At 40.0% G+C, this 137,022-nt stretch overlaps 4 protein-coding genes across 5 annotated transcripts; 1 reads left to right on the top strand and 3 right to left on the bottom strand.

Moving 5' to 3' along the window:
• The first annotated feature begins 9,871 nt into the window (after positions 1 to 9,871).
• PM20D2 (peptidase M20 domain containing 2) lies at positions 9,872 to 24,699 on the top strand. The gene is made up of 7 exons (XM_039853165.1): positions 9,872 to 10,436; positions 12,530 to 12,678; positions 17,513 to 17,655; positions 18,930 to 19,084; positions 20,846 to 20,981; positions 22,015 to 22,122; positions 22,346 to 24,699. Exons 1-7 carry the CDS (start codon positions 9,981 to 9,983, stop codon positions 22,498 to 22,500), a joined length of 1,302 nt encoding a protein of 433 aa, XP_039709099.1. The 5' UTR covers positions 9,872 to 9,980; the 3' UTR covers positions 22,501 to 24,699.
• A 6,293-nt stretch (positions 24,700 to 30,992) lies between these two features.
• Positions 30,993 to 62,480, bottom strand: GABRR1 (gamma-aminobutyric acid type A receptor subunit rho1). Its single transcript, XM_039853166.1, is given in 10 exon segments — positions 30,993 to 32,485; positions 33,383 to 33,579; positions 34,944 to 35,096; positions 37,319 to 37,459; positions 38,575 to 38,657; positions 42,280 to 42,487; positions 42,490 to 42,502; positions 43,607 to 43,674; positions 45,134 to 45,240; positions 62,250 to 62,480. Coding segments are annotated over 9 exon segments (1,176 nt in total). The 5' UTR covers positions 45,153 to 45,240; positions 62,250 to 62,480; the 3' UTR covers positions 30,993 to 32,191.
• Positions 62,481 to 73,012: 10,532 nt separating this feature from the next.
• GABRR2 (gamma-aminobutyric acid type A receptor subunit rho2) lies at positions 73,013 to 106,567 on the bottom strand. Of its 2 annotated transcripts, XM_039853163.1 has the most exons (10): positions 104,448 to 106,567; positions 97,226 to 97,332; positions 85,621 to 85,688; positions 84,337 to 84,560; positions 83,482 to 83,564; positions 83,147 to 83,287; positions 78,372 to 78,524; positions 77,200 to 77,396; positions 76,199 to 76,449; positions 73,013 to 75,867 (listed from the first exon to the last, which is right to left on the bottom strand). In XM_039853163.1, exons 1-10 carry the CDS (start codon positions 104,633 to 104,635, stop codon positions 75,762 to 75,764), a joined length of 1,518 nt encoding a protein of 505 aa, XP_039709097.1. In that variant the 5' UTR covers positions 104,636 to 106,567; the 3' UTR covers positions 73,013 to 75,761. The 2 variants fall into 2 exon arrangements, with proteins under 2 accessions (XP_039709097.1, XP_039709098.1); XM_039853164.1 differs by having other exon boundaries at positions 73,013 to 76,449.
• A 3,090-nt stretch (positions 106,568 to 109,657) lies between these two features.
• On the bottom strand, positions 109,658 to 133,146 carry UBE2J1 (ubiquitin conjugating enzyme E2 J1). Its single transcript, XM_039853168.1, has 8 exons — positions 132,832 to 133,146; positions 125,724 to 125,797; positions 124,350 to 124,481; positions 122,067 to 122,151; positions 121,685 to 121,790; positions 119,466 to 119,595; positions 115,893 to 116,012; positions 109,658 to 111,550 (listed from the first exon to the last, which is right to left on the bottom strand). The coding sequence occupies exons 1-8, from the start codon at positions 132,860 to 132,862 to the stop codon at positions 111,272 to 111,274; spliced, it is 957 nt and encodes a 318-aa protein (XP_039709102.1). The 5' UTR covers positions 132,863 to 133,146; the 3' UTR covers positions 109,658 to 111,271.
• Between the last annotated feature and the right edge of the window lie 3,876 nt (positions 133,147 to 137,022).

Genomic DNA, 137,022 nt, shown 5'->3' with positions numbered 1-137,022 from the left:
TTTTCTGCTAAGCCAAATTAATAAGAAAGCAAGTTCATTTTAGTGAAGTTGAGTAGCTTATAATAAGAACAGTTATAATAACAAAAAGTAAAATTTTTGTTTGTTGACATAAAAACTTATTAGAGCAAATAGGACTGTAAAATCAAACTTCTGAGGTTTAATGTGATTCACATTTATTACCAAGAAAAAAACATGAAATTTCAAGAAAAGATCCCTTGAAAGGAAATGAACATTCTCAATTCTAATGTTATTAGAAATGTATATTATGAGTTTTCAGTTTCTCAAAGAAAATACTTAGGAAGTCTTTTTGAAAAATTTGTCTAATTCTGTATATGTATTTACTATAGGTGTTGCTTTTTAGAAGTACTTATTATAACTTATGACGACATATTTATTCAAAACAAATAAATTTTCTGCTTTGCTGTTATGTAGTTATCTTGGGCTGTTGATGTTTGATAGGTGATATGGACTGAATTGTGTCCCATCCAAAATTCACAGGTTGAAACCTAACCCCCAATGAGACTGTGTTTAGAGACAGGGCCTTTAGCGAGTAATTAAGTTTAAATGAGATCACCGGGGAGGGGTCCTAATCCAATAGGATTGGTGTCCTTACAAAAAGAAGTAGAAACACCAGAGATATTGCTCTCTCTATGCCCCTACTACCCTTCCCCTGCAAGGATAGAGAAAAGGCCATTTGAGGACACAGTGAGAAAATGGCTGTCTTCAAGCCAAGAAGAGGGGCCTCACCAAAAACCAATCCTGATGGCAACTCGATCTTGGACTTCTAGCCTCCAGAACATGAGAAAATAAATTTCTGTTCTTCAAGCTACCTAGTCTCTAGTACTTTGTTATGACAGCCTGCGTAGACGAATATAGTACATATGTGCACACAGAGACATAAAAAGACTGCACATTATATAAAATTGCGAGTCTGCAGCTTGGCAAGGTCCGATGTGCACAGCATTGTAGGTGGTAGCTTCTTGGGGAGCATCCAAATATTGCTTTTGAACAGAAGAAATGTTTCCAGTTAAAACATTATAACCTAAGTAATTTGATGGTAGTGATGCATCTGCTTCATTCTACTGGTCACTATATTACAGAGGCTAAACAGTATTTCAAGAACTGAAGAAGAAACTGGGGACTTGCAATTTCTATTATTTTCTTTCAAAGCACTTCATGTGCCTGGACTTCGTAAATGGAAAAATACTAAAGAAGGACTTTCCCTGGATTAAGACATCCACAGGACATGTTGAAGGGACCATGCTGTCAGACTGGGACCTTCATCCAAGAACTCTTGGAGCACAAGTGGTTGAGCTGACAGTGACCAGGTGGACCACTTAGGGGTCCAGAGAGTCATTGTACTGACACCTGCTGCTTGAATTTGGCAGGTTCTTTTTCTTTCATCTCTCCAGACTTGCAAGATAATTATTAAACTTAAGGATTAGTGTCATCATTTCCCACTGGTGTGTGTCAACATACATGTATACAGATGAACTGACTCACTCTGGTGTAGTCAACAGGTGGTTAATGTTTGTCCAAAAGAGCCCTGGTTTAAGGGTCTTAAAGAACCAAGTGTACGTGCTTCAGGGTGTGCTGTGCAGCACGGGAGGCCAGAGACAGCTGGAGTGGCTGTTGAGGAGGTGGATGGGAAGGAGGAAAGAAATGAGGCAGCTGCTGGGGTTGGGAGAAGAACTTTGAAGGAAAAGAGAAACGTTGAAGTGTTTTAAGAAAAATTTTCAGCACAACATACTGTAATGCTCTCTTTGTTTTTCTTCAAAACAGTCAGTAAAATTTGTAATAACCATCAATGGTTTGGACCTCAATTTTAGCACATCGAGTCTGGCCCAAAGATGAAAATGGAGCAAACATGGTAGCTGCAAAAGGGCCCTAGCTGCAAACAGATTACATGTGTAACACACGCATGAGCATATGTACATACATACAGGGTGGAGGGAAGAGGGGTAGGGGGAGAGTGTCTGGGAAGCACATGCACTAAATGTTAATAGCTATTACTCCATAGCAAGAGTTATATGGATGAGATCATAAATCATAAATAATTTTTGTATTTTACTGACTTTTCTGATTTTTTTGGTGAACATTAAAAAATGTTGATAATGCTAATAGTGACAGCTAACATTTTTGAGGGCTTATATGATTATAGGCCAAGAACTGTTCCAAGTGTTTACATACACTGACTTCATTTAATTCTCACAATCTATTTGTGAGACTGCTATATAGATAGGCACCATTATTTCCATTTCACAGATGAGGAAACTTTTATGATGTATTACATTTAAAAATCAGAAATAATGACAATGACATTTAATAAGGAAAAAAAAGAGCCAAAGGGAGAATAGGCATGGAAGGGAGCAACCAGAATCTGGATTGTATAGGTCCTTTCTTCCCCCCATCAACTAAACCAAAGTGAAAAGCATGTCTACTAAATACTACTAAGTTGTATTTTTAAAAGTAAAACATTTTATTGAAGCACATAAGCAAGATGATTAAAAAAAATCTTAAGAGAATATCTTTATCCTCAAATAGGTCTTACAAATAACTGAGTCCACTCTCTTTACAGGTGAGAACCTGAATTGCCTGAGACATAGGTACAATGCCAGGGCTGAGACGAGAGCCTTGTCTCTTGTTACTACATTAGCACAAGATATATGATTTAGAGGCATGTTTTAAAAAATGCAAACTCAACTATAATTTGTTACCATAACCAATAATATTGAAATGTTCTCAGCCATTACTTAAGCTAAGCTAGAAATTATCCCTAGAGTTGATTAGTCTCTTCAAACCTTTTAACTTGGAAATCATCATTCTATGGGAGAAACAGGAACAAAACTTTGAAGACTTCGAGGTTCTTACAGGCACTTCTCCTTCTTCATTTTTTAAAAATAAACTGCTTTATTGAGGTATGCTTGACATACAAACAGCTCTACATATTCATGTATACAACTTGATGATTTTGGATATAAGTACAATAAATACCCATGAAACCATCAATGCGATCTATGCCATAAACATATTTGTCACAGTCAAAAGTTTCCTCCTGCCCAAGATTTGTGTGTTATTTTTTGTGATGGGAACACTTAATATAAGATCCACTTCCTTAGCAAATTTTTAACATTGTCAACTGTAGGCTCTACTCTGTACAGTAATCTCTAGGCGGAACTAAAACTGTACTCACTGACCACTTCTCTCTAGCCATTGACTCTTCTAGCATTGCTGCATTTTCAATACAACCAATGATCAGAGGCTTATTTTGTGCCATATTATCAAACAGTACATATTTTTCAACGTTAACTAATAAAGTTAGCTTTATTAAAGTTAGCTTTCCTATCTTTTCTGATCAGCCAGAAGTTTCCACCAGTGTCTCTTCTTTCCTTATTTTGGTATCATGCCTTGGAGCAAAACATAAGAAGAAAGGCACAAAACCTTCTGGAACGTTGTAATTGTATTTTCCTAATCAGTTTTATTGGAAATCTCTAGTTTGCGTCCTGTTTCACCTTCCATCGTGCCTCTAATTACTAGATGTTTATTTTTTAATTTTAAACCACAGTTTTTATTTATTAATGACAATTACTGCATCTTTTATAAAGTATCCTGAGTATTTTAAGCACTCTGTGACCATCTACATCATCCATTCCCATTAATGACTTTAAAATATGTAGCACCAAAATGACCAAGAAGTTTGAGAAGTGAATTCTTTGTAAAGGTCATTATTAATCATGGCATGCACATACTCAAGGCATACACATTGCTTGAGAGAGGAATCTCTCGAAAGACCCTCAAACACAGGATTGGTTCTAAAATACCAGTGTTGTATCGGTAAGGGCAGGGGAGCAATAAAAGTTCTCTCCTTTTTCCTGAACCTTAACCTAAGGAAATAAATATTCTCATCTAGGGCTATATCTTCACAGTGTTTTAATATATAAGCCCTAGGGAATCAGCCTCTGCTCTGTAAGAATCTCATGGCCCTCACTTCCAAAAACAGCTGTGGTCAGCAGAGCAGCTAATCTCACTGCCAAGAGGGAAGGGAGCCAATGGGAGCTTCAAGTAACTGAGTACTAGGCATTCCAGGCTTTAAAATAGCTGCCTTCGCCTTGTGGACCATTTAAATAAATCTATGCAGAACATGAAAACAAATGTAATAGAACCTTACCCAAAAGAAGCAAGTTTCTGTGAGACATTTTTGCTCAATTCCTTTGTTTTTGTTTTAAAACTGATTTTTCAATTATAGTTGACATACAATATTATATTAGTTTCAGATGTACAATAAAGTAATTAGACATTTATATAACTTACAAAGTAATCACTCTGATAGGTCTAGTACCCATCTGAGACCATACATAGTTATTAAAATATTATTGACTATATTCCCTACGCTGTACTTCACATTCCTGTGACTATTTTTATAACTGGCAATTTGTACTCCTTATTCCTTTTTACTTTTTTCCCCCATCCCTTAAACCTTTCTGATCTGGCAACCATCAATTTGTTGTCTGTATCTATGAATTTGTTTCTGTCTTATTTGTTCGTTTATTTTGTTTGTTTGTTTTTTTAACAAAATAAATATAAGTGAAATCATATGGTATTTGTCTTTCTCTGTCTGACTTATTTACAGTAGCTAAGAAATGGAAGCAATCTAAGTGACCATGGATGGTTGAATGCATAAAGATGTGGTACGTATATAGAATGGAATATTATCAGCCATAAAAGAGAATGGAATCAATCCCTTTGTTTTTGTTTTCCAGAGTTTCTTCCTCAATTAAATTTTTCCCCCAGTCACTCACTCCCTGGGTAGTTTAATTCTCCTCTGAGTATAATCATTATGCATGACCCACTTCCCTTAGCACCACTTCTAGTCTCTTGGATGGAGGGTGCCACCTCCTCTTGACATGTCTATTGCACATCCATCAACTCACCCCTCACATTCCCATTTCCCCTATTTTGTTTAATGACTTTACCATCCACCCAGTTGTTCATACTAAAAACCTCAATTATCTTTTCTCCTTTCCTCCATTGTCTCCTTCTCCATACACATTAAATCAGACATCAAGTCTGGTCACTTCTGGCTGTGGAATGTTCTAGAATCCTGGGACTTTGCATGAACCTTTTAGTCTGTCTCAGACCAAAGTCTCTCCATTACCAATTCATCCTCCACGAAGTCTTCAATTATTCTTCCAGAACAAAAATCTAATTTTACCTCTCCCTGGCTTAATAACATCCAACAGTTACCCATTGTCTGGATAAATTTTTATTTCCTTAACAATGTGTTCATAATTCTTTTACGTCCTTTAACCCCCAATCAAAATTCACTTTTCTGCTAACTTATTCTCTTAGTTTTCTGCTTTCTGCCAAACCGCAGCCAGCTTTTCCAATACCTTAGCCCAGAAGTAACTTCTTAATGTACTGTCTAGTTCAAGTGCATGTTTCTATCAATTAGAGAATATATCTCTGGAGAGAACTGTAATTTGGGGAGGTCTAGGGGGGAGTGTTATGGACAACCAATATCCCACAGTGGCACTGTATTTTGCTTACTCGGCATGCTGGCAGTGGCAGCCCCAAAATAATGCAGTGCCAGGCTGTGGTTCTGGAGAAAATTGTTAGGGTTTCGACTATTAAAATGAAAAGATAGGAAGCAAGATTTGTGTGTACTCTTGGAAATATTTCCTTTCTTCTGTGGACGAAAAGGGGTCACATACTAAACCTGACAAGCTCATGGAAGGCCTGCATGGTTGGCCAGCCTTCCAAACTCAGAAGCAGAAAGTAACCACATGAGATGTGGCCTGAACATAAAAATTCCTAACTAAAAGTGAGTCATAGCGGGTAGTTACATCCTAGGCCTGTAGCTTCCTTGACAAAGGCTAATCTTTACCTTAAGTGAGCCTTTATAGTCTTTTTGTATCTAATATACCTTTGAAATGTCAGAGTAATCCCCCTTTTTTAGACCCCTCGGACACAACCTCCCACCAGAGCACAGAGACTATAGAACTCCTCATTGTTATCTTTTTGCCCACATATCCATCTCTGTGCGCTGTCAATGTTAACTATCCTATACCCGCCAGTGTAAAAGAGATGTGTCTCTGTTTTCCTTCCTATCCAATCTCAGATTTCCTCACTTTGCTTTCTCTTGCTTCCTTAATCTATCAACAATGAATTTCATGTAACCCCTCCCCTTATATCACCTCCTTTGATTCTAAGATATAAATTAAACTGTAAAACTGTCTTTCTCCAGAGCATTTTCTCAATCTGTTGCAATTTTGCTTCCTGGCATTTGTCATCAGTTTGGCTCATATAAATTCTTCTAAGACTTTTCCTTGGGCTGGATGTTCTTTTGTCGATAATTCCATATTTTTTAAGGTCTTAATATAAGCTTTTTATATTTTCTGGTGAATTATCTGCATTCTCTATATGGATGAAATCATTTCAGCACTTTTTATTCCTCTCCCTGCCCCCATCCCTTGCACTTTCTGTTTACCTTTGCTTAATTTTATTCATTTTATTTTCCATTCCATTTCTTTTCTGTGTTCTCAAAATATATTTTCTTCCCATTTAGGTCATGCTTACGACTTTGTGTTAGGAATTTTATTTTATTACTTATTTTACCCTAATTAAAAGAATATAAACCATATCAAAGTCTGTAGTCTTGCCAAAAGGAGTTCTGAATCTGAAGTCCAAAATAATATCCACTACAGTCTCGTGAATTTGTCTAGTATTTCCATCATGAATAATGTTGCTTTTCCAGGTTAAAGGAAATGTTTGTTTTACTCTTCCCACCAAAGCAGTCATTTTTCATGAATTTCCTATTCTGAAAGTTTTTCAGTCAGTTGTGATGGCATCTAGATTTTTGAGCAGCAAGAGAAGAGGTATCTTTATACTTTAAAATCAGTCCTCTAATGATAACTATCTCTACCCCACCCCCAGCCCCAGCCCTGAAACAAAGGTTAAAATTTACATCATAATACTAAATTTTGTGTATTGCGTTATTTTTTCAGATATAGCAGCAGCTAAAGGAAAAGAGATATTCTTAATTTTTTTGTTTTTAGTAAAAAAAATTACAGGCCCCTTAGGAGCACATAGTTAGTGGTATGAATATTATGGGTAGAAATGAAAGTAACAGTAAGAAATACTGAGCTGAACAGATTCAAGAAGGTCCAACTCTAGTAGCTTCCAGAAGCCTCTCTTCTTGCCTTTCAACTTCCACAGGTAAAAAACTGAGAAGTCAAAGGAGAAGCATATCATTGACACACAGTGTCTGTAGGTAGTTAGCATAGTTGAGTGGTTATTTGCTACCATTACTCAATTAGCTTATAGGTTGAAGAATAATAGCCAAGAAATATTCATTGAGAAGGAGGAAGGACTCTATCACCACCATACCATGTTAGGTGCTGAGGAATGCAGCAGGAAAACAAGAGTTTAAAAACTGGAGGGGAAGATATACTTTCAACGGATTATCAGTTTATTAAATAAATTAATTCAAGGATGCAAAGAAATAGTGTGCCAACAACAGAAATCCAACACATGCATGTGTGCATACACAGAATAGAACCTAAAATGAATCTATCTTTTTACCACCTCAGGTGACAGCTTTGCTAATTCATAACAAGTTTCTATATAACATTTATATGCACCCCATTTCTATCATTGTTTATAGCTGTCTGATAAGAATGAGCAAACTTGGGTTACACTGTTGTCAACAGGTAGAATTGCTGCAGAAAATTTATTCGAAAAGAGTGATTGTTATGGGTTTCAATGTAAATAGACAAACTTGTAGGTGCATTTATGAATCTGGATGTCTGCTTTCATAAGCAGTAGAGAATGGCGGCTAAAAGCAGAACACTAGAGCCAGACTGGCTTCTGTTTTGTACTGGGTCTGCTTCTTACTAGCTGTGTAATCTTAGACACTGCATTTGTAAAGTGAAGATAATCACATTAATAACCTCATAGGTTGTCATGAGAACTAAATGAATTAATACATGTAAAGAACTTTGCACTTAAGTGCCTGCCACAGAATAAGTGTTGTCCAAATGTCACCTCACGGAGGTCTTTTTTTTTTAGCCAACTAACTGAACACAGTAATACTGAATCTCATAGTTACAGGGGGGATTTTTGTCAGAAGTATACTAGAGTAAAACATAGTAAGTATAAACAAAGGGGTCCAGAAATTTAATACCACATTTGTTGACTTTAGGGATGAGTTTCAGTTAGGGTGTTAACTGAGAATGACGGTAGTTTCAGATTTAGAATGCGACACTTACTCTGATGTTATTAGTATGTATAGTTGTTAAAAACTAGTAGGCAGTCCTCATGTATATTAGCTTCCTTTAGACTTTTCAAAAACATATTTATGTTATTATGAATATACTGTGTCCCATTTAACTCAACTGTGACAAATTAAGAAATGAGATAGTAGAATATGAAAAGCTGATGGAAGCTTTTAATATGTGAGTTAGTACATAAAGGGTGGGGAAGTTCCCGGAACTGAAAATCTACCTCCATACACAGTAGGAAAAGATGGAAGAAGGAGGTCGGCCACTGCAGTCTGATAACTTAGAGTTTATTAACGGAAATTTAGATATGAGATGCATCCTCGGTCGCTTCAAGACAAAAATGGATCCCCATCCCCCTTGGCAAATGCCAGAAAATTATATAGAACAAAGTGAGATAGTCATGGATACTAGTACCTGAATGCTACCAGGTATAAGAAATTACTTTATGTGCTTGACCACGTCAGGACAACACTCTGCCCCACGAACCAGCACATAGAAGGAGGCAAGATAAGGAAGGAGTACTGGTTTAAGTCAAAATGAACATGGATTACAAAGTCTATAAGGGGTGTTTGTAGCAAGCAATCTCTGTTCTGGCCTGGGGCCAACTCATGGGTCAGACAATGTAATGTCAGGGAACAGTCTCTCTTCCATAATGTGGAACATTTTAAGATATAATTTTCTATAGTGCTATTAATAGGCATGGCATCAACGACAGTTTTTTAGACTTTGTGCTTCACTCTGGAGAAAAACAAGAGTGTTGCATCTTGAATTTCTTCGTTGGGTAACTTAAAACCCAGTTATGTGAACACCAGCTGTATATATCATGTTACTTGAGTTCAGCATCAAAGTTATAAATGCTACTAGTCATATGTTCTCTTTCAAAGTTATTACTATTCAAAACATCCAAAATCAGCAAAATAGTATGAATAATTATGACCTCAAGTCTTTTTCTTAACTGTTTTGGGGTTTAAAAAAACTCACTTAAAATTCTTAGTTCTACTGTACTCAGATAGACTATACTAGCTAATACATATCCTGTGCTTACGATATTCCAGGTGCTGTTCTAGACACTATTAAGAATTAATTCTAATGAGTAAACTATAGAGTAGCAGCAGCTTTTACAAATAATTCAGCAACCTCAAGAAGAACTGGGCCCAGTACCGAAAACTTAAATATATAAAGTCTACGGATCAGTGTTCTTTGTATAGCATTTATATTGACACCTAGTTTTATTAACTAAAAACCTTGTATAATTTTTTTATTACTGTTGTGGGGAGTGACGTTTTTCACGGGACTATGTTCCACTTGGTCTGTCTCTGATGCCTTCTAACCGATAAAACCGTTCTTATTCCGCTGCGGTGGGAAATAAGCAACAATGGGAAAGTGACGATAACTTTAGAGCTTAATTCAGTTGTCCGGACAGCTAACAGAAGAGCAGAAGACGGGTCTCTGAACCCCTGGTTCATCTCAGCGCTCTCCGCCCCAGCTACGGGGCGGAGCCCCTGCCAGCTGCAGAAGAGGCGGACCACGTTTTCCCCAAGGCGCTGGGGGGCGGGGTACCGGGAGGCGCGGAGCGGGCCTGCGCGCACCGCACTAGTTCTCGCCGACGCTGGGCGCGTGCGCAGGCGCGGGGTTCACCCGGAGGGAGCGACCGAGGTGGCGTTCGAGCGGAGTGCTCACCTGTCACCGGGTCTGGGCACAATGAGACCAGGAGAGGAACGACCTGTAGAGGGGGGCGCCTGCGACGGCGTCTCCGAGCTGGAGCTGCTGAAGCTGCGCGCCGCGGAGCGCATCGACGAGGCGGCCGAGCGCCTGGGCGCCCTGAGCCGCGCCATCTGGAGCAAGCCGGAGCTGGCCTACCAGGAGCACCATGCCCACGGCGTGCTGACGCGCTTCTTCGAGTGCGAGCCACCGGCCGCCTCTTGGACCGTGCAGCCGCACTACCAACTGGCCACGGCCTTCCGTGCCGAGTGGGAACCGCCGGGGGTCCCGGCGGTGCCGCGCCCGCTGCACCTGGGCTTCCTCTGCGAGTACGACGCGCTGCCCGACATCGGGCACGCCTGCGGCCACAACCTGATCGCCGAGGTCGGGGCGGCGGCGGCGCTGGGCGTGAAGGGGGCCCTGGAGGGCCTCCGCGGGCCGCCTCCGCCGGTGAAGGTAAGGTGGGGACCGGGCGCGGGACTCCTATCGTCTGCCCCGGCCGGGACCGACCGGGAATGGCAGGACCCGACGCGTTCTGTGTGCACCTTTTTCCTTCCGCCCCAGGGCAGATGTAAGGGACGGCGCTAGACGTCCCAGCCTGGCCTCAGCCAGAAGCAGAACCCCTGGATAAAAAATTCATGAATTATAGACCTGGCGACGTTTTGCAGGTTTTTGATTTTTTTGTTTCCTCTTATGTAGTTGTAAACAATTGAGTGGACTCTCCGTTAGGAAAGAACTTAGAATCAATCCTGGTTTTCGTTATGGCTTATTTTTGGTAACAGGCAACAGCAATTTGCTGACGAGGTTGTGCAATCTCTGGAGGAAGCGGTTGTAGGGAAACCTACAGCCCCTTTTCATTAGCCACCCCCCGCCCCCCACCAAATCTTTTGTTTGTGTCAGTCTTAGGAGCTGTTGTGATTCGAATCATTGGCATTTGGATAGGAAATTTTCAGTCGTTAGAACTACCAAAGCTCTAGAAGTATGCCAAAAATAGGGAAATGATTAACATTTACTGCATAGAAGAGTTGACCCTGGAATCTTAATGTTTATTTCATGATTTAAAAAAATCAATTCTTTAAACGGGGAAATGTCGTTTATGTTTGTCATAGGACAAGTTTAATCTTGTGGTACTGTTTTTCCAGACAGTATGTTCTTCATTCTTTGAGCTAAAGTTCAGCCACCAATGGAGTTAAGGGGAAGACTAATGTTTTATTTTATCCTTTAGCCTTTATCCAGTAACCTTTATCCTAACAGTTTCATCTGTTGTGGCTTTTTCTCTTTACCTGCCTTTTTTTCTGTCTCTGGGGGTTTGTTTTTGCATCTGGGTAGCTTTTGTTTTGTTTGGGGAGGGGAGCATCGTTTGCCATTGCACAAAACACTAGAAAGATTTAGCTTTAATCAGGTTTATAACTGGTTCAGAGAAATCAACAATATTTAACTTGAGAAGTCATCAGATTTAACAAGTCAGGGGTTAAGAGTACTAAGCAGCTTAAAGAGTGTGGGTGCTTTATAATTTATAAGGAAAGATAGACTCTGGGAAATGTATACACTTCTAATTTCAAATGATAATGCTGAGTTTTAGCAAGGTTATCTGTCCTATCTGAAAATAGAATTTATGTCGATTCCCTTTACAAGCTAAGACTTTTTCCAGCTTGTTTCATTGTGTTCTTATACATGATCTTGAAAGTATATTAGTTGTTTATAGATAATTTTTCTTTGCTTTAAAAAATTGTTTGAAGAAGTTAAACTTAAATATCAAAGTAAAATGTTTATTCTGTAAAGTTCTCTTTTGTTTAATTAGGTGTTTGGTGACCAATAAATCTGCCTGGTTGAACTGGTGGAATCGAATTAGTAAGTTTGTGTAATAGTTGGCCATTTCTAACTGTGGTCTTAAGATTTAGTTAATGTTCTTCATAACGGATTAATGAGTTAAAACTTTTTAATGTGGTAGCTCAGTAAGGAATCAGAGTTAAGGCCTGAACCTCTGATCCTAAGCTCTGCCTAAAGACTTGCTCTGTGACCCAGGGCAAGACACTTCACCCTATGCCTCTAAACAACACTCCCTAAAATGTTGATTTAGATCACTCACCTACCTCACAGGGTTGTTGTGAGGAGAACTTATCACTAACTGCAAAGTTCTTTACCAGTAAAATGATTATGAATAATTATATACATATACTAAATGATTTAGTTAAGAAGCTTTAAGAAATGTCTTAAAGAACTTTGAGAAACTTAGTATGTAATATTTATCTTTTTTTTTTGTTTTTGTCACTAGTTACATAAAGTTGAGTTAGAAAATTAGGAAAAGTTTCTATAGTAGCTTTAGTATATACTCTACACCAAATTGGTATAATAGCGTAAATTAAAACATGATTAATTTAGTACCATAGACATGCCCACTGCATTATGTAAGTGTCAGAGAACAAAATATCTCTCCATAGTTTAAGGACTTTAATATAGATTGTGAATACATATGCAAGGGAACCTGTTTGATATTTTCCTACTAGGATTTTTTGTTGTTTTGCTCTGACACAGGGATTTCCTTGTAGGTTACTGTTCTGGGAACTCCTGCAGAAGAAGATGGTGGTGGCAAAATTGATTTAATTGAAGCAGGGGCTTTTAAAAATCTCGATGTTGTTTTTATGGCGCATCCATCCCAGGAGAATGCTGCTTATCTACCTGATGTGGCTGAACATGAGTAAGTAATCAAGTTGAAATAAACTTCTTAATGCAAAACAGACTATGAGAATACTTTTATGTCTTAATTGGAGACCAGAACTCCATATTTATACATTTAAAAAGTAAATTGAAAGATAATGATGTGATGTCTTACTTGATTTCCATTGAATCACATATGATAAGCCTCTTCAAATAGACATTTAATATAGTATCCATAATTGGACTATTAAAATAGAGCCTAAAGAGCGTAAGAATATGCTCTCGATTCAGCATATTCAGAATATGTTCATGCTTATGTTCTATTTTGAACTGAGAGTAATTTGGTTTCTGGAAAATATCTAGCCTTTGATATGAAATTGACTATTTGCAAGAGATAACTTTAGACTTGGGAAGAAAACATATTTTTCTAGTTAATTTAATATGAGTTCTTTGCAAAGAGGATAAATTCCTGAGTGAAAATATAGAAACTGAGTATCTGTAGATTTTAGAGGAATTTGCCAGTCTATGCTTTTATGATGCGTCTGGTGCTGAAGCCTTTTATTTATCTTTCTCTGTGTTGAAGAGCTCACTTTTTTGGTACCTAAGAGCATGCATCGCTGAAGTGGTTTTTTTATGCCAGAATTTCAACCATAGAAGTTAATGGACCAGTTAGTGGCCCAGTCTCAAGGAACCCCTGCTCAACTTCTTCAGGAAAACCACACATTCTCCTGTGTGGTGGCTAGGGAGTAATAGCAAAACCATACAGCAGTGCTACCTCTCAGCATCCCACAAGGCCTTGTTTTCAGAGGGTGACTATTATAACTGTTCTGGTACCTTTGTTCTTATCACTGGGAATTGGTGCCGTGACAGTAGAAAGAATCTTTAAATTTTGGTTTTAGGGGTAATGTACACTAGTACATCTCTGGAAAACCTTAGCTATTAGAAATCTCTGCCAATGCCTCTGGCTAAAAGAGGCGTGCAGTTGCAGGCAGGCTTCCCAACCCATCAGCCTTCTAAGACTTAGGCTTAGACTTCTTGGCTTTGATCCTGAAAGCAGCCCAGTTGGCCTTGGGCCTTTTCTTTGTGTCTGGCTTTTTAGATTTTTCAGTGGCCATTTTTTAAGATGGAAAAGAGAAGAAAAACAAAAATTTAATTAAAAATTACTAAAATCAGAGGGAAAAAATGGCATAGATGATAGAGGCTCTGTTCATCCTTCTGGCAACCAAATCAAAGTTGTGACAGAAACAAGGAGCAACAACAAGGAATACACCTGGGATCTAGATGAACAAGCCATACAACTAGGGAGAAATCCAAGAAAGCACCCTGCAACGGCAGAAGGTAGGACAGAGCCAGGACACGGGGCTGCCTGGTCTCGAGTGGTGGAGTGAGACAGAGGCAGCAGCAGCGGCAGAAACCTCTAGAAGGAGCAGTGTCCGTGAGTGAATTTTCTCAGTGACAGACCTGCTCGCTATGAGCACCAGTGCCGATTAGGCTGCGCACGGGGGACACCAGGGACTTACAGGGAGACATTGTTGGAGCGAGAGCCGAGGCAAGACTCACTCTGTACAGAGGTGCTGGTGGTATTCATTGTTCCCTACTGTGCCCTCCCCCATCCCAGTGCGCAGATACAGCGCTGCCATAGCTGAGACATCATCAAATTGGATAACAGAGGTCGCTCCACTCAGAAGATTCCCTGAAACCCTGCTTCCCCGAACTTGTGGCCCCACCCAAGCCACATCCAGGTATATCCTCAGTGAGTCAGGTGTTCCTTGCTGAGCAGAACCTAGACTTACATTGGAGACAGCTGGCCTCGGTTTCTGATGTGGCCTTTTGAGGCAACTATAAGCATAGCATCTGTGGATTGCTTGCTGAATCTTAACAGGTGGCCCCGGAGGGGGCAGAGGCTTGGGCTAAATTTGGCCTGCAGCTGAACCCCTCTCAAGACTGTGCCACTGGAAACCTACTTCACAAATCCACACTAATAAGACCGGGAGACTTAAGAGCTTTGCTTAGTACATAGAAACAGACACAGAAAGGCAGCCAAAATGGAAAGACAAATAAGCAGAAACCATATGAGAGAACAGTACAGAAATCCAGATATAATGGAGTCAAGTAATTTAACAGATGCAGAGTTGAAAACACTGGTTATAAAGATGCTCAATGAACTTTTGGGAAGTGTAGATAAATTCAGTGAGAACTTCAACAAAAAGTTAAAAAACAAAAATGGAAATGGAAATTATAAAAGGGAACCAGTCTGAAATGAAGAACACATTAGATGAGAAGTATATTCAATGGAATAAACAAAGTGAATAAAGAAAAGGATCTAATGCCCTATCTAGAGAATGGGAAAGCCAAGGACATGCAATCAAAATGGCAAGAAAAAAGAAGCCAAGACTATAAAAATAATTTAAGGAGCATGTGAGACACTATTAAGGGTCTGAATATCTGATCAGCGTAACTGAAGAAAATCAAGATGTTGAACAGCTGTTTGAAGAAATAACGATGGAAAACTTCCCTAACCTGGTGAAAGAAATGGACATAAAACCCCAGGAAGCTCAGAGAATTCCAAAAATCAAGGATCCAAAGAGGCCCACACCAAGACACATCATAATTAAAATGCCAGAGGTTAAATACAAAGAAAATATTAAAAGCAGCAAGAGAAAAAATGACAGTTACCTATAAGGGAACACCCATAAGACCAGCAGCTGATTTCTCAAAATAAGCTATGCCGGACAGAAGGGCTTGGCAAAAAAATATTTGACAGGACGAAGACCCAGGAACTACAACCAAGAATAATTTATCCAGCACAGCTATCATTTAGAGTTGAAGGATAGATAAAGAGCTTCCCAGACAAAAATAAACTAAAGGAATTTATCACCACCAAGCCAGTATTACAGGAAATGTTGGAAGAACTTCTTTAAGAAGAAAAAAAAGTATCAAAAACAGGAATAAGGAATGGTAACAACTACATTTCTATCAATAAATACCTTAAATGGAAAAGAATTAAGTGTTCCAACCAAAAAACAGAGTGTCTGAAAGGATAAGAAAACAAGACCCCTGCATATGCTGTCTACAAGAGACTCGCTTCAGGTTAAAAGACAGACACAGACTAAAAGGAAGGGAATGGAAAAAGATACTGCTTTGGTGGACCTAGAAGGTATTTAAGTCAGACAGAGAAAGATAAACACTATTATTTCACTTATATGCGGAATATAAGGAATAAAAAGAACAAACTAATTAAAAACAGACTCACAAATATAGAGGACAGTTTGGTGATAGAGGAGATGGGGGTTTGGAGGGACTGGGAGAATGGGGTAAAGGGTTAGCTGATGGTCACGGGGATGGAGAGCACAGCATAGGGGATGTAATTAGCATTAATACATTGGCTAGGTGGAAGGTCAGGGAGGGAGGGAGCAATTGAGGGGATCGTTTTATGAACTATATAGATGTCTAACCAATGTACTGTATACTTGAAACTAATTGAAATAAATAAATTTAAAAAAAACAAAATTACTAATCTGTTTGTCTTAAAAATCTCTAACAATAAGAAAAAGCACTATATCCCTATTGACCACCTTTCCCACATCTAAGCTCTTCTCTAAAGGTATGTGTCCTTCCAGGAGTTTTAGGTTTTGTTTATAGACGTAAATAGGTACATGTATAAATTAAAATTTCAACCCTGAAGTATTCTGCTAAATATATTGTTGGTCTGGCTATCGCTTTTTAAAATTAAACAATATATCTTAAAAATCATTCCATTTAATTTAGCTTAAAATATGCTTTTTAAGCTTAAAATACAAATGTTGATACAAAACAAACATTAACATTTCTTTTCCTGTAGTTTATTTTGCTTTAATTATACAAAGATCTGAACCATAGAAGAAATGATGCTAGAGCCATTTTCATAAAGGACATTCTTTTCTATTTTATAAATTTATCACAGTTCATTAAAATTCAAGTTTCAGGATGATGATAAGATACAAAGGAAATAACAGGTATCCTACAATCTTAAAAATGTATTTGGATGCTTTTACTTGTTGTGCTAATAGAATGTTCGAAATCAGTCAGGAAATAACCATGAGCATTCTAAGGGCTCCTGAATCTAGCACATTTTAAAAAAAAGGTCTAGAGTGGCTTTTTAATAATTTAAACGTGGGTACCATTAATCATTTGGCTTAAAAAATGTTATCTAAGCAAGTTATCTTTATAAATAACTAATATACAATCCCCTTTCTAAACTTCGTTATTTTTTATTGTATCTGAGTACTTAGACTGGTATGAGAACTCTTTGGAGTGAAATAGCAATAATTTATAAAATTTTAAGATATTAGTGTTATAGGTATTTTGGGACATTAATAAAATACTGGTCAGGAACAACTGACTTAATACTAGCATATCTTATAATGTGAGTATAATCTGAGTTTTAGAGGTTGTCCTAACCCATTTCGGATGTCATCTCCTTTTTCTTCCCTTGACCTTCCCCCCTCCCCCGTAAGACAGAATTATCTGAGTTTTTGTAGACTTTGGTATAGAACTATCACAATGAAGTATAGAAGGTGACAGGATCATCTTTTCTATAATTTTAGCACTTAATACAGTATTGCATATTTCTTTGAATTGAGTTGTTTATAGATTTAAGTTGTACAGGTCAATTTTTTCTTATGTTGGAATGCCTTCTTTGTGTCATTCACTGTATTATGTAATGAAGTACAACTAACTAAGCTATATAAATTACTGTTATCGCTACAAATGATTTGCAAATAAAAATTCTAGCAGAATGAATTTTGAATAATAGTTGGGTAATGCTGACTACTTGGATTTTTTTATTCAGTGACATTGAAAAAAGTAATTTCAAATAATGTTTTATTTCCTAGTATGACTGTGAAGTACCATGGAAAAGCATCTCACGCTGCAGCTTATCCCTGGGAGGGAGTAAATGCATTAGATGCTGCTGTTCTCGCCTACAGCAACCTCTCTGTGTTAAGACAACAAATGAAACCAACCTGGAGAGTTCATGGTATGAATGTCACATACTTTGTGTAATAGATGGTGCTTAATATATTTCAGTAAAATATAATTTAATTTTTTAAATTGGAAACATTTTATATAGTTTATAGGAATATTCCAAAATTTGTAAACATTTTCAGAAGTTAAAGACAGGATTCTAGGATATTTGTCCATGTGTGGGTAAAAAGACAGTTAAGATTATTTATATATAAATGGAATGGTCATTTTGATATTAGAGATAATGGTTTTATATAAGGACCTATGTTTTCTCTGTTTATTTGAAAGTTGGAACTTGATTTTCCAGTTATACTGACTATCTCAATGATAACAAAATTTTGTCATTTCCTCAATTTAAAAAAGTTACAATGACTAGTTGTATTTACTCAAGTGCTGTTAATCCTAAGTAACATCTTTTAAAATTATATGTATTGTCTTAATATAAATACAGTAATAAAGTACTGTCTTGAAAGTACAAATTTATTTTTTAGTTTATTTCCTTATGATTTGAGAAATTATTATACTTTAATATTCTTTACCTGATTTTGCTGTAGGCTGAAATTAGTTTGTAATTACATTTTCACCAATTTCCTACCTTAGTTTCTTTAAAAGGAATAAACATGAATATGTAAAAAAATATTTGTTAAAAACAGGTCATATAAAATTAGGTTTTGCATATCTATTTTAGTTAGAACTTCAGTGGATAAATCCTGCTTCTCTGTGTAGTTCCAAATAGATGCATTCGTTTCGACAGTTAATAGTACTTAGTGATCTCGATTTAGTGATCTTTGACCTGCATTGGTTTCTCCTTGGCATGAAAATTATCTTCCCAGAGCAAAATGTCATTTTAAATATTCATGGGATTCTTGAGGTACGAGGATAATTATAGAACTTATACTATCGGTTTTTTTCTTATATCAAAAGTTTATCAAAATGTACGACTGTAATAAAGCCTACTGAAATTAAAGTATTTTCCAGAAGGGTTAATATAGTTATAAAAATTTCTAAGTTTTTTTTATAGTCAGGAATCCTAACTTCTTGTAAGTTCTTTAGAATAAAGTACATGTAATCAATTCTTTTCTTTTCCTGTTAATCAAAGTATTACTCGATGTATAGGAACTTCTGTTGTAAAACATATCACAAAATTTTTGATTCATACTTTTATGAAACAAATAAATTTAAATTATTGTTCACTATGTACATATTGGCTGTAAAACTTGATGGATGTGTTGAAGCTTAAAGAAATGATCTCCAAGCTCAATTCCAATAATTTGATTCTTTTTATAGGTATAATAAAAAATGGTGGTGTAAAACCCAATATCATTCCCTCTTATTCTGAATTAATCTATTACTTCCGTGCACCTTCAATGAGAGAACTTGCAGTTTTGACCAAAAAGGCAGAAGATTGCTTTAAAGCTGCAGCTTTAGCTACTGGATGCACAGTAAGGACTTTTAAGAGTTAATCTAAGATAATCAAAGGTATATATGTGGGCTGGGGTTATTTATACTAAGTTATATAAGAACCGTACTTGCTTCTTTTTCATTTGATGTCTCGAATACATAAAATCAGTTGGCTGAATAGTTGATGTGAAAATCTTTAATTCTTATTTATTTTATTCATTGTCTGCATAGGGAAGACTACAGTCATCTTTGTGCACAGTAATTAGAATAACTATAATACTGCTTAGATAGAATTCCTGCTTTTTTGCAAGTTAAATCCTTCCTTATTAGTAGTTATGCTTTTAGAATTGCTCTTTGTAGTTTCTGTAAAGGAAATTTATGGCAAAATCAGCAAAAGTTATTTTTGGTGAAGTTACAGATGTGTGTAGTTATATAAATACTAAGGGCTTGCTGAATGAAAGTTAAAATAGAATGTTAAAATGGAATAGAATGTTAAAATGTTAAAAAGTTAAAATGGAAGTTAGTCAAGAGGTTTTGTTCATTTGAACCATAAAGTCAGTAACATTTATATACCAATCATGTAAGGCATACAGGGGGATGAGAAGTTACAGAAGAACTTATATAAATCTTGCCCTAGAGGGAACCTGTAGTCTCATTGGAGAGACAAGATCTGAATCTGTGCCTCTCACCCTCGCTGATTCTGTAACTTTTGGAAATGTTATTTAATATCTCTGGGCTTCCATTTTCTCTTGATAAATGGAGATAGTAATATAATCTATCTTAAGGTTCTTGTGAGAATGAAATGAAATAATGTTTATGAAGAGTTAGGGTCTAACCCTCATACATAGCACCTTATTTTTTTCCTGCCCTCATTAGGCTGGAGGTTTATGGTTTATTCAGATAGTAACAGTATCTCAGCCAGTAGCAGTGATTCTCAGACAGGATATGTCAAGTTGTCCAAAGAGTGAAAAATTAAGCATTTATCCCTTGTTTGTTTATAATTATAAATATTTAAAATACTTATTTATAAAATAAATACATGAACTATTATCATTAGCTAGTATTTCAAAATACAGTATTCCCTTAGAATAAGATTCATTGTTATTGGATTTAAATCTGTATTTTAAATAGTCTTTTCATAACTTTTTACATTTTGGCTGACATGATATCAGATAAGGTTGTCATTGTTTCTAACTTAGATGTTGCTAAGAATAGAAGAAATATCATCTCTGCCATTTTATAATTGGCTTTTGCTAATGTTATGGGTATTATCTTTAGTTTGAGGCAGTATTGCCCATTTTGACTTAATCAAAACTATAAATTGTGAGTCTTCTATCTTTCTCTTTATACCTTTCAGACCAGGCAATGGTATCAATATCGGTTTGTATAGAGAATATTAGTAAAGCTTAATTTTTTTCTTTTAGACGCTACAGCCTCAAGTTTTCTTCGGATTGTGGTTTTTGGACCACCTGCATCAGAATTACTTGATGACTGCCCCACTGTCCCCCCCAAACACACACACTCCCTTACTTAGGTGACTGAAGTTGAGACTCACTGGCTAGTAGAGCCTGGTGATGTCATGTGGTTCGGTGCATATGTGACAAAGGAGATAGTGTCCTAAGAATTCTTGTTATAGAAAATACATAATTTTTGAAGAGATTTGAGACAGTTCATATCCAGAAGGAAAAGTGCCTGCTCTTAAACCTCTTTCAAAAAAATTTTTTTTTAAATTGCTGGTTAGAAATTTAAATAGTAAATTTGAGGTTTTTTATTTCAAATTTTGTTTTTTAATTTCTTATTAGGTAGAAATTAAAGGTGGAGCACATGATTACTATAATGTCCTACCCAATAAGTGCCTTTGGAAAGCTTATATTGAAAATGGGGAAAAGCTGGGAATAGAGTTCATTTCAGAAGATGCAGTTTTGAATGGCTCTTCAGGTAACTAAGTTCTTTCATATATGTTGTGCTACTGGAGGAAGGGAAATACCATCTTAAATGGTTTTGTTTAGCAGCTTTGGAGATAGGGAGGTATTGCTGATATTTTTAGTGATATTTTTCACAAACTTAATGGTTAGGGGAAAGAAACTAATGAACTCTTCAGTGAATGTAGAGTATCAAATGAGCAGATTTGAATTTAGAAATAGCCAACATACTTTTAGCTTTATATTCTACATATTTGTAGTGTTTAAATTTGCTTAGTTCTAATTTTTAAATAGAATTTTACTTTATTCTCAGCCATCATTGTGCAGGTTACTAAGTACTTAGTTATATGGAGTCATTTTCAGATTCTGAGGAGTAACAAACAGCTATTAGAATTTAAACAATCAGAAGTGTATTGGGGTTATTTTAGATTTTTTCCTTTTAAAAGCATTTTACATTTGCATGTTGGAGATGTATTTCCCAAAAATATAATAAGAGATGTTGATGAAGTAGACTCAGAAAGACTTGGTGATAAAAATGGGGTGCTAATGGCATTCATTAAGATAAGGAGTTCAAGAGAATGAGCAGTTTGGGGTATGGCAGGTTGGTATAAATGGTTAGTATGTTAAATTTGAGGTGCTTATAGGATTATAAGGGGAGCTGTCCAGTAGCCCATTGACTCTGGAATCCGCAAAAGGTGTCTAGATTGGAGATTTAGGAGTTGCCAGTGTCTGAAAGGTAATTGAAAACATAGGATTTGATGAGGTTTCCCAGGTACACAGAGGGAGAAGAAGAAGAAACTCAAAGATGAAACCCTAGGGACCTCCAGCACTTAGTAGACTAGCAAAGGAAATGATCGAGGAGGAGACAGCGGACAGAGAGAAAGGCAGGCATTGGGGAGAGAGTAGACTCTTAGAAGCCAAAGGAGTAGAGAAGTTCTAGAAGGGAAGAAGCAGTAAATCATGACAGGTACTAAGGGGAATGAATAAGGATGGTCTAGTAACTATTGAACTAGCAATTAGAAATTCATGGATTGCCTTACCTTTTCAAGGATCTACTGATTTTGGAAATGTTAGCTTTGTGGTTCCTGGGATTCATCCATATTTTTACATTGGGTCCGAAGCCTTGAATCATACGGAACAGTATACTGAAGCTGCAGGTAAGTGTTAGAAGTGGATGTTTTGGTATGTGTTGTCTTTTTGTAGCAGTAGCTGCCTTTCTAACTGTTTAGTTTAGCCTGTTATTACATTACCTAACATCACCTCAGGAAACATATCGTGGTGGGCAGTGGAGAGACAATTTAGCTATTAAGAGCTAACGTGAAAACTAATACATTAATTTATGATGAATATGGAGGTATCCTTATTTTCTCTACCTTTTAGGTTCACAGGAAGCTCAGTTTTATACTCTGCGTACAGCCAAAGCTCTGGCAATGACTGCGTTGGATGTTATTTTTAAACCAGAATTGCTAGAAGGAATCAGAGAGGACTTTAAATTGAAGCTTCAAGAAGAAGAGTTTTTAAATAGAGCAGAATAAAAGGAAGATTTAGGAGACACTTATGAATCATTAAGAAGTGATCTTTTTCTTTAATTTTTTTTTGATGAAAGAGGAGGACATGCTTGTTTTTCAGTCTTTAAAGGAGTTATATTCCTCCTATCTGAAGAGCGAGGGCATGATGTGGAGAAAACACATAAACACATTACCTCATATCTAAAAATTAAAATTTTCACAAATCTATATTTGATGGAATTGTGATCTTTCAGAAGCTAATATGTGATGGCATTTCTTAAACAACCTGGATGATACATGGTTTATCAGTGATATTTTATAAATTCGTATGTTGTATGAGTATATTTTAAAAGATTCAAGAGATTTCAAACTTTATATTCAGAATTGACACATGAAAAATTTTTTTTTTTGGTAGAGGGTGGTAAAATTGTTATATAAAGTTTTAAAATTCAAGTTCTAAATTTAGAGAAAGTTCATTGTGATATCTGACTATATATGTTTTGGTTTAGAGAATCTCTTTATTGATGATAAAAATAGGTTTTTAATCAGAAACGTTGTGGAAAACAACCAGAAACTCAGGTACAAAGAATAAGCTTTAGTTTTACCATTTGAAGGAAAACAAAAATGTTCCTTCTGATATATAGTTAACTCTGAGAAGCAGCATTAAAATGTTACTCCTAATTCCATATCACTGTAATAGGAAGAATTGTAGATGGATAGGATTGGGCTCTTCTTTAAGGTGTTTGCTTGATAACCCAGTGTATTCTAAAAGGACTTAATGAGAGAGGAGCAATATCTACATATCTTGAATATTAATGTCATATAACTGGTCCCATCTACCTAGTTGAGCCCTAGTTGAGGCTTCTATTCAGAAGCTAGCCTGTCCAGCCTGGCTGGACAATATTATAGTTTACTGAGTTTAAGGGATACAATTCTGAGCCTCCTTAAGCCTTATGCTAGCCCAATATTAATTTAAAAGTATTATAAGTTTTTCCTGGTTCTTATTTTAGTATGAATTTCTTGAACATGATAAAAGAATATGAAAGAAGTACCTGGTAAAAGCTGTAAATATAGTAAAGCTTCAGTATACTTTATTTTAAAAGGGAGTCCTTAGATTTGAGGGTAAACATTCCAAAATGGAAAGAGAAGGGGAGAAAGGTGAGCGTTTGGCTTCTTTGTTGTAAGCAAGTCACTTAGGCCCCTATGAGCCTTCAACTCTCCATTTGGAAAGTTAAATTAAATCACTTATATTTACAGTCCTTTAAGCATCTAATTCCTAATAGTTTTTGGGAGAGCGAGTACTTGAGAATTGCTTATCTTCTATATCAGGAGTCTGCAAACTATAGCCCGAGTTGGCAACAGCCTAATTTTAAATCTCTAGCGCCTAAAAATTTTTACACTTTCACATGTTGGTAAGGAAAAAAAAAAGCAACAGAGACCAGATGATGTGACCTGCAAATCCTAAAATATTTACTATCTTGCCCATTACAAAAAAGTTTGCCAGCTCCTGTTCTATATAACAGTAAAAACCTGTTTCTCTTTGATTTACATCATATGATCAGGTGTGCTCCTAGGATAAAACTTCAGATATCTGAATTGAAAACATTGAGAAAAGGGATTTAGATGGCAGTTCTCTGACTTGACCATTGTAATGCATCAGCAATTTGTCTGCACTGGGAGTTCCACACTTCAGGAGCTTGTTTCTTTTGCATGTACTTCACTCTGAGATGCCGCTACCCTGCTGCCTTAAGACTTTCCCCTATGCAAACCAGTCTTTTCATGTCAGCTTTTAGAGTTTGATCCTCCATGCCACCCTTTGATTATTTATAATCTCAAATAGTTCTGGTTGGTATATATTTTATATACAGCGAAGGGCTCAACAAAGGCTTCAGGCTGAGAATTGGATATGTCCGAGACCTCTGGTTTATATAAACAATTGGTATAAATTGTTTTATAATAAGTTGTTTTTATAGAAATGATTAGTATAAAATAACTACTAATTATCGATTTTATAAATGTCTCAATTATGTTTTAAATTTCTGCACTGAGGAATTTGGTTTTGTTATCTAAAGCCTTGATAACATTCTAGAAACAGTGATTGTTAACTGGTAACTCACTAATATTCTTCCGTCTTTTCTGAAGTGTCGCAAGTTAATTGTTACTCATACAAAGTATATTTCTTTTGTGATTAATTTACTTTAAGAAAATAAATTAGAGAAAATTCAACATTAGCCTTCTGTTGCTTCACTTGCTTTTGATAAGTATTTTTGTGTGGGAGAGCAAGTTGTGGAGTTGCAGCTGGCATGCAGGGAATAGGTAAAATCTGCACCAATGCTGTCTGCCACCACCATGGTGAGGAACTAATATTGATGTGCCACTGAGATTTGGGTCACTTTCAAGTCTCTGTAATACTTTGTCCCTTTTTCAGTTTTTGAAAAATTTGGTCAAAATAAGGGTTTACCACATTGGGGTATGTTATGTCATAAGTTTATCGTGTCAGAAAAGAGGTTGAGAACTGATGTTCTAGCATCTATCTAGAAATACGAGTTTTTTTTCAGATCTTATCTTGACGTTTTACATTATTTTACTTTAACAGCTTTGTAATATTCAGATTTTAAAATGCCTTTTTACTTTTTATATATCAGTGAGTTAATTGAGCCACATTACCCTATAAAGTATAAATAAATACATAAATAAATGCTGGAATCAAATTCTCATGTCCAGAGCAACCAGCTATAGTTAATCTTAGTTATGCCATTTGAATTTAGGAGAATACTTCCTTTGTAGTGATAGTTTTTCCTTTTGGAACTCATACTTCAGTAGAATGTTTTCTAAGTTATTGTACTAAATTGTCACAAATGTTTATACTTGTCTTAAATTGTCATTTTTGGTCCTCATATTTTGGGTTAAATTTCCAAAGATTTTGAAAGTTAAAGAAGGAAGCATTAGATTATAGATGAAAAGTGTCATTTTTAGAATGGTTATATTTAGCTCTATACTTAAGAGATAGCTTATTTTTAGGAGGTTGACAATGAATAAAACTTTTAAACATTGGTACTTTTGTATCTTGTTCTTGAGGAAGGGAGCAACTAAGTTTTTCTCCCAGAATTACTTTCAATGATGACATTTTATTATCACTTAGATTTAGTAATATGTATGTATGTATGTGTGTATATATATAGATATATATATGTATGTGTGTGTGTGTGTGTGTGTGTATAGTATGTTATTCCTCTACGAGATTATATATTTTTGAAGTCAGTGTGTTTTCAGTTTGCTTAAGTTGTCTCAGGTACACCAAAACCTGACTCAGTTGGAAAAAAAGGCCAAGCCAACTTAGTGCAAAGTTTAAAATATGATTTTTAAAACATTGAATTCGTTTCTGATTAAAACTAGAGGTATACTTGAGGTATCTTTCTTTTTATGGAAAATGCTTTTATTATATACCTTTTGTAGTCTTTTATTGTTCACACCTTTAACTGAAAGCCTTTTCTTCAAATATCAACTTTTGGCTATCTTTGTTAAATTAATAGACTTTAAGAAGTATAATTCAAATTAATGATTTAAATTTAATACAGATTGAAAATGTTTTCTCTTCAGTGACTTGATTTTTAAAGCAGGTACTATTATAACTAACTTGCTATATATTATATAATAAGATTGAGTATAGCTAATGTTTAGCTTCCCTCTTAAAATTTTCAGACTGCTTTCGGTTTCAACAAACTTCATATTATAGGAACAACTCAGGAAAATATTACCTTTTAATTCCTTCTCCCTATAACATCCTTTAGAGCTGGCACACTAAACTAGAACATTTTCATGTGTTTATGAATTTTATGTAAACTGAAAGAGTTTTGATTTCCCACAATCCTCCAAGGGCTGTTTATTAATATATCATATTGATATTTTAACTGTTACTTTTAGCAGCTGAGTTTAGTGAACATATATTGCGGAGTGCCTACTTCTAGGAGGTAGAAAGGAGAGTTAGACATGGCCTATGCCCCCAAAAGTAATCATAAGATTTACTTCATTTGAGCAACACTGAGATTGAAGGAACACTTGAAAGCTACTGTCTTGGAAACTTTTGAAGAAGTGTTTGTAAAATATTTAGAAATACCTAAGTCATGTCCATCTTTTGACCAGAAGAAATTTATATAAAAAGCCTTTTTTTAAAGAATGATTATCAAATATGCTCTTTTTAAAAAGCCTTTCTGACAGTTTTTATGTTTTTTGAGTTTCTAACTTTTTACCTGAAGCATCTCCTTAGTCTTTTGGAAAATGTCCCCTTCATAGTACTAGCCTTCAAACTATCAAAATAAATTCTCATTGTAAAAGAAAGTTCTCTTTGTGCTAGCTAACACAAAGGCTGTAAGGTATGATATGCAACTTATTTTTTTACATACTCTAGCAAGTGTTTTGTAATTATATAGTTGAAGACGGTGCATTTTGATATGTAGGAAGTTTATATTTTAAATTAAGCAATCACTGTCTACTACCATCGGATTATAGTAGTTTTAAAGAATATTTTAATACATGTTTAAAAATGCATGAAAATTTAGAATGTTAGTATGTTTAATAGCAATTGTGATATTTTCAACATATTTATACATATATATAAAATGAAAATATCTGAAGATAAAACACTTATCTAAATACGCTGTGATGCATTATGCTCTCATTAATTCATCAGTATTACAGATGTTGGTGTGCTTTTAAACTATAAATGTCATATTTCATATAATGAGCATTTTTAAAGAACACTTAAGTCCTTTTATTTAAAAATAAATGTTTTTATAGTCTCAGGCTAAAAATACCAATGTAAATTGTACATGGTAAGAGTTAGATACATAATTATAATATTGAATCTTCTTTAAAATTTTTTTTAACTTTAGTACAAAGTAGTTCCACATAATAACTCAAATACAGTAGAACAGGTTTTTAGATTCTTAATGCCTAAAGAATAAGTTCCTCATATGAGAAAAATTACAATGTCCATGTTTTTTTTTGTTGTTAAAACTGGCTTCCAAGATAGAGTTCAAATCTGTTCTTTTTTTCTAGTGATTAAAATGTAAGATTGACTTTGCTTAGTTCAGTGGATCAAAGCATCCAAACACCTTAAAAAATAAACCTCAAAAATAAAAAATAGAAAGGAATATCAGGTCAGGGTCTTAAATAGACAAGAATCTTGTATAGGTCGAAAACTAAGTAAACATTACCCCATTGAGAACAATAAATTGCATTTGAGACGGTTTGAATTTTTTTTAATGTATTTGTTCTGTCACTAATACCTAAGTATTTTGTTCAGCTCAAGAGAATGGAAAGCAGATCAAAACTTCATGTTTTCCCACTTGAGATTAATTTATTCAAGGCATACCAAACTCTCTAAATCCAACATTGTATTGCCTGTAGATGATATAGATTAACAATTGCTTCATGCCTTGTTGTTTGACCTGACACACTCTTCACAGGAAAATCATGTTTTGTGGTATGAGAACTTTAAAGAGGAACCTAAGTAACCTTTGACTATAATTAGAGTTCAAGTTTGCTTATTACTTGATAGAGGGGTAAGATGCCACCTTTAAAGAAGTAGACTTAGATGTAGTTGAAACCTGTACCTTTAAATTATTGTCCAAGCCTCGTCAATCTCTGAAAGTGTTAAAGGGTATAAAATTATTGTTCAGCCATAACATTTCTTCAGAGATGGAGTGGTTATCCATAGCAACTGTTCAGTATATCTTCCATAGTCTTCGGAAGGCTTTTAGTTTCTGCTTATACATCCCAAGTCACAAAACCTACCTAGATAGAGAGTATGTTCTTTAAGAGAAGGTCTTTTGTAAAACAAAAAATTATATATATATACACATACATATGAGTTGTATATGTATTTGCGTGTGTGTGTGTGAAGAGCTTGTAATAGGAAATTCCAGGTAGAAAGAGATTACAACCATAGTTCTCTTGGATTTTTATCTCTAGATAGCTCTCTCCAGTCAGATTTTAGTCCATGTTCTCCAGCTTCTGATGTTACCATTAACCTACCTACCCTCTGCCACTTTTTAAGTTCACCTGGTCTAAATATGATTTCCATTGATCCAAAGTTGGATAAAAAAGAATTTAGGAAATCAATGGGAAAAAATACAAAAGCTTAGACATTCACAAAGCACAAATTTATTCTAAGATGACAATAATAATTTCACTAACAAAACTCGTTTTCTGTTTTCCAGTATATCACAACCATATTTATTATTTTTTAATATATGACCTCATCTATCCCTTCTTTCTGCCAAAGAAATAGATTTTCTGCATATTCAAAAGCATGTCCTTGGTGTTGAACCAGTTGCCAGTTTGTTTTTTTGTTTTTATCTTTTATTTTTTAAACTCGAAGGATCCTTCTTGTTCTGGACTCATTTGCAGACAGCCATCATTGAGCTCAGGATTGGCTGAGCAAGAAATCAATCTGGCTGTAGTTACTAATTCCTTTCATGTCTCTTGATGGACCATTTTAGCTCTCTAGAACACCTGTATAAGCTGAAATGGAATTCTGATAAGGGTGGGGAGACACTTGAATTAGTTCTAGGAATTTAGAATTGAGACAGGGTCATTTAGATGAGGACGAGCCCCTGAATTTTAAGGTTAATAAATCAAAGTGAATGTCAATTCTGAGCAGAGAAGGACAACCTATAGGGAATAAAACAATCACCCAGCAAGCAGTAAAGGTACTATTCTGCCTAAAGAGTGTCCTTGATGGGTAAAAAAGAAAATTTCCTCATATTAGAGTTGATGTATTGTGTGTGACAGTTTGTTTACTTGTTCATTATTCTTTATTTGTAATAAAGTGAATGAAAATTGGGTTAGGAGTCTTTTACTTATTAACCATATTATCTGCTTGCTAGTCAGTCAACTTTCTCAGCCTTTAAAATTTCCTCAGTCTGGTTCAAATGAAAAAGTGAATGTGAAGTACTTTTTTGTAAAGCTAGATTTTACTAATAAACCATCACAGCTCTTCTCTATAAAATATGAACTATGAAAAAAATAAGAATATTGTTTAGGAATATATAACAAAGGAACAGACTATTGCTATTAATAAGAACCTGCTCTAACCCCAGTTCTCTCTCGAGTAACACTCTGTACATCTTTATGAAGTCCACATTTACGAAAACCATAACAAGAAATTCTCAAAATCTTGAAGTGTCTTCTGAACTACCAGGCAAAAAATAAATTATGTTTGATACTGTTTTCAAGTGTATTTTACAGTATTATAACTCTTTAAATAAATTATTCAATATGATTATGTGGTTCCTACCTATTAACCAAATTTCCCTACTCCCCAGTCATGGCAGCAAAAGTTTATTAGGTACTGTAGATGCCCACTTATATGGTGAGGTTTTCTCCAAAAACATCCATCAGAAAAGAGGGAGTTGCTTTATAATTGGTTCTTTACAAAGTCACATTACAGAGCTTTCTCTTAATCACATAGCTGTGACAGCAGATTACTGCCTTGAAAAAATATAGCATGGAAACGACCTCAATCAATGCTAGTTACAAATGCTTATAGAGATCAACTTAGAGATTCCCTAGAAAAGGTAGCAAAGAAATTTACTATAAATTTAATCACTTATTCTTCAAAGTCACTAGGGTGGATATCAATTTTAAAGATCACCTTTAAAAACAATACTGTATGTGATTATATTCTGTAAAGATAAAGAGATAATACCTATAAGATGCATTAGATACACTGTTATGCAAAGGAATAATTCCTATGGGCATCTGTTGTAGACTGAACTGCGTTCCTCCAAAATTCATGTGTTGAAACCTTCGCCCCCAATGTGACTGCATTTGGAGGCAGGGCCTTAAAAGAGGTTAAGGTTAATTAAAGTTAAATGAGATCATAAGGGTATGGCTCCAATACAATAGACGAATGTCCTTATACGAAAAGGAAGAGACACCAGGGATGCATGCACTCAGAGAAAAAGGCCATGAGAGAACACAGCAAGCCAAGGAGAGAGGCCTCAGGAAAAGCCAAACCTGCTGACATCTTGATCTTGGACTTCCAGCCTCCAGAACTAAGAGAAAATAAACTGTATAAGCCACCCAGTCTATGGTACTTTGCTATAGTGGCCTGAGCGAACTAATACAGTATCCTATATTCTCTTTCAAATGGCGGAGTTACCCAAAAGACGGAACTTCAGATGATGTGCCCTGGAAACCTGCTAGAAGACTGGGTGGCCCTGGTCATGAGGAAGAAGCCCCTGGCAAAGCCCCTGCCTGTGAAGAATTTGAAATTATTTCATAAAATATGCACACAAAAAAGTAATGTTTTAAAAATAAATATTTTAATATTAAAAGTTAACATTTGACTATTCTACATCCTTTTAAGTTTATTGAGTGTCAAAAAAAACTTTCTTTTGATGAGCTTTTATTGGAAAAATGGGAGATTGCCTTGTAATTAGGATCATGCAAAATTTTTTTCAGATGGGAATAAAGTATAGCCTTGCATATAAAGAAATACCATATTAGTATAGATGACCAGTCAAATTAAGTTTAGAATGAAAATGACATTATTATGTGTAGAATTCACTTTATTAAAGTGAGTTTCAAACAAATGCTGTTTGGGTAAGTTTGGTGGAGGTCGATCCTATAGATACAGAATATAAGTAACTATTTGTTTAAAATAATACATCAAATTAGAACCCTCTCCTTTATCCCATGCCCTGACGTTAGTGGCCATCGTTTTCTGGTTCATAGGAGATGCTAGTATTTCCTGAGTATAAATGCAGATGACCAGTCATGTCTTCTCATTTCTTTTTCTTTTTGGTGTTCTTTTTCTCTTCAGAAACCATGTGAATATTTCTCATCCTAGTGAGTTACAGATAGTCTCAAATTATGCATTTTCTTGAAATGTTTACTTGGGAAAAAAAAAAGTCTTTTCCCAAGTTTTTTAGTAAAGATATCTCATCGCTGAGAAAGGACTTCACTTTGAACTAGGACATGCACCAAAGTGGAGACACATGAAGCAGTGATTATAAAATAGGAAACAAACACAAGTTTTCTAGTCTAGTTATCTCTATGACAGAACTGACAAAACGCATGTATACACCCTTATCTTCAAAGTTTCCCTACCAGGGGAATTCCCACCCAAATCAGAAGCAACCGCACCAATCCAAAGAGCATTTCTTGTGAGGAGGTAAAACCTCATGAACCACAAGATGTTAATAAAAATAGGAATATTAGTATTGCCTTGTATTCAAATAAACATGAGGCAGTACATTGGAAATTGATAATAGGCTATAAACTGCAGCATGAATTTCGGTCAAAGTGGGGATTTTTAGGTGCACACGTGTTCCATGCAAATGAGATTTAGGTGTGCCCCAATTCCACCTAGCCCAAAGAATGTAACGGTGCTGCCATGAAGGAAATCATGTGAATAAGCATCTGGGGTCTAAAAGAGGTTGAAATACAGTGTGACCACAACCCTGGCAGTGTGTTTTTTCAGAAACAACTACCATCAGTTTGCTATGGTGTCATATTCTTGCAGCACTTAGCATAAGGCTGCATATACAATAGATTGTTAATAAATGCAGATTAAACCAGGAAATGTCAATGTAGTTTTGGAAAGCTGGGCAAGGGTGGGTACTGGGAACATTTTTTTTTATCATAATCTTACTTTTCATCATACAGGTATTTCTGTAGTACACACAAAAGAATCTGAAATTACAGGCATCTATGAGAAAATCGACCAGTATATTAAATTGAATAAAATGTATGCTGCTGGAAAAATGATCCTGGAATATTTATCAATGGCGTGGGTGTCGATCCTCATGCTCACGTAGCTGGTCCTCTGACTTTTCCTCTGGGGGGAGCTCCTTTCCGAGGCCAGGGCCAGCTGCACCATCATCCTGTCTGGCTTCTCTCCATTCTCTGGCATGTAGTTGCCCAGGTCATTCACCTCCACGTCGCTGTAGCTGCCATCCAGCATGACAGTGCGTGGCTGAGGTAAGCCACAGGTGCAGGGAAGCTGCGAACACAGCAAATACACGTTGGGATGCAAGCTCAGCTTCAACTCTCAGAAGCCATTCGAAAGAAACTGCAAGGTGGAGGCGGTGGCCTTTTTCTAGTCTCTTTCAATCCCAATTAGGGATGGGAGATGAGAAAATAATGGTGGTGACACTGTAAACATTCTAAAATAGCAGGTCTTATTTTTGCTTACACATAACAACTCAGCAAACCACATCATATCAGAGACCAACAAGAATGTTTATAGTCAGGGAACTGCCCTGTTCTCCACGCAATCATTAACCAATAGGAGCCCTGATAAAAGTGTTTACAGATAACATTACTGAGAAACAGAGAGAGTAGGGAAGGGGGAGTTTGAAAGGAGTGGCATTGTGGGGATAGTTTACTACTACATAGAGAGTTTTCTGGAGGAGATAACCATGGAGCTGCAGACAGGAGAAAGAAAAGTCAGGTGGAAGGGAAAATAATCTGGGAAAGGATGAGAGATGTTTGAGGTTACATACGAGGAAAAAATTCCTAGAAGGAAGGATGTGCTCCTCTGGAAACTTCTTTTATTACGCCTCTAAGTTCATAAACGATTGGTTCCACCATGTTGAATCGTCATTTATTTTTATCACTAAACTATGAACACCACCAAGATTAAAGGAATTATGTGTTAGTAAACTTGCCTTAGCACCTCCCGGTGTATGGTAGATGCTAAGTAAATGTTTGAATCAATGAAAAATAGAGCCCAGAGTAAATGTCACACTGTTTTGACATATTTTGTTTGCTCTTCACACCAACCCCGGGGGAAGCAGGTGAAGGAGGGGGCATCATTAACCCCATTTCACAGAGGTCTGATCTGCCCAAGGTCCAGAGCTAGACCGGGCTGCATCCCGTTAGCTTATGGTAAAGTCACCTTCTCCCGGAGCTTCCTTTCCTTCCGCTCCTGCACCGTCGTCAGGTAGTTGACGGCTGCGTACTCCAGCACCGAGAGGAACACGAACACAAAGCTGACCCAGAGGTAGATGTCCACGGCCTTGATGTAGGAGACGCGGGGCATGGAGGCGTTCACGCCCGTGATGATGGTGGACATGGTCAGCACCGTGGTGATACCTGCAAACAAAGTGAGAAATAAGCACGTGTTTGCCTTTCACCAAGCACACCAGATGACCATGCCACCGTTCTTTGTCCTTCCTGCTCCTTCGGCCTAAAATATCTCCATCCCTGTTCCTCAGTCTAGCAAACACCTGCTCATCTTTCAAGATTTAGCTTTTATGAAGCCTCTCCTGTTCCTCCACCCCTCAAGCTTACTCTTCTCCCCTCTGTATACCTCATATTCATCGTAGCACCTGTATCACTTTCTTCTCCTAAGGGAGCCCCAGACATTTTGGCAGTAAGATTTATTTCCATTCATTTGTGTTTAAAACAAAGATTACATATATGAGCAGATATATATGTTTCTTGTAACTGCCTCTCTAAAAAAGGAAAAAAGTACACCAGATTTACTTTAATATTTGTGTCCTTGTTGCTAGTCCTGTAGTCTCAGGCCTCTGTCATCAGCTGTCAGGGCACCTCTGGCAGCCACCCCCTTGCTGGACCTGCCTGACTATTCAGCAGTGTCCAGTTTTACCAAGGATGATGATGTTAACCTCATTTAAGGGAGACAGATATTTAAAACTAGAATGTATGTTTATTTAGTACAGTAACTGTTTAAGCTATAGAACAACTGTTAAGGGACAGGGCATCTGTCAGTGGAAATTTCCTCAGGATTTCAAATTAAGCTCAGAACATTTGTTTGGCAGACACCAAATCACAGGGGATTGGGGTCATCTTAAGGGCCATGTCCAATCCAGTTTCACTGAAATCGGGTGGGTCACCCTCTCTTTTGAAGCCCCTAAATGATATGAGCAATGGTGGTGTGTGATTAAGTGGGCATAATACTTAAAGTGGGGGTAGAGTCGAAGGCAAATAGCTGTCAATGGAATTCTCATAGAGCAGGGGTTCTCAGGCTTGAGCACGTATAAGAATTAATGGGAGAGCTTGTTCAAAACACAGGTTTGTGGTTCTCTCTCAAGATTCTGATTCTATTCAGGTAGGTGGGACCCAGTGTTCTTCATTTTTAAAAATTTCCATTGGAGATTCTGTCACAAAGATCCCCTGGGCCAGTTTTTGAAAAATCCTGTTGTCATTTCCTTATGCGAGCGGGCAGAGAAAGCACCCACAGACTAGGATCACCCACCCCAGAATACGGCTCAAACGAGACTAAAGATGGGCTGTTTGCATGGGCACTTATGGAGACCTGGAAACGGGTTTTCTAGATTTTTAATAATGGCATTTCACCTGTGAATGAATAACTTGAAGTGTTTCCAAGTTATAATGCCAATGGGTTTAGGACCAATCTGAAATGAATGGTTTTATCTGGAAGGAATTATTTATATTTTCAGATACCTGGAATATGCACTTAAAATATTCCTTACCTAAGGGGACTCTGGCAGGCACAGCTCTGCGGTCGATCCAGAAGGACACCCAGGACAACATGACCATCAGGGTGGCGGGGAAATAGGTTTGGAGCAAGAAGAAGAAGATGTGGCGACGCAACGTGAAGTTAATGTACAGACGGTTGTACCAGCCTGGGGGACACAGGAAGACAAGACAGCACACACCAGAGCTACCCAGCTCCTTCATAAAACAAATTTTATTCAGGGAACCATAGATGCCTTAGACACTTCACTGGAAACTTACCACACCTTTGCAAAGTAGAGGTGAGAAAAACCATGGAACAGAGGGATTATATTATACCCACATCACAGGGGCGAATCCATCTCAATAAATCTTTGACCCCTGTCCTATACATAAAAGGAACCCCATGAGAAGGTCATTTAAGACTCTTGTTACTCAAACTATGGGACAGGACCCAGCAGCATTACCATCACCTAGGAGCTTAGAAATGCAGGCTCTTGATCCCCACCCTAGATCTACTGAATCAGAATCTGCTTTTAACAATACTCCCTTTGTGATTCATACGCACATTAAAGTTTGAGAAGTACGGATTCAAACAATCCCCTTTGGATCTCTTTATGGAAGAAAATTAGTTTTAAGTTAAAATATCAAGCTAAACACAACACTGCATTTAGGAACAGAGTGAACGATCACAGGTTCCGCTGTGCTTCGGCTTGGCCTTTGTGTTCTTAACAAGGGAAAAATATGCATGGAGGAATTGAAAGAAATAGAGGAACAATGAAAGAAAGAGGAAAAGGCAGGATACGCTTGAGATAATGAGAACTGAAAAGAAAATGAGGACTTGGCAACATTAACTTCAAAACTTGGCATCCTGGGCAATTACAAAGCACTATTTATAATTGTAACAGTTCCAGAAAGTAATTGTAGAGGCGCTACTGACCAGCGGTCCCCAACCTTTTTGGCACCAGGAACCGGTGCTCCTATGAAAAGATAATGCCCGATGATCTGAGGTGGAGCTGAGATGCTGATGCTAGCGCTGGGGAGCGGCTGCAAATACAGATGAAGCTTCTCTCGCTCACATGCCGCTCACCCCCTGCTGTGTGGCTCAGTTCCTAACAGGCCACGGCATCCCAGTCCATGGCCCCAAAGTTGGGAACTCCTGCTACAGACCAAATGTTTGCGTTCCCCTAGAATCCATACGTCGAAACCTAATGCCCAATGTGATGGTATTTGGAAGCGGGGCTTTTGAGAGGTGGCCTCATGAAGGGGAAGCCCTCATGAATAGGATTAATGTCCTTATAAAAAAGACCACAGACAGCTCCCTCACCCCTTCCACCTTGTGAGGACACAGTGAGAAGGTGGTTGTCTATGAACTAGGAATCGGGCTCTCATCAGACACTGAATCTTCCAGCACTTCGATCTTGAATTTTCCAGCCTCTAGAACTGTGAGAAATTAATTTCTGTTGTTTAAAAGTCACCCAGTCTATGGTATTTTGCTATGGTATCCTGAATAGACCAAGACAGCAGGGAATATCAGAATGCTAAAGGTCATAGGAATGGGAGTCCCTTGAAGAACCAAGACTATATACAGAAGATAAGATGTGCTGGATTGTCAAGGTATGTTGGAAGAATAATGCTGCCTGCTGTTATAGATTAGAAACACTTAAAGGTTGCTCTTCCCTGTGCAGTCAGTCATACAGTGTTTTAGCAATAGAGACTCCATAAGGATTTGAGCAAAATCATCCTGAAAAGTGATTACTCAAGAAAGAGGCAAGAGTTGGAGAGCACAGGCCTCAGCTGTTAACCTCAGCTGCCAGGAGGGAGACCACAGAGCGTGTCCTCAGGAGAAAGGGGTTGGCAAGCCTGTCCAGACCCTTGGTTCAAAAAACAACGGCACTGCCCACAGGAAAATGACCAGGTTCCTGCACCAAGGCTCGCAAGAAGGTCATAAGAAGGACCTGTGCAAGCAGTATAGTGAGACGTGATTGATTTAGAGTGGAGCACCCCCAAAGGGGTTGGCTGAAGCAGAGAGAATGTACATGGAAACAGGCCTAATATTGGACTGTTTCTCGCCTGCAGAGGACGGGGCTCTGGTAATCATATCAGGAGTAAGATGCCCACTGCTACAATGGCAATGTGATTGTCTCAGACAAACCTCCCCACATGCCTCATTTAAGTCCTTACTGATATTTTCTAGGTTATCACTCCTGACGCTTGGTGGCATCAAAAAATCACCTCCACTCAATGCTCGCCACCGTCTAGACCTGATTTAGGATTCCCATCTTCGGTTTCTAATTCAAGCAGCGCTGGCTCTGCTCACTTGACAACCAGTTCACACCTTTTCTAAAATAGAGGATGACCCACCCTCGCCTGGCTAGCACACGCCACACACCTGTGCTGCTGTAGTAGGCCAGTTTCGTGGTTGTATGGAATTCTTGAATAAGGAACTGGGAGAGTGAGATCCGCTCATCTGTCTTTAAGGAGTCGTTGCCTTTTTTCCAGTATAGCATGAGGTCATCTTCCGTATAGGCATCTGAAAAGATGAGAGAGCATCAGGCACAGAACAATGGGAAGACTGGCCTGTCTGTGCGGCTCTGTGGGAGCTGCCCTCAATCTGCCACACAAAATATTGGGATTGTAATGGATCGTTTGCATAAACAAACTGCACTCTAAACAGAGAAAAACAAAATCCAAAAAGATACATCTAATTCTCCTGTCTTCCGGAAGTCATCAGAACAAAGCTCTTGAGCCTAAATGCTCATAATTCCTGCAAAAGGGCTCACCCTGCAATTCGGCCTGCCATTTATTAGGTTAAACCAAATGAAATTGATGTTTTTGAAGATTAGAAACTGTAATTTGCTCTGTTTAAAAAACTTTTGCCGGTTAAATGATAGCGAAATTTTATATGGTTTAGCCTTCTAAACCAGGGTAATTTAGCCCTTTCCTTTCTTCTTTCAAAGTATAGTGATGCATCATTGATAGTGAATACCTTTGAACACTTTCAGGTAATAAGGGTTGCATTCTAGCAAGAAAGGACCAAGTCCCTTCTCAGTAGACCTCCAGTTGCTCCTACCCTAGGTAAAATTAAAGTGATTCCCCCGTGAGGATCATTCCTTCTGGTACTATCACTTCCCCAGCCCCTGGCACTTTAGGTGAGTACACTTCTTATTCCAACTGAACATATCTACTTGCAGCCTGGGCAGAACAGCTATAAACCTAACAGAGATGTGAGTCCAGTCTGCTCATGTATATACAGTGCTTTCCAGGGCTCACTGATGCTCTATTTTATTCCTCTCTTTTATTCTATTTCTGACCTTTGACCTGTGTGGCAGTTGGTTTCATGTGTCCTTTGGGCTGTAGTACCCAGTTATTCAATCAAACACTAATCTAGGTTTTACTGAGAAGATGCTTTGTAGAACTAACATCTACAACCAGTCACTTTAAGTAAAGAGGATGATCTAGGATACCCTGGGTGGGCCTGGTCCAACTCAAAGGGCTTAAGAGCAGACCTGATGTTCTCTGAGGAGGAAGAAATGCTGCCTGTGGATGACCTGATGTCCACCTACTGCTCCTACTGCTGAGAGTAGGTCAGAGGTGTTCAGAATTACTCAGGAGCTATATGCTGATGTCTGGCACAAGGCTACTCACAGCTCTCGATTTCAAGTGAGCACGTTTGTGTGTCCAGAGGAAACCGGCTGAAGTCCATGTTGCACATTGCAGTCACGGTAACCCTAGAAACAAAAGACGAAGTCCAGATTTTCAGAGGAACCAAAATACACGTGCAAAATGCTAAAACAAGCAGAAAGAGCCTCTGCTTCCTTCCAATGTAACTGCCTCTTTCCTATAATTCATAAGCGATGTGTCAGGCTTAAGATGAGTAGTTAATGAGTGATACCCTCACTGTAATACTCTCAAGTATTTATGTTTAAGTCCAGGGTCAGTGTGAAGCAGATAGAATGCCTCTGCTAATTCCTATCATATTCGAGCATTTTAAAAAAGCAATAGTCTCAATCAATATAACAATGTGAAATAAACTCATATGATACAGTTTCTTCAAAGAAACTGTAAGACCATATATAGGCAGACCTCTTTTTATTGTGCTTCTCTTTATTGCACTTCACGGATGTGTTTTTTACAAATTGAAGGCAAGACTATCCACCAGCAAAAGGATTACTATTCACTTTATCCTTGAGATATGGAACCAAACCAACCCACAATATCTCCAAGGTATGCCTATATTGTTCTTCTGTTTTAGACAAATTTAAGTTCTTCTGTTCTTTTCTTGATTATATTGATATTTAATATTTATGTACAATACTTCAGCAATATTAAAAAAGCACTAACACCAGTTGCCAAATTCAGCACTTTTTTACAATGTTGATATTTTTATATTGATAATATCTACTAGTGGACATAGGTGTTTTTAGTAGATAATAGTAATAGAAATCATAGTAGTGTAAAAACACTGAAAGATCTTACTGTACCAACATGCAAGCACTTGCTGACATCTAATGGTTTTGTTTCCAAGCTGACACACACAAAAAAGCTTCTGCATCAAAGAATAAACAGAGATATCATCAGTCACAGAAGATCTCCCATCCAGTGGGGAAATCTCATGGCAGGTCATTGGCTGGTATTGAATATACTGTTTTTTCTTCAACTACAGAAAATTGGCTATACACATGTTGTGGAAATTATATAGATAATTTATGGCCAAAAAGAAAAAAAAATCACTTTTAATTTAATGGAAATTTCAAAGAAAAGAGCTTTCTTAAAACTGAATCATCCAAATATTTGTCTTATTTTCCCCATTCCATTTGGTGTGGAATACTTGTGTTCTGGAAGAATTTTGTTTTGCTGGCAGCTGGGTAGTCTTATCTCCCCTGGATATGCTAATTAAACAGGTTATGTTGGGGGTGGAGGGTCATCAGACTGATTCTTTGCACCCTGACTTGACGCTTTTCCACTTGTAACCCACACAATGAAAGAGCGCAGTTTGTGGTGAAATCTATCCCGTCTGTTTTTTGTTTTCCCAAGTCCCTTTAAATTAATTCACTGGGGGATCTTCACTTGTCTTCCATGGAAACTTAGCAGGTCCTGTGATTTTTCTGCTCACTCTCATGTAATAGAGAGTCATACCTTTGTAACAAAACACATCTCAATTCAGAAATCAAAAGAATTTTGGTTCGAGATAGTAACCAACTTCCAGCTTCGTTCAAATCAAGACTTCTCCTCCTCCGCCCAGCTGAGGTACAGCGTTGGCATTCAAATGGTCTGTTTCTGCCCATGCCTGATCATCTCCTACATGGATATGAGTAGAAAAGGGAGGTAGGAGCAGGACCGTTCTTAGGCTAGGTGGCTTCACGATCTCTAAGCCTGCTACACGATTGAAGCTGAGACTTTCTTTCCTGGGTTCTTCTTTCCCACTGCTGGGTACCTTCATTCTCTAGCAGCTACAACCCACCCTAGCTCTTGCTTGACCCACCCACATTTCATTCCACACAACTTAACTATTCCCGACAACCCTAGGAATGCAAATTGATCCTATCAGAGCATAAGCTTCTCCTAGCTCTTCCCCCTGGGGTGGTTAGACAGTGCTTCTCTCACCCTCTAACTATGCAGTAGGCACACATGTACCAAAGACTCTGAATGGTCCCAGAGCAAGCCCACTCATAGCACCTCCACAGCTCTCTTCTAAGAAAAATCTCACAACTCTTTTTTTCCTTCCACATCATTGACTTTTTCATATCTTGAAGTTGACTGGAAGTTCAAGAGCCACAGAATTGGTTTTTCAACATTTCCTTAATAAAATCTATCTAGCATGATAGAGTATTTCATTTTCGAATTCACTTATTGTATCTTGATGCCTAGGGAACTTCTATCACCTTCCTGTTACCCGTCGCTCCCTGCCCTCCCATCCTCTGCGTGGAGTCCATACCTCTAGTTGCATTCTAATCATCCAGTTCCATGTTAATCTCCACTAGCCTGAAATCATGCTGAGGGCAGTGACATATCATTTCACCTTATGTCCCCAGAGCTTAAGACGGAACCTGGCAGGGCTTTCATATATACAACTCTGGGGCCACCCTGGCACCCAAAAGGTCTTAATAAAAATTTATTCTGTTGAATGAATAAATGAGTGGACGAGGTAAGAGGATGGTATATTAGGATGTATTTTAGGAGTTAACTTGTGCTGACAGAGTTGACAATACCCAGCTACTCCATGCTTCCTCCCAAATAAATCTCAAAGAGGTAGTCCTCAGTAACCTAGGCCTCTTCTTTTCCCCTCTTAAATCAAACAAACCCATGGCTTTATTTGCAATAAAAAAATCAAATCATGTGTCTAGGAACAAGGAGGCTCATTGATGACTGTGATCCTGAACATACAGGAGGTTTTTCATGCTCTTGTTTTCTCTGTTCTTCCTTGTGAGGTCACATCCGATGATATGCTGGATTGGACATCTTTCAGCTCATGAGAGCTGACCAATAGAATTTCAAGGAGTTTGCAAGCTGGTTGTTAGACATAGCCATTATTAAAAATTAAGTTACATAAACTTAAAATTAAATAAGTTACATTAAAAATAAAAATAATACTCAAAACTCATCACTTCCTAATTATTTTACTATTACCTATACTCCTGAAGTTACCTACATCTATTATATTTATATGGTGAAAATACTATCTAATGGTGTGTTGCCACCCATTTCTTCCCACTCTGCATTCAGTGACATCAAGTTGGTATCTTGAAATTAGCCATGATAGGCATATTTACATTACAGAATTTGGCAAATGCTACCAATTAGGCTAGAATTATTGTTTATTGATTGTCTAAACTTAGGAAAGTGATTGTCTAGACTTATGAGAGCAGATTAAACCGGAAAATGTCAAAGTTCTAAAATGTATCCAAAAAATGGGAATCAGAGAGGTCGAAGGAGAGAAGACTGAGAAGAATGCATTATCTATTTCTCTGACTTCTACCAGAGAAATAATTTTTATCATAGTAAAGTTTTTCAACTGAAACATAACATACAGGATAGGGCATAAATCATAACTATCAGCTGGAGAGTTTTCCCCAAGTGTATTTTCAAGACTGAATAATTCTTTAACTTTGTACTCATATGTACAGTTAGTTTTACTTGATGTTGAAAAGTTGGAAGCTCCCGAAAAGTTAGAAGCTAGCTCTTTGCCAGAAAGCAAAGAGCTGTTGTGGAAACAATGATTTTCTTGGTTAAAACAAATGATTTGCTTTCCTTCCATGCTTCGGGTGTAAAAGAGTGCCACGGGTGAAAAGGCGCGGGGTGCGGCGCGGGGTGCGGCGTGGGGGAGTGGGGCGGGGCCTGGAAGGCCCTTACCGAAGGCTGTAGAGAACTTTCCCATCCGGCTGGACCCGCAGCATGACGTTGTCCGTGGTGGTGTCGTGGATGAAGGAGCGCTTGGAGTGCACAAAAAACATGTCGGGGACCCAGATCTTCTTCACCAGCCGGCCGTCAAACGTCATGCTGAGGTTGTTGGTGCTCGGGAAGGACAGCCTCTCATCCTTCCAGTAGTGCCTCAGGTAGAGGTCATCGTGAAGTCCTGGGGCCAGAAGGTAGAGAGGGGAACTCCACACACTGAACCCATGCGGTATCAGCAGGACATTCTCTACTTCCGTGGAGCCATCACCTAGCTGGGAAATGAAACTGAGCACCGTGAGATCTTGCTTCTAGTCCCTGCGGTTTGCTGCAGTAGGAGGAAGAGGACACTGCAGAAGAACTCAGCAAGAGGCCTCTAAAGAAAGGTGTCCCTGAGCTCCTCATCATTCCCTGTCATAGCCTCCACACTGAGAAGGCTGCTACTGCCAGCACCGTGCCCCTCCGCCTGAGGGCTCCCAGGCCGACACACAGGGCAAACTGGAGGTGCCAGAGTTAATGCCTCTGGAAGCAGCCTTTAGCCAGAGAGGGGAGCTGGGGAGTGAGGCAGGTGGACAAGTGCCCCAGCTCCCTGGCTCCTCGGTTGAAATAATCCCGAGGTGTGTTCTGTCCTGACTCCCAGAGTACCCCAGTGGGACAGCATTTCATATCCTGGTAGTAACTGGTTCGATGGCATAGCCACTTTTGCTTCCTTCCCTTCCTTCTCTCACCTCTCGACTCTTTTTTTGTGTTTCCTGGCATTGACTCCCAGATAAACTGCTTGTGCTAGAATACTGTCTCAGGTCTGCTTCTTGGGGAACCCAAACTAAGATAAGGCCCTAAAAAGTCCTATAAGTCAAGGAGTTCTAGAATGTTTATATATATATAAACCCACTAAAAAGGGAGAACTGGGGGAACACATCTGCTTCTTTTGTGTTTCCACAACAGGACAGAATCCTTAGTAGCAGAATGTGCTTGGCTATTTGGCAGCTGCAACTTTGGACCCTGCTGTTTATGTTTGAGAGCTTTTGCCCAGAGAACGCATCCCTTTGCCAAGAGACTGGTCCCTGGAGGGGGAAGATCAACTTTGTCATCTGGCTCTGTTTCATACCAATTGGGTGGCTTTTGGCAAGTGTCTATACCTCCTTGACCCATCTGTAACAAGAGGTGTGGAAATGCCCACTCCCTGGGGAGTTGTGAGACTCAGCGAATTCAGGTGTGCAGAGCTCTGCCCCAGAGCAGGTCCTGTGTGGATCCCCCTGCCCGCAGCCCTGGAAAGAGAAGCACTTACCATGTCGACCTCTGATATACTGTCCAGACTCTCCACCTGCACATCCACACCAACAGGAATGGCCGGGCCTGTGGGCAGGGTGTGGCAAAAAGCATTTATTCTTTTTACTTGAACTTTTACTGTGGAAGAGATAGGCCTAAGAAACATTTTATTTGGAACCTTGGTGTCACGTCAGAGTTGAAGGTTTGGTGTTCTCACATGCCAAGATGAAGTCAAACCAGAGAGAAAAAGGGGTGGAATCATAGACTGGCTCTCTAGACTATTCCAGCAAAGGTAAAATTAATTATTTTTTGTCTGAATCATCCCAGGTGATTCTGAAACAAGGAGATTAATATATGTATGGTTATACATGCTCATCTAAAGGTACAATGAAGACCAAGGCCAAAGCTGATCAAAACTAGTTCTGATCTAAGGAGTTACTCCTTAGCATGAGGTCATCCACTTTATTTTATATATTTTCCTCCTGATTTTTCACCCTCTTTCATCATGGAAGTCAACGTCTCTGTCTGGCCACGAGGAAAGCATTGCTTGATAAATAGGCACCCATAGCCAAAGTCATACTCAGATGATTTTCCAGGGCCATAGAGCTGCATCTTTGCCACATGACGAAGTAGCTTCCAGGGGGGACATGATACACAAAGTTGGTCTTGAAACCATTCAATTTTTTTTGGCATTTCTAGGCCATGAAAACTTAATATTCATAAAGGGTAAAAAAAATTCTGAAGAAAGTAGATTGCTGCCCTTTTCCCTCCCTGCTTCCAGGCACGTAGGGCAAGCACGAAGCACATTTAGATCATTGTGGAGTGAAAAAGTGAATTTGGACCCAACAGCAACAGACTATAGGCTAGAGACTCCCTTCTAGAACCTGTTTATTCTTTGGGCGAAGGTGACTGGAAGAAATAAAAGGCATAAGAATGACTTCTAAAATAAATATTTTTTCCCAGGGGGGAAAAAACCCATGAGGACAAAAACCCTATTTAACACTAAGAGGGCTGAAATCTCACAGCTGCAGGCTAAGCTTTAAAGGGCTTTGGCAAATGATTATTTTCTCAAGCTATTTTCATTTAATTAAACTCAGCAGACCACACTGCCCTTAGATATGTACCCAGGGTTCTGTCTGTCAGCTCCCAGATGAGAACAAATTTAGTCCAAGGTTGTTATTTTGGAGAATTTTCAGGAGGCAGCTTTGGGCAGCAGTTGCCCCATCTTCCTCTTGCCCCTCCGACAGCTAGCTGCTAGCCTCACTAATCCTGGGCCATCCTTGTCAGGAGCAGTGGCCTGAAGATAGCTTGGCTGGCCTGGTCTGGCCACTGACTAGTGGGCACCTCATGAGAATAGTTCAGCAGAGCCCGGGCCGGACTGGGCAGGGCAAATGCTCAGAAGATGCTGTGAGCTCGGTGCCTTGTTCATTGAGCACAGAGACAGACTTGATCAGGGGAGAACAAAGCTAATTGATTTCTGCTCATAGACAGGCAGACAGACAGACATGGAGAAAGAAGACAGCTCCCATGAGTACACGTCTCATACCTCCAAAGCCAGGCCTCATGCTAAAATCATGGTCATCTATCCTCAGAAGCTGCTCTGACTTCGTCAGTGGTGATTTGGTGATGTCTGGGCTTCGTTTCAGAATTGGGCTGCAGAAGGGGAAAAAAACAGGTTGATCACATATTCTAATTAAGCCATATTTTAAAAATTTGCATTCAGACTTAACCTTGACAGGTTCGATGGGATATGTTATCTCTTCTTTTAAGCTACTAGATATCCTCTCTTCCTTTCTCCAGCTTTCTGGATAAATGAACTGACTCAGGTCTAAGACAGTGATTTAGAACCATGTCTGTCTGAGGAGCTTTAAAAATACAGGTTTCTAGGCCCCACTTCAGATTTTCTGATTTGAGCAGTTTGGGAATGGGGCCTGGACATGAGTATTTTTTAGATCTTCCTAGATGACTTTAATGTGTAAGAAAGGCCGAGAACTGCTGGTCTCAGCCTTATTAATAAGTCCAAACTCCCCCAAAGCTCCTTGGCCGTTCTGGGAGGTTTTGAGCCTAAGAGGAAGGACAATGAGTGTGGGCAAACCCGGCACTCTGACCTCTGTTGGCCTCTGTAGCGGGAGAATGGACTTTCCCTTGGGTCAAATGCCAACCATCCTGGCTCCTTGGGAGGGAGTTTTTTGTGCTTTTACTTCTGAATTGCACCTAGGGACATTTTGTTTTCACTTTTTCTAAATAGGTAATATATTTGCAAGGTTTGACAATTTTTTGAAAAGAAAATGCAGTGAAAATTTGGTCTCCTACTTCTGCCTCCATTCACCCCAATCCTTCATCCACAGGTACCTCTCTTATTGGTTTCTTGTCTATCTGTCCAGACTTCCTGCAGGTACAAGTAAATACAAATACATATTTTAATTCTCCTATTTCTTCCAGTTTTATTGAGACATAATTGACACATAACATTATATTAGTTTTAGGTGTACAACATGATGATTTGATATATGCATGTGTTGCAAAATTACCACAGTAAGTTTAGTTAGCTTTCATTGCCTCACATAATTACAATTTTTTTCTTATGATGAGAACTTTTAAGAACTACTCTCTTAGCAGCTTTCAACTATACAATATTATATTATTAATTATAGTCACCATGCTGTACATTCAATTTCCAGAACTTATTTATCTTATAACGGAGTATGTACATTTTGATACCCTTCACCCATTTCACCCATTTGACCCCCACTTCTGGCAATTACCAATCTGCTCTTTGTTTCTACTAGTTCTGTTTTTTTCTACACATGAGTGAGAATCTAAAAAAATCCTATTGTATTTGCTATCATGTCGTCACATATGGTCTCCTATTTTATACACAAAGTTAACATGTTATATAAACTCTTCTTATGTTTCCTCTTTTCTTTATTTAATTATATTTTGGATTTTTTTTTTCCACATCAAAGTATCCCAAGCTTCTTGTGCTTTTTTATACCACATAGTATTCCATTACATGGATGCACTGTAATTCACGTGACCAGTTCTCTGTTGGTAGACATTTGAGTTGCTTCCAGTCTTTTGCTATTACAAAAAAATGCTGCAATGGCCTTTAACCAGCTTCATTTACTCATCAACACCATCTGCAGAATCCACGGAAACAATTACCTACCTTCCCACCTCTTACTTATACTAACACCAGCCTGTTTTCCCAGGGTGCCGCCACCCACACACTTCCTTTCCCCTGGATTCAGGAGTGCCCAAACTTTGGCCTGCATCAGCATCTCCTGGAGAGCTTCTTCAAATCTAGATTCCTGAACATCTCTTTTCCTGGAAAGTTTCTGATTCAGTAGGTCTTGGCTGAGGCCCAAGAATTTGCTTCTCTAAGAGGTTCCTAGATGCCCTGATGGCTGCTGCTGGTCAAGGGACAGCACTTTGAGAACCATTGACCTAATGCGTTTTATCCTCAACATGCACAGTTTCCTCCCTTAAAACTAGTTTAGTCCACCTTTAAGTACTTTGCTATCTTCTTTCTTGAAGAAACCCTTTATCACTGTGAGGGAAAAATGTGACTGGGAGACAGAAAAACAAGGCTGTGACTTCCACTCTGACACCGCCTGCTCTGCGCCTTTAGGCAACTTGTTTCCCTGAGACCTGAGACTCCCATTACCTCAGCTGATAAAAGGTAAAGCTCTGTGACCTGACAAGGGTGCCAAGAGCAAACTCTGAAGTGGCACACAAATGGAAGGAGCCATTGTCATTACTGAGCTGAAGTTCCCTTCTAAAGCAAGGAAATTACTTGGCTATGTGTAAAGCCAGAAGAGTGATAGAGTAATTGGGGGGATCATTTCATAAACTATGTAAATGTCTAACCAATGTACTGTATACTTGAAACTAATAATAAAATAAAATAAAATGCTAAAAAAGAAAGAAAAATCTGGAAGAAGCAAGGAAGCATTCTTCCTTAGAGACTTCAAAGGAAGCATGGCCCTGCTGACACCTTCTTTTGGACTTCTAGCCTCCAGAACTATAAGAGAATAAATTTCTGTTATTTTAAGCCACCACATTTGTGGTAATTTGTTATGGCAGCCCTAGGAAATGAATATATACAGTCTTCTATAAAATAAAAACTATTTTCAACATACAAAACAAAATTAAAAAATAAGTAAGAAAATTACTGTGCCCACAGCAGAGGAAGCGGCCCAGGGAAAGAATTTGAACTAGTGAATCAGGACCCAAGCTACATGGCTTACAGATCTAAGGTAGAAAAAAGCTGGGAACTTCAAGAGGAGGAAAGCCAGTCCCCATTGCCACCCAAATTCTCTCTTCTCTCCCAGCTGGAGCCAGGAACCCCATCCCATCTTCTCCTTTTTGGTTCTCCCTTCTTCTTGTCCCCTACCCTCTGCTTCCTGCTCCATGATGGGGTTGAGGGTGCTGCTGAGAATCACTACAGCTGAGGTGTGGAGAAGAGACATCTTTAGCATGGTGTGCCGTGTGCCCAGGAACATGCCTGCTTTGCTATGGACATCTTTGTGCTTCTCGGCTCTGTCTTTGAGGCCTACTATGAATGTTAAAAATAAAGGGATGCTAGAGACATTCTAGGTACTCAAATCAACAAAGTACCCCTCACCCTCCAGATATGCTCCATATCTAACTAGAATAAAATATAAAAGAAAAAAAAACCTATGAAGCTGCAATGCATTAGTTTAGCTTTTTGATGAGCATTTCTCTAGTACCCACAGGTGCAAGGATTAGAGGATTAATTACTTAGAAGGCCTGATTTGAAGAGGTCTGACCTAAAACATCTCCCCCATTGGTCTACCCAGGCCCGAAACTGATGCCATCCTTAACTTGGGTCTACCATGAACCTGTTAGTATGGAGAGTAACGCCTTTCCAGGTTGACTATATCACTAGGGCAGCCTTGCCCTCGGCTTATGAATTCAGCCAAATGGGCACTGGCAGGAGATGAGAGAGTAGAGTGTTTATTTCTCCTTCTCTCCCTGCTTTTGTGCCAGGGAGTAGCAATGTCTGTGTTGCTCTGTGATTATCTATAATCACTGTACTTCAATAAGCTCCAATAACACTATTTCCCTTTCAGGCCCGTGGGTACTCATCTCATGGCTCCCTGCTGTTGCTAGTCCTTGAGGGTATTGGCACACCTGGTTGGTTCCCTGAAACCTGCCTACAGCTCTGTGAGTAGTCCCTTTATTTAATTCGGTTAAGCCCTTTTGAGTGCAATGTTGTTTTCTGCCAGGACTTGACTGATGCACAGGGGCACATCAGGACTGATGCATAGGGATTATGTCCTCTGTAACAAAATGGAGCAGAGACAAGCGTGGGCTCTGCGGGAGTGGGTCCAGGAGTGGGGAAGAGCTAACCCTGAAGGGAGGGCTGCTCTTGGGGGTTACATGCCATCACAATGGATAGTCAGCAGGGGCAGGATGAGGCCACAAGTCACCGAGGGCAGAGGCCTCTTCATCTTCAATACTTGGCACAGTAATGAACCCCCAGGGCTCATGGCACATATTAGGTGAAAGATGGAAGGAGTCAGCCCCTGAGATGGGTACCTGAAAAGGGAGGCAGGAAGGACCGAAAGAGGGGGTTGAAATGGAAATCGAGCCTGGCCCAGATTTATACTTTGGCTTTGGGCCAGCCTGAAACGGAACTAGACACTGACTAAAGGGAAGTTTGTCAAATTCTGAGATGCCACTACCTTTGCTTTCATGAAGCTTAGGTTCTAGCCTAGAAGAGGCTAGTAAATAGGGTACATAAAGTCTTTTCATTGTTGTTTAATATTTTAAAATAACTTAAAATTTTTGGAAAATAAATCTATGTATAAAGGAGAGGGTAATAACCTGAGCCATTCTTTATATATCCTTACAGTCAAGAAAGACAGAGACAGAGAGACAGAGAGACAGAAGAGAGAGGCAGATAGAAATGACACTGTAACTTGCTTTTAAATTCAAGTTGCAATGTATCATGAAATATTTTTCATGTCATTGGAATCTTTTTACCAGACAGGGATATAATTATTAATCTTGAAATGAAGGATAACACACAGCAGATAATAGGAATAGCTAATATTACTTGAGTACTTACTGTCTGCCAGGTACTGCGCTAACTCATATTCAATGTATTGACTTGGGTTAGTCCTCATAACAACCCTGTGAGATAGGCCCTACCATTATCCCCGATTTATACCCAAAATGCTAAGACATAGAGGGTTTGAATAACTTATAAAAGTGATGGAGCCAGGAGTCAGATCCAAAGGGTCTGGCTGTGACAGTTGGAAGAAGGTTGGCCACAGTGTCTTGTTGGAAGATTTGGCTCCCATTGCCTAGAATTCGGGCTAGATGTGGAAGGTCGGGCTTATCTTTCCCCTCACATTGAAGCTATCATGTCCCTTGCACGAAATTGGTGCCCACTCACCTATTAAATGAGTTCATTTATTGAGTCCCTGGAAATTTATTGAAGAAGAAACAGACATGTCCCAAGTTTTGATGATAAAGGATGACATATGAGACAGCATTTTGGACTGAACAAGGGGGTACATTTTTTGAACACCCATTTTCATTCTGTCCTCTTGGAGAGAATGAAGAGTTCTGATCTTTGCTACTTCTTCTTGATGTGTCCTTGTTATAGCTCCTAGTCAGTTTGTATGTGGTAATGACCTCCCAAAACCTCTCTCAAAATTCTGCCAGAGGTTAGACAGAGTGAGGATGGGGGCCTGTGATAAGCAAGGGGTCTGCCAAAGGGATCATTCAATTAATAGCAGAGTACCTGAGAAGTTATACTTTACTTTGCTGATGATTTCATCTCTGAGAAGATAGAGAACTCAATTTTGACAAGGAAGCAAGAACTAACTAATGAAATGATCTTGCTTTCTTGGCATGTGTAATAGCCAAGTAGAGAAATCTCTGTATGTAGTCCAAAACACAGACGTCATCTTCAGCTCCTCCCTCTCACACTCTTATCCAGGGCCACAGAGGACAGCTGGGCATGCCAGCCCCAGCCCCACTGCGAGAAGGTATATCGGCTCATAGGAATGCCCTTTTCTAAAGTGCATAAGGACCCTGAGTAGGCCACGGGGGCCTGCCCATATGAACCAGTCAGCATAATCCCTGTGCATCAGTCCTGACGTGTCCCTGTGCATCAGTCAAGTCCTGGCTGAAACTCATCCTCAAAATCTCTCACCACATCCTAGCCTTTCCATTTCCACTCCCACTGCCATATGTATTAATTATTATTTCTCACATTGGAAGGAGCAGGCTTCTTCACCTCTGGTCTCTAATAGTCCAACCACCACACCAACACCACGGAATGAAAAGCACAATCATGCTACTTCCCCTCTTAAAAACCTTCACCCTCAAAGTAAAATCCAGAGAAGTTGGGCATATAAGGCTAAAAATAAGACTCCTGCCCATCTTTCCTGCCTCAGTTCCCACTCTGTCTCCCACTTGCATTTGCCAGTTACACCTCTATGCCTTTGTTCCGCTGTCCCATCTGTCTGGTAGGTCCTTCCCACCATTCTTCACCCCTCTTCATGTCCAGACAATGGCTTACACTCCTAGATTGAACATCGCCTCCTCCTGGAAGAATTCCCAGGTTTCCCTACTTCCCATTGAAGTCAATGCTTCTCTTCCTCACATGCTTTTATTAAAATATTCACTATCCTGTGTGGCCAGGGCTTTCTGATCATCTTACTCACTTCACTGTGAGCTCTGTGAAGGAGGAACTCTATCTTCTACACTTCTGTAGCCCCAGCTACTAGAAGTGCATGGAGCTCAGATTCTACAAAGATATGTACAAAATATGAAGAGGAAGCACAAACCCAAGAGTGTATTCATAAAGTTTAATGTGCCCATAAGAAATGTGCCATGGAGGCAAACCTAAATGAGGCAAGACTCAGAAATGCTTAAGACAAGCAGAATTCCTCAAAGTTGTATTTTGAGCCAGGATAGTCAGTAGAAAGAAATGTACTGCTTGGAGAAGCTGAAGCAATGTTAACAAACAAGTACAATAAGGCAGAGATTCTACTAACAGAATCCAATTTTACTCTGATATTCTCCGTCAAAGAGAATGGTCTTCAAATTGGGAAGGGACGAGCAAACTAGTTGTAGCCCAGCATAGTGAAAATGATAGCACAATTTTTACTATACTATGTTTCTTGGCCTTGATTACACATTGGGATCACCTGAGGAGCTTAAAAACTCCGAAGCCACACCCTAGAACAAGGGTGAGACCCAGCTATCAGTAGCTTTCAGATCTCCTCAGCCAACATCAAGAACCTCTGTTCTATTTTTTTTTTAATGGAGCTAAAGCCTACAGACCCAGATGAATTACAGATGAAGAAACTGAAAAATCCTGCAGCAGAGAAAACCTAGAATATAGGACAGAGGCCAGAAAACTGGAAATGGGGTAGTGCTTTCTTGATATTCACAAAGAAAAAGAAAAAAAGTGTGGTGGAAACTGCTGAAGTTTAGCTCCAGGTTGATTCTTGACCCTATTCTAAAACTTTGGTAACAAAGACTACTTAGGAACATAACTGTGTTCCATCACGTCAATGGCATTAAACCAGTGTGAGTTCCCTGTGGGGCTTCTAGCTTGGCAGATCAAAGGGTGTTGCCAGGTGGTGTGCACAATATAAAGAAGGGGACAGTTAAGGGGCTCCCGGTGAATGAAGGTCTGCACAGATATTTCCTATCTGTGCCCATTATACAGTGGCATAAGTGAGGCCTAGCAACTTAATTACTAAGATTTACAATACTCAAAGGACTTTCACATATATTGGTTCACACAATCCTTACAAATAACCTTGAGGTGACAGACATAATTGACTCCACTCTACGAAAGAAACAGACCTTTAAGATGTCCAGAGACTTGTCCAAAGTCATAGAGTGAGAATGCAGCAGTGCCAAGTCCCAAAGCCAGATGTCCTTACTGTCTGGAGCCTGTCTTTCCACCACCATCCCTTCTGGCTTGGGGGTCCTGATAACGACTTCTTGCAGTTATCTGTAACTGTTTGTGCCCAAGCCAGAACTTTAAAGGAAATCCTTACAGACGCACATTCAGGGCTCCATCTTAGCTTGTGGGAACATAAATTCAGACTATGATGGCAAGCAGGGTAAAGGATTAGGGAGTAGGTGCCGAAGTGGTCGTTTTCTATAAGTGGCCAGAAAACACTACTCTGAGAGGGTGACAATCAAGCAGAGGGCCAAAGAAGGTGAGAGAATGACCTGCTGATGCTAGAAATGAGTGTTCTAGGCACAGGCACAACAAAGACAAAGGCTATGAGGTGGGACTTGCTCGGTATGCTCAAGGAACAGCAAGGAGGCCAAGGTGGCCAAGCTGGATAGTCAGAGAAGAGACCTGAGCCAGACCAGCTGAGTTTGCTCTGCTGCTTAAGGTTGAACATGGGGCTAGTCTCTAGTTTTCCCACTATTAGTAATGCTGCTGTGACGTTTGTACACTCTGCTCTTCTTCTGTACAGTTCTTTGAGGCAACGACCTAGTGTGCAAGGAAGGACACCTGGCATGCTGCCTTGAGCCCTAGCTTTTCTGACTGATGAGAGATCACGGCATATTTCTCTTCTCTCCAAGTCTGTTTCTTCTGCTGTGAAATAAGAGATTGGGTCATGGGGTAGCTTCGAGATCTTTTAAGTCTGTTCCAGAAGGCAGCATCCCTGAGGTGCTAAAGGTACTTTACAGCTCTAGTCTTATTGGCAGATGGCATCGTAGAAAAGGTCAGTCTGGTCACAGAGCCCCACAAATACGGCTTCAGTTTCCACACTGACCCACGAGCATGGGGTGTGGTGAATGAGTATGTATGTGCTATGGAAATTCAGAAAAAGGTTCACCTAATTGAGACTTGAGAGGCAGGGCGTGGAAAAGGGCCAAGGAAGGCTCCTCAGAGAATGTGACAAATCTTCTACGTATTAGAGGAAGAAAAGAAATGAACCAGAGAAAGAGGCAAGAGAAGGGTGTCAGGAGCATGGGGAGTAGCACAGCGGAGGCTCAGGAAACTGTAAGGATGAGTGGCAGGTCATAATTAGATAAGAACGTGAAGCACAAAGTGGAGATTGAAAAGTTTAAGCAAACTATCTGGAAAATGAAGGGACAAGATGAGGAGAAAACTACTAACTTAAGAGAAAATCAAATTCCAAAATATTTAGGGCAATCATCATGCAATGGCGTTCACTTTGCCAGGACAGAGGTTTGAAAGCAACATCTCACACATCATTATTGCCTTTCTCCTGGCTTCCACCCTTCATCATTTGAACTCATTGAAGTCTCCTCTAGCCTAAAAGCTTTTGCTTGTCTTTTCTTCTCACCTTCATCCAGTCTGTCTTTCAGTTCACAGTCTGGTTTCTTAAAGAGTTATCTATATTCACTACATTTTCTACTCTCCTCTCTTCAAGCCACTGCCACTTGTCTCTTCTTACTGAGGTCATTTATGACTCTTCGCTGGTGTATCTAGAGATTACTTTTCAGCCCTCTACCTAACTGATTTTGACCTTAGTGTGATCTGACCCTATTGCTTACTCCCTCCATCTGGAAACCCTGACACTTCATTGCAATGCCTCTCTAGTCTGTAAGCCCCTTGAGGACGAGGCCCATGTCTGATTTAGTCATTGATGAAGCACCCATTGCCCAGTGTGATGCTGGCCCTATAACGAGCATCTGATAACTGTCAAATAAATAGCTCTCTTAGCATCCTTGATACCTCTCTATTCCAGTTGTACACCTATTTCTCTGGTCCCTCATTTTCAGCTTCCTTCACTGAGTCCTCTTATTAAATGATTGTGTATGTAGACAAATATTCTTCTGTACAAAGATATTCATACAGAATGTTTATAATAACAAAAGGAGCAACTAAATGTCCATAAAATAGAGGAAACTGCTTAAATGTGGTACATTGTACATTATTATGCATATTATGCATTACATGCAGCCATTCAAATGATAATTATATGGACTTTAAATAAGTAAGCAAGTTTACAAAATCATATTAAATACAATAAGCTTACAAAACTATATGCACAGAATAATCCCAAATTAATTAATATTAAATATATGCTTAGAAAAAAAGTCTAGGAAAAAATATACAAAAATGTTAAGGTTATTTCTGGGTTTGGGAATTACGGGTGATTTTAGTGTATTTTTAAAACTTTTCCCCCATTTTTAAAAATTTAAATAACAGTCATATGTCTTCCATAATAAAAAAGGAAGTTCTTTTAAATAATGTTTTAAAGAATATCTATTTCACTCTTCAGGACTTCTCTCCGTCGCTGGTATTTACCAATAGGTTTCTCTCCAACTCTGGCTTAGGAGAGAGGCTGATACATTTTTGATGACAACCAATAGGGTTTGTTGCTGTTGCTTTTAATTCTCATGTGCACATTTGGTTCAAATAATCTCTATGGCTGCACCACTCCATAAATTCCACCGTTTGCCCAAGCAACTTCTGACTCTGACAGAAACAGGGCATGTGACTAGGGCACAGCAGTCCCTCTCAGTGTAAGGACTCCCCATGACCACTGGATATCTCAACTCCTAGTTTTGTGACATTGCTAAACAGCCCCAAATAAGTGCTGTGAGCTATAGCTGGCTGTTCAGGAGCCCACGTATGGAGGACATTCTCAAACCTAGGAGTGACACAAGGAGGAGCCAGACACCCAGCCCTCCCACTAGCCCCAAACTCCAGAAAGCCGAATTTCCTTTTATATTAATCGATATTCCCAACCTCTATCCATATTTACATCCAGAGACATAGAAAGCTGAAGTTCAGTTTGGACCTGAAGCTGATAGAGAACAGAGAGTCAAGAATGCCCCAGCTGCCTCCATCTCCTTATCAGTAAAGAGAGAGAGCTGGATTAGGTTTTCTCCAAATGTCCTATTTGTTTGAGAACATCGGGCAAGCAGGTGTGCAGGTGTGCACTTACATTACCAGCGCTGTCATCAGAGCTGGCTGAATGAGTGTGAGTGCCGAAAGGACTGTTTGGCTCTGTCTAAGCTCCCTCTTCGCGGGCTGGTACGGCCAGGGCAGCACGTACATGCAAGCAGTTGGTCTGCAGGCAGGTCCATCCCTGCACCCTCCCCGCCACCAGTTTACTGGTAGGGGACAATCTTATGATCCTTCTAGCCACATAGGTTAAAGAAAGCTGCTTCTTTTTTCTTTTAAAAAATGTTTTAAAAGACCAACAAATCTAGCAGAAATAATTAGAACTAAAGAATCATTCTCACTAATTAGAGATGCCATTGGGTATTTGAGAATTTGCAGATTGATTCCAACCTAGGAGGCAGACATCAAATAATTGCCTTTAATTTTTTTAAAAAAAATACATATACTCTTTTTTCCAGAATCTTTCACCTAGGACAATTCATAAGCGATTTAGGAATATGCAATGATAGCACTGTATCTGATCTAACATTATTTAAAAAGAAAGCACGATTCTAAGTTCTTAAAGCGTGGGGGAGGGAAGCAGGAGAATAAAGGGAAAGGAAAGAAAAACCCATCCACATAAAGCACCATAAGCTGGAAATGATCCCAGAACATCGACACCATAAGCTTACTTTGCACACCTTCCCTAAATCCTCTACCCTAAAATGTCCACTCACCTGCCTTTCTTAGACATCTCGTGGATTTCTCTTCCTCGCCAGTGCACTCTGCTTTCAGTGACCAAAACCCATGCCCACCACAAAAGGAAGATGCCAATTTTCATATTCTGGACAGCCAACATGGGTTTCCAAATCCAAACGGTTCTCTCAATAAACAGCAAAAAGGAAAAGGCTGTTTTTTTTTCTCTCTTAAGACATTATTGGTCTGTTCATTATTAGAAGGATGTTTACTCATGCAAAAAAAAACAACCCACAGTATGTAATCTGGAGAGCAGGAGAAAGCAATTTCCACTAAACCTATAAATCCTCCTACGTCAGATGTCAGGGATTTTCTGAACTGAGGTTGAAGTCCTGTGTCCTTGTCAATTATTTTGGCGGTCTAAATTAGTTCATCGTCAGATGTGGTGAATATGTTAGTGAAAGTATGTTTTTTTCTGGTCCAATGAATAGAAGCAAGTAAAAATGGACCAAAGCAATTTCCAAAATGAGAAATGTCAGAGGTGCTGAACTGCTTCGTATGTCATGTTAATGTACTCCTCCCTGCATCTATTTTAAGCTTCCAGCCATTATTATTTGCTTTAGCTGAGGGCTGGATTTGGACAGGTCCCCACCCCCACTCCTTCCTGTGGCTGAATCCACAGAACCTCAGGGTTCCCTACCTGGGCAGGTTGTCAGTTGTATTATTTCTATTATAAAATTCAACACACTTTTAATGTTTAAAAAATACCAGTAATCATAATTAATGATAGCCATCAAGGCTGTATTATCTATTGTTGAAAACAAGATAGACAGCAGAGAGATCACTTCATAAGTTATATAAATGTCTAACCACTATGCCATACACCCGAAACTAATATAAAATAGTATTGAATGCCAGTTCTAACTGAAAAATAAAATTAAAAATAATAGAGTCAAAATAGAGTCACTTATGCTAAGCCCCATTTCACCAAACCAAGACTTAACTAGTTTGGCTCTCTCAGAAATGGAATCTTAAACCAGGCAATCAGGAGTTGCCTGATTCCCAATTAGGTAATCTGCCTGATAGACTCCTATGTAAGAGGAGAAAATTTTTTCTTTCTTTCTTCCTAGGTTCTTTAGCTGGTCTAATAACTAAATTGACATAGGACATATTCACAGGAGAAAAATTTAATTTCATATGTACAGAAGCCCCATAAAAAGATGAGACTCAAAGAAATGACTAAAGCAGGAAGCTTTTATACCTTTTAGACAAAGAAACAAATTTGTAAAGAATTGACAAGACAAAGAGGTTTGGGCTTGGAATAGTAAATTATGAAGAAGTAACAAGGCTTGTTTATACAGGCTTCTTGGTCCTAAATTCTCTATCTCTGGTGATAAAGATGCCTTCTACCCTCCTGGTATAAGCAGGATATGTCTCACATGGGAAATTTATTTCCTGCTTTCAGGGGGACTAAAGGGAGTCAGAAGGCCCTTCTTGCACTGGCAGTTTCTGAGGTAACTTTAATTCAAAATAATCAATATGCTAAAGTGGTATATCTTGAGGTGGCATATTCTCTTCCCTTCAGTTGGAAGAATCAATTATGCAATCAAGGCCTTGCCTAGAATGTCATAGTTGAGAATGATTTAACTAGGTGTAACAAGCCCTTTTAAAGAACAATAGTTGGCTGTATTTCTGGAGTAGTAGAAATCAATAAATACTTGCTGGATGAATAGATGTCTATGTCTAGATTCTCTTTTGTTTTTTGCATGTGGATGTCCAATTTTTCCAGCATCATTCGTTGACAGACAATCTTTTCTTTATTGAATGGCCTTGTTCCTTTGTCAAAAATCTGTTGGCTGTATTTATGTGGGTCTATTTCTCAGCTCTCTATTCTGTTTCATTAATCTATTGTCTATTCTTTCAACAATACCACCCTCTCTTGATTATCGTAGCCTTATAATAAGTCTTAAAGTCAGGTAGTATCAGTCCTCCAACATTGTTCTTCCTCTTCAATGGTTTTGACTATTCTAGGTCTTTTGCCTTTCTAAATAAACTTTCACATCAGTTTCTCAGTATCCATAAAATGACTTGCTTGGATTTTGATTGGAATTGCATTGACTCTAGAGATATAGTTGGGAAGAACTGACATCTTAACAACATTGAGTCATCCTATCCATGAACATGGAATATTTCTCCCATTTATTGTCTTCTTGATTTCTTTCACTACATAAATAAATGAATTAATAAATTCTGCCTCTAAGACTTTATGTTTGGAATTACTTCTGGAATGTCAAGAACCTGAACCATACTTTAGAATTTTCTTATTTTTGATATTCTCTTTTTATGAATGATTAAGGAGGCAAACTAACATTTTTTGAGCATCTATGTCCAATAGATAACTTTAAAGCATTTCTAGCTACTCGTTTATTGTTGCTCTCCCTAAGATTTTAATTATCAGTGAAGCGTATCTGTTTTGCTCATCGCTTAGAACATCAGCTGGCTCACAGTAGGTGCTCAGAAAGTATTTAGTGAATGAATAAAGGAATGTATTAAATGCCCAATGTATTTATTTCCTAAAGAAAAAAAATATATAAATACTTTTAATTTTTTTCTAAGTTTAATTTTGAAAGATTCCAGAATATAGGAAAAAAATTCAGATCCTCATGTATTAATACATTTTAGGAAAAATTTAACAACTATGTTTAAGATTAAAATTATTTTTGATTAGCACTGATTTAATTTTTTAAACACAATACCATAATTGCCCCAATTCTCTCACTTAGAAAGTTCGTTCAAACCATCCTGTATAGCTCATCCTGTATAGCTCATCTACTCCATAAAATAACCTCTCCTGACCACAATAACTCACCTTGAGCAGTCTTTTTCCATGTACTGATAGTGTTTATTCTGTACTACATAACTTTAGCATTTAATTATCTGCTGCCTAATGTGGCTGGCTATTTGTTTCACAAAGACTGTATTTGTCTTCTCTCTCTAAGAACAATTTAAATGTCATCACTACATTTTACTCATCTTTTTATCACACCAGCTCCCAGCACAAGACTTTGTATACCATTGGTTGAAAAATTAAATTCCTTTTGATTCTTTATATCTCATAATTATGGTCAAATAATAAATGTTTCATGAATGCTTAGAGCAATTAATGTGGTGATTCTCTGAACGATCTTTTAAATACTTGGCCCAAATCCTTGGGAAGATGGGCACTTAGGTCTCCTTCCTGTGAAGCAACCCCTACTTGCTGTTTTGCAAGCTCTTCCCACCGGGAGCCACAAGTGGTTTTTAAAATGTGGTTTTTATTTTAAATTAATTAGAGGTTATGAACATGAACTAGCAATGAAGAATCAGTAAGAAAAAACACATATATAATCCCCCACCCTTCAAAATGAGAGCAAAGGAAGACAGCACTAAAGGTTTCTGTTTTTTTAAACTACCATGGTTTGCTATATTAAATGACTTGAATATTTCAGGCTAGAAATGAGAGGAGCGCTTATGAAGTACAAGGTTTTTCAGCAAAGTCATGAATATCTTGGGTGACCTTGGACTTTCTTTTTTTTTTTTTTTTTGCAGTGTTTTGGACATGTTTTAGCTCTCTGTACTGCAATCTCCTACTTGGAGATAATCCTCTAAATTATAGATCCATCTAGAATGGGGAATAAATAATAAATATTTATAAAGTGCTGTGTCAATGAAACAGAATAATAACACAGAAATAATATGCAACAGTATACTCAATAAGTGACCCATGGAAAACCAGTAGGTAGTTTAAAGTGAAAAGAGGTCAAAAGTGTGGTCCTCAGCCACTATTTCTGAATAGTGGACTGTAGACCACTGGATGGCCTTGGGGAAACTGAAGGAAGTCCATCGACCCATGTAGATACTGTATTTATAAAAAATAGAGGCTTGACTCAAGTTGGCTTAAACCAAAATGTATTACCTCAATAAACAAGAAGTCTAGGTTACAGAGTTTTTCGATTTAGTGGTGTCATCAAAAAGACAGGATTTTTTCTTTCCCTCCATTCTTTCATGTGTCCTTTTTCCTCTGGCCATCTTACTCGTAGTTGCAATATGGCTGCCAACAGCAGCAAGTTTCCTCATTCATATCCAGTGTGTGAGAGAGAGGGAAAACCTCTTCCCACAGCATAGAAGATAAGCCCTTCCCTTCAGTCTGACTGGGCCAAGGAAGGTCTTAAGTCTACCTCTGGACCAGTAAACTTTAGCAAAGGAAAGTGTCCTCAGATTGGCCTAGAATAATCAGGCTTACCCTCTGGATTGGGAATGGGACAGGTGCTTGAACAAAACCAGGGGTTTGATTCAGGAAAGAGGAAAACAGAATGAATGTTGGCTTGGCCACTAGTGGTGCCCACTACAGGTGTGAAGCATCTGGAGACTGAATTTATAACATGTCTTTGCTGCTATTTCCAAATATTCTCATGGCTCCTGTGATCGATAAAATGCAAACCCAGTCTGGAAGTGTTTTGGACGTGCAGTTGAATTCATAATGGTCTTTATATATATTTTTTAATTAATTCATAATGGTCTTTAGCAATGTATTTTCTCTACCCAGAGACATTAAAATTATCATAACAATCATCTGATTTGAAAGGAAAGGAGGAAGGAAGAAGAGGCTCTTCCTGTTGTAAACCTTTAAATTAAATTTGGGAGAGTCAGTGCAACCCTGTCTCCCTCTACTGGAATCATAGCAAAATTGTTGAAGGCAGCTTTTTATTTGTTTCCAAGTCCGTTTTTACTGGAAACACATAGACTTCTAGGTTCAAGTATAACTTCACAAGAAGTCCCATAGTTTCTTGTTGATGGAGTTTGAGCTGCTTGTTATGGTCCAGCGGAATCACTGTGGCAGATATTATAGGGAAAAGAGGAAATGCTGTGAGATCATCTAGGCCTAAAGCCAAAGTGTCTGTGCAGAGCCCCTCATGGGTTCTACCAGAATGGAAGAGGAGTGCCCCTCAGCAGCACTGCATGATCTGAGGGCTGAATACAAAATACAGGGACTTTTTTTGTCGCCCCAAAAGCAACCCAGCTGCTGCTGAATAATTACGTTAGTTTGCAGTCGAATAGTTCTTTGGCATTTACAAAATATTTGCACATCCACGATTTTATTTGGTCCCAAGAACCAGCCCTGGAAGGAGGCATAGCAGGTTACTACCACCGCTTTATTAGTGAGGAACCTGAAACCCAAAAACATTGAATTATTTTCCCAGGATACATGATTAATAAACAGGAAAATCTGTGCTTTTGACCCCAGAATCTGTGCTTTCCCATTGATATCATACTCCACTCCCTCCTTGAAATGGCTGGTCAGTAAAATGATTTTACTTGTCACCAGTGTTCTTAACATGTTGCCCAAGGCATATTGATGACAACTCAGATCTTTGAGTCAATTAGTTTCAGATTATTCCCTGCTAATTAGAGGAACTGATTCATTTGAATGAAATAGAGGTTTTAGGGCAATGGTAAGAATGAATTCTTTGAGTGAGAAGCCACATTTGCAACTGTTCAACTCTTGAAGAAAAAGAATGTAATTTGATTTTACAATAAAATAAACAATAAGCTTTAACTGAACTCATGGGCAGCATGAGTTCAGTTAAAAAGAGGGCATAACAGTTGTCCAATTTAATGTATGACTATTTTACTCATTTCAGCATGTGACTGTCTTGACTCACAGATTAACTTTAATTGCATATAATTTCTTAAAACAAGTTAACATGAATTCTACTCTTTGAATCTGTTGAAAAATAAAAACCAAGTAGCAAGTTCAGCGTGTATTCACGTGTCTCCATTTTTTCAAATGATTTGATTCTTTAAAGATAGAAAAAACACTGGAGATCTTTAAGAGTCGATAAAATGAGTGATTTTTGTGGATTTGTGTTCACCCTCTGCCCTCTGAGAGTCAAGGTTAGGCTTTCCCTCGGGGCTTCTGAAATCACTCTGGATCTTGCTCCCTGCCCTGCCTTGCCACCAGGAGAACCTCCAGGACAGCTCAGAAGAGAACATAAATCATAAGTGTTGGGGGAATCGCAGTCCTTGATTGTTGGTGGACCGAGCTTACCTTAGGGGTCTTCCAGAATCATGACCGTTTCAGCTGGGAGAGGTGTTGGGGCTGCCCAGGTCAATCTACATTATTTACTGACAGAAAACAGGTCCAGAAGGGTTCTTTGGTTTTGGTTGCTTTCTCCACATGGCTATAAAGTCATAGGAGGTTCTTGTTTTTATTAGTTTCAATTAGGTACATCCTGCCTGTTTTAGTCAGTGCTAGAGGTAGAGCTGTCCAGTCCCTGGTAGTGTAGTCTTGGGGTCTGTGACTCCTACATCTAATCATTCTGTAGAAAATGCTAGGAAACAGTGCAGGTGGTTTTCTCAGTTTGTTCTAGAGTTGACTATTCAGTAGTTTCAGGAGCTGCTAAGTTGTTTTCACCTAACTTGAGAATTTCCACAGCTCATGCTCTGAAACCTTTGGGTTAGGGACATGTAAATTTTAGACACCATAATTATTTTGCTTAAAAACTGTGCTTTACTTTCAGGTCAATTTACAGGTGTTAATTAGTAGTCCCTAGCCTTTTTGAAATGGAAAAGTAAAAGAAATGTTGCTCTGTCCATCCCCATCTGTCCCCACCCAGTCAAGCAAGGTGCCCCTCCAACTCAGTTATCCACAGCCTCTTAGCCAGAAGGAGAAGGAGCCCTAGGTGCTGGAGAAGTCTATAAAAAGCAAGGCCAAACTGCCCAGGCAGTCAGGACAGAGATCCAAGTAAATAACCAGAAGGCCTTGCGTATGGGCTTGCTCCCTTCTTAGTATTCAATGCCACAGGAAACTTCCCACTAGTGTGTGTGTGTGTGTGTGCGTGTCCTGGGAAAGACAGCCATGTGTAGGAGCTCACAGAATCTGTTCCTTCAGGTTGGTGGTTCTGATTGTTTCCTAAATACAAAGTTTGCACGGAGAATATGGCTGACTCAGCAGACTCACTACAAACCTCTAGGAAGACCAAAATGGGAAATTGTTAAGATTTAAGGCAAACTTCCAGCATTCTTCTGTTGTATCTAGTAGATAACATCACAAAGAATTTGAACTAGCAACCTTCCCATAATATAGGCTGTGGATGAGAACAGTTACTGTAAAGTGGGTTGTAGGAGGAGGTATAATGACATTTTAGAAAGGCAGATATCATAAGAGTAACAGCTCCGATTCGAGCCAATTCTACAGAGGTTCAAATACCAGTTATCCAATTTACACCTGTGTAGCCTCTGGGAGGTAAACCTGTCCAGACCTCAAGTTCTTCACCTACAAAATGGGAATGCTAGCAACAGTACTTACTTCTTAGGAAAGTAAATGAATTCATAAACAAAAAGCGCAAGACACGTGTAAAATGTTCCACTGTCATCTCTCATGGGGAAACTGCGAATTTGTTACAGACAACACCATCACGTTGCATTTACACAGAGCTTTACACTAACAGATGCTTTGCTTGCATTCTCTCATTCGCTTCTCACAACCATCCTGTGAGGTGGGCTAGATAGGGATCAGTGCCTCCATTTTATGCACAAGGAAACTAAGAGTCCAAGAATTTTCTCCAGTGGAAAGTGAAGCAATTAATAGCCCATCAAAAGTGACTCATCTCTAAATTGTAAACATGCATTTTCAAGCCTATTTTCTTCATTTGGTTGCAATTGCTAAGATAACAGCTTTTTAAGACTGCATAAATTGGTAACTTTTTGCCTCACCCTACCAACTTCTACAAATTTCTCCCTCACCCCTAGATCCACCCAAAGCAAGGATCAAGTTGTATGTTTGCCATTTCTGAGCTTTAGCTGAGTATCTATCTTGAAAGAGCATGTTTCTGTGCTCAGTCAGGCACACACATGCAAACACCTGTCAGTTTCTTTATGCATAAATTATTATTTATTTAAATTATTTATTATAACTATTATAAAAAGCTTTATTTCTCCAAACTGGAAACAATCCAAATATCCATCAACAGGAGAATGGATAAAAAAATCATGGTTTATTCAAAGCATGAGATACTACTCAGCAACAAATAGGAATAAACCATACATATATTCAACAACAAAAATTAATCTCAAAAATGTTATGTTGAATAAAAAAAGCCAGATGCAAAAGAGTACATACCTTACGATTCCATTTATATGAAGTTTTAGAAATAACAAAAATCTAATGGTGATAGAACTCCTATTAGTGGTTGTGAGGTCAGGAGGAGGTGAACATGAAGATTGACTGGAAATGAGGCGTGAAAGAACTTTATCCGGTGTCAGAAATGTTCTGTCTCTAGATAGGAAGGTAGATTAATGGGTACACACATTTGTTAAAACTCTTTGTACACTTAAGATCTATGCATTTCACTGCATGTATATCAAACCTCAATAAAAGCTGTCAGCTGTAAGTAAACAGTTATCTAATAATAATTTATTAAAAGATAGCTTTTCCAGAAATACAGATATGACTAGAAATACTAGCTATTTAGATTCCCACATTCATGTGGACTATTGGTTAACATGCAATAGACAAGAGCAGAATACTGTTATAGAAAACAAAAGATATCTTTGTTCTTGACACGATGACCTTAAGGTAAACAGTAACTTGACTATCAGGCACACAAATGGTCCAGATTACAAACCCATTTAGCAACATATTGTTATTCACAATGTTATTTTTAAATGTAGTCTTTTTTCTTTTATTAAAAAAGAACCTCCAGAACCATAAATTCCAGCTATTTATCTTACTCCGGAAATTACTTTTAACACACATATACCATATTTGCTTACTGGCTCAATTTCTTAAAGATATCAAACTCAGAAGAACCTCTCTTCTGTGGTCACATTTACATCCTTCAAGCCAGTAGGACATCTCAAAACAATGCAGGATTGTTAACTAAAATAATGGGGGGAAAAACACTCATAGAAAAAAGCCTAAGGCTGAGAATCACCAAGCAGGCCCTGTCTTACCCTCTTGCATCTGATAATCAAGGCCCCCTTTAAATGTGGGAAGGACAGGCCTGCTTGGCCTCCGGAGAGAAGCTCAGGGAGCGGTCACACAAACAGATAGGCAATTAGTGGGAGCGGGAGTTTTGGGTCTTCACTGTTTGTCCGAGGAGAATTGCCTTGGATGTGCTGACCCCGTTTGTTCACCCCCAAAATTGACAGAGTTGGGGGAAGGGGAAGAAGAAATCTTGCCCTCTTTCAAAATAAACAACAGCAGGGACTCGGTGCCCAGGTCCTATTTCTGGGCACAGAAACATTCAAGTCTCTTTGAGCTCTGTTGTAACAGAAGCTCTTGGCATCAACACTATGCTTTAGAAAGACCCACTTATTTCTAACCTATCTGCCTCACAGTTGAGATAGGAACAAGAAGGCATCTGGGTGAGAGGGAAGGAAGGAGGAGGCAAAGAGTAAATGTCTTGTCCTCGGATATGAGCATCATAACAATTTTCAGCAGGTGCTTCCTGGACGTAAGTGGCCATGTTCTTGGGTGGTATGGCAGGAAGTGTTCTTTCCTCCTCTATATGTTTTTCCCTTTCTTCCAGAATTCCTGCTTTTAGCTATTTGACTATTCAGAGGAAATACATTTCCCAGCATTCTGTGCAGCTAGATGTGGCCATGAGACCAAGTTCCAACCAATGGTAAGTTCATGGCAGCCTCCTGAAACTCTCCTTGAAAGACAGCTGGCATACTCTCTTTTCTCTTCTTCATCCTGCTTTAAGCATCCTGCTTTTTCAGTGGCAGAAATGATGGCTAGAGCTCCTGCCACCATCATGGATCATGAGGTCAAGGGCCATACTCTGAGGCAACAAGCAGTGAGCTGGAAAGATCTTGAGTTTTTGGTCCCTGAGGACTGCGTGGAGCAGAGCTGCTACTCCATCCTGGATTGCCACTTTCAGCCTTCTTTCTTTCGAAGCCTATGTTTTTACTTGTAACTGAATCTAATTGGAACTGATATAGGTGACATTCACATGCATAAATCTGGATGGTATTCAATGACATCATTGGATAAGAACAAACTTTCCTCTACCTTCAAGATTCTTCTCGCTGGACTTAATAATCAAATAGACATGAGTCAGATTTGCAAAAGAAAATAACTAAATTTAATACATACATATGTATGGGAACCCCATATACCTGAGAGAGTCAGAGACCAAACATGCATGAGAGGTTCAGAGACAGAACGGGAACATGGGTATATAGGACATTCTGAGCTACGGATGATGTAAGGTGCCTTGGGGTCATTATAGAATAAGAAGAGCAGATGTTTACTAAATAGAAGTTTGCCCTACCATATAGTGGGTCAAAAAGAGATTATCGTTCATAATCTCTTATTTGGGACAAGGCCCCTAATTCAAGTTCTTCCAGGTCGTCAAGAGAGGGGGCAAAACTTCTCCTGGGCCTGAACTAAAATTGTCTTTAGCTCAAAATAATCCACATATCGCAGAAACAGATGCTGGGGTAGCTCATTCTGAACCCAAGGACATCAAGCAAGTTTTTTCAAAGTTTTCCTGAGGCCAGAAATAGGCTCTAAGAAAGTTGATGAAAAACACAATTTGGTGAAATATCCTAGAGGTGGGCCACCTTATCATTCCAGATTCAGAGAGAACAAACGAAGTAGTAAAGTCTAGGTAATCACATGTGTTTCAATAGATCAGGGAGCCAAGAGGATGAAATCTCTAGCCAAAGCGAGAAATCTCAAGCCAGGTTGTATGCTGTCACCTATTTCATGTAATTTGGTAGATATTAACTAATATGAACTTCATAACTGGCAGAAGAGGGTATCTGGGTACAAACTTTTGCTTTAAAAATTAGGCAAGTTACTCAACTCTCTGGGTCTGTCTTCTCATCTGTAAAATGAAGAACAAGTCTTCCCTTAGAAAGGTTGTCCCCAAAAGTGCTGGCTGTTCCAGGACAAGATTTTTATATATCCTTTGATGAAAACATCAGGATAAAATGCAAACTGGGTTTTCTTGCAAAAGATTTTATACATTCTGAGATCAGGTCTTCTTATATTTTCACTGTTAAAATTTTTTCACTGTTAGAAACGATTGTGAATATAGATGAAAGTAGTATTTAGAGTTGTGGGGCAGTTTTAAATATTTTCATTTGGCAAGTTAAAAGTTGGCAACCCTCCTTCTTCCTCTTCCTTCCTCTCCTTCCCCTTCTCTTCCTCCTTCCTCCTCCACATTCTCTCTCCTTCTCTCCTTCGTCTACTTTGTATTTTCTCTGGGCCAGACCCTGAGCTGAGTACTTTAGACACATTAACTCACTCATTCCTCACGTCTACCCTAAGAGGCCAGAATTACCATCTTTTTTTTCAGATGAAAAACTAAAGTTCAGAGAGATTAAATAAATTACTCAAGGTCACATAGCTAAAAACATGCATTCTTTTAATCTCCAGGCATAAAATATCACAATAGCTAACAGGAAATGACACGATGTAAGTAAACACCTAGCACAGTGTTCAGCACATAGTGGATACTGATAAAGAGTAGTTTTTCATTCCTTTCATAAATATTTACTGAGTCTCTACCATGTGCCAAGCACTATTATATACCCTAAGATACAGCAATTAAGAAAATAGACAAAATTACTGCCCTTGGACCTTATGTTCTAGGGCGTATTACATCTGTGATTACATCCTCTGCGGCAGCTTTCACCCACATGCACTCTTACTGCTCTCAGGAGGAGCGGTTTGTGGCCAGGCTCAACTCTGCAGCTCTTCAAATGCCACAGTAGGGCAGACACTGGAGGAGAGTTGGAGATATGGTGCCAGCAGCTGCCAGCTTCCTACTGGAGATAGAGCAGCGATGTTTCTCTTAGGAAAAAGGAAAGGTCACGGGTGTTAAAAGGAGAAACAATAGGGCAGAATGGAGTCACTTTTGCTAAGCCACATCATCAAACCAAGATGCAATAACTAATCTAATTGTAGTTTCAGCCTTGCCCAGGAGTGGAATTTTAAACCAATCCACCTGGAATTTCCCGATTAACTCTAGTGAGGTAATCTGCCTGATAAGACCCTCTGCCTTCCCTCCTAAGCTTTAGGGGAAGCTGTCCTTGCCTGAAATAATCCACTCTTTTCATTCTTAGTCCCATCCTCTTTCTGCCTATAAAGGCCTTCCATTTTCTACAACTCAGCGGAACACCCTTCTAGCTGCTAGATGGGATGCTGCCTGATTCATGAGTTGCTTAATAAAGCTAATTAGATCTTCGATTTTCCTCGGTTGAATTTTATTCTTTAGCACGGGGAAAAGAAGTGGGTGAAGGGTGGGGCTAGAAAAGGGTTGGCAACCAGAAGACGAGGACCTGGGGCTGAAAGTTCTCTAAGCGTTTGGGCAAATAGATGTCAGAGCAGAAACTCACAGCTCCATGGGTGCTCAGTGCCAGCCTGCCCCTCCCACCTCCCACCTCCATTTCACCCATGTCACCAAGAAGCCACGTGACTTCTGGAGACCTGAGGAGTGTTGATAGGAAAAGACTACAACAACCCTTAGGCCCTTTTGTGTCTCATACTCCACAGCTTTCTTGCAGGGAACTGTGAAAAATGAAAAGAACTTGGGGCCATAAGTCCCAGTTCCAGTCCTGGCTCTATAATTTGCCATCTTTATCTCTTAGAGGGCTATAAACCTCACACTTCACCGGGTTCCTAGAACGATGAAAGTGTTGTAGCCGCCAGCCCCCGAAAGACACATGGACCACCAGAAATCAGTGAGTTATAGGAAATATGCTCTTTATTCAGCCAGCTGGGTCTGCCAGGGGTACACAGACCCCAAATTAAGCAGCCCCGAAATGTAGAGGTACAGGATTTTTAAGCCCTAAATCCCATTCCTCATTCTGTCTTAAACACAAAGGTCTATTTTTCTCCTATTCACTACCTGTCAACTCACAGGTCGGTTGTGCAAGCGGGGGTACAGAAGCAGAAAGCTTATTGTTAGAATGTTATGTTCCCATGGGCGATAGCCAAGCAGTAATTTTCCAGCCAGCACAAAAGGACTGGGTTCCTGTAAAAGCACCTGCTCACAGCAGGCAAAGTAATCTTCGTTGGCTGGTCGGTTTGCCCAAGATCAGGATGAACAAATTCTTGGAAAAATTGGAAGGTTGGGCTTCTCTTCCTCACTATGCTTGCTGTGGTAGGATCCATTGCCTTGTCCCCACACACTCTGCTCATTCCTGTTTTCCCATCTCTCAGGATAGACCCTGAAGCACCAGCCCCCAGCGTACTCCTTGGGTCCCAGGGAGCACAATTTGCAAACCATGCGACCCAAGTAGAGACAATATTCTCCCAGAGAAATTCATTTCAGACTTTAGCACCAGCCTTCAAAAAAAAGAGAGAAGAGAGAGAGGAGAGAGAGAGAGAGGGAGAGAATCAGAAACTCTGGAGGTAGGGGTAAAGCACTGAGGTTTTTTTCTAAAGCCCCATAGGTGACTAACACATAGCCAGCAGGGCTGGGGAGCATGGATTAATGAGAATAATCACAACATAAAACAAAGTGCCTCAATGCACAAAGGCATAAATGCTTTGGGATCATAGGTAAGGTAATAATAAGTTCTGCTTTGGGAAGGGAGAGAATGTCATGAAAAGTCACAGAGGGGAGGTGACATTTGAGCTCAACTTTAAATGATGAGCAGGGGTCTCTAGGGCCTCACTATTTGAAGCATGGTCTTCGGAGTTAGGAATGCATAATCCTGGGTCCCCTCCCAAACCTACTGAATCAGAATCTGCATTTTAACAAGATCCCCAGGTGATTCATACACACATTAAAATTTCAGATGCCTTGGACTAAATGGACAAGGTAGAGAAGGGCATTCGCCACCATAAACCCAGTTTACTACAGCCAAGGTTTATTTTTCAACTTATCTTTTTAAACAAATCCCAAACCTAATGTTCTGAATGGCTGACCCAAATGCTATTTCGTAATGACATCTGAGGGTTTGAGAATGAGGATTGAATGTTTTATCCAATCTGCTAATGGGGAATGTTTTTATACTGTGAGTGAGGACTCTCACTGGATGACTCTGGCGGCCGGACAGGCTGGGACGAGGTCCCTTTCTGTACGAGATTTAGCTTTCCGTGCGAACGGGCCAGCACACTTGCCCTCAGGCACATGTTGGGCACACAACCTTCCTGTGGGTACCATGTTAACCCATGCCATGCCTCCCAGTAATTGGTGGGACAGTGAGGTTGGGGGCATCAGCTGCTTCCAAGTCACTATTCCTCTCCCCAGCCATAGCCTTTGTGCAATGAAATGGGAAAGGGAAGAAATCTCCGATGATGGTGATGGGTCTGTGACTCTTGCTTTGCATTCATTAAATGAATATACCATTTACACAGTGATGGGTTCAGGACATATTACCCCAAAATATGGCATGCTGGCTGATTGACTAGTTCAGGCTGAAGGAATGTGAGAAATAGCATGTTCTGATCTTTTCCTGAAGCAGATCAAAACCCTCATGTGAGAGGTGCCCTCCCTATGCTAGGGATAGGAGCCCCCTTAGATCCAAAGATGAGAGACACAGAGAGAAATCCGAATTAACGGGCCCTGCTAAGTCCCCTAGTTCACTGCACTTACCTCGTACCCTTTGTCCTAGCTTATCTTCCCACTACTCTCCGCTCTTCATCAAATCTAGCATAAAAAACACTCAGGTTTAACTGTTCCTTTGGGTCTTCATTTCTTTATGAGGACTCCTGTGTCATGTAAAACTTGGATAAATTTGTATGCTTTTCTCCTGTTAATCTGTCCTTTTCAGTTCAACTTTCAGACCCAGCCAGGGACCCTAAGAGGGTCAAGGAGGACTTTTTCCTCCCCTACAATAGCACAGGCAGTGGAAACCCATAATGCTTTGTCCTGGCTGCCCCAAAGAGCTGCTCTATCCACAAGCCAGCTTCCAGCCTCAAGGAACAGGTCTCAGTTTAACTCCAAGTTTCCACCTAGGGCTAACTCCATGCTGATACGTTTCAGTACAACCTAGACCTGTTGGAGTTTTCTTTCTACCTTTTCTCTGTTCGTTTAAGTAAGGGAATCACTGAAAGTATTATGAGAAATCAATTGTTTCATGCGCCGTCTGCCTATCTCAATGTGTTGAACACAGTTCTGGAAGGCAGCACACGTTAGTGGGTATGTAGTAGGGGAACTCCTTCCTACCTCATGAGAGCTGAATTAGGATCCATGCACTCCACTCTCACCATGGTGTGAACACAGAGAATTAACTCAATACTTGGCCTCTGATGCAATGCAGTTGCTTTAACTTCTGTTCTCCCACCTTCTGGGATGACTGAGACAGTGGCCGCACTGTCTCCTGGTAGTGCCCACCCATGTGTGTGGGGACAAAGGATGACACAAGCCCTCAAGACTACTGCTTCCCAAGCTCTTGTCCATAGACCTGGTGACTGGGCTATAAACACTGTTCTTGGACAGTCCCCCAAATTCCAATATAATAATAGTTTGGAGAAACAACCATTCAGACCATAACCCTCATTTAGGCTGAGTATGCCAGGCAGTGTTATTTTTAAATCTTTCAAGAAAAAACAAGAGTCTAATAAATAGCAGTAATTCCTTCTACCCACCTAAATCATTTGTAGTTGAGAGAAGAGTCCTTCTTCTTTACCAAGGAGAGCCGTCTACCCGTGTACCTTGCGTCCAGCCTCCATCTTGCCACACCTGTTCACAGTCTTTAGCCTTCTCGATTTTTATAGTCATTACCCTCTTCCACTTGAGAGTCTCCTTTCTCCCAGTATCTATGGCACAACGGTCTTCTGGTCCTTTTTCTATTTTTCTGACCAGTTCTTCTCTTCCCACTTAGATATATACCCTCAAGTTCTCATCCACAGACCTTCTCTATTCTGCTTTTCTACTTCAGGAGTTTCATCCACTTCGATAGTTTCATTGAACACATCAAGGAGGGTAGTCTCAAATCTTTACCTTCCTCCAGCACTGGACCAGCATTTATAACTTTTTATTTGACATCTCCCCTTGCTTGCCAGACCCCCAACTCCTCACCCTCCGCACGGAATGAATAGCTCTTGCCCCTGGATTCCCACTCTCTGTTCATATGAGCACAAAAGCTGTGGCTCTCACGCAGAACTAAACTTAACGTGAACTTTATCCACTATTATTGCCATTATTTTCCTAATCCGTTACTTCTTTCAAACTAAGCTGCTTTCTCTTTTTTGAATTCATAGTCTCCCTTCCGCAGATGAATGAAAGAATGAACCAAATCGAAGTGTTTTTAAAGAGTTCTGACTTTCTAAACTTACACACAGCACAGAGCTCTGATCATCTTTGACACACATGGCCCAGACCAGACCAGTTAAATTTCTTCCCCAGGTTTAGTCTACGTGGGATGAACCGAGAAGGATCCTTGACACCAGGGCCATGAAACTAGGACAATGAGAACCCAAGATTTTTGTACATTTGATAGAGTGTCTGAGCTTTCCTTCTGCCATATTAATCATACACTCTCCTCTTTTTCTACTAGTTGAAATTAGATCTATTTGTTGCTCAAAACCAACAATAGTCAGCATTTACTCCTCAAACTCTGTGATCTCTCCCTCTTTTGAACCACGCCCACTGCAGTGTGAGCTTCTTAATGGCAGAAAGGCGTTTCCACTGATTTCTTTTTCGGACACCACCCCCACACCCCACCTGGGCACAAGGCCTTGAAGGCAAGCTTGCAACAAAGGTTAGCTCCTTGGTGTCAAAAAAGTATGTCTGATCGCCAGTTTTTGTATAATACCTATTTCTTTTATTCTAGTATGCATATTTTTCACAATTTAATATTGACGAAATCAGGATTCATCTTATAATCATTGGCATGCTATAATTTAATTATCAGAATTTATTCTTTATTAGTAGTACATAAAATATGGGTGCATCTTACATTTGATGGTGTCTTAGGTTCCGTGAAATAAAGTATCGTTCAAGCGTCCTTGATAACGATTATGCTTACTCCTCTGTCTTCCTGCCTCTAGGGTGAATCGTTCCTTGTTCTCAACATTTTCTTAGTTCCTGTGTCCTCCTCCTACTCTTGTTTCCTCTTTATCTCTTTTAATTTTCTGCCGTTCTCAAGCAGAGTCGGACAATTACAATGCAATAAGGCGATGCTAAATACAACAGTGTCTTTATATCATGGTCCCACATGATAAAATGCTGCTTATGAGCCTCTATGTTTGCTATAGAATAAACTCCAGTTAAATATATAAGCTAGTTAAAATACAACTTTATTTTTTTAAGTGTAAACAGGCTACCGTACTATCTGAGCCTCAATTTATGAAGACAACGTAGTCAGAAACAGAGTTGTGTTAGAATTAAATCAGACAATCTAAGCAATATTATATATCTAATGACAATATAATTATCACTCTTCGAGCAGCATTATGGCTTAGGAGAGTCTCTAGAGAGTAAAGGTTTCTCAACAAGTCCAGATGCCTATACCATCCAACCATCTTTATTTACATACTTTCTTCTTCATTTGTCTATGAGGCTAGGAAATCCAGTGGTCTTGAGCCAGACATCTCCATGGAGGGGAAAGTGTCCTCATTAGCACTGGCATGGGGTCTCTCACCTCCTGTTCCCATAGCCTAAGATTCAGCCAAAACAGATGACTTGCCCCACAAACCCTATACTCTGCAATCCCAAATTTTCCTGCTTTGCCCATGCCTTCGCTCAGGCTGATCCTTTCATCTCTCACAGCACTAATAGCACTTTCTGTGACTGTGGAAAAGTTTTTTAGATTTGCACTGTCAATACAGTAGACTCCAGCCACATGTGGCTATTGAGCAGAGCTATTGAAATGGAACTAATGCAACAAGGACTGGTTTTTAAATTTTATTTAACTTTAATTTAAATTTAAATAGATACAGGGTTAGGGGCTACTACATCAGACAGCACAGATCTAGCATGTCTTTTTCTACATATGCATGTAGCATCTACATTTCTTTTTCTCTGAATCCTTAAACTTCTAGCGAATTATGAAACCTGAGAGTGGTCTTGGAGACCTCTTGAATTTGCAGTTGCCCAAGATAATCTATGTCATATTGTTGCCCAAAGCTGGTCCCACTAAGAGTTCAGCTCCTTGAATCCTAGCCCTGATCATATAACCTCTGGACCATGGGCTGGAATCCACAGTTCAGATCAGGGCCGATGACCAGAGATGATGAGTCTGGTCCTCAACACAGGCAATGGAATGGTAGAGCAAGTGTCTGGGACAAAGGTCACACAGGAGTGTAGGTGGGGGCCTGACTCAGAGAAAGGAACAGAAAAGCTGGGATGTAGAGAATAACCGTGTGGTCAGTCATGCAGAGGAAGTAAGTGAGAAAGGATCAGGGCGCTCTGGCCCCTGGCCTGAAACTTCTGGGGGCCCTGGTATCCCCGTGTGCTCCACGCCTCAAGAACTGGGAATTCTGGGAGCCATGAGCTATGGAGCAGCCTCCACAGGCCAGCGACTACTTGATTTAAGGCAGGGTTATGCTCTCTTGCTTGTACCATTAGTCTACTCTTGACCAAAGGACCAGACACCCAGACCTTGAGCAGGAAGGTGGCAGGGCCGTGGGAAAAAGAGCAGAACAACTTCCTTCGGGAAGCAGGAAATCTGAAGTGGGCCTTCCCTCCCTAATTCCCCGGAACAGCCTTCTAATTCTAATTCCAAGTGCTGTGATTTCAAGATCATGTTCTCTATACCTCCAGAAATTATACTAATTAGAGATTCTCTTACGTTAACTAGCGAACACCTAAAACAGAGTTGAGGAAAATGGTCATACACAGTTTACAGTAGAGTCAATGAATAGAATTGCTTTTCCAATCTGAATTTAGCTGCATTAGAAGAAATAGTCACTAGCTTGTGGAAATAAAGGAGAAATCATTCTAGGGTACAGGGCACTTCTGGTGGGCATAAGTGGAGTTCCTGGGGTGGAGGCAGGGCTTGGAAACAGGGACTATTGAGGACACATGGCTGCTGGGGGAGAAGCCCAAAGACAGAGGTAGGAAAACATGTGAAACAAATTTCCACAGCAGACCCATGCCTCCTTCCGCCCCCAGATCAAGTTCTGCAACACTAATTCTCCAGGCCCCGTCCCTCTCCCCAGCACTAGGCTGGTCCGGCATGGAGATTCCAGGAGAAAAGAACTGAGCTGGCTTTCTGAGGGCCTCATAGGAGACAGAATGTGCTTTTCTGGCTAGGAGTAAAAGAGCCAGCAAACAGACTGGGTTTGAGGGGTTAGTAGGGGTCGAGGGAGAGAAAAGAGCAGAAGCACTTTCTGCCACATGTAGAATGGGCACGGGCTTAGAGGAGTTCTCTGAGAAAAGAGACTTCTGTTTGTTTATTTCCACAGCACTTGGCACAGGGTGGATATTTAACGAATGGTTGAATGGATAGTAGAATGAATACTGTCCCCTAACATTGCAAAAGCATGCAAGTTGCCAGACTCACACAAGGCAAATCATTTCCTGTCTAGCATCTGAGCTTTTTTGCCTTCTTAGGCACTTAATCCAGTTGTATGAGTTTACAGGTGTTTTATTTTTATTTTGAATTCTAATTTCCCATCTCCTATCCAGAGTGCCCCTAAGCTTGCCGTTCATTTTCCTTTCTTTTTCACAACTGAAATCCTAGGCTTCATAAGGATCTCAAACATCTGGAAGGCATTTGAATCTTTTTTTACGGGGTGGGAGGATCTTGTGAACCTGTTCAGACACAAGAACAGAAGAAGAAGAAAGCCTCAGAGAGACATGAAGTAAGACACAGCACTGCATGAATGAGGGGCAAACCGGTGAGGTCGGGGCAAGGGCAGCTGGAGGGCTCCTGGGCTCTTCCAGGAGGGGGCGCTGCTCTCCAGGGTCCAAGGGCTGCTGCTCTGTTCAGTGAGGGGAGCGGGGTCAGCAGGTCTACGTGCCTACGGCCGGCCCGGCCCCCATAGATGTCTAGGCCCTTTCTCAGGCACAGCCTTGGAGCCCCTAGGAAAACACTGACCAATAAATTAGGTTGAAAAATATATAGGAGGCAGGAAATATCAACCTGGAGTATTTGTCAATGGCATGGGTGTTCTGGAAGATGCGCAGACCCATCTGGCCCTTCAGAAGCCCTTTCTTCCTGGAGGTGTTAGATTCATTGCTCAGAGCCAGGTGAACCACTATTTTGTCTTGCCGGTCTTCTTCTGTCAGAGTATGGCTTCTCGGGTACCCAGCCAGGCTGTTGGCCTCAGACTCACTGTAGCTTCCATCCAGCATCATGGTTCTTGAGTGAAGCATTCCACACATGCACGGGAACTGCAGGCAGCAAACACAAGAAGAGGTGCCAGGCATGTTTGGGCCTTGTCAAAGGGGCAGAAGAGGTGGCCTGGGTCGAGAGCAAAGCTCTACGGCTGCTCAGAACCACAGAAAGGCAGAACTAGAAGGATCCCCAGAGATCATTTAGCCCAATGATTCTCTACCCTGGATGCCTATTAGAGTCACCTGGGAAGCCCTTTAAACTGGCCATGCCCACACTCCACTACAGATTAATTTAAAGCCCCCAGGTGATTGTGCTAGGTAGCCAGGGTCTGGAACCACTATTTAGTTTAAATGCCCTCAATTACAAAGGCAAAACTAAAGACCAGAGAAGCTATACAGTTCTTCTGAGATAACATAGCTGGTGTCAGAGTTGGGGCTTTAAATCCACACATTCTGGTTCCAGTTGTGGGACTCCACCGCTTTACACAGGAATCAAAAATGGATTAGGTAGGAGAGTGCCCTTATTCTAAAGAGTTACGCATAAAGTTAAAGGGTTATGGTGCCTGCAATGTATTTTTAAATGGTTTGTCTGCATCAACAAAACTACAGTCTTCCTGCTTCCAGTCTTTGTCCAGAGACTTTCTGATTTTTGGGACCCTTTGTGGCAAAAGCTAGAACCTATTCTAAAATGGATCCTTCTCCTTTTATGTAAACATCTCCCTTTTCTACATGCAATATCTTCCACCCCAATTCTCATCCCACCAGAAGCATGAGCTAAGACAAGAAAATCAATGAAACTTCTCTCACCTTCTCCCGAAGCTTCCGTTCCTTCCGCTCCTGCACCGTCGTCAGGTAGTTGACGGCTGCGTACTCCAGCACCGAGAGGAACACGAACACAAAGCTGACCCAGAGGTAGATGTCCACGGCCTTGATGTAGGAGACGCGGGGCATGGAGGCGTTCACGCCCGTGATGATGGTGGACATGGTCAGCACCGTGGTGATACCTGCAACATCCAGCTTTAGTTCAGCTGCTGACAAGGGTACAGAACTGCCCTCACATTTCGCTAAGTCACCATTTTACATTCTCCATCTCTTAAACCTAACAAGAAATTCCCCAGGCATATTTCTACTTCATAGAGGTGCAAGGATCAGCTGCATAAGCAGCCAGCCCGTTCTTCCGGCTGACTCACTGCTTGTCTCCTTTCACTTTAAGTGCCTCGGGACACTGGTTTTCTGTGATGTGGCTGACAAGGTCAGCACTGCTTCAGAAAGGACCTGTTCAGATGTGGAATTTAAAACAGTACTAACAGACATCTCTAAGGAAAACTTCCCAAACCTCGAGAAATGCACACGTGCTCCCTCATCTAAGCCACATCAAGACTGGAAATTCCCGGAAGCCTATCGTGCCAGTTTTGTTTTCACTGTGCCTTGCTGGTCAAACCCTCACATTTCTCAGGACCCAGTCTGATTTTGTCCAAATTAACATTTAGACAAATATAAACATTCAATCCAGAATTCAGGGTCTGCGAAGGACTAAAACCATAATTCCAGGGAACGCAGCCCTCTCCTTCTCAGATATCACATAATATGGAACCTGCCTCTAAACTCTCAGTCTGTCTAAATAAAGTTTTTGTATTTAAAGAATAAGTTTTTGGCATTTGTAGAATTGTCATATTTATCAAAGTCCTGAGCTCCAATACTACCAGTGGTGGAAGTCTATACCCCAAATAGGCTTTATCTTTCCGACATGATTCAAGCAGAGCTGATGTCATTTTAGCTCCTTGTGGTTTTCACAATGTAGCCTAGGAAACTGAAGATAGCATGGGAAAGGTGAAGACAAAAAGCAGGAGGAAAAATTGCTCCTTTTGACTGTGATGGCCCATCAGTAAAGAATTCTGAATAATGTTTTTACTTTTTCTTTACGTAGTCATCAGTTGAAAAAAATAACCACTCTACCACACCTTATTAAACGCTTTTACCCAGTGAAACTCTGGCAGGCACAGCTCTGCGGTCGATCCAGAAGGACACCCAGGACAACATGACCATCAGGGTGGCGGGGAAATAGGTTTGGAGCAAGAAGAAGAAGATGTGGCGACGCAACGTGAAGTTAATGTACAGACGGTTGTACCAGCCTGGGGGACACAGGAAGAAGCCCGTGAGGTCTAATTCGAGAGACACAAACCAGCCCCTTCCCCGGGAGCCCTCCTTTCCCTAACATTGCTCTCATCTTCAGCAGGAAGTTAAACATGACCACCTGGCTTGTTTGTTCTTTGCAAACCACAACCACATTTCCTGAGTGACTCACTGCTCAGGAGCATAAGAAGTTGAACTGGTTCTATTTTGTCGAAGCCAAAACCACTGAGGCAGAAGTCAGCCAACCTGGCCTCTTATCACTGTGCCCTTTATCGTGGGATTGGTCAACTCTGTCAATCACTACATTCATCACAAGAAGAAACAGGCCATTGACGTGACTCTGAAGTCTGACATCAGTTCTACCTCTGACCCGCCATTCGCCTCGGAAGTCACTTCATTCATCTTGTGCAAGTCATTTACCATCTGTTCATTCCTCAGGAAAAACTGAGGATATAGATATCATTTCATTTTGGCAACTTGAGAATCACTGATTAGTGGTTGTAAAAAGGATTAAAATCGTAAGGTTTCAAATGATCCACAAGATCATTACCCAACCACTGAGACCAAAGATGGTGTCAAAGACAGTGTGAATGTGTAAAGTGGACTGAAGCTGTGTGCACACCCCACCCCACTCCCATCTCAGCCCAGGCTTGTCAGAAAGTGTTAGAACTCAGAGATGGTCCCACTCTGTGTCTCAAAGTGTGGGGTACACACAATGATACACAAGATGATTATGGAAATGGGTTCTTTTTTGTTTATGTTCATTATATTTATTATTAAAGTCATCTTCTATTTATGGCAAATGACACCAGTTTTCCATCAATTATAGTGATATAAAATTCCTTTTCAAAATAAATTACAAGAGGGGAGTTGACTTAAAGAAAAAAATTAAGTCTACGCCAGCATAGGTAGTATGTAACTAAGACAAAATTCACAATGATGTTATGTAAATAACTGAAACCCAGACTGAGTCTAACCCTCTTATTTGGGACATGAGGAGATTCCCAGAGGCTTGTTTAAGATCTCAGCCTGAGTCAGACTGAACTTGGGTCAGAGCTTGGGTCTGCAATGCTCAGTCCAGAGCTCCTCTTACACAATGTCTTTTCAATATAGCAGTGGCCTTGATCTTGATTCCTTCCCTCAAAAATTTTCAAGGAATTGCATGGAAGTCCTATAGGATGGAAGTGCTCAAGATATAGAACAGTATATATCTAAGTGCTAAAATGTCCATCTGTGGAAGCAGTGAGTGCTTTGGGTTTTGGAAAAGAGAGACCCGAATAACCATTGTCTGGAATGATTACGGAAGACCTCATGGAGGAGATGAGCATAAGCTGGACAAGTGGACAGAAAGAGGAGAGGCTCAGTGACGGGAGAGAGTGATGCTGGCTGAGGACAGTGACTTTCAACCCGGCTGCACACAATGAACCCTTAGGAGCTTTACTACTCTCCAAAGCCCTATCCCAGAGAGATTCTGATTTCATTGGTCTGGGATGGGGCCCTAGGCATTGGCATGTTTTAAAAGTCCCCCAGGTTCACAGCAGCACTATTCACAACAGCCGAAAGGTAGAAACAACTCAATGTCCATTGATGCATGAATGGACAGATATAATCCATACAACGGAATGCTATTCAGCCTTAAAAAGGAATGGCATTCTTAAACATGCTTCAACATGGATAAGTCTTGAAACCATTATGCTAAGTGAAATAGGCAGTCACAAAAAGGACAAATATATGACTTCACTTATACGAGGTACCTAGAATGGTAAAATTCATAGACACAAATAAAATAGAAGTTCCTGGGTTGGGGGGCAGTGAGGAATGAGGAGATACTGTTTAAAGGGTACGGAGTTTTTGTTTGGGATGACAAACAAGTTCTGGAAATGGATAATGATGATGGTTGCACAACATTGTGGATGTACTTAATGCCAGTGAATTATACGCTTAAAAATGGCTGAAATGTTAAATTTTATGTTATATGTATTTCACCACAATAAAAAAAAAAGTACTAGGCAATGACAAGAAAAAGTTCCCCAGGTAATTCTAATGTGCTGCCCGAGTTGGGAAACCTTGACTTAGAGCAGCGTTTCTCAAAGCAGTGTTCCTAGACCAGCAGCAAGAGCTCCACTGGGAACTAGCTAGAAATGCAAATTCTCAGGGCCCACATGAGACCTGCTGAAGAGAAACTGTGGAGGATGGGCCCTGGCAATCTGTATACATTATCCCTGGAAAACTTGTTAAAACACAGATTGCTGGGCTCCATCTTCAGCGTTTCCAGGTGATACTGATGCTGCTGGTCTGAGCACCACACTTTGAGAAACACATTGATTAAAAGCAATGGTCTTTGAACTTCGACATGCATAAAAATCATGTGTTAAACATTCTGATTCCTGGGCTTCACCACCTGAAATTCTGACTCAGTAGCTGCAATGGGGCCCAGAATTCTGCTTGTCGAATACACTCCCCTTGTGGTTCAGATCCAGGTGGACCTCAGGCTGCACTGGAGAAATGGTGCTGAGGGAACAAAAGCCACCTGGCTGGAGTGGAAAATTAGTACTGAGTCAGGTAAGGAAAGGGTTGGGTCAATAGGGAAAGGCTGGAATATTAGGGTAGGTCCAAACGAGCCTGACATATGGTTACTGCATAGATTCATGGGTTGTTTGAATGAGGCAGGAGCATTTAATGGAGTGGATAGATAGAAAATGACCTTCAAATAGGACAGAAACTACGAATCACTTATTCATACCGCAGCCTTTGTCCAATCTCATCAGCCTAAGTTGGCATCTATGAAGCACATCACATTATTCCTTAGGTTTGCACAGGGTCTTTCTGGAAAGGCCGAGCTGCTTTTATTCCATGAAGGACTAGTTCATTATCCTTTCCTTCTGTCTAAGAAAATCAGGGAGAGTTGCCTTGGAAACACAAGGAGGGAACCAAGAGCTTTGAAAATATACACTCCATGTTCCAAACAGAACACTCTTGGATGAGATCTCAGTCCCTGTGGGGTGGGATGATAAATCTGTTTGTTGGTACATAGTAAATAACAGGAGCAGAAGATGCATTTTAATCTGGAGTCCAAAAAAGCTCGAGTGGGGCACAAAACAAATAAACGAAAAACAAGCATGCTATTCTATCATAGGAAACATTTAAGAGGAGTACACATAGTGACTAAAGCAGATTGCCTGGCCGTTAAGCAGCTGTGCAACTTTAATAAACAACTTAATTCTTCCTAGTCTCAGTTTTCTCATCAGTCAGCTGAGGATAACAACATCTACACAAGGTTTGTTGGGTAGAAATTAGTTAATTTATATAAAGCACTCAAAACAGTGGCACATAATAAGTTATACAAGAAACTCTTAGTAATGGTTTTAGAGAGTTGATCTGAACTTGCCAAGAATAAATGAAAAAGGAAATTGTGTGGCAATACCTATCGGAGTGAAAGAGAAGAGAGAGATGAGGATGAGCACTGTGGGCATAAAGTGAAATAGCTTGAGCTGTTCCAACACCAACACAGCCTTGCCTGGGCTCACTCTTATCCATCCAGTGTTCGATATTGTGGACAGAGGGGTGTGGATGGGGGCAGGCGGACAGGGAGATGGTGCCCATCCAGGGGCAAATAGTAGCACAAAAGCTTCCCAGGCTTTTCAGAACTGGGACAAAAGGTAATGAAGTAAGAAGCCCTCTAGGTCCCATTGCTACCACAGAGCTGTCATGGGTTGAATCGTGTCCCCCAGAAAGATATGTTAATGTCCTGACTCTCGATATTTGTGAATGTGACCTTATTTTGAAACAGGGTTTTTGCGCATGTAATCAAGGTGAGACAAGGTCATCTTGGATAAGGATGGGCCATAATCCAATGACTGATGTCCTTAAAATAGAGAAATTTGGACATAGACACAAAGAGACACCACCATGTGAAGACGCAGAGACACAGGGAGAATGCCATGTGACAATGGAGATAGAGATTGGAGTGATGCAGCAACCACCAAAAGCTAGCAAGAGGCCAGGGAAGATTCCTCCCAGCATCCTTCAGAAGGAGCATGGCCCTCAGACTTCCAGCCTCCAGAACTGTGCACGAATAAATTTGTTGTTTCAAGCCCCCAGCTTGTGGTACTTTGTTATGTATGACAGTCCTAAAAGATTAAGACAAAAGCTCATAGTGAGATTAGAGAAGAGCTGAGAAATGGATCCTCTCCAAACTTCAAACATGACCCAGGGTCCAAGATGAGATCACACAAGCATTAAAAATGAATGCATAGATCTAAATATAGGTAATAATACATTGCCTTGGCAAGCTATCCAATCCATATTGTTAAAGCGAATGAATCAAGTTACAGAAAACCATGTAAAATATGACCTACTTTTGTAAAATTACATAATTAAAGCAAGATGTCTACAGAGCTGTTTGCTAAATTGTGAGGAATGATTACCTCTGGCTGTGGGATTTCAGAGGGCAGCAACTTTTTCACTCTCCGCTTTTAAGCGCTATTTCTGTTTTGGAGGACTATAAATTATTTTGATAAGGAGAATGTATTTTCATTGGGAGGGAAAAGGTTAAGGCTGAAGAAGAGTTCTAATGTGTTTTCTTCCACATTTGAATCAAACCATGGCAAAAGTTAGCTACCGGTGCTGCTGTAGAAGGCCAGTCTGGAAGTGGTGTGAAATTTCTGAATCAGAAACTGAGACAGGGAGATCTTTTCATCTGTTTTCAGGGATTCATCTCCATTCTTCCAATACAGCATCAGATCTTCATCTGTATATGCGTCTTTGGGGAGAGGAAAATTAATTTGAATCTTTTGCTTCTGATGCAGTTTGAAGCAACAGAGAAATAATTTACCAGCCTAGGAGGAAACAGGTCTTAACCCTGGCAGGTGGTACTCAGTCTCATGGTTACTAAAATGACACAAGGTCAGAGAGGGAATAAGGCAAAGATCTGTCATTAGGAATACTGATACTTACAGCTTTCCAGCTCCAAAGAACAGGTCTGGGAGTCCAGGGGAAAGTGGCTGAAGTCCATGTTGCACATGGCAGTGACCGTAATCCTAGACAACCCAAACATGCATGTTGGCTTGTACAGAGAGTTACTGCTCAGAATAAGGAGAACACACATGTGACCAAGTGCCTCTGCCTCCCCAAGTGTACTTCAGAAGTCTGGAAATCCAGGCATCTAAGTTACAGAACCTTAACTTTTAGAGTTTTGTCTTCTGTAGAAGCACCAATAATTGGTGCTCTGCCTGGATCCTAGCTACTGAGGGTGCTGACTGCTAATGGCTCACATCTGCACCTGTCTCTGTCTCTTATCATTGGTTTCATCCAGCCTCCCCCAGAGACACCTGGGAGGTTATGCCCCCTTCACTCCCCTACCCGAGGCTATCAGCATCTAATTCTAACAAACTTTACAAGCGAGCTAGGAAGATGTAAATGAGATTGTATAATTATTCAAGTTAGCCCCAAAGCCAATATACAACGGCACTCAATAAGCAGTAGCTATTGTTATTTTTTTTTAATCTTTATTACCAGGAAACCAGTATTATAGGTTCTCAGGGGTGGAAGGTACAGAGAAGGTTATTGTCTCCCGCAATTCGTTCAGGCTCAACTAGTCTCCTAACCCAGGCTTAAGATCCCCGATGACAGAGAATTCACGAGCTACTAGCCATTTCATCATAGAAAGTTCTAACTGGCATGAGAAGGCTCATACCATCCCATGTAGTCCACAGACCCAACCACAGTGACAAACTCGTCGGGGCCAAAGAGACTAACCACACATATTAGAATGGCATTGAGCAAAGAAACCATGACCCCATGGGCAGTTACCTCATGCTGTACAGCACATGCCCATCCGGGAACACCCTCAGCATGATGTTGTCAGTGGTGGTGTCATGGGTAAATGACCTTTTGGAGTGAACAAAGAAGACGTCGGGGACCCAGATCTTCTTTACCAGTCGGCCATCAAAGGTCATGCTCTTGTTGCTGGCACTGGGGAAGGCCAGCCTCTCATCCTTCCAATAATGCCGCAGGTACAAGGTCATGGTAAAGTCCTGTGGGAGCAAAAGAAGACCAGACAGAAATGGCTTAGAAAGCTTCCTTCCTTAAAATCGACCTCTCATCTGCTGCTGTAACAGACACCTCAGGCTCAGCCTTCGGAGTCAAAAGTGATAGTTCTGCAGCCCTGCCTGAGATGGCAGAGACAATGGCACTGCTGTGACAGGAAAGAGAATGGCTTATTTTTGTGTATCATGAGTTTGGAGCCAGGAGACTGAGCAACCTATCCTTCCGGCTTTGCAGATTAATACTGCAGCTGTGATGCTGACAGCCTGGCCTGGGGGTCAGCAGGGTGAGATCTCCCCAGAGCCCTGTTCCCTCTCACCTAGACATTAGCACACATGGCTTCTTACTGGCTAACATTCAATTTCAGCTTAGTGGACACTTCTAGAAACTAGACAGTCAAGTGTTCCATTTAGGAGGGTTTTTCTATCATCGGATTTGTAAGATCTTTGAAAGTAGAATTGTGACTTGCCCACCACGGAATCCCCAGGCTCTAGTTTAGTGCAGGCCAAGGCACGTAGTGGGTACTTAATAAATATTTTCAGGATGGAAAAATCAAGGGGATGGTCGAAGAGCCTTCCCTCACCACCTGATCTTGCTGGGCACTGCCAAGGAGAGTGTAGGGGAGCTATGCTCACTGAGGGCACTGGCGATCAAAGAACGGCAGAATTTCCATCTGAAAACGTCCACCTCCCACTCTCCTCCAAGTATGTATGCTTCATCAAACCACTCATATCACGTGAGGAGTATGTTCAAAGGATAAGGTGCTGGGCCTCACTCCCACAGACTCTAAATCAGGAAGTCTGAGCCAGGGCCCAGAAATCTGCATTAAACTAACTCCTCAAGTTATTTTTACCCATGACGCTTGAGAACTCCTGCTCTAGACTTTACTGCCCTTGGGCCAACTTCCAAGGCCCAGCTTCATTCCTTCCAGCTCTGGCTCTGCCCACTCAGGCACAGCCTGCACCAATGCAGCCCTGCCAGCCACACGCTCTCATAGAAACTTAGCCTCGAGATCCCACACTGCAGGCTGCCGCCAAGTGTTCTGCATACCATGTCTACTTCCGAGATGCTGTCCAGGCTCTCCACCTGCACGTCCACACCCACTGGGATGGCAGGGCCTGCAGAAGGGCAAAGATAACTGGTTAAAGGCACATTCCCCTCCACCACTGGGCTGGGAGACCATCCCAACTCCCTTCTTGGGATAGCCTGACTGAAGCAGGAGGGAGGCAGTGGTTCAAATTCCGTGAGGGTTTTCTTGCTACTTCCTGATGTGTTTGTTTCCTGAGGGCAATGACTGTCTGCCTTACGTGCCTTTCCTGGGCCAAGGTGATTTTTAATCTCTGCCTGCTGCATGAGTCAAAGAGCTGGATTCCTATTGTGTAGTCTCAGGGCTCTCTGTAGGGTAGACGTATTAATATTGTGCTAGTGTTTGAGTGGAGACCCTAGTCATTTGTCCTCCTGTGACATCTCAAAAGGATAGAATGAGAGACCAAGAATAAGGCCTAAGAACCTCTAATGTGGGCTTGGGACACCTGCAAGCCCAGGGCTAGATTCATTCAGTCATTCAAGCCCCACCTACACAGTACCTAACAGATAGCTGGGGTCCTGCCCACTAGAAGCCTTTTACATCGTGTGAGATGAGATCTCTTACATGTACTGTTAGATCACAGTGAAAAACAACACCATACGGAATTTTGAAAACTTCAGGATATGTCATATGAAAAGTACGAGAATACATAGCACAGAAGGTCGGCACTCAATTTCATCTGGCCAGTGATGAGATTTCTAAAACTGTGTTTATCTGTGGGTTCCTGTTCTATTTTTTGGTCTGAGTGATGATCACATTGGTGGGTTCACTTTGTGATAACTTAGTGGGCTTTACGCTTACAATTTATGTGCTTTTTTTATATGTATGTTATGCTTCCACAAAATGTGTGGTTGTTTGGTTTTTTTTTTTTTTAGATTTTAATATGTATTTTTTAAAAACTGAGAATGGAGGGAAAAACAAAAATCTATGTCTGTCAAACATATTAATGAATGCTATTGCACTCACAGGCAAGAACTGTTTCTGAGAGGGTTAAGTGGCAGCTGAGCCAGGCATCCCAGGGAGGGACTTGTCCAGAGGCCAGGCCCACTGCCCTGGATCCTCTGAGCCCTAGCCCGGGAATGCAGGACCCCAAAATCCTGACCCATAGTGGTCTGAGTAGGAAGAACCTTAAGGTGGCAGGGGAAGTCTGGGTCTTAGGGAATGAGATGGACTGTAAGGGACCAAGACTTTGGCCATGGGCAGAGAGGGAAGATCAGAGGTGCTAACATGAAATAGAAACCAGAAAGCTCAACGCTGTTTCCACCCAAATACAGGTGTCCTCACGGAGGTGGCCCAGGGCATTTGATGGGCTCACCGACTCCCCCCGAAACTCCCCCATAGGCTTGATAATACCTGCAATCCCACCATTAAAAATTTGCTTTTTGGGCTGATCTCTATTGAATAGAAGCATTTTATTTATTACTGGCGGGATTTAGTGGCTATTTCCTGTGTTCTTAAACATGAAAGCAAATGAGTATAATGTTTTATCTTTTTATTTTTACTTTTTCACCTCTCAGAGAAATCAGGATGTAAACTGGTCTTTTTATTTTCCTGTGTTCCTCAACTGATAGCTTAGGCCAGGGCCCATGAGAAATCTCTGCTCTGACAGCAGTATGGTATTCTCTTCTTATTCCAGGCTCTAGGAATGCTTTAAAGGTGCCAGAAGCCCAATGTTCCATGTGGAGAGGAGGACCTCTCCTGAGGGCTGAATAGTCTGCCTTTCTCTCCTGAGGGCCTTGCAACACAAGGGAGGGTCTGCCAATAGCCTGGCTGGGGCCCTCTCCCAGTACCCAGATCCCTGCACTCCTGCATAGGGCTGTGTGCTTCTAACATTGCCAGTGGGGAAGTGTGGTGGGTTAATCTCCTCATCCTCTGGACTCTTTGTTAGCCTGAGATATTAAAACAGCCTAGAGTCCAAGCTCTTAACCCCTGATGGCGCTGCTTCTGTGGCAGCTATGCTGCACTCCACCCACGCACCATGTGACCTGCCATATCCGGTGTTTCAGGAGCCAAAGGAAAGAAACGATAAAGGCATCACCCTCTTTGGACCCACTTCCCGGTGGTCTTGTTTTCAGATAATGCTCACAATGTTTGACCAGCAGCTGGTTTGGGCTAAGGACACTTTCCAGATAAATATATCAGCTTGCTTGCTACCTGTTACTGTCTCTCTGTTCTCAGGGCCCGCCTTGCTCTCCACAGCTCCAGCCACCCTTCTAAGAGAAATTTGATAAAGCCTGTGAGGGTGACATCAATGCTGGAGTGCAGGCCACGTTCTCAGGGAAACTGGGCTGTTGGGGAGGTAAGCAATCTGTGTGTTCAGGAGGCTCCAGCGCTGCATTCTGAAGGACTCACTCCTAAGCTAGAACAGAACCAATGGCCCTGCCCTCTTTGATCCAGAAGCATGGAGCTGACCTTTGCCTTTGACCTGCCCCACAGCCAAAGGCTAAGGCTCCCTGGATCTACTGAACTCTGCATTTTGTGGTCCTATGTAAACTGTTGGGGGAGGTATTTTTCAAGCAGAAGGAACGTGGTCTTTTTACTTCTTCCATGAACAGTTTTATGTTTTGAGTGAGACTGAGTCCTACCAGGTATTAGAAAGAAAATAGTTAAACTAATGAGGCATCCATGCCTTGGCTCATTAACATAGCTGTGGGTTTTTCTGCTTTCAGAGAGGGATCTGGTGAGCCAAATAGAAGTCGCTCGTGTAATTTCAGGCAGTATGGCCAGTGAGGGGACAAATTCAAGGCAGCATAAGAGAAATACATGTTTAGCCAAGGGCTTTGCTTGTTCCTAGGCTTTCTGCCATTATTTCTCTTCACGTGGTCCTGAAAAGAGCACATTAGGAATTTATCCATTTTTTGAAATTAAGACATATGTCATTTCTTCCCCACCGATGCTTTAAGAATGAATATGAGATAGAATTTTCAGACAAACTAAAATTGAGAGAATTTTCCAAGAAGCATCCTGCCCTAAACAAAGGCATTTTTCAAGCAGAAGGAACGTGATCTCAGAAGGAAAGCTGGGCATGCAAGAACGAATAAAGTCCAATAAAAATGGTAAATATATGCATAATTGTAAGCAAACATTGACTACATAAAATGCATTGTAGGGTTGAAAAACTAAATGAAAATACACAACAAATATAACATTTAAGGAGGGAGGGATTTAAATGGTTTGAAAGTGTCCCGAGGTCATTGCCTTGTCAGGAGAACAATAAAAGTTGCTAATTACCAAACCAGTGAGATAAGCCAAGGGATAAACCATGTTGTTTTCTGGGAAACCACCAAAAAATTCTAAGAATATGATTTTCAAAACTAAAATAGGAAAGCCAAAATAGAAATAACCAAAAATAATCAATCTAAAAGAAAGCAAGAAAGGAAAGAAAGAAAGAAAGAGAGAGAGAGAGAGAGAGAGAGAGAGAGAGAGAGAGAGAGAGAGAAAGAAAGAAAGAAAAAGGAAAGAAAGAGAGAGAGAGAGAGAGAGAGAGAGAGAGAGAGAGAGAGAAGTTATATTGAAAGATTGTTGTTGTTGTTGAAACAGGCAGTGTTGTTGTTATTATTGAAAAGAAAGAAAGAAAGAATATAGAATAAATAAGTTGGACAATAAAAAGGACAGGGTAGGATGATAAATAAACTAAATGCTCCCATTAACAAACAAATATTGTCTAACTTGATAATTCAGAAATGCTGAGAGTTTAAGCATATATTTTTCAACAGAAATGTTAGTGTAAATTGGTGTATTTTACTTAGCCCAGGTGGAAGTTCAGAGTGTCTGGCAGTGGGGCAGGGTTGGGCCCCGACTAGACAGGTCTGTTTTTGCATATTAAATTTAAGAAATTTGTTCGCTATCCAGTGGAGCCTCTTCTAGACTTTAACAGCAATTGGAGTTCAGGTCACAGATCAGGCTCAGGAGGGAGACTGAGAGTCCTCATCAGCTTAAGCGGGGGCAGCTGGTTGTGGGAGGGGCTGGGTGTCTGCAGGGAGGAAAAGGGGCCCAGGGACCTCAGAGAAGGAGCCAGGGAAGAGCTATCACAGAGACCGCAGGGGGAGGGAGTTTCAACAGAGGAGGGCGGCCATCCGAGAGAGGTCAGGGAGGCTGAGGCCCAGGAAAAGACTCCTCATCACGACAAGTGCCATGGGGCAGGAGCAGGTGATAAGTAGGAAGTGGAGACAGCTGGTAGAGGAGGGAGAGTGGAAGAGTTTACAGCAAAAGGAAAATGGACACCAGGGCACAAGACATTTTAAAATCTCACTTCTAGAAGTCTCCTTAAAGGTCAGTCATCCAGTAGTTTTCAAACTTGAATGTGGATCAGCATCACTGCAGGGCTTGTAAAAACCCAGACGCCTGGGCCTTCCCCCAGAGTCTCTCGTTCAAGAGGCCTGGGGTAGGGGCCCAGAATTACATCTCTAACAAGTACCCAGCGATGCTCAAAGAAGCATATGAGCTAATGTTTCCTACCTTCTCTCCTAAATTCATTCCTTAGACATTTGAATTTATTATAGAAAGTGTTCCCCTGTATTCTAGAAGCTGATATGGGGAAGGCACTACAGGCCTAGCCAGTGCCCCAACCTGCCCCTGGTCACCGACTGGGTCCCGTTTCTTGGGCTTCCCCAACTCATTCAATCTCAACCCACCCAACATTGACCTCTGGGTTTGCCACTCCAGGCCCACGTTCCACCCTGCTCCCCCCTGCTCTGTGCTGAGGAGCTGACCTGTATGGGCAGCGCTAACATTTGCAGGCCCACCCCTAGGCAAGAGTACAACTAGAGGCCCATATGCCATATGCTTGAGTATCTAACGGTTATAAGAAACTGCAAAGTGACATACATCTTATCATATTTCTTTGAAAAATACACTTCACATAAACCCAGAACACCAAGTCCAACTTCAGAACTCAGACTCCTCTGGGCCAGCACATGGCAGGACAGGGCGAATGGGCCCCTCTTCTTCTACCCACAGCAGCACCCTGCACAGAGAAGAGCCTCTTGTGCACATGGACACTCCCGCCCATGGATCTCAGCTCCATCCAACCCCCTTCTGACAGCCACCCTTCAGTCACCTCTCAGAACCAGATATGCCTATAGACACAGAGCAGTCCCCGTGGGGAAGGGGCCTAAGCAGGTACTGGAAGTAGCTCAGGGCTATGTGGACAGGTAACTCTGGGTCCCTGAACCTAAGTGTAGCCTAGAAAGGAGACCCCAGGTGGGCACACTCACTTGGCTCACAGACCGTACCCTGCCGACAGGTATGTTGCCATGGCAGGGTCCCCTTTCCCAAGCCCAAGGCTGCTGCTGACAATAGGCCCTTGCCCTCTGCCGTCTGGTTGGGCTCAGCCAACAAAGGTGCCAGTAGATGTCAGAAGGCAGGAGGAGAGTGAGAGGAACTGATTCTCTCCCAGAACACTCCCTTCAGGGTGACCGGTGACAGCCCTCCTTCAGAAGCCGAGGCTCCTGTCTGTTGGGGTGGCCCCTTTCCACAGCTCTAACTCTTTTCTAGATTCAGGTAAAATCTGGAAAAGATATTCACTCCTCCCGCAGTTCAGGCCTCTACTTGGTAGTGGCTCTGCTCTCTTCCAGCCCTCTGGGCTTCACTTCAGATTGTTAGTTTCCTCGAACCCCGCCCACACTTCAAGAACAGACCATTAAACTCTCCACACTTGCCCCTTTGAGCAGGCCATCTATTTCAAGACTGTTACTTTACCTTTTCCAATTGCTTTTCCAGGTCTCCATCTCAGTGAATGGTCTTCCTCAGGTCAGACACTTAGGTGTCCCAGGCTCCTCTGATTCTATCAGAGGCCATCTCCCTCCTTAGCACCTCACAGACCCACCCCTCCCCCACTTCTTTCTACAGCCTTAGCTTAATCTCCCATCAACTCTGGTCTGGACCATTGCTGAGGTGGTCAGCCATTGTCCAGCATCCATTCTTAAAGGCTCCAGCATCCTGCGCACAGACGCAATGTGAACTTCCTAAGGCACACGTCTCATCCTGTCATTCCTCAGCCTGAGCCGTGCTGCTGAGAATCCAAACACAGCACGGCCCTCGTGGAGCTGCCCTGCCCTACAAACCACACTTTCCTCTCTGTGTCCCCTCCCTATGTACACATACACGCGCGCGCACGCGTGCCCACACCTGACATAGTGCAGCCACACAGAGCCACTCACATGCCCTGACACACCCTTATCTGTGAGCACCCTTCTCCCTGGCTTGTCCTCCTTTCTCCGTCCTCTGGGCTCACCCACCATGCATCTTTCTAGACTCTTTGTGAGAATTACCTCCCTGAACGAAGACTTCTCTGATCCCCTCTCTTGGGAGAACTGACCACTCTCTCAGTTCCCCCATCCCATAAGTAGAAGCGTCCTACATTGCTTCTGCAACACTTGATTGCACTTAATCATTTATGTTTCCCCATCGACTGTTAGCTCCTTGAGAACAATCTATTGTTTCAGCCAAAATAATTGAATGTAAAAGATTCCAACAGCATGAGCTTCCCAGGCTAGCGTGGCTGCTTGGCATTTCTCTTCACTGGCTCCTTGGGCAGTGGTTTCCTGGAGCCCATGACCATACTTGGCTGCAACCACGACCAGCCCCTGTTGTGCCCACCCCATGGTTCTTGACCTATTCTTCCCAGCAGCTCTCGCAATTTGATATATATATATTTTTTAATTATTGGGGTGACATTGATTAACAAAATCAAATAAGTTTCAAGTGTATCATTAAACAGTGAGTCTTATATATATTGTATTGTGTGTTCACCACGCAGAGTTAGATTTCCTTCCATCACCAAATATCTAACCCCTTTTACTCCTATCTACCTCCTCCCTCTCCCATTTCCTTCTGGTAACCACTCATCCACTGACCATGTCCATGAGTCTGTTTGTTTGTCATGTTTATTGCTTTCAGTATTACAATGGACTATTACTCAGCCATAAGAAAAGATGAAATACTGTCACTTGCGACAACATGAGTGGATCTTGAGATAATCATGCTAGGTGTAAAGAATCAAACGGAAGTTGAAAAACCACAATACCACTCATATGTGGCATATAAAATCGAAAGCAATAATTTGACATTTTGATTTGAGGGTTTTGTTAACACTGGTCTCCCCAACAAGAGCTGAAAACTCCAAGGACTGTGGCTGTCTTGCTCACCCTGAGACCCAAGTGCCACTGACCTTGCCTGACACATAACAGCTCAGGAAAACACATATTTCTCTTAAGAATAATAGTGTTTTGGTTGGAGAACCTAACCTACTTTGTTGCCACCATTCTTCCTGAGTATCCTGACAAATTCCTTGGATATAATCAAAAGAATCCATGATGACACTACATTGCCCCTTTACCTCTCATGTATACAGTCTGAATTAAAAATCAGCCTTGGGCTAGTGGAATTGTAAAATAGTACAGCTGTTGTTGAAGAAAGTGTGGTGGTTCTTCAAAAAGTTAAACACAGCCACAATGCAATATACATATGACTTACTGTTGAAGTGTACACTTGAAACTTATTAGATTTTATTATCAATGTCACCACAATAAATAAAAAAATAATTTAAAAAAATCAAACATAGAACTACCATATGATCCAGCATTTCTACTTCTGAGTATATACCTAAAAGAATTGAAAGCAGGATCTCAGATATTTCTACACACACATTAATAGCAGCATTACTCACAATAGTCAAAAGGTGGAAACAATCCAAATGTCCATTGACAGAAGAATGGAAAAACAAAATGTGATGTAATCATACAATAGAATATTATTTGGCCTTAAAAAGGAAGGAAATCCTGTCACATGCTACAACCTGGATGAACTTTGAAGACATTATGATAAGTAGATAAGCCAGTCACAAAAGCCAATCAAAAACTGTATGATGCCATTTGTATGGGGTACTGAAAGTAGTCAAATTCATAGAGACAGAAAGTAGAAGGGTGGATATCAGGACTGGGGGAAGAGGGAAGTGGGGGGCTATTGTTTAAAGAATACAGAGTTTCAGTTTAGGAAGATGAAGTTCTGGAGATGGATGGTGGTGACGGTTACATGACACTGTGAATGTGCTTAATGCCACTGAAGTGTACACTTAAATATGGTTAAGATGGTAAATCTTATGTTATATATATTTTACCACAACTTTTTAAAAATCAAATTTTAATTTTTAAAAATCAGCATGCAACATTTCTTTTAGCAAATGGAGAAAAACCCCGGGCCTCTGGAGGTTCCTCTAACCAGGACACACCATGGAACCAGGCAGCTGGGAGCTTAGACAAGGTATTTGTGTTCTGACTGATCCCTGGGATTATTAGGAAGCTGCTAGATTTTTAATCTTTTCTCTTTCCACACTGAAAAGGTCATCCAAGGGGTATCTAGTCTTAGACCAATTCCTCTTTATCAATTACTTTAAAATATCAATTCTTAAGAAAGTCTCTCTCAGAGAAAAAAAATGTAGGAAGAGAAGACATACCCCGCAAACATTGGGGGAAGTCTCTGTTCACCTGGCCCGCTTGGTATGTGTGGGTGCTAAGGAGAGAGAGGTGTAGGCTCGGTGTGGTTGGAGCAGGCTGGGCCCAGGGGCCTGGCGCAGGGCTGCCCCCAAGGAAGGAGCTCCTTCTGTTACTTGCACAAAGTCATCTATGTGCTGTCTGCCAGCCTCCTCCCTCAGAGACCCACTCAGTCCCTGGCCAGTGCCTCCTGCCCAGGAATGAGGTGCTAGATAGAATGGGGACCCTCAGGAGCACCCACAAGGAAGGCTTCTTGGCTCTAAACCATCTCCAGATGCTTCCAGGGATTACTGGTTATCACAATCATTGGAACCACAGGCAGTGGGGAAGCCCCTCCTGCAATGGCCCAGTCCCACCTGCTTGGCCAGGACTGCTGGAGTCACAAACCTCGTTCACGGGCTTATGGGGGCGTAGAGCCATAGCTCTTCACTATGTGCTCCCCTTCCTCTCTTTTAGACAAGTGACATCTGGACACCCAAGAAATGCCTGCAGGGGATAAAAGGTGCCCAGAGGCCCAACTGCCCTGGAGGAGAGCGTTGGAAGGAAGGAGGAGGGGCCCCTACTCTGCTTTGGTCACTGAGATCTTGACAGCTGATGTGTAAGAAACTCAGGTCTTATCACGCACCTGCTAGGGTGACACCTTCTTCCCTACAGCTTCCCTCAAAGTCAGAGCCTTCCCCAGACTCAGAAGCTTACTCAGGCAGGGCAGGGGACTATCCTGACCCTTGACGCTCTCGGAGAGCCTGCCCACCTCTGGGCCCAGCAGTTCATGGACCAGGGCACAGAAAGTCCAATTTTCTCCTCAAACATGGCTTGAGGAAGGAGCACCCTGACTGGGGCTGCAGCCTATTGGAGATTCTGTTCATAGCCGAGTTTTCTGGGAACATGGCAGGACTTCACCAGCTGTTGAGGAGGGACATTTTTATGAAGCTTTCAGTTTTGCAGCTGACATCACAGAAGAAACCCAGTTTCTGCCCCCCAGTTGTTCTGTGGCCATCACTTAAACCCCTGTACCCCAGGTTCTTCTTCTGTAAACCCAAGGTATTGACCAGGTGACTGCTCAGGCTCCTGCCAACAACAACAGCTTCCAGTAGAAAGTTACAACACATAGTTCAGAATATCGCCCACACCCCAACACATGCACCTGCCCCACAAAACTGTGTATTAGGTCAGGGCCACGATATGACTTTTGAGGGCCCTAGGCATTTTTGCTTTCATGGGCTTCTTCTTCCATTAAAAAATATTTTAAAACATTTTATAACTGTATTGGGATAAAGATGAATATATTAATATTATATATTAAAAACATTTTCTTCTCTCTAAAATTTCATTTTTTCCTTCTGATTTTAAAATAAATTAAAATATTTTGGGAGGCCCTTAAGAGTATCATTTGTGAGCCCTAGATGCTATGCCTATTCTGCTTAATGGATATGTTAGCCCTGCACTGAGGGACATACTGGTAGAGGGGACAAGAAAGAGACCCAAATTGGAGGAAGAGTCGAACCTCAGTAGCAGTGTGACCTGAGTCAGTCACTCCACCTCTCTGTGCTTCAGTGCCCCCGCCTGGGTATAATAATGGTATCTACCCCTCAGAGTACTTGTAAGGACTGAAATATGATCGTATATGTAAGTACCTTGATTGGATTGGTTCCTGGCACAGAGGAATCACTATAAAAGTGTTCGTTGTCATGAAAGCTACTGTTTATTGTTGTTCTAGCTACTTAGCTGAATCTCTGTATCTTAACTAACACCCTACAAGAAAGGCAAGGTGAGCTCCCTGCTTACACAAATGTCCGACTTGGACTTTCTGGAGCAAATACAACGATCTGAGAACTGCTTTTTAAGGAAACTTTTATTTTCATAAAATTCCTTGGTGGTATTATTCATGGTGAGCCTCCAGGGAACCAGAACTTCCAGAGAGGCAGCAGCCTCCTGATCTGAACCAGCGGTGATGAATGAAGTACCTGGGCAAGAAGAAGAAGCAAGGGCTGTGACCTGCTGCCTACTTTTATCCCCCTGCTCAGCAGGTGTCAGAGCTCAGAAAATGGAATGGAAGGCTTTGAGGCCTTTTAAAATACAGAGGCCTCTGAGATAATTTAATGTCTTAATTCTTTAACAGACAAGACACACAGAAGAAGGCCTGATAGATGGGTTTTTCTAAGGGGATGTGAATGAATATGTGCCAGGGGCTTTACATGCATTATCTCATTTAATCCCCACAACAACCCCAGACGTAGGGGTTACTATCCCCATTTTACAAACCAGCAAACAGAGGCCACTAACTTGCCTGCCTGTGACCCCTACTCCTTCCTGCCTCCCCAGGAGAATTCCGGGACCTAAGGGAAGATCAAGAGTGGAAAGAAAGGGAAATGGAAGCCGGCCATTTTGGGTCTGTCCTGGCCAGAGTCCATCAGCTGAAAAACTCCGGGCCTCAGTTTCCCCACATGCATGAAGCGGGAATTGGCCCATACCTCAGGCATGTTTCTGCTCTCACCCAACTCCCTGCATGGTTGGGCAGAGCAGGCGGCTGACTCCTTCCCTAGCCTTCCCATGGCATTTCTCCAGTTTCTGGAAGGGACAACCACCGACCGTGCCACCCCTCCCTGACCCCAAGAGCAGGGAAGCTCCTTTGGGACCAAGTCTGCAAGTGGACTTTGTAAGGGGCTTTTGCAAAATGGTTGTTGCTGCGTTGGAAAGCAGGCGGCTCCTCAAAACCCAGCGAGGCATGGGGTGGCTGAGTGGGAAAGCCATTTTGTGTCCAGACTCTCCCTGCTGGCTCTTACTTTTTTCCAGGAGAGGAATGTTGGCAGCAGTAGGGCATGTCCTTTCTGAATATAAACAGCTTAGTCACCACCAATCAGCTCCTCTTCAGTCAAGACCCCTCTCCACTCACTTCCTTCCAGCTCTTTTCTCCTTGGAAAAATTAGTGACTATGGGAGCGAGTTGGGCTTATCCTACTGTGAGTGAGAAAATCAGGGCCCCCAAGAAGGTATGTGCCTGAGAGAACTGAACAGAACAGCAGCAGGTAGCCTTGGGGACAAGGCCCTACCAGACCAAGGGGAAGACGCAATCCTACCTCCAAAGGCAGGCCTCATGGTGAAATCATGATCCTCCACTCTGAGAAGAGGCTGAGGCTTTCCTTTCCGGATTTTGGTCACATCGAGGTTCTTCTTATATAGGTGACTGCAAAGACAAGCAAGATATTTTTCCATTGGCCCCCAAGGCATTGAGTGAGATTATCTGGGGAGATTACTTCTTGTAAGAACTATCGGTTAGGCATCTTTTCTCCATCAGATATCAGACTGAGGGACACACTTCCCCACCACCTCTCTCTCCCCCCAGGCCCTCACAGGCAGACAAACCAGAGAACCAGGACCTTCCAGAGCCTTCCTAATGCAAATACCTCCCAGGCAGGACACCATTCTACCTTGACAAGCTCTGAATCATCAAAAATTATGATCGGATGACAGTTTCTGGGTTGAATGATGGAGAATTAAAATGTGCAGGTTTTTTTTTCTTTTTAAACATTTCTTTTATGTTATTATAACATTGATTTTGTGATAAATAAAACTCTGAGACAAATATAAAGTTTTAAAGTGCTGGTATTATCCTAGTCAGACCTGATGCTCCTTCTATCGGTCCAATTGGCAGCTGTCTGCAGAATTCACCCTGGTGCAGAGCTTCAACCCCCAGGAGAACAAACAATTCACAGCCAGCAGGGATCAAGGCCAAGTTGGGGACAAAGTTGCTCCAGCCACCCACGTGGAAGCTGGGGCTGGAGGACCCTAGTTCACTCTCTTTTCTCTAACCCAGATGACAAAGGAGCAATTCTCTCCTCTCCATTCACAATCACTATTTCCAGATCATTTTTTTTCCCTCACCACAACCACATGTAATCCTAAAGCAGTAAAATCCAAAATATTCTAAAGCAATATTCTACTGACAGGATTACCACTTAACAAAAAAAAAAAAAGAAAAAAGGAGGAGAGAGAGAGGAAAGATAGGGAGAGAGGGAGGAGGAAAGAAGAAAAACAGTAGAGGAAAAAGGGAGAGAAGAGGGAAGAAGGAAGGAAGGAAGGAAGGAAGGAAGGAAGGAAGGAAGGAAGGGCAGGTCATTTGGACATTTGGGTCTGAAAGAATGTGAGATCTAATTCTTGACAGAAAAAAGTAAATAACCTTATAAGAAGTCAGTGTTACCATAATTTTTATGATGTGTAGGCTATTTAGGTTTTCAGAGGTAAACAAAGATTTTTCTGAGTGTTTATTAATCATTTATATGCCTCTATTTTATTCCCAGTGTTCTTGTTACATTTCATTTATTTTTTTAAAAGAGCACCAAGCATATTTCCTGTTTAAACTCTGTAAGAGAAAAGTAACAGGTTTCCTCTCTTGAGGTCTTGTTCTCTGAGACATCTTCCTATGAAATCCTTCTTAACTTTCATTCTCTACCAGCTCAGCTCAGATGGTGTCATTCAATGGGAGGTCTAAATCTATGCTGATCAATAAAGTAGCCATTAGCCACATGTGGCTATTTAAGTTAATCAAAATGAAATAAAATTAATATTTAGTTCTTAAGTTACACTAGCCATACTCATGTGCTCAATAGCCACATGTTTCTGGTGACTACTATGTTCACAACTGCAAAAAGTTTTATTATTCAGTGCTGGTCTAAAGGTTGGCCTGTCCCCCTCACCCTCCTCCCACCCAAGAAGGAGATTTCCCTATAAGCTGGGGCTTCCGACCTTGTAGCCCTACTCTTAGAGCCACTTGGCCTGGCTCCAGACCTCCCAATCATTCCCCCACTTCCAGTGAGAGCTCTGCCACCGACCGTTTCTCTCCATTCATTTCCTCCTATCAACCTTGCGGACGTCAATATAAATATGGTCAGATGTCCCATACTCTGGTTACACAATTCCTCGACTCAAATTCATTTGCTAAACACGTTTCTATGAGGCACACACTCTGTCCAGATACTGTTCAACTCATGGGGACAACAAACATTCACTGCCTTCACAGGGCTGATAGCTTTGTGGGGGAGATAGACAGTAAACAAGTAGGCAGTTAAATAATATAACTCCAGGAAGTGCTGAATGCCATAAAATATAAAAAGCAGAGTGAGGAATAAGAGAGAGGTGGGTTGGAGTGGAGGATGGTCAGGGAAGCCTTCTGAGACCTGGAGTTGAGGGAGAGAGCACACCAAAAAAAGAGCTGAAGAAAGTGCATTCTGAGAGAGGGAATATAGCATGTATAAATGTTCTGAGGTGAGTCTGGCTTGTGAGGAACAGTAAGAAACCAGTAGGCTAGAGAACAGCAAGGAGAAGGAATGAAGTAAGAAAGGAGGTGGGAGATAAGGTCAGGGACCAGATTATGAGACCCTCATGAGTGTGAGCCTGAGTGGGGAGACGTATGGAAATTCTGAGAGAGGGAGTCAAAAGGTCTGGTTTAGGACCTGATGAGATCACTTGGCTAATGTGTAGAGAAAACTAGGAGGGCAGTGTAGAAATGGGAGACCATTGGGAAACTTGCTGAGAGAACATGGTGCCTGGATTAGGGCAGTGGTTTGAGGTCGGGGTAGGGGGCGTGGGATAGAGAAATGTGGCCAGATCTGAAAGAGGTAGAGCTTCCACTCTCACTGGTCTCTTCTTCTTCCTGCTGATGGATTAGGTATGGGATATGAGGGGAAGAGAGGACCCAGGTCTAGGATTTGACAGCTGGGTGAATGGTGGGGACATTTCCTGAGAAGGTAAAAACTGAGGGAGTGGCATATTTTGGGGGAGGGGGTTGCATCTAATTGATATGAGTCATTTTGATTTCCAGATGCCTGTGAGACATTCAGGAAGAAGGTGAAAATAGGTTGGGGGCAGCCAGGAAGGCAGGAGCAGTAGCAGTGTGTTCACTTCCTTCAGGCTCGTAGGTACCTGAGCCAAGGCCCTGAGGGCTGGCTTCTCCAAACAGGGAGGACCAACTTCTGCCTGAACCTTGTCTTTCAGTTCAGGACACGCGGTTTCTTCCTGCCTCTCTGACAGCCTGTTCCACCCCGTAAACGCCAGTGTCCCCAGGGCCCTGCCCCAGCCACCTTCTCCTCTCTCCTTGCACTCTCTTTGGCAGGCTGATCTATGTTGGTAGCTTCAGTTGTGATTAACATGCTGATGATTGCTAAATCTATGCCCTCTGCTCCAGACCGGTATATCCAACTGTCTGATTATCCCTGCTTGAGTATCCTATAAATATTTAAACTGATCACATTCGTACTTTGGTTTAGGACATGCTGAGTTTGAGGTGACTTCGCTCAAGGAGAAGTGGGCATTAGATTGACATGGGGGAAGGGAAGAAAGGGGTGTGGCTGAAATGAACAAAATGAGGCTGCAGAGGTAAGCAGAGACCAGGCCAGCACAGCCTTAAAGATTGAGTTAAAATGTTTGTCTTTATCCAAAGGCAAAGAGAAAACACTGAAGGCTGTTGAGCAACTGGAGGAAGAAGCCATGATCAGATTTGCTTTTAGACAAGCCCATTGTAGTAACGTATCCAAGGAGAGTCCGATGTGACTTCTTCCTCCCCTTTAGCTGAGATATGGGAACGAAGTGCACTTCCCTTGAAGCATATATGGTCACGGTCCAGGTGCTTCTAAGGAGCTTCCACTCGCACCCATCTCTTCTTCCAGAAGTCAACAGGGACCAGGTTCCCAGCGCAGTGACCGCATGAGGGGCCAAGTTCAGATACCCCAGTAAAGCACCCTGGCTGGGGACGTGGAGGAAGAGCTCAGCCTCAAGGCTTAGCAGATCACGGACATTAAATTTTGAGGGCAGCACCTCGCTGCCCCTCTGTCTCTCAGGCAGCAAATCCCTCCCAGTCTGCAGAGTCCCCACATCCATTTAGAGGAGAGGATTAGGGAAGCAGAAGTCCCAGAGGGCCAGTACCCCAGCAAAAGCGAGGATGGAAATCCCAGTGTCTCTAATGAGAGCCCAGAATGTATTTAAGGGTCCACTTATTTAGTAACTCAAGCCACTGATATCCTGAGCCTTGGGCTAGTTCAGTGAGGCAGACACCCTCGATTCATCCTCCACAGGAGCTTGGCCGGCACAGCCGGGACCCCTTGGCCCTCGGACCCGGGGCCAGATCCAGGGGCCAGATCCCACGTCCCAGCGCTGCGGGGCCGCCGGAACCTCCAACTCAGACTCGGGAGGGGTGAGGGGTGAGAGAAAAAGGAAAATGTGCTCACCACGCCTTTGAGAAGCAATGCTATAGTAGTTTCGTGTTGACATTTATTTGGCAGCAATAATAGCAATCATAATGACCAACCAGGTCACATAAATTGCCTCCTCATTGAACAGGCCTAGCGCTGCCAAGTCACCTCATTTTCCCAGTGGGGAAGGTCTCACCACCATCCCCTTTTGAGCTGGAGAAACGAGATTCAGAAAGATCAGGAAACTCGGCGACATGAAGGGGAACCGCAGAACCAGGGCCTAAACCTGGTTTTCCTGACTGCCTGACCCCACTTCCTTCCCAACCCCACTTCCTTCCTGGGTCCATCTAGGAAGGATGCGGGTCACTGGGTAGCAGGAGAGCAAAGCTGCTCCTGGATCCAACGCAAAACAAGGAGGATAGCCCAGGGCAGGTGGCACCAAGGGGATAGCCAATGGGAAAGGAAACATGGAAGGGGACCCCAGGCTTCTGGACCGGGGCAGAGCCCAGACTCCCAGAGCCCAAAGTTTGCTTTATTTTCAGATCTCAAGGGAGAAAGGCCTCTCTTTGGCAGGAAAGCAATCATGTGGTCAGGAGGCTGGCTTAGGCAGCAGGGCAGGGAGGAGCTGGAATAAAGCTGGGGGGCTGCGAGACAAGAACAGAACGGAACAAAGCAAACACCTGTGAGAAAACAAACATGTTTACTAGGCAGCGATTCAATAAACAGGGACATAAAGAGTCAGAAAACCAGAGGCAGTTTTTGAAAAAGCAGCTGGTGGGCAGAATAACAGTTTAGTGAGGGTGCCTTGGCCAGACCGAGGCAGAGAAGGTTTATGGGTTAGAAGAGGTCCTGACAGTATGTGTTAGTGCGTGCATGTGTGTGACTGTATTTGTGAATGTGCTCATATACGTTACAGGTGAATGTGTGACTGTGTGTATGAGATCATGTGTGTGGTATGTGAGTTTGACCATGTGCACTGTGCATGTGACCGGTATATGTTGTGTGGTATATGGCATGTCCGTGTATGACCGTGTGTGTGCATTCGTGTGTGTGTGAGAACAAAACTTCTAAGAAAAGGAGCTATGCTACAGAGATGAAATGCTCTAAGACCATAAGAATCAGTAATTTTATTCCTGTATAAGAGGTAAGTATAGCTTAACTCTTGCATGTCAATAAAGAAAGTAGTTTTTTAGTCAGAGGCTTGGCTGAAATTTTTCACAGACCGGCACAGCTCTGTGACTGTCTGACCACGTACACGCCCTGGTGGATGCAGAAGGCCTAGAACTATGTTCCCTGATGCGACATTTTCTCTATCCTTTTTCTCAGCCTCTGTTCAATAATTATTTTATATTCTTTGAATGTGTATATTCATCTTTTTCATTCACTTTAACAGCTCATGGGATGGAATTCAAGAAATTCTCCTCACTACTAAGGGTTGGATTCCATCATGCAGGTGTTTGGGAATGAAGCTGGGTCTTCTGAGGAGTGACAGAGTTGTGACAGCTGGGATCCTCAAGGATCCCTGAGGGACTTGTGCAGAACCCCAGCAACTTTCTAGGGAATAGACTGTTACAGACATTGCTTTGTCTACAGGCTGAGTAAATCAGAAACCTGTGTTCTGATCCTGTTGAGCCACTAGCAAGCTGTGTTAATTACTCACGCCAATGTTTTGGGATCTGTAACATGAGACGGTGTTTCCCTATGCATGTTGTATGAATCCAACAAGATAGTCCCATAAAGTGTGGTAGGCTCTTGTGTTTATTTTTAGAAACACTGCTTAATTTATTCCCCTCAAGAGTCACAATATCCATTTGCATAATAACAATTCTAAAAATGCTGCTATAAAGACATCTGTTTAAAATGGTCTAAAGCAGAGTTTCTCGCACTTCTTTGGCTGGGAAACCCCCTTGTGATGCTACGTTTATTCACACAGGGAAATTGCTGGACCAGATGACCTCTGAGGTCACTTCCAGTTCAACAGCCTGTGATTCTGGCAAGATAAGCAGGATGAGTCTTCTAGAGCTGCATCTCTTTCCCATCATCCTGGATTTTTATCCATTTGCTCTCTGACCGAGTAGGATTAGGCTCTACAGAATATTTACATCTCTCAGAGCAGTAGTCTCCAAAGCCTAGGCATACACCTGCGGTGGTCAAGATGGTCCACAGGGAAACAGGAACTAGAGATTGTAACTCTTACTTACAGTTAGTTTTTATCTAAAAATAAGGAAGCAGTCAAGCTTCAATTTAATATACATATTTATAATAGTATGCATATGTAATTTGTAATTAAATATACACATATATTGGAGATAGTTTCAAAAATTGTCACTGATAGTGGTGTGTGATTAAAACTAGAGACCACTGACCTAGATAATGTACATTAGTTTATATTCATAATCAGTAGTTCACACAATCTTAGTAGAATGGAAAATGTGTAATATTTCACACTTGGTGTTTATATTTTAGCTGCTTGCTCTTTTCTTCATGCCGAACAGTCCTTATGTCTATATCAGGCCTGGAATTTCAGCCTTTGTACATCAGTTCAAAACAAACTTATTAAAGAACTTTGATTTGTAATGTAATGGTTTTGAATGCAAATTCTGGGCCTAACCAGTATTTCCTGGAAATGTTTCCATTACATTATGAAATGGCATTCACTGTTGTCCACATGTACATTTCTGATAACTTAGCAAATTTCAAATACCTTTTCCAAGATTCAAAACAGTAAAATAAATTCAATACCATTAGAAAGTGATGCCCAATCAAATAATTTAAAGACAACTGCCAGCTACATTTTTAATAGTTGAGGCTAAATTCCCATATATATTTCCCCAAAAAATACTTGAATGTAATTACTTAGCAGGCCATTTATGGTACCTATAGGATGTAATCCTTAGATACAAAGCAGCACAGTCTGAGAAATACAAAAATGTTTTACCTACTAAGCTTTCAATCACCTGCCTTAAATCAAAATGCTTTGGCTGAACACAGACTTCATAATAAAAAGCTCAACCCAGTCTAGCTTTGCTCTCACTGCTTGTGACACAATAGAATACTTGTGCCCAGTGAGAGGCTGCTGCAAGTGCCATCCCTCCCCTCTCAGCCATGACTTTACCTTGGCTTGGGCATTTCCAGCTGCCCTGTCCATCTCCTCTTCTTGGGCTTTCTGCTCTCCACAAGAACCATCAGGCAAAACAAGAACAAAATGAGTCTTGTAAAATAAGGCATTTTGTGAATGTCTATGATGCCAGAAGCTGCTTTCCAGTAACCAGCAGTGGGAAAAATCTCCCTGGGCTTAACCATTGATTCAGTCTGCTGCCTCGTGACCGTGCTTCTTGGAAGGGCTGTGAGGGCATGCCTGGCCAGACTGATTTTCCCGATTTAATATTTGATACTGATACTTATACCATTCTACCCGCCCTACTCCCTAGGACATGACACAAACACCAAAGCTTTGCCCTCCCTGCTGCTTTGTGATTGGTTATTAGTCAACAAGTTTGTCCTCCTGTGAAACTCGGCTTCCGCTTAGTTCTAAAACAGCTTTGGCTAAAACCGTTATATAAAAAAAAAAAAAATTAAATCTCTTGAACATGCCAGCTTTTTGCTGAGATCATTAATCCATCTCTCTGGCTACATAAAACCAGCCTGTCACATGCAGCAGGGAGTCAGCTTGGATTCTGAATGGATTTTCAGGGAAAACTTCTGGACATGGAGATGAGTGTATGAGTGTGCTCAGGAAATGCCGAGTAAACATACAAATGATCTGTTTTTACAAGGTTGTTTTATTTTCTTGATCTAAGAGACTGTGCTTTGCCTATGACCAAGGATGCTTGCTTTTCCCTTGTATACATATCAGATTTTTTTTCAATGAAAACACATCAAATCATAAAATACACTTTGATTTTGAAGGAAAGCATAAACCAAAAAAGAATTCATGATTATGTAAGATCTTCTTCCTATCACTAGCATTAGATTAACTTTGGCCTTAAATCCTAAAATGTAAATGTCAAACATTGTAAATTAGGCTTGATGTGTATCCTAAGATATGGAACTACGAACATGGGAAGTGTAAAGATACGTACAGTTATGTTTAACCTACTGAACCAAAAAAAAAAAAAGTGTTTTAAAACTACTTACTGCTTGCCTGCTGCATGCTGGGAATGAAGAGAAGTTTAATGTGGTAGATGCCTCCAAGATGGGGATGGAGGTCAGGAGAAGCAATAGCTAGAAGTGAAACCGAATTGGGGTTTTTAATATGTAAGAGTCGAAAGGAGCTCTTTGATCATTTAGCAAAATGAGATGACATGATTTGCTTTGTTTTTTAAGAAATTTCTAACCGGGACCAATTGGATCAGGGAAGTTATAAAAACAAAAGAGGATGAGGTCCTGCCCTAAGAGAAGAGGTAAGAGGAAGAGGAGAGAAGACAGAACTTGACTGAGATAGTCAAGTTATTACTGAAGTAGAACACATTTGGTGACTGAATAGAGTAGGAAATAAGAGAAGTCAACAGTGGTATCCAGGATTCTAGTTTGGAGGTAGGACTGGTGATGGTTCAGCCATTAATTGATATCCATTAGAGGTGGACAAGTTCAGTGGGGAGCTGAAATAAACTTTGACTTGTGGAGTTTGAGGTGCCATGGGACCTCCAGATGCCTAGTATGCAGCTGGAGTATGAGCCTGGAGCTTGGGAGAAAGGTCTGGACTGGAGAAATAGATTTTAAGACATCAGTATATGATGGCAGTTTAACCATAGGAAAGGGAGGGATCTTCCAAGGACATAGAAGGGGTCCACGTCCAAGTGCAGAATCCTGGAGAAGCCATACTTTTAAAGGACAGATGGGCTGTCAGAACAAAAGCATAGAAGAACTAGCGAAGATGTTGACTATGAAAACCAAAGGAGAGTTTCAGGCAGAAAGGTGGTCAACAGTCAGTGCTGCCAAGAAGCGAGGACCGAAAACAGGTTGCTGAATCTGGCAATCAAGGCCTAATTACAGTGAGTTTAACAGGAACTTGTGAGTGGGACTAATTCAATATGGGGACTCATTCGGGGGTTCCCAAACCTGGCTATTCCTCAGAATTATCCAGGCAATTTGTTTAAAAGCCCCACTCCTGCCAAAGATTTAATGGGGAAGAGGCGAGGCCTGTTGAAGTTCCTTTCCATAGATTGTTCAAAAGACCTCTCTTTCTTTCTTCCATTTGGAACAAGTCTATAAAGGACTGGCTGGAAGCCTTGAATTGTGCCAGATGTTGGTTTTCAAGAAATATTTGTTTCGTTGCATTCTAGGTGCAACTTTAGGTCCTACCAATTTTTTAAAAACTCTTATTTTTAGTAGTTCGATTATGTGATTACAGCAGGGAGAAAGCCACAGTTGGAGATGGAATAACTTTTTTTATAACAGCTTTATTGAAATATCATTCACATACCATTAATTCACCCCTTTAAAGTTTTTTAGTATATTCTAAAGTTGTGCAACTATCCCCTCTAATTTTAGAACATTTTCATCTCCAAAAGAAACTTGATACCAATTAACAGTCTCTCACTATTCCCTGCTCCCTTCAGCTCCTGACAATCACCAATTTACTTTCTTTCTCTATGGATTTGCCTATTCTGGACATTTCATAAAAATATGTGGCCTTTTGTGTCTGGCTTCCCTCACTTAGCATAATGTTTTCAAGATTTATCCATGCTGTAGCATATATCATAACTTTATTTTTATTAATAGTCCATTATATAGATATCCATTTTATCGGTTGATGGGCATTTGAGTTTCCAGTTTGGGGCTAGTAACAACAATGCTGTGAGTACTCACGAACAAATTTGTATGAACATGTTTTCATTTCTCTTGCATATAAACCTGGAAAATTCCTGGGTCACACGGTAACTTTAATTTTTTGAGGACTTGTCGAACACCTTTCCAAAGTGGCTGTACCACTTTACATTCCTACCAGCAATGAATGTAAGCTCCAATTTCTCCATATCCTCCCCAACGCTTTTTATTCTAGCCATCATAGTGGGTGTGAAGTGCATTTCCCTGACTAATGATGTTGAGCATCTCTGTGTATGTTTTTGTTCATTTATGCATCTTCTTTGTACAAATGTCTACTCAAATCCTTTGCTATTTTTAAATTAATTAGTGAGTTATAAGATTTCTTTAAACTTTCTGGATACATGCCTCATCAGATGTATGATCTGCAAATATTTGCTCCGATTCTGTGTTGTCCTTTCGCTAAGTGGTGATCTTTGAAAGTTTTATTCTGATGAAACGTACCTCCTTTTTCTTTGGTTGCTTGTGCTTTTGATCTTGTATCTAAGAAACCACTGCCTAACCCATGTGATGCCTAACCTATCACAAAGATATAGTTTCCTTCTAAGAGTTTTCTAGTTTTTGCTCTTACATTAAGGTCTTAGATCATTTTGAGTTAGTTTTTATATGTGGCGTGAGGCAGAGGATACGTAACTTTAACATCTGTCATTTCTTATGACAGAGGATTGGCCCCTGTGGCTCAAACTCAGAGCTGTGAGAAGGCCCCAGTAGCATTTGCTGAGGTCAGATTAGGCCAGAGAACCAGGTGGGACTCTAGCCACACAGAGCCTTGTGTCCTACACATTCCTACACATTAAGTTTGGGCCTATAAGAGCAATGGAGAGATGGGATCATATCTGTGCATCAGAGAAGACTCTGGCTAGTGTCAGGAATGGGGCAAGACTGGAGATCTGTTAGAGGTTATTGCACTAATTCGGAGGAGATAATGGCTAATTAGGGTAGTGGCAATGAGGATGAAGAGAGATAGAAAGACACGAGAATGTTCAAAGATGTAGAATGGACAGGAGATAAGACCAGATGACATAAATAATACCATCTTTGGTCAAAACAAGGTATGAATAAAGTCACTGGTTTTATTGAGCAGCCCATACTAGTTGTGAAGACAACTGTTAGGCATTCCAAACACTTCTGAGCACTGTACAGCCTCCCACAAAGGCTTTCGTAGTACACATTTATGTACACATCATTCTTTGTCAAAAGCCAGGTTTAGTGCGTGCATTCGCCTTTCATATATTTACCTGCAAGTAATAAAACAATATAGGCTTTTCGGTACTTCAGCCTAGGTTTCTGCTCAAGTCTAAATGTACGAGGTTTGCTTGTTTATTGATTCTGGTTTATAAAAATGGGGTCTCAAAATACCAGAAAGTTTATTCATAGTTAAAAATAACAAAAAGGTTTCTTATTCTCCTGAAATAGGAAATTTTATGTTTCCATAGTCAAAATAATAAACAATTTTTCAAGTTTTAAAAAATTAGTTGAGAATTTTGATGAAATTTTTATTTCAGTGGAATAAAAACAATAAGCAGCATAAAAATGTGAAGTGCTACAGAAAAGCCCCACAATACATAAAAATTGAAAGGTTTCATTTGTTTTGAACAGTTATAGGTGAAAGAGACATTATTATTTTTTCAAATATGCTATTTTAACTACCTTGGTGTGTAGGCATGTGCTATGTTGGCCAAAGAAAAAGTCACAGAGTTACCAAAATCTGAGGACTGGGTAAAGAAGTCCTAAGCCTTTACCTACCAGATCATACATCTGTGTTGACCTTATGCTGTTGTAATTAAGGGGTTAAGGTGGGGCTTTAAAAATAATAGTTTTCTGAAGAAACCTATCAGGTGAGATTGAAGCAAGAATGGTCTCCAAAACCAATTTTGCTCATTAACTCTACAATGGAAGTCAGATTGACAACTTAAAGATTTTTAAGTAACATATGAGCTGAAAGAGGACAAAAAAATATGTCACTTTCAGATATACGTGTCAGGTGCTAAAAAAAAAAACCCAACACAAACAAGAAGGTGGCCTGTCAGTGATGGGTGAGGAAAGAAAGGCAAATCAGAGAGAGAAGGAACTGCATAATGCAAAATCATTTTAGCCGAATCAATCAGAAAGTATAAGTACATCCCATGGAAACATGCAACAAGATCACACAGATCCGAGGTTGGTTCATGTGTGACTGAGAGGAAGTGGAGGGAAGATTGTTCCTAGCACAAGATTAATCTCAGCATAGGTTGAGACCACAGGGATTTCCTTCTCAAATGATGACATTACCTGGTCTTCTAGGGTCAGTGACCTCTTACTAGGAGGCCACTGATCATTGAATCAATATTTCTAATATCTTATGCTCTAAATCAAGACTTCAGAATGCATTTTCTCATGGCAATAAAGTTATAAAGTGGTAATCTATAATTTTCCTGACATATGAGGTCTCCATAAAGTCCTTGGGCTTTTTAGATTTTAACAACTTCAGCTGTAGATATAACAGAAACAATCTGTAAACACTTTTAAAATGCTAATTTATTAAGGTTTAAGACAACTTGTATTATATAATAGTATATAATATGCTCATATTTTATCTGCAGACAGAAAACAAAAACTGGCTATCGGATGAACACAGAGATTGTGTCTGATAGTTAATAGAACTGAAGTCCTATAGTAGGAGTAAAAATTAAGTTTGCCTTTAAAATCATTTTACAAATTGTTTCTATCTTGTCCATAATTTCAGTTAGTAAAACTATGTAATAAGGACTTTATGAATACCATCCCCCAAAATATTCAAATACATTATGGATTAACTTTTGTGGACTGGTCTAGGACCTAAATGCCATTTATAACATTAAGTTGTAAAAAAAAACAAAAGCAAAAACAAAAAATACCTTTATATATACATTTTAGCGCATAACCTAAATGTAAGATAGGGGCTGCCTGTATTTAAAAATTAAACCTACATTAACAATACTCTCAAAAATACCTTCAATACTCCTACTGAACATGCTGAAGGCAATGTTTTTCTGTGATTATATGTTCTCACCAGGCATTATGATGGGAAAATTATCTACTAGAGTCTGTGGAGCTAGCTAGCACTAAGTTATATATTGATTTTGCACTGAATTTATTTCTTGGGCTTTCATTAAGTGGACAATTCCAAGTAAAGGTCTTTTTAATTTCTATCACTGTTGCTTGGGCCCGGAGCTTTTCTATTAAAATGGTACATGAAATATTTCAACATTATGGATATTGCAGAATAATTAAATTGATAGTGATTACAAAGCTAGGCATATATACATCTCAAAAGACATACAATTCAAAGCAGACCAAACATTCAAATCTTAAGATCCTCCCACTTAACTTCTGGAATAAAATCAAATCATTTCCTGGCTTGAACTCTTCTTCCTCCCTCCCTCCCACCCTTCCTTCCTTAAAACAAAGATCTGTGGAGGATTGTTTTCTTTCTACTTAAATCTTACGTGCGTATTGGAGAGAATGGGTTAACAGCATATCAAAGTGGTTACAAAGAATTATCTCGAGTGACATCCGATAACCAAGATGTAATCTCATTTCCTCATAAATATTTGACTGAAATAGTAACTGTCATTGAAGAATGTTTAGGACTCAAAGTATGTCACAGAATGGGTAATTCCAGTATGTTTCCTGTGAATGACATTTTAAGTAAACTATTTGAGGGGATTTACTTTCCCTTTTCAACTCTTATCCCTGTATCATTCTACATAAGTAGAAACAGAGTATTCAATAAATGATATTGAATAAACTACTGATATTCACTGGAACTTAAAATACCATCTTTTATCCAAAAACTTAAAAGGGCTATACAGAAAAGTATCACAAATATACATAAGCAGCTGAGGCATGAGAAACAAGTTATTTCCCTGTAAAGCAGGTCATATAGTGAGACAAGGGACTTGACTTCCAATCCCTTAAACTAAGCAAGACACAGTCTGAATGTCTAGCTATATTTATATTGAATTTATAAGAATCAAAAAAGGAATGAAGAGTAAATACAAAATAATTTTTTGTAAACAATTCTTAGATTATACCCAATGCAGAATGTTTAATGAAGCAGTTGAGTCACAGCTCTTAAGACACAAAACAATATTATAACTCAAAGTCAAATATGTACTCATTGGCCAGATATATTCGTCGGAATATGAGAGCTGCCAATGCCAAAGTCAAGATGACAATCAGTACAGCGGATCCGCCATGATCAGTGTGGTTGTCTCTTGGCTGCTGGCCCTGGATTACATCTGGTGAAGTAGATGACCTTCTTTGACTCTGCTGCTGGGCCCTGCGCTGTCGAGGACTCATGGAGGTATTCTTAGCTACAGGCTGGACAGGTTGTTGAAGGGATGCTCCCGAGGGGTTCTGGACGCCATACTAGGAATTTTTTGAGAAATTCTGTTTGAAATTGGCAAATTAAAACTTATACATATACCTGATATGTATTCAAGAGTACAAAGAAACTCAGAGCACTAAATATGACCAAAGGCAAAACTACCAAGAATTATCTGAATGCAGAGACTAATAATTCACTTTAGTAAGCCAGCAATACAACTTACTCAGATTCCTCACCAGGTGGAAGAGGAATTTACCAGTAACAAAAATAAGACAAGAACAGAGTTTATCCATATTCTCCATAGATGGCTTTCTACTCTCCCTGAGTGACAACTCGAATAGAATCTGCTAGGTATCTGGGCACCCTCTTCTTTCAGTGAAGTCAAGGAGGGAAGCATTTTGATTTCTACTTTCTGCTTGAAAATTTTGAAAATCCAAATGGCAAAAAGAACACATTTCTTTCACTATTATCTTACTATGTCAATATGCTTCTTATGCTGTATAAAATAGAGTATAGGAAATAATTTCAAACCACATGTTCTTTGCAGTAATATTGTAAAAATTAGATGTGGTTTTCAAACCAGGCTTATCTTTTCTCAATATTCTTGTCAATGAATTAAACATAAGTCTAGAAGAACCCTATAACTGTGTGTTTGAACCATGTTACTTTGTGATGTCAAGAGTTCCCTGGATATATGCTGAGAACAATTTGAAGGTAGCTATGGGAGACTCAATGTACTCTCTACACTAGTTGCCCCCCCATAAAGCACTGGATGTCAATGGCTTTCTATCCTTTAAAGATTGCTCCGTCAAAGCATAACCACAGTGCGGCACCAAGTGATTCGAAATCTTATAGTTTATAGATAAGAAAGCTTTATAAAATATGAATTCCATTTTATTCAACAGATACTTTAACTCTACCCATTAAATCCAATGACTTTTAATTCTTTTATTGAAAACAAGCTTATACTGATTATATTAGTGCCAGAACACATTCTTTCAAATAAAAAAGAATGCTGTTTTATTCACAATGACTTTAAAAATTGAGCAAATATATGTGGGAAGAGATGCCCTGCCTTCTTAAGGGGAAACGGCAACATCCATAAGTCAGAGGTGGAAGTGTGTGTGTGTGGTGGGGCTGGGGAATTAAGAGAGGGGAAAAAATTGAGCAAATATAAAACATTTTAAATAGTTCCCATTTTAGAAAATTTTGAAGAAAATTTTTAATATTTAAAGAAAAAAGAATCAAATAATGTAATTCAAATACTTTTTTAAAAAAGGTAAGAGGATAGTCTTTGTGCTGGCCAATAGCTATAAACATTAGGGAAAAAACTGCTTATCTAAGTTATCGGCAAAAAAAATTATATTTTAAATCTGACATTCATCTCAGCATCAAAAGGCTTAAATAATTTTAATTTCTTAAAACTATCCCTTGGAACACTCAAATGTAGTGATCCATAACACAGCAGTAAAAAGGAGCTACTGACTTTTACCTAAAAATAAGTTAGTGCTGCTACTGAATTAGAGTTGCATGAACTTGGATTTGTAAACTCCACAGCTCTCGGAGCAATTTGATCATTAAATAAAGCAAATATACAAATCACAGCCACAGATAAGTCATATATAAATTTTTCTATTATAACCTGGAATAACCAGCATCTGTGAGGGAGTTTTGTGTTTGCTTTTTAATACAAAATGGAATGGTTTATTCAGAACCTCAATCCCTGGGAAGAGGAAAAAAATCTGATAGACTGGAAGAACATAAAACTACCATCAGTATTTTTCCCATTTCTACACAGCTAAAAAATCTGCGTCAACAAGCAACAGATGGACTAATGTTATCTGCTGTATTTAGACTGTGGGCAATCTCTCGCCCCCTCAAGGCTAAAAAAACAGCTTATCTGGGATTTAATATATATCATCTCATTGAATTTATATTACACTTGCATGTCAAGCAGCCACCCTTAGCCAAAACCAGGTTTCAGTTAACTCTGTAGTGATCAAATTATATAATCACACTCTGAAATTTGTATGCAAATGTAATTAAAAGCTTAACTCACAACTGTAGACAATTTATTGCTTGTCAGTATTTTAACCAGAATTATTATCTATGAAAGATTTATAAGTTTTATATACTTTAAAATCAAAATGAAAAATACTACTATAATAACATTATTGTTTTTGCTAATTTATTTAAACTTCTTGCTTTCTTTAATTGTATTCCTAGTATTTTTTTAAAGTGCTAATCTTAAGATTCATTTATTCAATTAACAAATATGTATTGGCCACCTTCTCTATATATAAGACACTATGCCAGGCACAGAGGATACAGTGTAGTAGAAAGAGAGCCCTGATCCTTAAGGAACTTACATTCTGGGAAGTGAGATGGACAATAAGTAATTAGTTATAAAGTAAATTACAACTGGAATAAATATAACTGGAATATGCAACAGGAAGACTTGACAAATTTAAAATAGACTAAAGATAGATTTAAATGTATCACAAATATTAAGAGATTGTCCTTAAAGGTGTGAAAAGATTACTATCCTCCTTTCTGTAATAGGAAGTTTCTATTTCTAAAAAAATCTATTTATGAAATCTAAAAAATTGGAATTTTAAAGGTAAAAAGTTAAAACATATACTGACTAAAACAAATTCATTATATTCCTCTACAATTCATAAAATTACGTGGAGATCATGTAAAAACAATTTAACTCTCAACATACACTTTTTTCTTGTAACTCCATCTCCAGTCCTCCAAGTACTTCCTTCAGAGCACCCTTTCCCTGCTTTCTCCAAACTAGTTCTCTGCCATCTCACTCATTAAATAGGAGGCAGCCACTCAAGACTACCCAGTCCCACTTTACAGTAAGTTACTCCTGAGTAAGGGCAAATCTGTTATTTGCTCAGTTTCTATTCCAATTTTCCTGACCCTTTAAAATCCTCTATAACTAGAGGGAGAGGAGAATGATGTGGTTACTCAACCAAACCACCTGTTACCAAAAAGATCCCAAAAGGCAATTTATCTCTTATATACAGAAAGTCACTGTTATTCTCCATAATCCTAACTATTTAACAACAATCCAGTCTCATTTTCTTAATAAGTCTCTCTGATGACCTAGGCCCACCAACACTGGGACAACAGATCAGGGAACAACCAACAACAGCCATAGCACTCACTCAGTCTTTTGTTCAATAATTATTTATTGGACACTTACTATGTGCAAGGCAGCACTATCCATCAGCACTCTTTGTGATGATAATGTTCAATATCTGTACTGTCAATATGGTAGCCATTAGCCACATGTGGCTATGGATTACTTGAAATGTAGCAAGTAGTGACTGAGTAAATGAATTTTTAATTGAATTTAATTCTGAATAATTTAAATATAAATTTTGATAGTTACATGTGGCTAGTACCTACTGTATTGGACAGAGCAAGTCTAAGGCAAATCTTTGGCTCCAAGCCTTTATTAAGTCAATGCCTACCTGTCAAAGACAGAGCACCTATTAATTAATTAATTAATTAACTTTTAGAGTGCCTATTTAGAAAGTGGCCAATATATATATATTTTATTTTATTCAGACTGTAGTGAAGAAGCGCCCAGTTGGGACCCCCGTAGTAGATGCCTCACAGCATCCCTGGCCTCACCTTTCCTTACCCTATAGCTTAACAATAGATTGTCCCCTGTGGCTTGACCCAGAGTTTGGAAATGTCCCCTGCCATAGAAAGTTGCCCTGAACTTATAATTAATGCCCTTATGCTTACTGGTCACAATCCTTCTGGTCTAGCATTCTTTCCAGACTACTCCCATCTTTGTTCCTGGGTTGCTAATGCCACTGGAAGACCATGCTGCCAGAGGAACAGCTCCATGAATCACAACAGATCCCTCCAACCCCTGGAATAATGCCCAGATTTTTCCTTAAATACCCTAAACCAGACTGAGAAGGCAAGGCAGTTTTGAAGGTGTTAACCTACTGCCTTCTCAGATCACCGATGCCCTGACAATAAATGCTTATTCTAAATAACCCAACTCCTGTGTCGGTCTACTGGCTGAGCAGCACAAGCAGCATGTGTCCTGGACTCAGTTGCCCTCTTGTTACAGTAGCACTATACTGAAACTAATTTTTCAGAGAAATCATAGAATTCTGGAGGGATGACAGAATCTAGAAATTATTTAGTCCAGCCCCATTTAACAAAAAAGAAGTCCCAGAAAGTATGAATAACTTGCTTAAGATGATACAGTAATTCATTAGAGAGCTAGGCTAGAATCCAATTGTTAGAACCAAAATATTCAGATATTTCATTTAGGGATCGCCTCCTCCTATTGCAAGTAATGATAATAATATAGATGTACGTGTATCTAAAAGACAAGAACCATACCGATGTACTGGCTGTAGCATCCTGGAATGTTGTAGGTATATTGTCCTGTAAATCATTTAGTGAAAAAGAGTGGTTTAAGTCTGACTCGGCAATAGTCTTTCCAGATGAATTGACTTCTGCCTACAAAAAAGATATACCCAAGAGTAGTGTTACAAGAGAAAATGTACAGAATAACCTACAAACAACTAAATTCCCACTCTTAGATTTATTTTAACTGCTCCTCTGATATCAACATTAATCAGTTAAGTGTTGAGCGCTCATGTGTCTATCACTATATTAGGTATTACAAAAGAGGTACAGACAAGAGGCAACTTGGTGAGAGACAGAACTAACACTCATGGTTCACAATCCACAATTGCAAAAATCTCTAAAGTTTTTTGTAATTTTCAGGCAAAGCCTAACATGTGAGGATGTTAACAGTCTTTATTCCACAGTAGCGTAAATATTTCCAGGTTTGCTGATGAAATATTAATGGATTTGATTATGGGGTTCTGCACCAGATCCTACGACAGGTGTTAATATATGGTATATTTGGTATTTTCTAAAATCTGAAATTCTGATGTATAAAACACATCTGGCCCTAAGAGTTTCAGAGAGGTGATTTAATGTGCAATAGGAACCTTCAGATGGAAGAAAATAACCAACGTTTATTAAGCACTTCCTCTGTCGGACATAAGAAAATAGAAGAAAAAATTTCTCCCAAGAACTGGACCCTGGAAGGACAGACAGGATGTAGAGAGGTAAAAAAGAGAGAGATTGACATTTTTTATGGAGCTTATTAAATTCCAGAAGTAATTATGTTTGGGTAAAATATATGCAGGAAAAAAAGATATGTAAGAGATATGCCAAAATATTAACAGCAGTTACTTTTTGGGGATGGGATCATACATGACTGTTATTTTCTTATTGTTTACCCGTATTTTCTATAATAGCTAAAACTCATTAAGCAACAGGGGCAGTTCTAAATACAATATATTTAATTGAGTATTAACTTCTGTAATCCTCAAAAAAATCCTACAAGGTAAGTGCTATTACTATTTACAGATGAGAAAAAAAACAAAGTGATTAAGTAATATGTCTGATGTCCTACTACTAATAAGCAGCAAAGCTGGAATCTGAACCCCGGCATTGTATACCAGATTCTAAGTTTTAATCACTATATTTTAAAATGTATATATTGTGAATGTATATTAGCAGAGTTTTTTTGTTTTGTTTTGTTTTGTTTCTTTTAGGTACATTCTAACTTCTTAGCATTTGAAGAAAAGTTCGGGTTTACTTTGATCATTAATTTCTCACAGCACTTACAACTTTATTAATTCATCTGACTAGTGATGAGTTTATTTCTAATCAGTTTTTCTTTTCCTAACATAAAGCTTACTAAGGGTAATGAATTAAAGTCATGAACTTACGTGGAAAAACAGTCATGCTTTGTAATTAAGGTTGCCAAATATTTCATGAGATATATTTATACTAAAAAATTATTTCTTGTTTGTTTATCTGAAATTAAAATTTAACTGGGTATCCTGTTTAGTTTAATTTAATTTAATTTGCTTAATCTGGTAACCCTATTTGAACTATATAATATATCCTCCTGCAATTTTGTTTGGGTAAAAATTTTAAAAATAAAATTATACACTAAATGTTTTAGGGAGCTAAACATCTACCTTTTGATAAAGACATACATAATAAATTTGGATTTTTATATATCTAGCTTGCTTTAGATGCAGTATACCTTTGTGTTTTATAAATTCGATTTTTAAAAATGTTTATTTTGTATACTATTATTTACCCTCCCTCTCCCAACAACAAATTATACCATCTCATAATATACAGATGCCACAACACAGTTTAGAAGTATATCATATTCTACTCACTTAGGTGCCTACATTTCATGATTTTTGAGGTCTCCTTCAGGTAAAAGGCTACCCTGTTGTGAACTGTGTGAGACTTTTTGGCTCCGAGCAATTAATCCAAGAGTTCCACCAAGGATTTTGGTAACCACGGTAATGACATGGCTAGGCTGTATGCCTAGCCATATACATGCTCTCTATATGCATCATTTCACCCAATCCTGATAATCCTATGAGCTAGGTACTATCATTATCTCCATTTTACAGATGAGGAAACCAAAGGCCTAGTAACTTGCCTGTGGTTTAGCAAGCAATAAGTGAAAAACGCTAAGATTCAAACCCAGATCTAATTCCAACATGATTTTAGCTCTTACCCACACCAGAATGTCTCCCATGGTAGGCAAGGTGCCAGAGCTTATTGTGGGCCTTATGAAATACAAGAAATGTAGAGACTTACTGAGAAAAGGGGAGAATCTAGGAAGGCTTAACATAACCAGCTGGTGAAGTATGGTTCTGTAGCACCCTGTAAGGATCTAAGTAGGGTGGAGAAGGTTGTCTCTGTTTCTTAAGAGATGGCTTTGCAATCTATAGCCCAGAATTTGAAGGCTTATCAGCATGAAAATCACAAATTATAAATGCTTCGAAATTAGGGTGTCCACTACTTTTGCATACATAAGAATCAGCAGGTAGACTGGTATAGATTCCCAAGCCCATTCTTAGAGAGTCTGATTAAGTTCTAACTCAGTGGTTCTGCATAGAATCTGAAACATTGACGCTGCCTACTGTTTTACAGTGACCTTCCAGGAATCCTTAGATCCATGTGAGCGCCAGTGGGTATACATTTTGAGACATCTTGCTAGAGACTGTGAGTTCCTGGAAGACAAGAACATGCTGTACCTGCCTGTGTAACCTCAAACCTGGAACAGTGGCAGATATATATCCAACAAATGCTGAGAGGTAATAACAAGGAATGCTGAAAGGGAAGAGTTTCCACTGACATTTCGGGCTGCTAGAAAATAACCAATTATAATTCTAATTATAGCTAAAAAGTTTTCTTCCAGCTTTTATAAGTGCAAAGTTTTTTCTTTGATTTTCAGGGTCTACATTTCTAGGGGGTGGGGAAGGTGGTAGTGGTGAGCATATAATATACAGTAAAATCCTTATTATGCTTTCTTCATCAGTGAAACCAGAGCACACTTCTTAGCATGTGAATATGCATATCTGCCTTCCTCCTTTCCACAGCTGATACTGGAGATTATACTCAACTTTTGAGGAAAACCCTTAATGAGGAACTGATCTTTTTATTTACTTATTTATTTTTTAAAACTCTTTGCAAGTAGCTTTTTATTTTTTATTTATTTTTTAATTTTTATTTTTAATTAGAGGTGACATTCAATATTACTTTGTATTAGTTTCATGTGTACAGCATAGTGGTCATTTTTTAATAAATGTACAAAGAGACTTCCCGATTAGTCTAGAACCCATCTGACAGCATACATACTTATTACAATATTATTGGCTATATTCCCTTTGCTGTACTTCACCACTCCATGACTGTTTTGTAACTATCAATTTGTATTTCTTTGTACATTATTAGTTTTCTAATAAAAAAAAATTATTTGTAAAAACCTTAGCAATACAATTATATTGTTTTACTTTCTATCCAATTTGAAAGTAAATAAAAGAGCTACATAATTGGAATTTATTTACCAATTTAGAGTACCTTAAAACTGATTTGTCTAGCCAGTTCTTTGGCTTCTTGGTCAGCTTTGCTTGAATCACTTCCAGATTTTAAAGGCAACAGGACATCCTTCATGGTGCAGCCACATCCTTCACAACAGAAATCTTGGGATCTGGTGGGAAATAAATTTTTTTGATGGGTATAAATCAAATACTTGAGTGTTAATTAAAGGCACTCAAATTATGAATTAAATTTAAAAAAAAAAGAACACTGGATAATTCCTAATCACATTCATCTACATGTAAATTAGACAATTATGGCAATAATTATAGTTCTGAGACAAATATACAACTTAGGTTAGTATAAAAGAAAATTCATGCCAATTATATCTCAATTTTTAAAACATCTAAAATTAAAAATAAAATGCAGGCTTAGATTCCATTATTTTCCCAATATACTAACTAAAGAAAAATAAGTTTTAGATTTATATGATGAAATATATAAATTGTCTAAGTACACTGTCCTCACGATCACACATAACAAAGCCTATGTTAAGTTTGTGAGAAAAGTCCATTATAAAGCTCAAATTATTTTTAGCAGAAACATATATAAAACAGTAAAGAAGTCAATTAAAAACAGAATTTAGAGATATTTCCAGGGAAAATATTCACAAATCCTATTCCTCTAAATAGCAATACAACTTGAAAGACAGAAAACTTGCGAAAAATCCAAAGACTCTGAAATTTACTACTCATTATATTAAGTAGATACTCAACATAACCTGGTAACTATACTTCCCTAAGATTTCTTTTATTATGTTTTCATTTTCTCCTTTGTGTTCCAGATATAGCCAAAAGTCCCCTAAAGCTCAGGAGAGTGCGGAGGATTTATATGACTCAAAGTAAATATGTATAGTATGTAAAAATATATATTGATACACTGAACTTCCTTTTTAAAAATTATTTTACTATACTTCTAGTTCAACATAATAAAAGCCTTAGGTCTTGAAGAACATGCTATTTAAATGTATTAAGTAGCTTCGTGTAAACAAAATATATGTAAAAGTAGTATTTCGTAATTATTGATGAAATTTTTTTGTTTTACCAGAAGCAGCATTGCTACTTATACCCTCTTGAGAATCAGTTATAGTCAAATCATCTGTCTCAAAAAAGTGTCCACTTTTAACTGAGAAGTCAGATGAAACTTAAAGGAGAATGTTTATTTTGAATATGTGAATTTATCCACAAAGATAGTAAGCTACCATGGTTAAATGCAAAACCAGGTTTTTAAAAAGCCTCTAATACAGACGAAGAGCCTAGAAGATATACACTGAGAAGTATAAAACAAAAAAACAAGTTGTTGTTTTTTTTACCTTGTCCATGAAATGTACTGGATAAAAGTATCAAGATAGAAAGCCAACATAAAAACCAAACAAAACAGATGCCATGAATCGTATAAAATTTTGTGAATAGTAGCTGCAAGTAAGTATATCCCCAGAACTTGGAAATAAGGTTTAAAAGAAAAGTTGTTAATGAAACCAAGGAGTCTACCAAATCTTCCAGACACTAAAATCTATTTGATTTAAAAAAACATCTGTAAACAGCCTTTTCTAGGCTGTGCTAGGGTAAGATAAACTACAATTTAATTCATATAATATGTTTGAAGGGTGGTAGGCAACAGAGTCCAGAACAGGAAAGTGATCAAAATCAAGAATTAGTCTTAGCACTCACTACTCAAAGGAGAGGATACTCTGAATCTAATAACTAATCTGGGTTATACAGACAGAATGCACCTGGAAAAACTAAGAAGGCAGTACCACTGGAAAACCACAACTTGATAAAAGAAAATCTCCTTTGCTTTATTCTAAATCATGTATTGAGCACTTGCTATGAGCCAGATATTATAGATATAAAGATGGATTCCCTATCTCCCCTAAAGGAATTTTTAATCTTGTGGAAAGTTACATATAAATAATCGTTCTAGTTCTTTTCCATCTGTAATACTGCCCCAAAGGAGACAAGTGACCAGTACTGTTTCTCAGAACTGTTTCTCTAGTTCTAAACCTAGAGAGCATGAAATCAATTCGTTAGACTTTGATCACTCCTGGGTAAATTGGTACAACTGAATTTCTAAAATAGCAAAACTAAGACTACATCTTACAGCCAAGGTAACTAACAAAGTAAGAAACAGAGCCTATCTCCGAAGGGCCATTATCCAGAAAGGTATTTGGATCTTAACAAAGAATGAAATGCAAAACTTACTTTTTGGCAAGTGCTCTTCTCTCCTCAGGTGTGTAATCTAGAGAACCTATGGCTCCCTCTCCTTTTGTTGGCATAAACCCAATGATGGCTAATAATGCTGTTCTTACTGAAACAAAAAGTAAACATCAATCTACATTGTTTTGTAAAAGGAACTGAGTTTACTCTGGAAAGAGAAAAAGACTCAGGCTTTCACTGAAGAGATAAGAGGGCTGTAGTAAAATGAAGGCCAAAATCTAGACAAGGAAAAGCATTTTTATTATTTATTCGATAATATCAAATTATTTATCAAAAACAGCTTAAATCTCAACAGGGCATTATACTTTATAATTATGACTTGATTAAAATTACATAGGATTTATATTCACTTTAAAGTAATACTCACTACTCCATGAAGGCTGCCAAGTTTCAGGGTGATGTCCTGAGATGCTCAAACAGATTTTCTTGCCTACTTCAAATCGTCCATTAGCCTTAGGAATAAACAAGGCATTTAAAAATTATATGTGTTTAATGTATTATACTTTATAAATATATTTTACATATACTTTTGAAAGATAATTTTAAAAGAATGTAATCTCTAAGAGGATACAGATTTTTGTCCTCTTATAGACACTTGATAAATATTTGTTGGATTCTGAATGACTAATAAAAGCTATTTTTAGAAGTTGTAACATCTTTTTGAAACTGAATTGTACAACTAAAATCTAAATAATTGATATATAAAGATGTCCTGATGTCCTCCTCTATGTCTAGTACAGTGCTAGGCTCTGTGAAGTATCTAATAAAGAAGACATGTAGAGACTAGGATAGAACCTAAGGACTTAGTATCACCTAACTAGATATTGGTGAGGAAGGCTCTGAGGTGGGAGTGATTATCAGAAGGATGATGTAATTTCATAAGACAGGAACACAGAGGAGGAAGATCAGTGATGATGATTTCAGTTTGGACGTGAAATCTATTTCCTTGGTGAAAGAGTTATTGATGATGTCTAGCAGGCAGGTAGAAATACAGAAAAGATGATGTCAGAAGATATATACATTTTTGGTACTTAACTTCACAGAGGTGTTCATTGAAGCCATTTCATAGAAATAAAACAGTTGTAGAGTGAACTTGTAAAATATCTATACTTAGAGGAAGGGTAGGAAAGAAGAGGCACAAAGTTAGAATATAAGCTTCTCATGGGCAGAAAATATGACTTACTCACCCATAGGGTAAATAGCATGTGTTTAATAAATATTTGTTGAATGAAGGTTGGAAAAGAGAGGAGAGTTTTCAAAAGAGAAGAAGTGAACCAGAAAGAGCAAACACTGACAATCAGGAGGGCCGGGCTGATTCTCAGCTGCTGTGCTAAATATGACCATATTCATTAACTCCTGAAATACATCTGTACTTGCTGGTGAACAGTTGCTGCCCCAACTATCCTCTACCAGTTTCTCCATGGACCAGCCCCTCCCCCTAGACCACTTGGCTTTCCCCCATGATCTAGCAACTCAAAGAAGAGACTCCTAACACAGGAGGACCCTTGCAGGACCTTGCTCTAGCCCTACTGCCAGCTTAACAATTCTAAACATCACCTAATGTATGTTAAACAATTTCCATATGTGAGAAATCTCATGGTGTGGTTATATTTACCATATACAACCCTTTTGACAGATGAGGAAACTAAATTTCAAAGAGATTATGTAACCTGTGCATGTTGTAATGGAAATAGCGCTGGGCAGAATCCAGGTCTACTGACTCTAAAACTAATGCTCTTTCCACTACACCAAATATAGGTAAAAGTAGCAGTAATTTGGTGTGTATTGATGAATGCCTTTTGTTTCACCATCTGCTACCCCATGAGTGTCACATATTTAATTCTGATGGAACTGGATGAAGACTAAGAAGAGGCAGTGAGATTTTTCAAACTGGTCTTTGAGATTAGAGTAGTGAGCATGTGTGAAAACCAGACTGCAGCGGGCTAACCTAGAATTAAGGATGCTTTAAAGGTTATCAAAGAGAAAAACAGGACAACAACATAAAGTGGTAAGGTTTCGTGTTTTGTTTTTGCTTTTTTCAAGGTTGGGGATAATTAAACACACTTGTAAATTAAAGAAAACGAGGGAAGGAAAGCTTAACAATTGAGAGGAATTTTCTGATGGAACACGTCCCAGGAAAGAGGAAACTGGAACGACAGTTTTCCTTCACATGGAGATAAAATGTGTGAAGACAGACAGAAATGCTAAAATATAAATAGTAATAATATAGTTAATATTTTTGAAGACTCTGTGTCACTTCTTATTCTAAGAGCTGTATGTTAAAATGAGGAAACTGAGGAACAGAGTGTCAGAAAAGTGAGAAGCCGAAGGAGATGTTATTAAGAGGTACAATAACATTAACTGTCCTTTCTTGAGTACTTACCATATGCCAGACACTATGCCTAGCACTTTGCACATATTAATTCATTGAATCCTAACAACACTATGGTAATTACACATTCATTAGCATCAATAATTCCTATAAATTATTTGGGGGAGTGAGAATTATAGTACCAAGACCTGGCTCCAAAAGGCAAAATTATAATAATGTCCCACTTTATTTCTTAATGTAAATGAGTATGTTGACCATACTTTGCAGCCACCATGAAGAGTTAAATCACAAGCATTCCAAAAAGCCAAGAACTCTTACCGTTAGGAGAATAATGCTTGGTGGTTTCATGGGATACTCTGGTGGCAGTACTATTCGTCCATGATAAACTCCTCCATCAAAATCAGAATCTGGGGGCCCTCTAACTGTGAAATGCCATTCAAAAAGGTTATCCTGAACAAAAACAATAATAAGGAATCAATAACATTAAAAAGTTTGGTTATTTTTATCAATGACTATTAGAAATGTTATTGGGTGAGAAAAATTAAATGTTTCATATTATTGCTAGAGCAGTTTCTATGCACAAAATGTCTCAAGTATAAAAGTTATAAATAAAAGCTTTCATGTCCCAAAGAGCTAAATCTTTTTTAAACAAATGCATTTAAAATGTCTGAATACATAACATAATTTTGTTAGGTATTCGTAAATAAGATTATAGATTTAATTGAGTTAGAAATTAGTCCTTGAATACTAATTAGTGATAATTATTATAGTTGATCCTTGAACACCAAGAGTTTTAGTTGTGCAGGTCCACTTATACATGGATTTTTTTCAAAAAACAGAGTACGATAAACATATTTTCTCTCTTGTATGATTTTAATAACGTTTTTTCTCTAGCTTACTTTCTTGGAAGAAAACAGTATATAATACATATAACATAAAAATATCTGTTGACTGTCTATGTTATCAGTAAGGCTTCTGGTCAAACAGTAGGCTATTAGTAGTTAAGTTTTGGGGAGATTCAAGTTATACAAAGATTTTCAACTGTACAGGGGTGAGCACTGTCCAAGGGTCAACTGTATAATCAAATGATAAATATAAATTTGGATTATTTTGACAAACTTAAAATTATCCCTCATAGATGCCTAAGAGCTTTTTATAAGCGGTCAGTAATATTAATACACATGCCATCAATAACATTTTACAGTTATCAAGTACTTCAGTTTGCAAAATACTTGTGCACATATTAATACATTTTATTCTCACTATTACCAAAAAAACCAGACTGAGCACATTTAAATACCCTCCTTTTACAAATAAGAAGACTGAAGAGATACAGATGTTTGTTAAAAAAAAAAAAAAAAAAAAAAAAAGCCCAGACTAGCTGCAGAGACTCCTCTCAATGGGCTAGGTCTTTCAAATTGTAAAGAGTATTGAGTTCTTCCCCTCCCTTCCTCATAGTCAAGACCTAAAGCAAATTTAGCATCCAAAATGCAATTTATAGAGTTTAGTCTGCTTGTCCTAAAATGCCTGATTCTGAATGGCCAATGAAATACTCAGGAAATATAGGGAGTAAAATATATTAATAAACACACCAAAGACATGTGTAATGACTCAAAGTAATGAAGAAACAACTTTAAGGAATTTGTTTAAAATATTAAAATTTATATGTAGAAGATGGAGACGGAAACTAACCTCTAAAGGCTGTGCATGGTAATGATCTGTTGGATCTTTCAATTCTGCAGCTTCTTTCATTAAACGTTTAACAGCTAAAATAAAATTCATTAGAGACATTTAAATATACTTTTCCAATTGATTAGCACAGATTTACAAACCTAATGAAAAAGTTTCTACTATAACAAAACATGTATAGAGGACTGGTTAATGGAGTAGATGGTAAAGGTTTTAATTATGGGATAACAGTAGTAATTGGAGGGAAAGGGAAAGAAATGGAAGCTAGGCATTATAAATTATATATTTAATATATAGGGAAGTCTCATAAAGACACTATTTTTATTTATATAAGTAAATACACATATAAGTACTTATATATACTTCCTATGTGGTAGCACTCAAACATTAACTCACATAATCCTCAAAACTATGCTATGAGATAGCTACTATTTTTATCCCCATTTTTGAGACAAAGAAACTTGTACAAGGTCACACAACTAGTAAATGACAGAGCTGGGATTCCAACAGAAGTAATCCAACTACCTTGTTAAGATGTCTTTATTAACAAAAGCGTGCTCTCTGGAACTCATGCTCATGAACAGTACTCTCCCACCCTCCACCCCCTATATTTTTAACTACTTGAGACTCTCCACCCAGTATCTTGCATTAAGTTAATGGGACTGTCCCCAGAAGTCACTAAATCTCCACAGCCGTACTTTTCCTTTTCAAAAAATTCTTCGGCTTAATTAAAATCTTCAATCCACTGACCCCACAACTTTCTTTATGCTGCCTATTCCTATATTTACCTCCCTCTTATCCACGCTCTTGGCTTTAGGAGTTCCTCTTCCATGCTCCCTTAATAAAATTCAATTCTAGCTGACTCAACCCAACCATCTTCTTGGGGTCTACATCCAAAGAGCTGAGCATTACTGAAGGGTGGTAAAAAAGTCAAAGAGGCAAGCACATTGATGCCACTGTAGTTATTATCAACGACCTCCATTGGGACACAATGCCATCCAATGTTCTTATATTTCTCTTGTAAGCCCACTGGCCTACTCTCTCCAACTAGCACCCTAAGGCTATTTCACAGCTATTTACTCACTTCTCTCTCTTCTCTTCCACCTCTTTCAGTTAGTGGCACAGCCTTTTATTTCCATGATAAATGACTGTCAGCTGCCTATTACAATCTACAATCCTATCTGTATCTGTACACTTTTTCTTTCCCTATTGATTCTCCAAGGTCAATCTTTTGATCCCAACCCCTCCTACCTCAAGCTTTAGGTGCTAAAAAATGTCAGGTTACTGGTTTAGGATAGCAAAGGAGGGGTGGGGGGCGGGCAAGTGACAGGTAGCCCAAGGCTCCAGGAAACACCTGGAGTATGCACCAGGTGGACACCTAACCTAAGAGTGGACAAAAGAGAAAAGAGGTCAGATACTGATATCTGAAAGACAGTAGGAATTACGAACGTAGATATGAACAGGCAGAAACAACAGAAGTAAGATGTGTGGAGGCATAGGGTGGAGAGAGGTTATTTGAGAAGCAACTTCCATACAATCATACAATTTTGTATGTATCAGAACTTTTGTATAAAATTTCATTTAAATCAAGGGTTCCTAAGATAAAAAAGAAGTTAAGTCACTATCCTATTCCATAATTATTAATATTCTTTTCCATCTCCTACTCTGGACTAGGCCCCCGTAAGCAGAGATTTTGTTCAGTTGATCATCACTATTTATTATTGAGCTCATACTAGATGCTATAATTACAACCAAAATAAATTATAGTAGTTTTGGTTATCAAGGAACTTATAGTCTTGGGTGGGGGAGGAGTAGGAGGAGTCAATACAAAACAGCATAATAAATGCTATATTAAAAACATTTACATATTGAGACACTCTCCCCTCTCTCAAGTTCTAGACACTGGGCTTTGTTCAATTCTTTGAACACGCTATGCTTCTCTCTACCCTAGACCTTCTTTCCTACATACTGGTCCTTTAGCTTGAAATGCTGCTACCACCACCATCCCTCACCTAATCATCTAGACTGGCTCCCACCAGACCTTTACGTAACTTCCTTAAGAAGGTGTCCCTGACTACTTCCCTTGTCCATCCTCAGAGGAGTGAACAGAGATTCCCATTTGGACAGATAAAAATCCCTGAGATCTGGGAGGGGTGTGGAGACTAGGAATGCTCTCCAGGTTATTTAATACTCAGTCAGTTTTGGAAGCCGCAGCCCTAGATTCTAGGTTGATTTCCTTACTATAAGCCCTCATAACACTGCGTCTCTTACCTTTTACAGAGTTCATCTGACTTATAATCATTTAACACATCTTTCCTGCTAAACAATCTATTTCTCTGCACTCTCCTCAGGACTTAACATTTAGTATATATTCAAATATTAATTGAATTGAATTGAATTGGACTATCTTCCCCCAGCAATTCTCTTTCCAAAGGTCTGATTAAAGGCAAGGGTTTTCAAATTTATTTGACAATAATATACAATCCTTTGTTCAAAGAAAAGCTTAATGAGAACCTCAATATGTAAAACAGGTAACAGATCTGTTTTGGTAGAAGAGGCCAAGCCAGTCGGGCCTTCAGGCTATTTATCCTCCTTCCATCTATTCTAAGGGATCCATGGAACAAAGATTAAAACCCTTTGGTTTGGAGTACATAAAAATATCATAGAAGCTTATGAAGTTAATTAGTTTGGCTGCTGTCAGCAATCAAAGATGCCAAGGAGACTGTTCTCCCTTCATTCCTCATCAGCTAGCTGAATAATGATTAAGTTGGAGATCAGATTTTATTTATCACATCTTTGCTTCCTCCTCACTTAGCTCACTCAGTTCAGCAGGAGAGAAAAAATGAAACACCTAATAGTATCTGGATATTATCAGAGATACATGAAAGGGTCAGAAATGATAACGGAACAATCATTGGCTCAACAACTAAACATGTTGATTTTATTAGTTCATAGGTCACACAAGCACATACCATGTGAGAGCTAAAGCCACACTGGCAAACAGAAGGTGAAATTAGTCTAGTGTTTTCCTAATCTATTTTTTTTTTCTGAGATAACACATATTATGAACGCCTTAATGAAAAAGAATGTGGACTCTGGAATTAGAGCTACATTAAAATGCTGGCTCTAAAAAAAAAAATGCTGGCTCTAATTCCTTAGTCCTAAATCCTTGAACAAGTCACTCAATCTTATTTTGCCTCAATGTTTACATCTGTCAAATGAGAGTCGATCATTTCTTCACATAATTCTCCTTGCCTTTTTACCTCTCCCTTTTCCTCAGGTCACAAGTCATTAAGATCAGAAATGGATTGGGATATAAAGCCCTCTCAATGGTTCTCCTTGATTCAAAATCAGGCCTTGAGCATATGTAGTTGGCCAGATGGCATGGCTCTCAAGGAGAAATACCACTACTATGGAATAGTCAAGCTTTAAAGTACTGACTGGAGATTAGGGCTACAGCATAGTCTGCCATTCCTGATACTCCATCTCTCGCTGCCAAATGGCTAGAGAAAAAACTTTTACCCCTGCCGACTTCTCTCTTATCTCTTTGTAAGGTTATTTAATGGAATTCTCCTACCATGGTGAAATAAGATGTGCCAGGGAAAGGATGGAGAGCTCCCTTCCCTGCATGCCTGCTCTTGTTCTTCATTTTTATGGAGGCCACTTGATCACTCTGGATCCAAGGTCTAGGTTCCCTAGGCCTAGGCATTAGCATTCTTCATATGCCCAGGCTAGCTCACTAGGCTTACATTGGGATCTGGAGACAAAGCTCCAGCTACGGGGATCTTTCACTGCTCACTGTCTCTCGTGCATCTGTTTCTCTTGGAAAGCAAATATTTTTATATCATCAATCTCCAAAGCATGGGTAAAATGCAGGAGGCAGATATATTGAAGACCTGAACCCAATGTCATGATCCCTTAGTGAAGGCACTTAAGCAAATGTTTAAAAACTAATGTCTCTGCCTATAAAGACCCAATAAAGTTCTCCATTCAACAAACATTTAAAGATTGTTTGAGCAGTGGAGACAGAAGAATGACCAAAACCTCTTGCCTTCAAAAAGCTCACAGCAAAAAAGACATGAAAACAATCACAACACAAACACTGACCAAGTATGTACAAATACAGTGACTACCCACAGGAGTTGGACAAGACTGAACCTTAAAGAAGCTTTAAGAATTAAGAGATTTCAGATGGATTAAAGGGAAGGTATTCCAAGTAGAGGTTCCAACAGGGACCAAGACACATAGGTGAGAAATGCTGCTCCATATGGGGAGTCACCCAGGCAAAAGTGGAGTGGTAGATGAGGCTGAGGAAGGCAAGGATCAAATCATGAGCAGCCCTGTAGGCCAAGCTAAACAGTTTACTTTGAACTTTATCTACAGCTCTTAGGAAGCTACCGAAAACTTCTCAATTTGAGGAGTGATCTAATCAGGTTTGGTTTGGTTTTAATTGATCTGGGTTTTTAATCAAATTGACAATAGTGACTAATCAGACATATGCGTGTCTGTGTGCACTAGTGTCCATGCTGAAATGCCTGTCTATGTGAGAGAGTTTTAGGGTATGGGGAGGAGTAAAGGAGTAGACCAAGAGATCGAAGATGACTCCCATGGGTGCTTAGGTGCTGTCAATCCCTGGGATATGAAATATTAAAGTGAGGTGCAAGTTTGGGGACAAATAAAAGACTCATAAGTTTTGTTTTTATATCTTGTAGGTATTTTTTCTGTCTGTGGGAAATCTGGGTGAAAATATTACACCACCATTAAGTTCTATGTATCTACAGCCTAGGAAGAGGATCTGAATTGGACATTAAGACTTAAGAATGATTAGCATGATGGTGCATTCGACACCAAGGGCACGGACAGAATAACTCCTAAGTTTCTGATGGCAGCAGTAGATGCCTTTGCACCAGTCTTTATACATAGGCCAATAATCTGGACATGCTCATCAGCCCTTTTTGAGGAAAGCTGCCACAGGAGGTTCTTTATACATAGGTCTCCCTTCTTCATACTCTGAGACCCTACTACCTTGGCCAGAGCAAACCCAAAAAGGAATCAGGGAGCTAGATCCAGAGGCAACAACTGATAGGCCAGTCAGGAGGCTAATGAAGTGGCATCACACAGAGACCTACCCACAACCACAAGTCCATTGCAGAAAAATCATAAGTTTTCCCACCTATAAAATGATCAAATTTACTATCCACATGCTAGCACACTGACTCTAAACCAGTTTTCTGTATTGTCTTAATTCTCCCATCCATACCTCTAAGACAACTCCACATGAGATACAGAGAAAAAGGGTTACATCTCACATTGTGCAGTGTTTTTACTTCCTTTCACATATACATTACTCTCAAAATATCACAGGACTGAGAATAAAACAAAGGAAAGAAGCATTTTCACTATGCCTCCTAGCATTTTCAGTAAGTGCCATATCTCATTTAATTCATCTTCTCCATGAACACCAAATGAGCCACACAATAACCAAAAAAAAAAAAAAATTAAAAAAAAATTGTTTTAGAACAGGAACACCTCTGAGGAAATGAAACCAAAAGGAGTAAGCAATTTATTACACAGCTAGAAGCATGTTGACTAAAGCTCAGCCTGCCTGCAGTAGGTCATATACTTTGGAAATGTATAAAATTCTGGAGAATATTAAAGGTTTATCATAATCTCGGGTATGACAACCTATAAAATTGAGTAATGTCCTCTGACAACAATTTCCTTTCCAAATTGTACTATTTCTTACATTTGCATTACCTCTAGACATTTCACTAAGTACCTCGGGTACCCTAAGGAACTTGGTACCATGTGACCATGGAGTCACCTTAGATTTTTACCCAGTTTTATTTAAATCTACCACAATCTAAATAATTTAACCATTCTACTGTTTAACCTTAAAATTAAGCTTTCCCTTCTCCCTCTTTAGTTTTTTTTCCCTGGTGTTCTTAAGAGATGGGCTGGAGGGAGAAAGTCGTGAACCCAATTAAATTGAATTGTATAAATGTATTTTTGGAAGAGTCAAAATTTTATGACCAATTCTACATACTTGGTCCACTAAGAACATTTCTTAGCCTGACAGCACTCAAGTTAACAAACTGTGTTCAATCAATATCACCGGCTTTTCTAGAGTCTTTGCATATTCCTAAGTATTAAAGAAAAAAAATCAAAGATTCACAATGTGAACTCTTTCCATAAGGATGTGAATCTTGCTGATTACTACTGAGAAGCTGCTTTTTTGGAAGGAAAAAAAAGCAACAGCAAGAGTTGCTCAAACCATCGCTATTACTTTAGGATTACCATTTATTGCTGAAGTGTGAAATTTCTCCCTTCTGACAAACTTATCAAGGTACAGATAGAATAAATATCATATATAGAACCCAGTGATTCATTTCAAGCCTGCCTTGATCTGAGAGAGCCGATTACTTTCCTTGCATCTTTCTAATGCACCAGAAAAGAATTTGAGGCTAGTAATTGGGCTGCTTCTGTGAATGAAGCAGGAGCATTAAATACAATAAAAGAAGTCTTGATGACTGAATATGGATATATATCATATTAGTCAGTATGGCAAAACATCATGGTTAGCTCTAAAGTACACGGCTCAACTAGTTTCCTTAGCTCTTTGGTTAATCAGTTTAGTACAGAACATTTCCTTTATGTCTGCAATTCTATTCGCCCCAAATGCTGCAAATAGGATATTTAAACTACTAAATCCTCAAATGCGAGCGACTCAAACAGCTAATAAAAGTCCAGTGGCAGCTTCAGAGAAGGGATAACGACGGTGTTCAGGATGCAGTCCGGAGAGGGGCTGCTAACTATTAGCACGGACATCACCTGTTCCCGGGGATGCGCTTTTAATTCAGCTCTCACGACGCAGATGAGGGGAGAGTCCGGGTGCTGCGAGGCGCCGCCAGTCCCTGGGCTTGGCAGCCGGTGCCCCTCCGGCCGCCCTGCCCTGCGGCCTGCACCACCCCGGCAGGCGGCGGTCTCGCGTAGACCGCGAAACCGGGAGTGAAGCCGCGAGTGGTGAGGGGACCGCAGCCCCGGGCCCCGGAGCCCGGCGTCACTCCGGTCCATTCTGACGGCGCTGCCCAGCGCCTCCAGCCCTGCTCACCCGGACTCTTCAGGTTGTAGCGGGTCTCCATGTCTGGTCGCCGGCCCGGCTCCGACCTCCCTGCCCGCCGCCGCCTCCTCTCCGCGCCGCCGGTGCCCGGGTCTCGGCGCGGCTCGGGCCGACTGGGCCAGGCCGAGGAGACTCCCGCAGACGCCGCCCAGCCCGGGGCCGGACTGAGGACGGGGTGGCGAGGGTACGGGCGAGGCGCGGGCTTCGCGATGGCGCCGCCTTCTCTGCTGTTCCCCCGCCTCCCTGAGGGGGCCGGGCAGGCGCCAGCGCCGGCCGGGGCGTCGCTGAAGCGGGCGCCCGGGCTGGAGGTCGGCCTCGTGGATTGGCCGCGGGCCCAACCCCGCCGGGCCACCGGGCCTGCGTCAGCGCCCTCGCCCGGGTTTTGTGAAGTTGGCCTGACGTGGCAGTCGCTTCGTGGCGGTCCGTACGCGCGGCCGCCGGTCACTGGGCTGCCGCCGCCCGGCCCATGAAGCCAGTTCCGGGGTGTGCAACAGCGGGCGGCGCCCTCGTCTTCCCCTCGCCCCGGCCCCCCGGAGGCCGGCCTTCCGCCAGGCCCATCCGGGGTCCCCAGGCGCTCGCGGCTTCGACCGAGGAACGGCGCGGCCGGAAGCGGCCCGGCCCTACCCGCTGCGGCCTGGGGCCCGGACCCCCGGCCCTCGAGGGCCAGAGCGTGGCCTGGGGCTCTGGCTGCAGAGCTGCCTGCAGTCCGGCTGCCCGCGCGCTGCCCCGCCGCGTCCGCGAAGTGCTTTGTTTAGATCCAGTAGCTGTTTGGGGTGGAGAAAGTTAAGTCGGGAAAAGAAATTCCAGCCATAAGGAAGTTGAGTAAGATTTTTATTATAACAATTTTTTTTTTTCAGGTAGAGTGCTTAGGTGCAAGAACTTGTCAGCATTGTGGGGGTTAAAAAAATTAAAACTTGTCAAAAAATAAAACTAAGGGAATTACATTGAATTGGAGGGAAAGCATACAAATATGAAAGGTTTAACCTCAAAGGACACGCTTTATGGTTTATCGTGAAAAGAGTGGAATCGAGAAAAAGAGAACTTTGGGTTCTGAAGGCTTAAAAAGAGGGACCAGGATTTAGGAAAAGAGGGAGAGATTGGAATGGTGGGGAGGATGAAGAGAGAAGGAAGGAATTCTAGGTGGGGTGAAGAGGGTTAATCAGGTTGGGCAAGTTTTATTTTGTTATCTAAAGATAGAAAACTTTTTGAAGAGTGGCAGAACATGCCACCCCAATATATGCCTCTGGCCTAAGGATTATTTTGAGCTGATTATTTTGAGAAACAGCAGGCAGAGGAGAATCTCTGAAAACAGTAAAGTTACACTTTTGTAAGGGAAATTTACATTTGTAAAAGAAACCTATATTTGTGTCTCCGTAGGTTACCTGGAAGGGAAAGTTGACTCTAAATCACAAAGAATCTTAAATGGAGAAGGCAGTGACAAATCTGCAAAACAAACTTTACCCTTGTTTACCCGATTTTCTTGTAACCTCCCATATCTAACCTTCCCCCACCCCCACCATCTTCCTTTTGTCTTTAGCAGATGATAGTACTGTATTAGGTGGTGACTTGGGCCATCTCAGAGAGTTGGTTTCCCTGGATATAACCCATATATACATGTGATATACGTATTAATAAACTTATGATCATTTTTCTCTTAAGCCAAGAACTCAAAAGGATAGAGGGAATTTTTTTTCTCCCTTACATTTTCTATTGTTAAAATTAAGAATCTAAATCTAAAGTGAATTGACTTTTTGGTATCTGAATTTTACCAGCAACTCTTTGTAACGAGTGAAATTGAAGGTGAGAGAGGAAGTGGAGGGTAGCTAAAATAAAATTAGATGGTGTCTTTTAAACCATTCCAGAGTTGTTTTCTGAAAAGTAAACTGATTATCTTATTGGCGGAAATAGGCAAGTGAAACCAAATCCCAGTGTGCTGTTTCATTCATTCATTCTGTTAAAAAATAAGCAATAGGCCCCAAATGGAATCACTTGTGCTAAGCCCCACTTCAAACCAAAACTTGATACCTAATGGAATTGGAGTTTTAGCCTCTCCCAGGAATGTAATCTTAACTGGTCATTCTGGAATTTCCTGGTCAGCACTAGTAAAGTAATCTTCAAAGACCCCTTCCATCCCCCAAAGGAAGATGACCTAAACCTGAAACTGATGCAGGAAAGGGCGAACCTCAAGTAAAGACTCAAGTCCTACACCTGCTGAGAGCCCTCAGAGAGATGTCTGAGGAACTGGGTTTATATGTTTTCCTTTCAGAGTATGAGTATGCAGCATTAAAACAAGGGGAAGTAATTGTTAGCAATCTCAGCATGAATCTTCCTGTAGGTTCCCCGTGGTCTGGCTGTATGCTGATCAGCCAGGTTCCTGTGTCTAGCAGCGTGTAGCACGCTCTGAGTACAACCCAGTTTAATATTTAGTCAATTTGTGTTATTCTCATGCCTCTTTCTTATATTAAAACTAGCCACTCTGCTAGAAATTTCCTTTTCCCACTATCTATAAAAATCTTCCTTTTTCCGCAGCTTGCGGACCTCTTTTCTATTTACTAGATAGGAATCATTTGAGAATGATTCAATTCACAAATCATTGAATAATGCCAATTCGATCTTTAAATGTACACAGTTGAATCTTTTTTTTTTAATAAAAATTCTTTGTGTTGAATCTTCAAATTGTCTGATTCTTGACACCCTCTCTGCCAAAGACTCGTTTTTGCAATGGCCTCATAATAGGCTTATGAAGCAGGTACTGTTATCACAAGCCTCTGACAACTGAGGAAACGGTGCTGAAAGCACTAGGAGGAAGCCTTTGGTTATTCAGCTTCCAGGTCCATCAGTCAACCTCTGGATACAATAGTCCTCTGGAACTTTCTTTTCCTTCTTTCCACAGAGATGGGGACATTTTGCTTTTCTTTCTTTTAGAAACTACCACCCCCTATTCTGCTCTTCTTGTAGGGCTCTTCTCCCCACAAGACTGGCTTAGTAGGAATTATTAACCTCTCCTTCCTTAGCTAAAAACAAAATCTATTCTGACAATTTAGTTATAGGCACATGCTAAAGTTTATTACAATCTTGCTGCAAGAGTAAAGACCTCTGGCAAGCCAGTTCAAAGATTTCTTTCAACAGACAGTCACAGAAGGGGGAAAAAAAAGTATTTAGATGCAAAAGAAGAGTAATTCTATTTAAAGATCACTTGATTCTTGACTGACAGCTTGGGGGAGGGGAGATATTGTCTCCAAAACATCGTGTATCCAAAAATTGCTTATATTTTATGAGGAATATTTATATTAGGCAAAAGGGTTCTATCCCAGATCAAATTTGGGATAATTTTTGTTTTACATTTGGTACTTGTAAAGAAAACTTCATTTTAAGGGGGTTTTTTTCCCCGTTAAAAAGCAGACTCAGGAGATAACCAAAGGAACAAGAGGTGACGTTTTAAATGTTTCCGAATTTTAAATAAACATTTTAGAACTATGATCTTTGACCTATAAGTTCCTTTTTTCCTTAGATGGTAACCAGAAGCCCTTTGCAGTACAGGTCCTTCTCTCATCACCATTTGCATCCTGGAGCAAAGCCTTGCCTGTAGTTTTTGAGCATCTACTATGTATTGAGCCCTCTATTGGGCACTTGACATATATGGGGGTTCAGAACAAGTCACCCCAAGGTGTGCCTCTGTAGTATATGGATTGTTTTGAGCTAAAGGCGATTTTAGCTTTGGGCTCAAGAGAAACTTCTGCCCCTCCCTTGACTACCTAGAAGAACTTGAATTAGGGGCCTTGCCCATAATAGATTCTCAGAAATAACCTCTTTTAACCTGTATATATGGAAGGGCAAACTAATAATTACTGAACGTGTGCTCTCCCTGCAGTGACTTCTTGAAGCCCCAAGGCACCTTAGCTCAAAATGTCATACACTAATTTTCTCTGTCTCTGAAGCTCTCATGCATATTGGGACTCTGATTCATGTGTAGGGGGTTTCCATATATATGTATATATTAAATTTAGTTATCTTCTCTTGCTATTCTGTCTGATGTCTATTTGATTATTAGACCAACCAAAATAACCCTGATGGTCCAAGAAATTTTCCTCCGCTACATATACATCAACTCACTAATTCTTCACAACAGCCTTGGCAATGGCACCGATTATTATTAGCAAATTCCAAAAGATATTAAAAGAG

Source organism: Pteropus medius, unplaced genomic scaffold, assembly GCF_902729225.1.
Source record: "Pteropus medius unplaced genomic scaffold, Ma_sr-lr_union100, whole genome shotgun sequence".
NCBI lineage: Eukaryota > Metazoa > Chordata > Mammalia > Chiroptera > Pteropodidae > Pteropus > Pteropus medius.
This window is presented reverse-complemented; position numbering and strand designations above follow the sequence as displayed.

What these genes read in the sequence shown, in the direction of transcription:
- PM20D2 (XM_039853165.1), top strand. Translation starts at nt 9,981, where the DNA reads ATGAGACCAGGAGAGGAACGACCTGTAGAGGGGGGCGCCTGCGACGGC. An exon ending in GGCCGCCTCCGCCGGTGAAG is followed by an intron (nt 10,437 to 12,529) that starts GTAAGGTGGGGA and finishes ATTTCCTTGTAG; the next exon opens with GTTACTGTTCTGGGAACTCC. An exon ending in CCTGATGTGGCTGAACATGA is followed by an intron (nt 12,679 to 17,512) that starts GTAAGTAATCAA and finishes TTTATTTCCTAG; the next exon opens with TATGACTGTGAAGTACCATG.
- GABRR2 (XM_039853163.1), bottom strand. Translation starts at nt 104,635, where the DNA reads ATGGTTAAGCCCAGGGAGATTTTTCCCACTGCTGGTTACTGGAAAGCA. An exon ending in GCATCTCGGAAGTAGACATG is followed by an intron (nt 84,561 to 85,620) that starts GTATGCAGAACA and finishes TTGCTCCCACAG; the next exon opens with GACTTTACCATGACCTTGTA. An exon ending in GCCATTGACAAATACTCCAG is followed by an intron (nt 75,868 to 76,198) that starts GTTGATATTTCC and finishes GTGTCTGAACAG; the next exon opens with GTTCACAAGATCCTCCCACC.
- UBE2J1 (XM_039853168.1), bottom strand. Translation starts at nt 132,862, where the DNA reads ATGGAGACCCGCTACAACCTGAAGAGTCCGG. An exon ending in CTACAACCTGAAGAGTCCGG is followed by an intron (nt 125,798 to 132,831) that starts GTGAGCAGGGCT and finishes ATTTTATTTTAG; the next exon opens with CTGTTAAACGTTTAATGAAA. An exon ending in AGAAGAGCACTTGCCAAAAA is followed by an intron (nt 119,596 to 121,684) that starts GTAAGTTTTGCA and finishes ATTTCCCACCAG; the next exon opens with ATCCCAAGATTTCTGTTGTG.